The sequence below is a fragment of the Asterias amurensis genome, chromosome 13 (assembly GCF_032118995.1).
Source record: "Asterias amurensis chromosome 13, ASM3211899v1".
NCBI classification, from domain to species: domain Eukaryota; kingdom Metazoa; phylum Echinodermata; class Asteroidea; order Forcipulatida; family Asteriidae; genus Asterias; species Asterias amurensis.
In genome coordinates, this window is record NC_092660.1 from 7324 (window position 1) to 151502 (window position 144179).

At 38.3% G+C, this 144179-nt stretch overlaps 5 protein-coding genes and 4 long non-coding RNA genes across 13 annotated transcripts in view; 3 read left to right on the top strand and 6 right to left on the bottom strand.

The window, feature by feature from the left end:
• The first annotated feature begins 10731 nt into the window (after nt 1–10731).
• On the top strand, nt 10732–17362 carry LOC139946567 (uncharacterized). Of its 2 annotated transcripts, none has more exons than XR_011787267.1 (3): nt 10732–10949; nt 12394–12545; nt 15718–17362. It is a non-coding gene; the product is annotated as an uncharacterized lncRNA (long non-coding RNA). The 2 variants fall into 2 exon arrangements; XR_011787266.1 differs by lacking the exon at nt 15718–17362 and adding an exon at nt 13227–14144.
• A 61-nt stretch (nt 17363–17423) lies between these two features.
• LOC139946014 (uncharacterized) lies at nt 17424–26178 on the bottom strand. Its single transcript, XR_011787197.1, has 4 exons — nt 26139–26178; nt 25058–25136; nt 22994–23066; nt 17424–20193 (listed from the first exon to the last, which is right to left on the bottom strand). It is a non-coding gene; the product is annotated as an uncharacterized lncRNA (long non-coding RNA).
• Nucleotides 26179–27025: 847 nt separating this feature from the next.
• Nucleotides 27026–31612, bottom strand: LOC139946564 (uncharacterized). The gene is made up of 3 exons (XR_011787264.1): nt 30961–31612; nt 30308–30666; nt 27026–30182 (listed from the first exon to the last, which is right to left on the bottom strand). It is a non-coding gene; the product is annotated as an uncharacterized lncRNA (long non-coding RNA).
• A 9296-nt stretch (nt 31613–40908) lies between these two features.
• On the top strand, nt 40909–46337 carry LOC139946107 (uncharacterized). The gene is made up of 3 exons (XR_011787205.1): nt 40909–41060; nt 44892–45017; nt 45436–46337. It is a non-coding gene; the product is annotated as an uncharacterized lncRNA (long non-coding RNA).
• Nucleotides 46338–47615: 1278 nt separating this feature from the next.
• LOC139946106 (DNA excision repair protein ERCC-6-like 2) lies at nt 47616–75062 on the bottom strand. Of its 3 annotated transcripts, none has more exons than XM_071943711.1 (25): nt 74942–75062; nt 73880–74044; nt 73157–73363; nt 72224–72293; nt 71370–71570; nt 70810–70904; nt 69912–70018; nt 69272–69400; nt 68331–68414; nt 66144–66259; nt 64782–64881; nt 63802–63861; nt 62822–62937; nt 61799–61914; nt 61177–61260; nt 60491–60639; nt 59366–59602; nt 57895–58112; nt 57347–57542; nt 55345–55497; nt 54492–54569; nt 53542–54136; nt 52476–52630; nt 51328–51479; nt 47616–49497 (listed from the first exon to the last, which is right to left on the bottom strand). In XM_071943711.1, exons 2-25 carry the CDS (start codon nt 73893–73895, stop codon nt 48483–48485), a joined length of 4449 nt encoding a protein of 1482 aa, XP_071799812.1. In that variant the 5' UTR covers nt 73896–74044; nt 74942–75062; the 3' UTR covers nt 47616–48482. The 3 variants fall into 3 exon arrangements, with proteins under 3 accessions (XP_071799812.1, XP_071799809.1, XP_071799811.1); XM_071943708.1 differs by having other exon boundaries at nt 53542–54139; XM_071943710.1 differs by having other exon boundaries at nt 53542–54139; nt 73880–74009; nt 74942–75047.
• Nucleotides 75063–77607: 2545 nt separating this feature from the next.
• On the bottom strand, nt 77608–84084 carry LOC139946557 (uncharacterized). Its single transcript, XM_071944255.1, has 2 exons — nt 83125–84084; nt 77608–80563 (listed from the first exon to the last, which is right to left on the bottom strand). The coding sequence occupies exons 1-2, from the start codon at nt 83203–83205 to the stop codon at nt 80333–80335; spliced, it is 312 nt and encodes a 103-aa protein (XP_071800356.1). The 5' UTR covers nt 83206–84084; the 3' UTR covers nt 77608–80332.
• Nucleotides 84085–98201: 14117 nt separating this feature from the next.
• LOC139945925 (uncharacterized) lies at nt 98202–110937 on the bottom strand. The gene is made up of 14 exons (XM_071943442.1): nt 110715–110937; nt 108870–109005; nt 108031–108445; nt 107150–107317; nt 106215–106302; nt 105118–105301; nt 103774–104004; nt 103281–103370; nt 102690–102773; nt 101975–102084; nt 101334–101484; nt 100809–100882; nt 99888–99992; nt 98202–98327 (listed from the first exon to the last, which is right to left on the bottom strand). Exons 1-14 carry the CDS (start codon nt 110919–110921, stop codon nt 98205–98207), a joined length of 2166 nt encoding a protein of 721 aa, XP_071799543.1. The 5' UTR covers nt 110922–110937; the 3' UTR covers nt 98202–98204.
• Nucleotides 110938–111331: 394 nt separating this feature from the next.
• LOC139945751 (uncharacterized) lies at nt 111332–138988 on the top strand. Of its 2 annotated transcripts, none has more exons than XM_071943140.1 (16): nt 111332–111414; nt 117403–117517; nt 119684–122010; nt 122571–122670; nt 123081–123293; nt 125159–125401; nt 126214–126267; nt 127133–127201; nt 127389–127553; nt 128454–128678; nt 129448–129530; nt 130873–130977; nt 131764–131914; nt 132409–132652; nt 133104–133368; nt 134272–138988. In XM_071943140.1, the coding sequence occupies exons 2-16, from the start codon at nt 117451–117453 to the stop codon at nt 134422–134424; spliced, it is 4464 nt and encodes a 1487-aa protein (XP_071799241.1). In that variant the 5' UTR covers nt 111332–111414; nt 117403–117450; the 3' UTR covers nt 134425–138988. The 2 variants fall into 2 exon arrangements, with proteins under 2 accessions (XP_071799241.1, XP_071799242.1); XM_071943141.1 differs by having other exon boundaries at nt 125213–125401.
• A 1382-nt stretch (nt 138989–140370) lies between these two features.
• Nucleotides 140371–144179, bottom strand: part of LOC139945752 (translation initiation factor eIF2B subunit beta-like) — an 8294-nt gene continuing 4485 nt past the window's right edge. The window contains exons 9-12 of the mRNA XM_071943142.1: nt 143757–143817; nt 143453–143512; nt 142649–142785; nt 140371–142093 (exon numbers count right to left, since the gene is read on the bottom strand). Coding sequence (XP_071799243.1) covers nt 142012–142093; nt 142649–142785; nt 143453–143512; nt 143757–143817 — 340 coding nt within the window. The 3' untranslated portion in view covers nt 140371–142011. The remainder of the gene's footprint in view (nt 142094–142648; nt 142786–143452; nt 143513–143756; nt 143818–144179) is intronic.

Here is a 144179-nt window from a genome sequence, read left to right on the forward strand (position 1 = left end):
CCTAACCCTAACCCTAACCCTAACCCTAACCCTAACCCTAACCCTAACCCTAACCCTAACCCTAACCCTAACCCTAACCCTAACCCTAACCCTAACCCTAACCCTAACCCTAACCCTAACCCTAACCCTAACCCTAACCCTAACCCTAACCCTAACCCTAACCCTAACCCTAACCCTAACCCTAACCCTAACCCTAACCCTAACCCTAACCCTAACCCTAACCCTAACCCTAACCCTAACCCTAACCCTAACCCTAACCCTAACCCTAACCCTAACCTAACCCTAACCCTAACCCTAACCCTAACCCTAACCCTAAACCCTAACCCTAACCCTAACCCTAACCCTAACCCTAACCCTAACCCTAACCCTAACCCTAACCCTAACCCTAACCCTAACCCTAACCCTAACCTAACCCTAACCCTAACCCTAACCCTAACCCTAACCCTAACCCTAACCCTAACCCTAACCCTAACCCTAACCCTAACCCTAACCCTAACCCTAACCCTAACCCTAACCCTAACCCTAACCCTAACCCTAACCCTAACCCTAACCCTAACCCTAACCCTAACCCTAACCCTAACCCTAACCCTAACCCTAACCCTAACCCTAACCCTAACCCTAACCCTAACCCTAACCCTAACCTAACCCTAACCCTAACCCTAACCCTAACCCTAACCCTAACCTAACCCTAACCCTAACCCTAACCCTAACCCTAACCCTAACCCTAACCCTAACCCTAACCCTAACCCTAACCCTAACCCTAACCCTAACCTAACCCTAACCCTAACCCTAACCCTAACCCTAACCCTAACCCTAACCCTAACCCTAACCCTAACCCTAACCCTAACCTAACCCTAACCCTAACCCTAACCCTAACCCTAACCCTAACCCTAACCCTAACCCTAACCCTAACCCTAACCCTAACCCTAACCCTAACCCTAACCCTAACCCTAACCCTAACCCTAACCCTAACCCTAACCCTAACCCTAACCCTAACCCTAACCCTAACCCTAACCCTAACCCTAACCCTAACCCTAACCCTAACCCTAACCCTAACCCTAACCCTAACCCTAACCCTACCCTAACCCTAACCCTAACCCTAACCCTAACCCTAACCCTAACCCTAACCCTAACCCTAACCCTAACCCTAACCCTAACCTAACCCTAACCCTAACCCTAACCCTAACCCTAACCCTAACCCTAACCCTAACCCTAACCCTAACCCTAACCCTAACCCTAACCCTAACCCTAACCCTAACCCTAACCCTAACCCTAACCCTAACCCTAACCCTAACCCTAACCCTAACCCTAACCCTAACCCTAACCCTAACCCTAACCCTAACCCTAACCCTAACCCTAACCCTAACCCTAACCCTAACCCTAACCCTAACCCTAACCCTAACCCTAACCCTAACCCTAACCCTAACCCTAACCCTAACCCTAACCCTAACCCTAACCCTAACCCTAACCCTAACCCTAACCCTAACCCTAACCCTAACCCTAACCCTAACCCTAACCCTAACCCTAACCCTAACCCTAACCCTAACCCTAACCTAACCCTAACCCTAACCCTAACCCTAACCCTAACCCTAACCCTAACCCTAACCCTAACCCTAACCCTAACCCTAACCCTAACCCTAACCCTAACCCTAACCCTAACCCTAACCCTAACCTAACCCTAACCCTAACCCTAACCCTAACCTAACCCTAACCCTAACCCTAACCCTAACCCTAACCCTAACCCTAACCCTAACCCTAACCCTAACCCTAACCCTAACCCTAACCCTAACCCTAACCTAACCCTAACCCTAACCCTAACCCTAACCCTAACCCTAACCCTAACCCTAACCCTAACCCTAACCCTAACCCTAACCCTAACCCTAACCCTAACCCTAACCCTAACCCTAACCCTAACCCTAACCCTAACCCTAACCCTAACCCTAACCCTAACCCTAACCCTAACCCTAACCCTAACCCTAACCCTAACCCTAACCCTAACCCTAACCCTAACCCTAACCCTAACCCTAACCCTAACCCTAACCCTAACCCTAACCCTAACCTAACCCTAACCCTAACCCTAACCCTAACCCTAACCCTAACCCTAACCCTAACCCTAACCTAACCCTAACCTAACCTAACCCCTAACCCTAACCCTAACCCTAACCCTAACCCTACCCTAACCCTAACCCTAACCCTAACCTAACCCTAACCCTAACCCTAACCCTAACCCTAACCCTAACCCTAACCTAACCCTAACCCTAACCCTAACCCTAACCCTAACCCTAACCCTAACCCTAACCCTAACCCTAACCCTAACCCTAACCCTAACCCTAACCCTAACCTAACCCTAACCTAACCCTAACCCTAACCCTAACCCTAACCCTAACCCTAACCTAACCTAACCCTAACCCTAACCCTAACCCTAACCCTAACCCTAACCCTAACCCTAACCCTAACCCTAACCCTAACCCTAACCCTAACCCTAACCCTAACCCTAACCCTAACCCTAACCCTAACCCTAACCCTAACCCTAACCCTAACCCTAACCCTAACCCTAACCCTAACCCTAACCCTAACCCTAACCCTAACCCTAACCCTAACCCTAACCCTAACCTAACCCTAACCCTAACCCTAACCCTAACCCTAACCCTAACCCTAACCCTAACCCTAACCCTAACCCTAACCCTAACCTAACCCTAACCCTAACCCTAACCCTAACCCTACTAACCCTAACCCTAACCCTAACCCTAACCCTAACCCTAACCCTAACCCTAACCCTAACCCTAACCCTAACCCTAACCCTAACCCTAACCCTAACCCTAACCCTAACCCTAACCCTAACCCTAACCCTAACCCTAACCCTAACCCTAACCCTAACCCTAACCCTAACCCTAACCCTAACCCTAACCCTAACCCTAACCCTAACCCTAACCCTAACCCTAACCCTAACCTAACCCTAACCCTAACCCTAACCCTAACCCTAACCCTAACCCTAACCCTAACCCTAACCCTAACCCTAACCCTAACCCTAACCCTAACCCTAACCCTAACCCTAACCCTAACCCTAACCCTAACCTAACCCTAACCCTAACCCTAACCCTAACCCTAACCCTAACCCTAACCCTAACCCTAACCCTAACCCTAACCCTAACCCTAACCCTAACCCTAACCCTAACCCTAACCCTAACCCTAACCCTAACCTAACCCTAACCCTAACCCTAACCCTAACCCTAACCCTAACCCTAACCCTAACCCTAACCCTAACCCTAACCCTAACCCTAACCCTAACCCTAACCCTAACCCTAACCCTAACCCTAACCCCTAACCCTAACCCTAACCCTAACCCTAACCTAACCCTAACCCTAACCCTAACCCTAACCCTAACCCTAACCCTAACCCTAACCCTAACCCTAACCCTAACCCTAACCCTAACCCTAACCCTAACCCTAACCCTAACCCTAACCCTAACCCTAACCCTAACCCTAACCCTAACCCTAACCCTAACCCTAACCCTAACCCTAACCCTAACCCTAACCCTAACCCTAACCCTAACCTAACCCTAACCCTAACCCTAACCCTAACCCTAACCCTAACCCTAACCCTAACCCTAACCCTAACCCTAACCCTAACCTAACCCTAACCCTAACCCTAACCCTAACCTAACCCTAACCCTAACCCTAACCCTAACCCTAACCCTAACCCTAACCCTAACCCTAACCCTAACCCTAACCCTAACCCTAACCCTAACCCTAACCCTAACCCTAACCCTAACCCTAACCCTAACCCTAACCCTAACCCTAACCCTAACCCTAACCCTAACCCTAACCCTAACCCTAACCCTAACCCTAACCCTAACCCTAACCCTAACCCTAACCCTAACCCTAACCCTAACCCTAACCCTAACCCTAACCCTAACCCTAACCCTAACCCTAACCCTAACCCTAACCCTAACCCTAACCCTAACCCTAACCCTAACCCTAACCCTAACCCTAACCCTAACCCTAACCCTAACCCTAACCCTAACCCTAACCCTAACCCTAACCCTAACCCTAACCCTAACCCTAACCCTAACCCTAACCCTAACCCTAACCCTAACCCTAACCCTAACCCTAACCCTAACCCCTAACCCTAACCCTAACCCCTAACCCTAACCCTAACCCTAACCCTAACCCTAACCCTAACCCTAACCCTAACCCTAACCCTAACCCTAACCCTAACCCTAACCCTAACCCTACCCAACCCTAACCCACCCTAACCCTAACCCCACCCCACCCCACCCCAACCACCCAACCCAAACCCACCCCCACCCTACACACCCAACCCACCCAACCCACCCCACACCCACCCCCAACCCACCCACACCCCCAACCCAACCCAACCCCAACCCCAACCCACCCTAACCCCACACCCCCAACCCCACCCAACCCCCAACCCCCCACCCACCCCCACCCCCTAACCCCCACCCCCAACCACCCCCAACCCCACACCCCCTACCACCCCACCCCCTAACCCCCTAACCCCACCCCTAACCCCCCAACCCCCTAACCCCCCAACCCCAACCCCCAACCCCCAACCCCCCACCCCCAACCCCCTACCCCCCTAACCCCCACCCTAACCCCCTAACCCCCTAACCCCCTAACCCCCTACCCAACCCCCTAACCCCCTAACCCCCTAACCCCCTAACCCCCTAACCCCCTAACCCCCTAACCCCCTAACCCCCTAACCCCCTAACCCCCTAACCCCCTAACCCCCTAACCCCCTAACCCCCTAACCCCCTAACCCCCTAACCCCCTAACCCCCTAACCCCCTAACCCCCTAACCCCCTAACCCCCTAACCCCCTAACCCCCTAACCCCCTAACCCCCTAACCCCCTAACCCCCTAACCCCCTAACCCCCTAACCCCCTAACCCCCTAACCCCCTAACCCCCTAACCCCCTAACCCCCTAACCCCCTAACCCCCTAACCCCCTAACCCCCTAACCCCCTAACCCCCTAACCCCCTAACCCCCTAACCCCCTAACCCCCTAACCCCCTAACCCCCTAACCCCCTAACCCCCTAACCCCCTAACCCCCTAACCCCCTAACCCCCTAACCCCCTAACCCCCTAACCCCCTAACCCCCTAACCCCCTAACCCCCTAACCCCCTAACCCCCTAACCCCCTAACCCCCTAACCCCCTAACCCCCTAACCCCCTAACCCCCTAACCCCCTAACCCCCTAACCCCCTAACCCCCTAACCCCCTAACCCCCTAACCCCCTAACCCCCTAACCCCCTAACCCCCTAACCCCCTAACCCCCTAACCCCCTAACCCCCTAACCCCCTAACCCCCTAACCCCCTAACCCCCTAACCCCCTAACCCCCTAACCCCCTAACCCCCTAACCCCCTAACCCCCTAACCCCCTAACCCCCTAACCCCCTACGGGAATCGAACCGGGGTCTCCTAGGTCAGACGCGAGCGTCTTATGCACAAGCCAACTGTGCTACCTCTCTTAGTATATCTCAACAGAATTCATAACCATAACAAGCCTGTGAAAATGTTAGCTCGATTGGTAGTCCAAGTTGCTAGATTTCTATGAATGAACATTACACTCTTGTCACACCAAGTGCTGGGCTTTAAATGCTAAATGTAGAGACCTTAATTTAAAAGGTTTCACAATCAAATTCGTGGATAATTACTTTACTGGCAAAAAATACATCACTTCATACGGACTTGTTTGTCACAATGTTTTCAACTATCAATCTCTCACCATTACTAGTAAGAAAGTGTCGTGGCCGAGCGGTTAAGAGCACCGAATTCAAACTCTGGTGTTTCTGATCAGCAGGGTTCGAATCCCCAGACACTTGACCATTGCTTCGTCCAGCGGTGGGGCAGAGGGGGGTGGAACTGTGTGCCCATGACACCGGGTTGATGAACTAATTTTTAGTTAACACACGGCGTACTAGTAAAGAAAGTGAAGGGTGTAATTGGAGCTGATCACCGTTGATTGTTTTATAGTTTAATGAAACAAACAATATTCCCCTTCAACAAACATACATGTACTATTGTCAAGATACAGAGATATAACACATGTATTCTTGTTGTACAATCATCTGTGTGACTGGTAAGGGTTAACGATTTATACAGAGATAACATACATAGGTGTACAGTTCTAATAAAAACATTAAATAGTGTGCGTTTTTTTCTCATTATTGTCTGGGTACCTCAGAGTCGCACGACTACAATTTTGCAATGTTCAATTCGCAATGTCAAATTAATGTTCACATATGTTTTATTTAATATTATGCAATAGAAGACCAGTATCCAGTATGACTTTTTACAAGCAAAAATTGTGTCACGTACATTAAACATGACAGTTCAAAGTAAGAGACTTGGGGAATAAAACAAAATGTTACTGACGTTTAATAACTTCTGTACTGGGGCTGGGATACTTTAAGTTTATGTTTTGCGTCACACTGGAAACTTCAATACTTTAATTGGTTTAGGGAAGGTTCACAATTACTTGCATTGTAGTGCTATATGGGGGTTCCACATTGTGATTAGGTTGTAAGTACGTTATGATTGTTTGGCCGGTTTTTACCGTCGTTTCACGCGGTTTGACGCTATTGACGCTGTAGTTGTCGCGATGGTTTTCAGGATTTAATATTTAGGTAATTTGAAAAGTACACTAGTGTTAATGAAGGTCAGTCGGTCTCCTTTGATGGTCAAAGAAATTATTGACGGTGTGATGGGGCCATCACGGAGGTTTTATGGGGGTCACAGACAGTTCGGAAGATGGTAGATGGTCAGTGATGGTAAGCATCGGGTGCGCCGTTCAGTGTTCACGCTGTTTTAAATAACAATTTATTGAAAAAAAAATTAATTCATGACGGTCTTTTTGATGTCTTGACGCTGTATAGAGCCATCTTGACGGTGTTTTAAAAGAAATTACGGTCAATTCAATTGACGGTCGTTTTCCTACATTTGTATTTTGTCGTATGCCTCATTTGCATATACCTATAGCTAGTGCAGCCCCACCCTACCCAGTAACCCACAAATACAAATTAAATTAACCCCGCCCACAAATAATTGCCACTCTAAAAGTGGCGCGTGACTTTGTGGTCGGGTTGTGGATCCCTCTATGTTCGTAGAGAATATCCACTGCATGTATGGCGCGCCTAGCAGTGAAGCTTACCGCAGCAGGGAACCATACTATCCACTGCCTCTTCACATCTAACGAAGCTTCAGGGTTCATATATAAGTGCATTCAAGTTCCAAACATCCTAGTCATGGTTGCTAATTGTTGCTAAAAGTCGTCAGAGAAATACACATTCAGCACATACAGTTCTACCGAACCTTACAAAACTTATCTCAAAAATGATTTGTTATTGTTTATTATAAGATTACAGCGGAAGATGGTTCAAAAACAACGCGACATTACCGAAAAGCCATATTTTCACGGTCGAAACTTGTCGATTTCATATGCAAACTATCGTTTTCAGCGCTGAAAGTGAACCAATCACAGACCATTCAGTTTTTTTTAACAAACCAATCGGAAACAAATAGCATGTAAGCCGGTCTCTCAATCACAAACCCTTCAGGTCATCCACGATAACATAGTACGACGATCACCAAGAACAGCTAAAAACAACCATTTCTTAATAATAAGCCAACAGGAAACAAATTCTACATTGCCGGGATCAACAAAGAGATTCAAGTATTAAGGTAAGTCTCACGTTTTAGATTGTTTGGACACGATGTCTACATATTCAGACCGAACAAGTAGAAAAACAAACTTTGTGTTTGTGGCCATTATGTTAACCATAATGACACACAAGTTAAATTTCAACTGGCAAAAAAACAGTAACACACGTTTAGCAAGATGGGCATGGAGAGGAGGCAAAATATTGTATAAAAAAAAATTTCAGACAACAAACAAAATCGTAATACTAATAACAACACTTTTTAATACACATCTGTTTCGGTTGTCATCAAATGCTAAGATTTTTATACTACAATCAGTAACCAAATCTGTTCATACTAAGAAGGCTGATTATCGGTGGTTTAGAGAAGAAGGTTTCTTTCAAGTAGGGATAAACACAAAAATAACAATTGATCAGTGCAACTACAACAGTTCAACATAATATATTTATCCAACTGTTGTTTAAAAAAAAAAATGATTGATAGATGAACTTTAGAGATGAACTTGTAGAGAGTTCAAATAGTGTCACTTTAAGGGAAGGGTTACATTGGAGTAGGTAGCACTCCTAATGTAAGGGCATTACAAACTATTCATATACTAGCATCAACAATTAATAAAGCAACAGGTAACAGTGGACTAACACTCTTAATGTAAGGGCATTACAAACTGTTCATTACTAGCATCAACAATTAATAAAGCAACAGGTAACAGTGGACTAACACTCTTAATGTAAGGGCATTACAAACTGTTCATTACTAGCATCAACAATTAATAAAGCAACAGGTAACAGTGGACTAACACTCTTAATGTAAGGGCATTACAAACTGTTCATTACTAGCATCAACAATTAATAAAGCAACAGGTTAACAGTGGAATAGTACTCTTACATATGTAAGGGTAAATACACTTACACATGTAACAGTCTTACTCCACTGTAAACTATTGCTTACTAGGATGTCTAAAGGGACCTGGTTACATTGGGATAACACTCTTACACATGTAAGGGCATTACAGAGTAGTGCTTACTACAATAAATAGAAACTTTTGTATATATAATTGCAACGACATTTCACATTACATTAATGTGGTTATGTAAAAGCATAACCAAGAATTACAGGCCAAAGTTTGACAGCAACAAGAAAACATTTTCACATATTATGACAACAACACTTCTCAGAGTGCATTTTAAGTCTATTAGCCTGTTAAACAGGAACTTATTTTCAGGCAGGTAAACTTAACTATATTCACACATTGAATGCACCCCAAAAAGTTCAGGTGGTTTTTCAAGACCTGACTGAATGCCAGCTTTCAGCTTTTATCAAGATAACTCTCAATAACAAAGATAACTACAAATGGGGTCTAAGGACATTTCAGCAGGTCAAATGGACACACCCACTAATAATAAGTTTTATCAGGTTAAAGATTCAAATGGGGTCTGCGGCCATAGACTGGTGGTTTACAAAATGTATGACAGTACCCATGCCTCGATACATGGCACTTTACAAAGTCTTTTCATCGTGCTTTTTTAAGGTTCACTCTCCAGCTGATAATAAAAGCTCTACGTTGAGGTACCTGAACATTTAATGACTGTCAAATATGTTACTTGACATTCAGTGTAGTAGTTTCAGTTACTAGGTACATAAATTAACTATTTTTTGGTTAAACACACTGCACACTATTGTCAACGACCAAATCTTCTCACATGCTGTATCTGAAAATATACAAAACAAAACAAACCTGTGAAAACTTTAGCCCAATTGGTCGTGGAGGGTTCCGAGAATAATTGACGAAAAAACACCCTTGTCACATAAAGTTGTGTGCTTTTAGATGGTGCATTTAGAGACCTTATTCATTCGAAATATGAGATCTCAAAATCCAATTTTTGGAAAATTAATTCTGTCTAGAAACTACTCTACTGCAGAGGGAGCCGTTTCTCACAATGTTTTGTACCATCAAGTTCTCCCCATTACTCATCATCAATTTAATGCCAATAATTATTTTTAGTAGTTTACCAAGGTGTCTACTGCCTTTCACTTTACTAAATTACCTACAGTACAAATAAAGTTTACTTCAAAGAAAATTCAGTGTTCTTTAATTACACTATATGTCCTCCAAGGGAAATTTACTGTACTTTAATTAAAGTATGTACTTCAAGGAAAATTTACAGCACTTGTTTTACAATATGTAATTCAGGGAAATTTACTATACTTTAATTACAGTATGTACAGAAACACCTTTACAATTTTAAATCACACTTTCACGTTATTTTCAAAATTAGGTTTGATTATTAAAGTCACTGTATTTTGTGTAAAATTGCTGTTTTAATTCTATGAATTTAATATTATTGTTGGTTTCTTTCTAAAGGAATAAAATAAGTGTCTTTGTTTCAAAACAACAGGTCATCAACAAAATTTGTTTCATTTATGTTTTGATAATGTATTGTTCTTTCAGTCCTCAAATTTGGACACTTTGAAAAGCAACAACACCATTTACTGACTGTTTTGGAAAACTTCACATTTGGAAACAATGTTTTTCACCTGTTTCCTGTCAACTTGAAACTTTTAATGATCGAGCAGCAACTTTGCTTTTGTTTATGTTTTCAGGACTTACCAAGTAAATCAGATTACATAATGCTGCTTCTTAATATAATAATTTTTATTTTATTTTTGTTACTTTTTTTAATTACTAATATTTGTTGACATGTTATATTTCGACCTTTTAGGTGTAAAGCTTGTATTCAGTTTTCGGCCTGATATATACTTACATCAGTTTATTTCACATTTCATATTTCATTGATGTTCTATTTGCATTTAAAACAACGCAAACAGTTATCTCTGATGCATTAATTTACAATGCCTTGTAGCTAGTCTAACAATACTTTAATAATCAGTACCCACAAAATGCAAGGACTGGTATAAAATACAAGTCTACTTTCAAGCGCCACCCAGACTTCGCGTAGGTTTAACGAATGTACAAATGGCTTGAGCCCATGCTTTTCTTCCAGGAGTATCTCGACATCGTACACTTGTTTCACGGACTGTACAATACAAGCTTTTTTGTAAGAAAGGATCTACACATAATAATATAGCTTCTGTCCCAAGAAGTAGTCAATAAGGTTACTTTCTACTTTGATACTTGAGCCTATTTTATGTCGTTTCAACAGTGTTTGTGACCTTGATGTTCGTGCTCATTCACATTGAACTGGTGTTGTGACCGGGCCACTGCACACATGGGAAGTTGCATCGTTGTTTGGAATTCTTCACTTTCATCGGTAAGTGTGTTACAATTAATGTACTATACTTAGAATACGTAGGACTAGGTTGTAGGTGGAAGCTCACAGACTTTTAGGCAATGAGAACGAAAATGATAGATTTGCGTCCACCGCCCGCATGCTCTGAAAGCTACCGGCGAAAAATTTAATTACTTTCACAAAATTTCATTAGTTTCACAAAAAAGGCTATGCATCATCACAAATGTTCAAGTTAAAATCATCAAACAAGGGTAAAAGGTTATATTTACGCATTTTAGTATTGTCATTGCGATCGCGATCATTCTGTTTGCAGTTAAACACGCATAAGATCTGCTGCCGTTCATCTGTCGAGCACAATCGACAAATTTGCCCCACAAATATTCTGCGCAATTTTTAATTTGCGCTATGCAGAATAGGCAAATTTGTGTATCGAGCTCCACTTTGCGCAATTTGAAGATTGCGCATCTTCATGTGCAAAATAATGAATAAAGAAAAAAGAAAAAAAGCCTCATGTCCTTTCAAAAAGGCCCGGACGCAAATCTAAAACTTTCATTCTCATAGCCTTAAACAAGTAAATAAGGGGAGACCAAAAAAAACTTTGCAAACGTTAGCTAATATTTTATAAAATGAAATTAAAAACAGGATTCCAAATTGGATTGGGTTGGCATTTTTATCTAAGTTTCGTCTGTTTGATTGCAGCATGATTTTAAATTTTCATACCTTAATATGTAAAAGTGGTGCATCAGTTCATCGTAGTCATGATAATTTATGTTGGTTTTTCAAGACATTTGTGCCAAAACACAACCCCATGAAGTAGGCAGCCCCATGAATACCCACTGACAACAGTAGGCATTAAAACTAAGATCATGGGTCACTTTTTGCCATTTTGTACGTTTCATGAGGACTGTAGCTGACTGAGAATCACAGAAGAAAAAAAAAAAACGGTTTAAGAGCAACATAGTAAACATAGCCCACGATTTGTCACAGGTACTTCTAAAAAACTACAGTAACTATAAAGCTCCCCGTGAGAGAGCCTTATAGTTTCTAGAAGTATGTCACTCTGTTTTCAATTAGAAACTTCAATAATGGACAGACTCCTCCTAAGTTCCATAATAAATAGAGACAAAGCTGCAGGATATGTTTCTTTTTCAGTACTTCAAGGAAGCAGCTTCATGTAACACATATTCTAACAACTTTTAAGGTTTTACATTTGACGGAATGGACAGAACTGTGAGGTTCTAATCAATCATGTGTTTGGGGAGTACTTGAGTACAATCAATAAGAAAGCTATAATGCATAAACTTACAACTATGCTTTTTCGTGTCCCCTTCTAAAAACCCTTTTAATCCTGTCTTGCTAGGAACTTTATAATGTGCCGGTGTTATTTGTACATATTATAATGAAATTCATCTGAATGACTACATATTAAAACAATTTTGTTTTTCTCTCTCTCTTTCTTCAGTAGTTCAAACTACAACTTCTCTGATTCTTCCTCGACTTGCTGTCATCACAGAAGGCCACAAGCATGGTGAAACAGAGTGGCAATGTCACCTCATAGGCTAAACACTCCAAAAAGAGATTGAACCTGTTGTGTCGGCAAATGTACCCTGTAGGGATGTAAGCATTTGACCAGTCCGTTGGGACAGTTTCTTTTCCTCTTTTTCGGCCAATTGTGTCAATTCACCTGACGGGACAAAAAGTGATTGACGGGACATAATACGACTGACGGGACACTATTTCAAGACGTCACATTATTCTCTTTACTAAATATCAGTACACAAAAATGGTTTTTGTTTTTTAGTTCAGGCGAATTGGATAGTAGATACATTTAATACACTGGACACCTTTGGTAATTGTCGAAGACCAGTCCTTTCACTTGGTGTATCTCAACATACGCATAAAATAATAAATCTGTAACAATTGGAGCTCAATATTTATCAAAGATAACAGACAATAATGGAAGAAAAAACAGCAAACGTTGTGTATTTTCAGATTCTTTAATTTAAGACCTCAGCTGAGGTCTCAAATTCAATTCTAAATATGTTGCTTCAGAGGGAGCTGTTTCTCACAATGTTTTATACTATCAACAGATCCCCATTGTAAGTTACTACTAAGTAAGTTTGTATGCTAACAATTAATAATTTTGAGTAATTACCAATAGTGTCCAGTGCCAGTACCAAAACAAGGATATACTTCAGTATACGGATTTGTGAAGAATATATGACGATCAAAACCCACCGCAGAAAAATGTATGCTGCCATGGAATGTGAATCTGTTGAAATTGGTGCTTTCTTGCAGGTAAAATTTGAGTTCTGAAGCTTTGAAATTTTTCGGCCCCAGAAATGGACCCTGATATCCAGGACATCACTGTAGTACAAAACGAAAGTGTAAGGCCTCCAGGGCTAAGTTCACAGGGAACTTGGATGGCCCAACGTTGATCACAGAGATCGACGCTCAGAGTGAGCTCACTGGGGTTGACAAGTGCTTGTTCATTATCAGTTGAATAGTCCACCTACTTTGCAAACTTGAATGAGACAAAGCAAAACACAGGCATGGGAATGGGCGATGATGAAAAAACAGGAAATCAATTTTGTACGAAAAAAATTGAACGCTAAACATGCGTGTCAGGATTTTGGGCAATGTCCATAATTTGGGCAAGCTAGCTAGGTGACCCAGGCGTCAGTGCTGCACCGAGTGAACTGTTGTCAGTTCCTTTTCTGCAAAATAGGTCAACTTACATTTTCAGATTAGAGAAGAGGGATATTAGCGAAATCCAAATGTATACCCAGGGCCTACAACTCACCCCCCAAATTTTATATCAAATTCACACTGAACTCGAAGACCACAAATTGGAAAGGGGAAAAACAGGAATTCATGTTTAAACAGGAAAATTCTCATGCCTGAAAACAGTCGGCGTGCTAGTGCGTGCGTTTTGGCCTTGATAAATTTGCTAGTGCATCGGTCCTCCGAGGAGTGCATTTGGGAAGAAAGGTTTGTTGAAGGTATTTCGATTGGATTTGACAAAGTGAGGCAATTAAAGAGTTTTTTCACATAGAGCTGTGTGTCAGAGTCCCCTCATTTATGTTCTCACAAACCCCCCAGAGATATTTCCAACCCGGCCCCCGGAGTGCAACAGACAAACAGTAACCGGTCGGGCGGTAGATTTCTACCAAAACGAGCCTGCAGCCTTGGCCCGAGACTGCTCGTAGTATTCCCCGGGTCTGAGGTTCGATTTGGATTTGGGATAAGGGGAACTTTAGGCCCAGTGGTTAGACTTCTCCCAAGACTTTCGAATTAGTCTCGCAGGAAACACGCCACAGTATGTGATCATAATATTTCATGTGGGAGTGTAAATTTCACCCGGGATTGGAAAAAAGGTCTCAAAGCTGATATTTAACCATAAATACATATCTTAATTGGATGTGAACTACAACACAAATGTGTGATCCAATATTTATTTCCTGATTTAGGGTACCCACACCTGTTCCAGATCCTTGAACTTCAATTATCATAAACATTTATCAATCTAAGGAGACAAAAGGGGAAAAGTGGTTTTGGACAGCTTAGATTGTCTACTTTGCATGCGGTAATTATTTGAAAGCATATATGAGCTTTTACAATTCAATGCAAAAACAACACAACATTTATGTGGAATTAGCCAAACATAAATTTGTCTGGGGATCATGTCATACGCAAGTTAAGTCCAAGGAAGAATGGGCTAGACTCGTAACTGATCATCAGCAGTAATAAGTTGTGACACATCTTATGCATTTTGTGAGCACTGTAATGGAACACAAAGCCTTTTACGGCCTGGGGTCCGGGCCTGCCTACAGGAACAAATTTTGCATTTCAGATGCTCTGTGATGCAATCTAAGGCAATTAAGAGCCCTAATGGCAAACAAAACGGAACAAAATAAACACCCTCACATACTTCTCAAATGAATATGGAGTCAAATAATAACAGCCCTTAGTGCGAAGTTACCTGGATAAAACATGACCAATATATCGCTCAAACAAGTCATAGAGGCCGCAGACTGACAATAGCATACAGAGATGGCGCGTCTCAATAAAGTAAACATACAGTAACTACAGTACAAGAGAACAAAAAAGTATGGAGACGACACGCATGTACATGTATTTGCCCTCTTATGAGACACACAAGTTAGCAAAAACTGGGGGAATATTGTTCACCCCAGAACATGGGGGGGACACCCCTGATTGACGCACATGCGTTGACTGAGTGTAACCCTGATGTAGCTTCGACAAAAAGAGCATTTGAGGTACTGAGCATTATTTTGAGGTAGTGGTACAGTAGTACATATGCATTTATTTTTTAAGGCCAGCTATGGTTAGTAATGGTGTAAGAGGAAATCGCAGCTTGGAAACAGTTCTATTTAATTTTAGATATTGAAAGTGTACATATATGCAGGACAACTAAACTTCTTTTCCTTGTGGGGGAAACACTTTATACACGTACATGGGTCAGCGCATTGTACACAACACAGCTCTTTCTTATTCGTTAAGACATTTTATTGTGATTATAAAAGTGGGTACAAATGGACTTGCAATTTGAACACAGCAAATTGTAATTAATCACAGCAGTACCATTAGGATCTATACAGGTAGATTCACAGGTAAATTTATGCAGAGTTCTTTTGATTGTTGGAAACAGTTTCTATTGTAAAACAGAATTTCAGAAGCTTTATACTGTGAAACTTCTCAGATTCAACACATAAATACATACAGTGTATGTTTCTACATTGACACATTAATTTTAACTTAAATGTAGGGCCATGCATGCATGAGGGTCTGCACGTTTATAGCCCAGTGGCAGAAGTTTGTGCAGTAAAGACAAGACAAGGCAGTACCATAAACAGGTTCACAGGCAAAATATTTCTTGGAACTATCCGTTCAATTGTTTTAATACTTTATAAATGTAGTTGTATACAATCTTAAAAAACTTCCCAGCAAATGTCAACAAAGAAATAATAATCCCTATAGGGATACACACTCTGAAGAGCGTTACTGCCATTATGCTTCTTGTATTTAAAAGGCAATGTATTTACTTCACAGTGAAATGTGTCTCAAAGTGCACTTTACTATACAAAGCTGCTGTAATTCTTACTACATGTATGTAAGTCTTTAATTAGTCATTTTAAAATGTATACAAACCATTTGATCAGAAGACTTCAGTTACAAGTTTAGTCATATTGCTGGTTAGCAAATTAAAAGCATGTTAATTGTAAGATTAGATTGGGGCGTCTGAATTTATTGAAACGGGATTTTGTACAATTAGTGTATACCTTTGATTCTTTGAACCATATCAATGGTAGAGAATACAATAAAATGAACCTGTGACAAATTAATTTCAATCCGCTTCAGGACCCGCAATGTGATTACAAAAATCATCCACTGGTGTATAGCTCACTTAATAAGTAGTGGGGTTTCAAAAGACTACAAAATCATTTAAATTTTTTAATCTAGTTCAAACTTGACGTTTATCTAATAGGCAAAACAGTGGACATTAACTTATTAACAATGTTGGTTTTACACAAAAGTACAATTTGATTCACTTTACGACCATTTGGATATCTTTATCATACCACAGCAGTCTCCACTCACAAACAGGGCCATTCCAATAAGGAGTTCAAATCAATCTAACAGTAACTATGTTTCTATCAGAACTTCCTATTTGTACATGTATGTATTCTTTGTGAAGAGATCAGTCCTTGTACAAGCTTAGGCTTCTTGTCTGCGACCTCCCACTATATGATTAACTTCTGTTAAGTAGTTTTTCATTATATTGCACTACCTAATGGTATGGAAAATAAACCTAATATCTGAACCACCATAATTTAAGTGTGCCACAAACTACAAAAAGAAGAGTGGACTCAAAAGCTATTAAACTCCCACCAGTAAACAAACACTAAATTAAGAGCAAATCAAAAACATGACAATAAGCGTCATACATTAGCCTTTTACCTTTACTAAATTGTATTGGACTTCAGTTTCCATCCTATTGGCTAATTGAAGGAGGTTTACAGTCACCAAGTACTGGTTCTATTCTATTTGATTCTATTCTATTCTACTATCCTATATTTAACAATTCTTTTTAGGAGATTTCTTCAACATAGTTAATTGATGGGCTATCTTTGCCTGAGTCTAAAGATGGAGTTTGACCGTAAAGAAGCAGCACGCACCTCCGCACAAGGCAGAAGTGCCACACACCTCCGCATCAATGCAGAAGTGGCACGCACCTTTGCATGATGAGTGCAATCTCACAATGTCACCATTATAGGAGCTGATCACCCATGATGAGAGACAGACCGTACTGGGATACAATGCAAGACATCATACTGGGGTGACGAGCCTTCCAAACGCTGTCGCCTCCATCTTTTGAGTTTAATTAGGTTTACAAATGTAGACTAACCCCCCCCCCCCTTCACACTGCATAATCCCACTCCCCCCATCCCCACCCCCCCCCCCCCCTCCCCCCAAAAAGATAAAAATAAAAAATAAAAGTATGTTCCCGAGGCTTTGCACTCATGAAATGTTAGCTTGGTAGCAGAATAATTCCATTCCAATATTGTGCATGTGGCGTGATTGTGTCCAGGAAAGGTTTTTCATACTCACAGTCCTCACTTTTTACAATGAAGTCACATGGGAAGTTGGGTCCAAAGTGTCCTCTTGTCCAATTAGTACAAATTATTAAAACCAAACACCCAACACAAATACATGTCACTTTTATTCTAAAGATAAGGTATTCCATTATTCTTCAAAAGAAGTCTTAATAATAAGGTATAGCATTATCACTCAGTTTTTGGTCAGGAAAACACATTAAATTTGTGGACATACCAAATCTTTAAAATTAAAAGTATTTCAATTGAGAGCTGACAACTCATCACAATTACACACTAATGCCTAAGAATAAACATAAAAGTAAAAATTACCAGACACTTCTTTACTGCAGATACACATGATTTATTCGCAATAACAAACTTTACAATACCCAATTAAAGGCAGTGGACACTATTGGTAATTACTAAAAATAGTTATTGGCATAAAACCTTTCTTGGTAACGAGCAATGGATATAGGTTGATGGTATAAAACTTTGTGAGAAACGGCTCCCTCTGAAGTGCCATAGTTTTCGAGAAAGAAGTAATTTTCCACAAATTTGATTTCGTGACCTCGAGTTAAGAACTTGAGGTCTTGAAATCAACCATCTAAACTCACACAAGTTTGTGTTGCAAGGGTTGTTTTTCCTTCATTATTATCTCGCAACTTTGATGACCGATTGAGCTCAAACTTTCACAGGTTTGTTATTTTATGCATACAGTATGTTGAGATACATGTACACCAACTGTGAAGGCTAGTCTTTGACAATTACCAATGGTGTCCACTGCCTTTAAAACAGCATTGCTTTTTATTTCAAATTAAAAAACAATTTGAAGAAATAAATTAACATAAACAAGTACAGGTACACGTATGTATTCACAAACACGTAACAAGACAGATAAACCGCAAAGTTGTCAGCTCACAATTAAAATATTTCAAAGCCATGGCACAACAATTTCTATTAATTGTCATATCGAACACTCGTATTGAAAAAAGGATTAAAAAATTTTTTTTTAAAAAGGATTAATAATAAAAAAAAAGGTATGTTGTTGTAACTCCTAAGCTTGAATGTAAATGAGGAGTGTACAATTTTGTGAACTGCTGGGAATATAAAGTATACTATCTGATTGGAATTTCACAGATTAAGTCATAATGCAAATGGCATTATCAAGGTGTACAAAAGGGCGATAGTTCCATACCTTTGACCTTTATACCCCAGAAACAAATGGAACTTTCTGTTCTCTCAAGTTGCAAGTTCCCCCCCCCCCAAAAAAAAAAACATAATTACACAACTGAGTTTGCCCGGTGGCTAGAGGCAGTGTGAATCCTTGCTTAGCAGCGGGTTCTGCAAATGATTTAATAGATTTGCATCCAGAATAAAGAATATTAATTTGGTTTGTACCCATATACACTGATGAATTGCCACTGTTTACTCCGTACTTACCTGAGTAAAAAATCACAGGCATATTACTCGGTTGGGATTCGAACCCACGACCGTTGCAAATCTAGAGCAGTGTCATACCAACTAGACCACTGAGATAGCCCGGTGGCTAGAGGCATTTTGAATCGTAAGTGTAGCAGCGGGTACTGCAAACGATTTATAGATGTTACACTTGCATCCGGAATAAAGAATATTAATTTGTTTTTTTACCCTTACACACCAATAATTGTTAGCACTTTATACTCGGGACTTACCAGAGTTCTGCGAAGAAAAAATATCAAAGGCATAAAAAAAACTATTAATCGGGTGGGATTCAAGGAAAAAAAAATAACATCGCACCGTGGCTTTGAAGACAACACAAAAAAGAACAACACTAATGCATGCAAGGCAGTATGACAGTCTGATGGTCAACAAACTCCTAAAATATCAAGCAAATCTGAAAATGAACAAGCACATAAAGATTTCTTACATGTACACATTTACAACTTCAATAAGGAATCATACTGTCTTGCATAGCATTTTGGGGACAGGAAAGGTGCACAAATACATAACTCTCATCCATTCATTCGTTCATTCATTCATTCTATCTACTGTACACAACTAAATGATATGGTTTCATGGATAATGTATAGGAGCAAATAGAGTCCATTTCAAACTGTAACAACTACACTTAATACATTATGAAGTATCAAACACTGTTCAATTACAAAATGGAATTCATTTACAATTTGTACAACAATCATTCATAACTCCTAACAAAATACATACGTGCAGGGATACATCTATATAGACCACACACACAAATGTTTGTCATTGGATTAAGGAAAAATGCTTCAAGTGTCATCATTTGTAGATACCAGAAAAAAATCATTCACAGCACGTCTGTGGAAATGTTTTTTTTTTTCAAGGAAAAGTAACGGAGGACAGGATTTAAATCTACATGGCATTATCTGCATTTCAGTGTTGGGTATACAAGTTTCTGTGTCTTTTGCATATTCATGGAGAGCATTTTTTCCAAGGACAAGCATCTATGAGTGATTATAGTACAACAAATATTGAATACATTTCCTTTTTGCATTGTCAGAACTTGATCAATCTGCACCATGCATTCTCATATGCATCCAATGTTTGCATTTAACACAACTAACCATAGTCCTTTGATGATACTTGCTCCTTCAGTGATGTCAAACATTTCACATAGACAAATCCTAAGAAACATGAAAAAAAGACACATTCAATTTAAATGTTTTATAAGACTATTTATGAACAATGACACACAGCATTACAAAATGACTCTGAACTTGTAGGTGACATTAACATAAAGAGACCCAGTTAAGGAAAGGACATACAAACAAAATGAATCACAGTTGTGGGTACTCTTTGTTCTTTGAGGCATGGTGCACAATTTCAATAATCATGAAAACAGATTACTTTGTTTTCAATACTTCATATTCATGGACTCACAGTCTGGTGTCTATATTAATTCAGATGTTTTTCCCTTTATCTCAAACAAGGGTTTCTTTTTAGCTCTTTTTGCATTTGATTTTGTTATGTGCGCACATGATTGCGTTTTTCTCGTTCAGTCATTCAATTTTGCTTCGCTTTAGGCATTCTATTTCATTTATCATGTTTATAGGTAATCAAGACTTCACTTTGACCATTCTGAAGTTGAATTTCTATAGGTTCTTTGTCTGGAATATGAATTCCCTAAATGAATCAGAGAGGCAATGAAGAAGTCCATAGTGTTCACCTTCAAACTTGGGGGTGTGTATAGCAAAAGGTGGAGGGGAGGGTTACGGTAAGGCTCTTTGTCTGGAAAATGGATTCCCTAAATGAATCAGAGAGGCAATGAAGCAGCACACAGTGATCTCCTGGATACATGGTGGTATGGATAGCAAAGGGTGTGTGTGGGGGGGGGGGGTTAGGGTTAGGCTCTTTGTCTGGAATATGGATTCCATAAATGAATCAGAGAGGCACTGAAGCAGCACACAGTGATCTCCTTCATACTTGATGGTGTGGATAGCAAAGGGTGTGTTTGTGTGTGTGGGGGGGGGGGGGTTAGGGTTAGGCTCTTTGTCTGGAATATGGATTCCCTAAATGAATCAGAGAGGCCATGGAGCAGCAGACAGTGATCACCTTCATACTTGGTGGTATGGATAGCAAAGGGTGTGGGGGGGGGGTTAGGTTAGGCGCTTTGTTTGGAATATGGAAGTTCCTAATGGAAGTTCCTAAATGAATCAGAGAGGCAATAAAGAAGTCTACAGTGATCAACTTCATACTTGTGTTATAGCAAAGGGTGGAGGGGGTGGGGGAGGGGTAGGGTAAGGCTCTTTGTCTGGAATATGGATTCCCTAAATGAATCAGAGAAGCAATGAAGAAGTCAACAGTGATCAACTTCATACTTGTGGTGTGAATAGCAAAGGGTAGAGGGGGTGGGGGAGGGGTAGGGTTAGGCTCTTTGTCTGGAATATGGATTCCCTAAATGAATCAGAGAGGCAATGAAGAAGTCAACAGTGATCAACTTCATACTTGGTGGTATGGATAGCAAAGGTAGGAGGGGGTGGGGGAGGGGTAGGGTAAGGCTCTTTGTCTGGGTGGATTCCATAAATGAGTCAACGAGGCAATAAAGAAGTCCACAGTTTGTCCAATATTGGTAAACCAGGGTGTTTCAACCATAAGGATTGTAGCTAGACTCTTTCTAGGGGGGTTAGGGTTAGGCTCTTTGTCTGGAATATGGATTCCCTAAATGAATCAGAGAGGCCATGGAGCAGCAGACAGTGATCACCTTCATACTTGGTGGTATGGATAGCAAAGGGTGTGGGGGGGGGGGGGGGTTAAGGTTAGGCGCTTTGTTTGGAATATGGAAGTTCCTAATGGAAGTTCCTAAATGAATCAGAGAGGCAATAAAGAAGTCTACAGTGATCAACTTCATACTTGTGTTATAGCAAAGGGTGGAGGGGGTGGGGGAGGGGTAGGGTTAGGCTCTTTGTCTGGAATATGGATTCCCTAAATGAATCAGAGAGGCAATGAAGAAGTCAACAGTGATCAACTTCATACTTGTGGTGTGAATAGCAAAGGGTGGAGGGGGTGGGGGAGGGGTAGGGTAAGGCTCTTTGTCTGGGTGGATTCCATAAATGAGTCAACGAGGCAATAAAGAAGTCCACAGTTTGTCCAATATTGGTAAACCAGGGTGTTTCAACCATAAGGATTGTAGCTAGACTCTTTCATTAATTTGTTTATTGAATTGTTGTTGATGTTAGCAGGGATTCTGGCGTGTGTGTGTGTGTACTCCAGCTTATCACAACTAGGCAGTCTACACTATACACAGCTAGTGAAGAAATTAAATGCTGGTGTTCAAAAGCGCAGAATAATTTTGCGGTAAGCAGAGCCAAAATTTTGAGCCATAGAGTGATGTTTCCGGTCTTAAGTTCCTCCACTTCTTTGATCAGCCTCTTCACAATCAGCTTTAAATTGTTCCTTACTACATCCTCATATTTTCGTTTGTGCAAATTATTTATAAGAGATTTAAAATGAAGACAATTATTTGTTTCCTTTTTCTTTTGGTTTCTACAGACAAACAGCTACAGAATAACTTACTGTCATCTGGCCAATGAAAATGAAAGCCAAACATGCAACCAGCTCCCTCAAGAGTTCGGCATGCACGATCCAACTCCTTTTTTGAATTTGTCATCCATAGGTGTTGATGCGCATGTGCACATCTCATTTGCATATTTCATAGGAAGGGCCTATTCGTCATCAAAGTTAAAAAACCCAATAACGATAGAAAAACACCCTTGTTGCAAATTTTTTTCGAAAACTACCTTTAAACCTTTAAACCTATGTTACTTCACAAGGAGATGTTTCTCACAATTTGCTTATACTATCAACAGCTTTCCACTGCTCGTGACCAAAACTATAAAGTTTTTGGGCTAACAATTATTTGGTGTAATTACTACTAGTGTTCAGTGCCTCTATAAAGACCATTTTAAAATATATGTATGTACTTACCACAGAACAACACCTAGATGATTTACAAATTATGTCAGAAACATTTGTATCAGAGTTTCTGTCAGAGCATGGTCTACAAGAGAACAAAATATACACATAATCAGTTAAAACAAGTGTTCATGGTCAAACACACTTGAATCACATCAGGGCCTAAATTATAATAAATAAATAGTAATAACAATACTTGGTTCTTATACAGCGCTTTATAACACCCCTAGGGGTGTATCAAAGTAAGAGACATATTCATAAAGCATCATGTACTGGTTTCAATGTGCTGTGGTGCAATATGCTGCGGATCAGACCAGGAACATATGGGCAAAACCATTCTCTATATGATAAGTGTGCTGATTTTCATACATTACACAACAAACATGACCTACATCTTTACGTCCAATCTAAAGGACCGAGCAATAATGGTTAGGACACTTAACCATCGCTTTGACTTTCTGATTGAACGTAAAGCTGTAGGTCCCGTGTGTTGTAAACAGCATGTAAAAAAAGTGCAGTTCATATCGAAAAGTGAACAGGTTACTGCGCCCCAGAATTCCTGGTTTAATTGGCTGCATAATGCGCCATAGCACCTTGTAAAACAATTTCCAAAAATAGGTCTCATAAATGTAAGCTCCACTGTACCTGGCAGGTAAAATAATGCGCACTTTGATATGCCCCTTAGGGGTGTGATAAAGCGCACTGTAAATGTACATGTAAAACCAAGTATTATTAAAAATGCTTAATGACACAAAATGTCACCACTCAGAGTCGAACCCATACTCAGCTGATCAGAAACACCAGAGCTTGAATTTGGTGTTCTCATCAGCTCGGCCATGACTGCCGCATCAAATGGCTCCACCAAAATATTGCATTAACAGCCCACCAAGGTGGGCTACCTTAGAAAGATATAAATATTAATTAAACTGTATAAAATGTAAGGTGTCTTTCTTCTTCATCCGTTTTTCCCCCTCAAAAATGTATGTTTATGAGTGTATGTCGAATGCTGAACTTGCATTTCTAGCCACAGATATGAATTGTGAAGGGATTAATGAATATGAAAGAATGTATACAATATAAATCACTTAAGTAATCAAAGTGCCATTTTTCAGAAAGTCAATGTTGACCCTGATAAGATGTTTCTTGAAGAATTGATCTGTGTTTTGAGGCCCAACGTAAGGAAATCCCAGTTGCAAGAAGTGCAGGGCAAAATGTTTGTCACTCTAAGGCTTGAGATTTAAAGAAACGGTAGCTAGCAAAAAGAACCTATTTTGGTAGTCATGGTAGAACACATGGTACTTACATGGCACATGGTGCAAATGGAAGTATTATAGGCCAAATACTACTCCATCAGGTTATTATTCACCTTTTACTACTAAAATGGCCAGCCCAGCACTACCACAGTCACCTCTGTCCTAACTCTATGCATCCACTGACCATGCTGCTTAGAGTAGCAGAACTTCATGCATTGTCAGTGCTTACTTACAAAGGTCTTACAAAATGCTTTTCAAAGGAATTTCATGGCAACAAAGGCTCCATTAAAAAAAGGAAGTGAGTATGCAAGAGCATAACAAAGAAAGTGTTTAATGTTGATAATGACCAGCTGGAACTCTGTTTATAACCGATTATTTTTGGTAACTATACACTAGTCTTGGTGCAAGACAGTTCTTGTTGCGGGCAATGCAGGCGCTGTTGGTGAGTTGGCCGCGCTGTGTGTTGTGTTAAAGAAAAACGAGGAATGTCTTGCACCAAGAATGCATCCAAAAACTGTCCGAGTCATAGAAATTAAACAAACGCACGGAGCTCAAGGTTGTCGGAAAACGGATACATTTTTAAAGAGTTTCTTAATGTATTATGCCTTTGAACCAAAAAGGCATTTATGAATGGGAATAAAAGAGCATTCACTTGTTTCCTAAATTTCTGTTTAAAACTATGCAGGGTTATGGCCATGATTAAAGGCCCTCGCCTTCCGCTCGAGCCTTTACCAAATGGCCAAGTTTCACACTGCTGTTCATGACTACCATTTCAATCCATTCATTAGACCTTGTCTATTGGATTAAAAAAAATTAAACTTACCTTTATAGCTACTGGCCAGAATGAGTAATGCCGGGAGTGCATTAAGTTACTTCATTGTATGGTGAAGATCTTATTGAATCTAAAACAGATCAATGGTCAAAGCATAGAAATTAAGGATAAATTATAAACTATGTCAATTGCATCAAATTGGTTTCAATTGGAATTCGCCTTTTCGCAAATGAATTTATGTCTTTTATACCAGCCCATCAGATCCCAGGACAATGTCACTACCCTCCAGCAGGACCTCACCAACCTCCAGAAATTGTTATTATTAATATTATTATTATTATTATTATTTTGGACAATCTGTCGTTTTGTGCGCACAGTCTTGTTAACTCCCGGGAGAAAGGTTTACGATATCGCAACTCACCATTCACACTAATCTCTCTCATAGTACAAACCTTGGTTTAACATCTATGATTATGAATTGCACAAATCAAGAAATTGTGATTCAGTAACTAGACGACAATATTTGTTCTCTAGTCATTGTGAAAACAGCAGTTAGCTGGGGGATTCGAACCCACAATATTGTGATGTAAATCCTGCAGTCTAACCACCTGACCACGGTGACACTACATTAATATGTACTTTAACTATACTTACTAGTCTGGATTTATAGTTATAGCCCTATTTAGTATTATTAAAAGGAAAGTTCACGTTTGGTTATTATTACTCAAAATAAAAATTAACTTAATTAAAAACTGGCTTGACGATCATTGGACTTGGATGGCTGATGGAAGTATACAATAATGTAGGAAACGACTCCCTCTATGGTTTATATGGGATACACCTAGTAGTAAGAAGACTGGTCTTTAAAAAAATAACAATTACCAAGCGTGAACAATGCTTTTCAGTACACTACGTACATACACACGTGTACCATATGTGTACATTAGGCTTAGCTTACTAGATGCGTAGACCAGCTAACCGAAGAAAACGATTTAAAAGTAGCTTCTCTCGAGCGGACGGCGGAATGAACCAGATAAATGTACTCTAACAGCCCTTAGCTTGACTTGTGTGCTTTAGTTGCTTCATAAATAATACTTTACACAGATATTAACAGTCAAAATTGTCCACTTACTCATTTTATACGTCCCGCGATGATGTTCACCATCTTGAATTGATCGCGGAATGCAACACTAAACATAACTAGTCTACAGAGGGCGCTAGGGTTGTTCTTAGATGAAATTAATTTTCTTTGGCCCTGTCATAACAAAATATACTACCAGACTAAGGTTACCAGCATAATACCATGTCATGTACAGCTTGCGAGTGTTATCCAGCTCGTTTCTGCTTAACATACAATTCTTTGAAATAATGGGCCCTGGATGCCATGCCACCTAGGCCCCGGGGGGGGGGGGGGATGATGGGAGGGGCAAACCCGGGATTGTTCAGGTCCTGGGGAGAATGGTGGAAATTGCACTCTGTGTCCTATGAAACTAATTTTGACCATTTAAAATATTGCCTTGACGGCAACAGCCCTTGACTTACAATATTATAGTGGTTATAATGTTTACAAGTTGGCAATATCTTAAAAGAAGTATTCAAAGTGTACAGAGGTAAACACAACTTCTCAGACTGAGTGCACATTGCTTAAGAATTTTGGCAATATCTCAACTTCTCAGATTGTGTACTACTATGGGACTTTCTTCTCTCAAGAATTTTTGCAATAATATCTCAAAAGAAGTATAAGAAGCGTTACTTCGATATCTCCAACTGTGTCTTGATCTAGGGATAATATATTCTTATAGTTTTGGCAATAAAGTAGTGCAGCCAAGCTTGAGTGCAGCGGCTTTGGGTTAAAGTAAAATGTGTTTTAAGACATTTTTCACTAGTGGCAAAATAAGCAATTTCTTTTACAGGGGTATTTTATTATTTTAAAATGTTAATTAATCACAAGGTTGTTTCTTGTTTCACATGACCAAGGTATTTATTTCACACTAAGCCATAAACATAAATGTGGCAAAATAAAATGAACACTTTGAAATTACTATACACATAACGGGCAAAAACACTTAAAAGTTAAGGACAGTGGACATTATTGGTAACTGTTAAAGACTAGTTTTCAACATATGCATAAAATAACTAACCTGTGAACATTTGAGCTTGATCGGTGTCAAAGTAGAGAGATAATAATGAAAGAAAAACCACCGTCACACAAAGTTGTGTGCTTTCAGATGCTTGATTTCGAGACTTCAAGTTCTAAACCTGAGGTCTTGAAATCAAATTCGTGGAAAATTACTTCTTTCTCAAAAACTATGGCACTTCAGAGGGAGCCATTTCTCACAATGTTTTATACCATCAACTTCTCCCAATTACTCATTACCAAGTAAGATTTTATGCTAATTATTGTTCTGAGTAATTACCGGGAGTGTCCACTGCCTCTAAGTGATTGATAGTTATGGTAATAGGCATTAATAGGGCCAACTGAAATTAATTAGGTTAGAAGACAATACCAGTATGAAAACAAGGGGTTGCTACATAGATTGGTTTTGACCATTGCAAATACTTGGTACGCAGGCATAGCGATCAAGTTTGATTGCGAGCTGGATCAGCATGCACCTTGTTCAACAGCGAGGGCTTCCCAAAAGAATTTACGAAAAAGGTCTTTGATGACATTAGTTAACAACAGGGTGGACCACGTGAAGGTTGTCATCTTCCACCCCACAACAGTTAAAGGGATCATAATACATCAAAGTGTGTAACCATTACAACGATTGCTTCATTGGAAATGTTGCCCCCTTTGATACCTAGCCTACGGAGTAAAAAACCAGAGATAACAAATACTCTGGAAAACCCCACTTAAACTTATCTATAATAACTAGAACTTAAGAAATGGTTTCAATTTTTCAATTAAAGTTGTTGACCATGATTATGCGGTTAAAGAAAATTGAATATACTGTTTTCTTGCAGTAAAACCAATTAATTACTTTCCTTTGTCTAAGATAAGATACATTATATAATTTAAATCAATATCCTATATCGGAAGTCATTGTTAATAGTGGCTAGCTACCTTTGTCTGCAGAGTGAAGAAACACTCTTGTGTGAAAGTACTCTTGAAAACCCTGATATTAGCATCAAATAGCTACTACATGGGCATTATCAAACTTGTCAACAATTTTGTAATTAAAAAAAACCTTGTTAACAAGTACTCTCAACTACAAAACTGTTGCGAATGGTATATCACAATACCAATCTTAGTGTGGCATTTTTGCCACAAAATTAACACAAGATAAAACAATGTCATGTCCTTTGTATTAAAAAAAAATACCATAATTAACAAGCAATCTCAAATATTGCAAGGTATAAAGATTATGGATACTGAGTGTGACATTAATGCAACATAATTAACAGTAGATAATATAAATGTTGTCACCATTGTTATAACCATTGTCATTAATATAGCAACTTGTACTCGGTGCCCGGCGAACAGCGCCCTCTATTGAGCAAAAACTCAACATCATGCAAATTTATAATAAATAGAACTGCCTAGCTCATAACAATGAACATTATAATTAATTAGCATAACAATGAGGACTCAAACACCCTCAAGGAACACAGTACAATGTCAAAACCATTGTAGTTAATTAACATATTTATGAGGACTCCATAAACCTACAATGCCATGCCCATTATAATTAATAAGTTTACTCGAATACCCTCAATAAACATACAATGTCATTACCATTGTAATTTATTAGCATAATAATGAGGACTAAAACATCCTCAAGGAACACAGTACAATGTCATGACCATAATTTAAAACCTCAATAACAGTTATTGTGAGTCACAGTATTTATGTCCTTAAATAATAACTAATACAAAAAAAACCATGGTGGCCACCATGTGGGGGTACCCCCAGAACACTTATAATATTGTTTGGATGAATAACGGAAAAGACAGAGTGACACTTAATAAAAGGTACCATTCATATTTAATACAATATTCAAATTCAGTAAAAGTAAAAACTAAATTTTATTAGTTTGTAATGTTAAACCACTCATAATAGAATACACTACATGACAAGCTTGTTGTCTTTATATTTCTGATGAGTTTACCCTATTGTTTCATATTTGTAATGAGCAATTGCATTACAAATTTACATAACTTGTTTCATGCTTGTAATGCAGTACTTCATTACACACTTGAAACTATTACATACTTGCAATGAGGTATTTCATTGCAAGGATGTTTTGCATGAGTGTAATGAAATACCTCATTACAAACAAGCAATATTAAAAATGTGAATACATCAACTTGTAAGGAATTATCTCATTACAAGTTATTACGTATTCTGTCTACAAAATAAGTTGAACAAGGCAGCTTGAAGCAGGAACTTCATCACAACAAGACATCACTACAACTCAACAAGTTAAATACCTTAAATTGTTACAGCCAGCCCAAGCCATTCCTCATCACACCAGTAGACAAAAGTCCGCAGTTCAAGGCTACCATCACCCTTCGAAACATCGGCCATGCATCTCACAAGCTTCAACAAATCGTCAGCCAAGCTCAACTCAAGACCTTCCCAGAAACAAACAAGATTCAAACATCACTTCACACAGACGACCAGCATGCGATGACACAGAGGAGACCTGCTGCATTCATATCCATGAGAATCAAGAAACATAAAGCGCACGACAGTCTGGGACACCATGACAAATCAGCCTTGATCAAACACTCACACAAACAAAAGGTCTTTCAGAGCCAACACTCACACAAAAGAGTGTACCCACAAGTTAAATAAACATATTTATAGTTTCTTCCTATTTCTATTTACCATGCAAAGCTTCAAGCAATACTACAAATATTCAAGTCATTGTTCCACAATAAGAAAACTTTGTTGTGTAAGTGAGTTCAATCTGCAGATGAATCCGGAAGATCATGCTGTAATATCAAGATCCATTGGAAGAATTGTTCAATGTTGTTCATGCTCTTGGAAAGTTAACTCATTGGTCGAAGTAACAGTCGAAGCTGGTGGATATGACCTTTGATGAGGGCAGTCATCATGAAGAAACAGTCCTCCTTTACAAAGACGGTGTTGAAGCAACAGTTTCATTGGTGCTGCATAATGTGGCTCAGCATCTTGACGTAACCAGCTCTTAGTTGTTCCACTCTGTTCATCCTGTAATATGGTATAAAACAAAATTGAAACAAAAAGATTTGTAAGTTCAATTTTTGTGTTTAAGCAAAGTTTATTTTCCGCACGTTAATGGATTTCTCAGATTTATTAGCTAAAAGAGATCTTACCTTCAAGGATCCTGGTAAGTAGTTGTAGAAATACTTAATGTATATCTCCTCAAGCCATGACGTATCTATCTTTGTGTTGTGATGTCACATCTTCATGGTCCATGTTGACAGGATGGCAGAAAAGTAGTCATCACAATAACCTGTATGTAAGTAGTAGAGCGACAGGTTGTCTTTAGCCGACGCCATCTTGAGAACCTCTGATGGCAGCCTTCTACGCCCGTCCAGCATCAGCATCTTAAGCTCAGTTGTTTCTGGTTGTGTGCTGTGTCATTCAGCTGATGTAAGAATGCTACATCAATGGCCATTGGTAGTATTCTTGTATAGACCCCGTCTAGCGGATGACCTCTAGGGGTGCCCATCTGAAAGAAAGTTGTTATCACATCAGTACAAACCATATAGAGACTAATATAATGTAACCATCTGATGATCATTACGGGACTACTGCTTCAAAATAAAATCACAAAATTAGCTCAAAAATTGAGTTCAAACACCACTTTTCATGAACAAGTTTGAAGTTTCTGTCATCTCAAAGATGCAGACTGTTAAAAAGATTGATGCAACACACTCTATCCACAATCCTTTAAAGTTACGTTATTACATATGTAACGTCTGTTTTAGTTTTATGTCAAAACAAATATAGTTGCCATTATTACATCTGTTGTTGATCCATCAGACTGCAATGCATTCTCTCATCCTCCAGGCAGACAGGAACACTCCTCTATGAAGCCAGGCAACCAGCGGTTGTCTTCTTGGTCATCGGCAGATGGACGTCACCAGCACGAACGCAGATTCCATTGATGTGCAGTTTTCATTGGACTCCGTAGTTCACAGGCAGTTGGTTTCGCATTTCACCATTGCAGTTAATAAAAGACAAAAATAGATACATTCAGAAATGCACTTCCAAATAGAGTTATTCCATTTAGTTTGGGAATAATTTAGGTAAACATAAATGTGGGTTTGAGTTTTTCTATCATATTATTCGTTAGGGTTTATTTCTTTGAATTTTTAGAGAGTCAAATATTTCTCATCAACTCGTTTGTCTGCATTTAGCAAATCGTTAAAAAAATTGTAAATTGTTTGTTAAACTTTGATGAACACTGATGAACACATCAGAGGAAAGAAAGGAATGTTTAGGTTTTTTTAAGGGTTAAACTGCATGGTTTTATTGAGCTAGTTTTGTTTGAGCATTCAAAATAAGCCACATTAAGTTTTCAAAAGAACTTTTTTTACGACTTAATACTCATGTACAGCAATAACTTCTACTGTATTTTACTTTCTTAAGTCGTCTGACCTGGAAACTTGCATCCTCAGTCCATAAGACACCCTCGTCCTCCTTCCATGATCCTTGGTAGCCATTATCCTTGTGACATCACCTGTATATGGAGAAACATTCAACAACTGCATCACTAAGTTAGTTCAAAAATTGAGTTCAGTCGCTGCTTTTCAGCAACAAGTTTGAACTGTTTATGTCATCTCAAAGACATGGATTGTTGTAAAAAGATTGACGCAACAAACTTTCTGCGCAATCCTTTAAAGTTATGATATTACATGTGTAAAATCTGTTTTAGTTTAGTGTCAAAACAAATATAGTTGCCATTATTACATCTGTTGTTGATCCATCAGACTACAATGCATTCTCTCATCCACCAGGGAGACAGGAACACTCATCTATGAAGCCAGGCAACCAGCGGTTGTCTTCTTGGTCATCGGCAGATGGACGTCACCAGCACGAACGCAGACTCTATTGATGTGCAGTCTTCATTGGACTCCGTAGTTCACAGGCAGTTGGTTTCGTATTTCACCATTGCAGTAAATAAAAGACAAAAAATAGATACATTCAGAAAATGCACTTCCAAATAGAGTTATTCCATTTAGTTTGGGAAAAGTTCAGGTCAACATAAATGTGGGTTTGAGTTTTTCGATCATATTATTCGTTAGGGTTTATTTCTTTGAATTTTTAGAGTCAAATATTTCTCATCAACTCATGTGTCAGCATTTAACAAATGGTAAAATAAATTGTAAATTTTTCGTTCAACTTTGATGAACACTGATGAACACATCAGAGGAAAGAAAGGAATGTTTAAGTTTTTTTAAGGGTTAAACTGCATGGTTTTATTGAGCTAGTTTTGTTTGGGCATTCAAAATAAGCCACATTAAGTTTTCAAAAGAACTTTTTTTACAACTTAATACTCATGGACAGTAAAATAACTTATACTGTATTTTACTTTATTAAGTCGTCTTACCTGGAAACTTGCATCCTCAGACCATAAGACACCCTCGTCCTCCTTCCATGATCCTTGGTAGCCATTATCCTTGTGACATCACCTGTATATGGAGAAACATTCAACAACTGCATCACTAAGTTAGTTCAAAAATTGAGTCCAGTTGCTGCTTTTCAACAACATGTTTGAACTATTTATATCATCTCAAAGACATCGATTGTTGTAAAAAGATTGACGCAACAAACTTTCTGCGCAATCCTTTAAAGATATGTTATTACATGTGTAAAATCTGTTTTAGTTTCATGTCAAAACAAATATAGTTGCCATTATTACATCTGTTGTTGATCCATCAGACTGCAATGCATTCTCTCATCCACCAGGGAGACAGGAACACTCCTCTATGAAGCCAGGCAACCAGCGGTTGTCTTCTTGGTCATCGGCAGATGGACGTCACCAGCACGAACGCAGAGGCCATTGATGTGCAGTTCCATTGGACTCCGTAGTTCACAGGCAGTTGGTTTCGCATTTCACCATTGCAGTAAATAAAAGACAAACAATAGATACATTCAGAAAATGCACTTCCAAATAGTGTTATTCCATTTAGTTTGGGAATAATTTAGATGAACATAAATGTGGGTTCGATTTTTTCAATCATATTATTTTTTAGGGTTTATTTCTTTAAATTTTTAGAGATTCAAATATTTCTCATCAACTCGTTTGTCTGCATTTAGCAAATTGTAAAGAAAATTGTAAAATTTTCGTTAAACTTTGATGAACACTGATGAACACATCAGAGGAAAGAAAGGAATGTTTAAGTTTTTTTAAGGGTTAAACTGCATGGTTTTATTGAGCTAGTTTTGTTTGGGCATTCAAAAATAAGCCACATTAAGTTTTCAAAAGAACTTTTTTTACAACTTAATACTCATGGACACCAATAACTTAAAGTGTATTTTACTTTCTTAAGTCGTCTTACCTGGAAACTTGCATCCTCAGACAATAAGACACCCTCGTCCTCCTTCCATGATCCTTGGTAGCCATTATCCTTTTGACATCACCTGTATATAAAGAAACATTCAACAACTGCATCACTAAGTTAGTTCAAAAATTGAGTTCAGTCGCTGCTTTTCAGCAACAAGTTTGAACTATTTATGTCATCTCAAAGACATCGATTGTTGTAAAAAGATTGACGCAACAAACTTTCTGCGCAATCCTTTAAAGTTATGTTATTACATGTGTAAAATCTGTTTCAGTTTTATGTCAAAACAAATATAGTTGCCATTATTACATCTGTTGTTGATCCATCAGACTGCAATGCATTCTCTCATCCACCAGGGAGACAGGAACACTCTTCTATGAAGCCAGGCAACCAGCGGTTGTCTTCTTGGTCATCAGCGGATGGACGTCACCAGCACGAACGCAGATTCCATTGATGTGCAGTCTTCATTGGACTCCGTAGTTCACAGGCAGTTGGTTTCGCATTTCACCATTGCAGTAAATAAAAGACAAAAAATAGATACATTCAGAAAATGCACTTCCAAATAGAGTTATTCCATTTAGTTTGGGAATAGTTCAGGTCAACATAAATGTGGGTTTGAGTTTTTCGATCATATTATTCATTAGGGTTTATTTCTTTGAATTTTTAGAGTCAAATATTTCTCATCAACTCATGTGTCTGCATTTAGCAAATCGTAAAATAAATTGAAAATTTTTCGTTCAACTTTGAGGAACACTGATGAACACATCAGAGGAAAGAAAGGAATGTATAGGTTTTGTTCAGGGTTAAACTGCATGGTTTTATTGAGCTAGTTTTGTTTGGGCATTCAAAATAAGCCACATAAAGTTTTCCAAAGAACTTTTTTTACGACTTAATATTTATGGACAGCAATAACTTATACTGTATTTTACCTTCTTAAGTCGTCTTACCCGGAAACTTGCATCCTCAGACCATAAGACACCCTCGTCCTCCTTCCATGATCCTTGGTAGCCATTATCCTTGTGACATCACCTGTATACGGAGAATCATTCAATAACTGCATTTAAACCACAAATTTAGCTCAATCATTGAGTTAATGTAACATGACATCATCGGTCAGAAAATAAATGGGTATGTTCATTCCCAAGAGGAATGTCTGTGTCAGTCACATTAACTAAGTTGTAATGCCATTTGGATTGAGTTTCAAAATGAAATTAACAATTTATGTACAACAATTTATCGACCATGTATTTCAAAATATGATGATATCCACTATTATTTTATTTCTATAAAATAAATTGTTGGGCATCAGACATAATGGCATTTTACACCATTACAATATGAAGTCATAGACCCTCCCCCCAAATAGTGAATCCCCCAGCTCAATTTGACCTTTGCAGGAGCACCTCTTTAACATAAATTAACAAAATATCATCATTTCAGGAAAATTCTTTACAAATTACGGTCCTGAATGAACTTCCAAACTATTAACTGTGCAAATAAACTTACCCTCAGGTTGTTTTCCTGAACTTTAAATTGAGTGTCGTTTCCTCACAGCATACCTCCACTCACCACAGCTCCAATGGTCTCAACAGGGTCTGGAAAACAGCTGAAGGGAATGAAACATAAAAGATGTTGAAGGGTATCAAACATAATAGCATTTTACACCATTATCAATTGAAGTCAGAGACCTCCCCCCCCCCCCCAAAAAAAAGCATTTTACACCATTATCAATTGAAGTCAGAGACCTCCCCCCCCAAAAAAAAAAAAAAAAAAACCAAAAGAACTCAACAATTTTCATATCAATTTGAAAAGTAGTGAAGCGCAGAACTCAATTTGACATTGTTCTTTGCAAAAAAACCAAAAGAACTCAACAATTTTCATATCAATTTGAAAAGTAGTGAAGCGCAGAACTCAATTTGACATTGTTCTTGCTCTCTTTTAAGCAATAGCACATCAACGATAAAACAGTATTGTCCAAAGACCCACAGTTCCTGTATCACAACTTGTACACAAACCTGTGAAAATTTAAGCTCAATCGGTCATCAGAGTCGGGGGAAAAATACTGGGAAAACCCACCTATGTTTACGCACGTTTCCCCGGGTCACAACAAGTGTTTATAATAATCAGTTGTTCTCAATATTGAGAATTGAGAATTGTATTAATGTCTTCTCAAAAAGTGAAGCATCTCATGGAATAATATTTCGCAGGGAAGTCTTTAACCATTACCTTCTGTAAAAACTGTGAGTTATTTATTATTCTGTGAACTTTAATTTGTTGTTCTGTTCAGAGAGTGTTCATTGGCTTTAACCAAAATTAACCAAATATGATAATTTCAGGATTTTTTGTTAACAATTTTGGTCCTGCAAAAACTTCTAAACTATAAACATCCTGAACATAAACTTACCTTCAGGTTCTATTCCTGAACTTTAAAATGTGTAAGTGTTGTTTTCCTCGCAGCAACCTCCGCTCACCACAGCTCCAATGAAGTCTTCATGGCCCTGGAATGACTGGTGCAGTTTCCATTGGACTCCATATTGCGAATTCCAATGGCAGTTGGTTCCGCATTTCACCATTGCAGTAAATAAAGAACAGAAAATACATACATTCAGAAAATGCACCTCCAAACAGAATGATTCCATTTAGTTTGGGAATATTTCAGGTGCATATAAATGGTGTGAGTGGTTGTTACATGACAAGTGACTGATAACGGATGGTGTGGAGTTATAGATGGGGTGCGTTTTCGCTGTCGTATAACGAACCCCTGATTGTTAAGATGTAACATGCAAGCATGGAAATGAGCTTAGTAGATTTTAAAGTGATGGTGTAGATGGGAGTGAGCTTGTTAATCATGCAGTTTGGTGCAGGTTTGATGTTAGAGTGAATAAATGGTGATACCTTTAGGATGGACGTAATCCCTCTGTGCCGTAATTCCACGAGATTACAGTGGTTGCTGGGTCTGTCATGAGAGAGCATGTAGATGAGAAGGACTCCATCCCAGGTTCTCAATCTCAGTCACTGCATGTTGGGAAATAAAGATAACATTCTCTAAGTTGTGAAACATGTTTACCAACATCAGAGTAAAAGATGGTAGCTCCAGTGGTTAGAGAGTAGTTTTGGAAGAGGGGCAAGGTGCTAAATAATGTACTTGAACGAGACTGAATGCATTGGAATGCCATTTACATGTAAACTTGCTTATAATACGTTTGTCATGTAATTGTATTTCTGTTGCTTTTACACTTCTTGTTTTCCTGTCATTATCATTCACAAAAACTACTAAGCATGTAGAGCGAATTTCTCAAGAACTACAGCACCTCAGGTAGTAATATTTTTAGGAAAGCTTTACACAACCATTATCTTTGGTGGTACTTAAATGTAAATCTGCGGACATTGTCTTTTGTGTTACCAAAAGTATCCAATTGCATTATTTTTTAAAGAGAAGTAAAGATCACACACTTTGTGTAAGCTTTAAAAAATATATCCAGTGTCTTTCACAGGATGCAAAGATCTTGCATGTAGCAACTAGGGTTCTCCAGATATATTTTTTGGTAAATACTTAAACATTGATTTAAAGTTATAACGTCATCTTATTCCAAAACTTGTTAAATTTTATTGCCACACTGAGGTCTAAGTTCAAAGTGAAACCCTAGCCTGTTTGGATCACACACTAAGCGCTGGAATCCAGAATCCATAACCATCCATATACTATAAAAAAGAATTGTGTAGGCTTCTAACGAAATTTGTCTCATTAACATTATTTTTAAGAGTGACCACTAACTGTTAAACTTTCTTTTATTAACCAGTCTTAAAAAGATCAGGTTTCAAAGAAGTTTGACAAAGATAGGTTTCCCATAAGCAGCCCATTCCACATGCAGGATTGTAAAAGAATGATCGCTGGGGAGTATTTGGTTTTGCCAAAGTTGTTTCTGTAAATTAAAAGATATCAAACTACACACTATCCACTGTGAAACTATCCGAAATCTCATTGAATGCAGGAGTTGGCTGAAATTTAATTGTTTCTCTTTTGTGAACCATCCAATTCACCTTGGCCATTTTTTTCTTCACCTGGGCTCTGTGACTTTCACTATGGTTTCAAGGAATGCTCCCCATCCAAGCCCAGACCTTTTAAATTGTTGACTAATTCTCTGAAATAAAATTTCACACTTCCCCAATTTCACGGCCTCATTTGCTCTTACTATGTCATGCTCTACTCCAAATGTAAACAAGCACAGTATGATGGACACTGCTGGACCATAGAGCTAGGACCCTAGATCTATGGCTGGACACAGTACTGCTGACCTTAAACAAGGTGAAGGCTTACCAATAGACCACTTATCACTCAGGTTGACTTCCCCTCATTAAACAGTAATCTATCTGGCTGTGTTCATGATAGCCTTAGGAGGGTTTGGCAGTACAGCACAGTGAAAACAATTTAAAACTAAGGTTAAGGCTAGTTAGCAGATAACCCCATGAAAACAAGGTCAAAAGGGATTGAAAAGCCCACAAAGATAACCTGGAGTTGTGGAAGAGTAGTGGACAAGCAGTACTGTTAAGAGTACCATATTCAAACTCTGGTGTTTCTGATCAGCAGAGTGAGGGTTCAAATCCCCAGCCGTGCCACTTGTGTCCTTAAGCAAGACACTTAACCATTGCTTTGTCCTTCGGATGGGACGTTAAAGGCAGTGGACACTTTTGGCAATTACCGGTACTAAAAATAATTATTAGCATAAAACCTTTCATGGTGACGAGTAACAGGGAGAGGTTAATGTATAAAACATTGTGAGAAACGGCTCCCTCTATAGTGCCATAGTTTTCAAGAGAAAAGTAATTTTCCACGAATTTGATCTCGAGACCCAAGATTTAGAACTTGAGGTCTCCAAATCAACCATAAAACGAACATAACTTCGTGTGACAAGGGTGTTTTGTTTTCTTTCATTATTATCTTGCAAGTTCGATGACCGTTTGAGCTCAAATTTTCACAAGTTTGTTATTTTATGCATTTGTTGAGATACACCAACTGTGAAGGCTAGTCTTTGACGATTACCAATAGCGTCCACTGCCTTAAAGAATCTTATAATATTTACTATAGACAAGAGACGCAATTTTATAATCCAATGTTATGCTCAAAAAGTGGATGACATTTATGTATCAATGTTTGGATTATTCTCAGGCAGGCTAGAACTTGTTAACTTCAAATAATTATATGTTAAATTGAAGGAAAAAACAGAGATGAGGCAGACACAATAAGAAACTTGGTCTTAAACCTTAAACAATTCAACGAGAAGGGGAGGCATATATTAGTGTGTTAGCTTAGCTTCCCTGGGTCGACCCCGGTGTGTGGCAGTTTATTTTTCCAGGACGAATGCGGGTTATTATCTGCCACACGTTCGTCGTGGGAAAAAAAACCTCCACACACCGGGGTCGACCATGGGAAGCGAAATGAGCGCACCCTATGTTGGGTGAAAATTGGGCGAGCATTTGTTTGCTACTTCTTTTTTGCAGGGATAATTTTCTGGACCAATGCGGCTGAGCTCACTGTGAAAACAAACAAAGAGACAAGCTTGCAAATAGACTAATTGCCAGATGCAGTCTTAAATATGAATTTCAGGAGTGTGAAGGGCAAAACGTTTCCTAGCCCACCTTGTGAAGCTGTAAATGGATTTTATTGGTATTTATTTTTTCATTATTTTGTATCCTTAATATTTACAGAAAAACATATAAATAAATAGTGATAATTGAATAACCTAGCAAATGTGTTAATTTTTAATATTAATGAGGGTTAAAACAACATTCTCCAAAGAAAATGATATAGGGCACATGGCTTATTCAAGTCTCTGTATTTATTTCACAGAATGCTCAGCAGAATATTCAGTCACAAGATCTGATCCTCGTAAAATGTAAGTTAAAACATGTTTGAGAAAACTTTTCAGCAGGGAAATTTGTCTTTATATGGCCCAACATTGTGACAAATTTATTGTTGTACCTTGTAAAAAGTTGTAGAAACGCCTAAAGCACTAAATTTGCATTTGCAAGTGCAACTAACGAGTGGAGCCTTACATGGTTCTAAGTTTTGGGCAAGTGATAGGAGACTCTTTGCTTGGCACGTCAAACCATGGTCAAACCACAAACAATTTATTTACAGACTGTTTTTACATCAAGCGCGAAAGGTAACAGATTTGCCGCGATTATAGGGACACCTTGAAAACAGGACGTCCTACGATACGAGAATAAGTATTTACATGTACTGCGGCGAACACAGCATTTAGTAGCGCAGCATAGCACATGGTGCACAGGAAAACGAGGCAAAATACTCCAATAAATATAAAACAATATCTAACCAACTAACTTCAGTCGTCTAGCTTACTTTAAAAAGTTACCACCCGCATCCTGCCACAACCACCCTTACCGTAGCTTAGCGTTGAGTCAACTGGCCAACCACGCTGCCAGAGCTTTAACAAAAGTGAAAGAAATCTGGACGGAAATTTCCACTGAATCACGTGCTAACAGACAAAAAAAAAGAACTTGCGTAATACTTTTACGACTGGGTAAATCATCAAAACAAAGGCTCATAGTAGTCGAGGGGTAGAAAACTCCACATGATAACAACAAACAAAAGCTGGGTCCGCAGAAATGCAAGCTGTATTTATGAATGATTTCAATGGATGGATAATAGCTTGCATTTCATGGCCTTTTACTTTCCGTGTTCTGATTGGTCTGCTCTGTGACGTATAAGTCACGTACACATCCAGGGGTCAATTTCATGAATATTGCTCAGCAGGTTTGTCTGCTTCTGATTGGATGGCCATGGATCCTCATTTTGTCACAAATTCTTATTAGGTTTTCGTGTGTTAAATGCCCTCCATTAAGAACTGTGCTGGTAAAAATACCAAGATCTGATTGGTCAACAGCTCTCGAGCTTGGATCCTCATTTTGTCACAAATTCTTAATGGGATTTCGTGTGTTAAATGCCCTCCATTAAGAACTGTGCTGGTAAAAATACCAAGATCTGATTGGTCAACAGCTCTCGAGCTTGGATCCTCATTTTGTCACAAATTCTTAATGGGATTTCGTGTGTTAAATGCCCTCCATTAAGAACTGTGCTGGTAAAAATACCAAGATCTGATTGGTCAACCGCTCCCGAGCTTGGATCCTCATTTTGTCACAAAACTCTTAATGGGATAACGTGTAAGTAAATGCTCTTCATTAAAGGAACACGTTGCCTTGGACATCGCAAATATCTTTGCAAATATTTGCGATGTCGCAAATATCTTTGCAGATATTTGCGATGTCGCAAATATTATTCCATACTTGATCACATACTTCGTCGCATACTTTGCATATTTGTGTCCGATATTTTTTCAAGAGCCTAGAAGGCTTCATGACGTCAGAGTCGTCATGATAAAACGTTTTCTTGCGGTAGCCATTTAAATCCTCGGTTACCGTTCAATAAAATTTACAAATTTGGCTCTTTTGAGGGCATTTTACTATTAATAACAACAGTCTTCACCTGATATATCACCCACCGAGAAGGCGAACAATCTGCATCAATGATATTAGGGTAAGTTTTGATATAAAATGTAGTTTTTATGATAATTTACTTCGTGTTAAAAATTACGCATAACAAGTACGTGTGACCGACAAACTTAGTGCGGCATCTGATTCGTGAAAACTGTATTTTGGTTGTATTCTCCACATTTACTGATGAATATTTAAGTTCCACTCGAGAATACTGTGAAAGTAGGGCCTGTCTTCTTAACTTGTTTGTGGTTTTATTTTTCGTTGGCAGTCATCAAATTCCTTATCTGCTGATTTTAAAATAAAAGTTTTTTATTATTGTTTATAAAACAATAAATCCCCAGGCCAGGCCGAGAGCTGGATAGTGATATAAATTATTAATATTCTGGTTTCGTTCAAGGTAAAAATTTTTTTTTTAAATAAGCATTACATTAAACACTGTTGTTACTTCGCTTTGTTCTTTTTTTCGAGATATATTGTGTTTTCGGCCTAACCTATTTATAATAATATTCTGTTTAGCTGACTGATCATGCTGATGTGTACCACTATTAGGTACTTAGTAATGAGTTTATTTAATATTCTGTTTAGCTGACTGATCATGCTGATGTGTACCACTATTAGGTACTTAGTAATGAGTTTATTTAATATTCTGTTTAGCTGACTGATCATGCTGATGTGTACCACTATTAGGTACTTAGTAATGAGTTTATTTAATATTCTGTTTAGCTGACTGATCATGCTGATGTGTACCACTATTAGGTACTTAGTAATGAGTTTATTAAATATTCTGTGTAGCTGACTGATCATGCTGATGTGTACCACTATTAGGTACTTAGTAATGAGTTTATTTAATATTCTGTTTAGCTGACTGATCATGCTGATGTGTACCACTATTAGGTACTTAGTAATGAGTTTATTTAATATTCTGTTTAGCTGACTGATCATGCTGATGTGTACCACTATTAGGTACTTAGTAATGAGTTTATTTAATATTCTGTGTAGCTGACTGATCATGCTGATGTGTACCACTATTAGGTACTTAGTAATGAGTTTATTTAATATTCTGTTTAGCTGACTGATCATGCTGATGTGTACCACTATTAGGTACTTAGTAATGAGTTTATTTAATATTCTGTTTAGCTGACTGATCATGCTGATGTGTACCACTATTAGGTACTTATTAATGAGTTTATTTAATATTCTGTTTAGCTGACTGATCATGCTGATGTGTACCACTATTAGGTACTTAGTAATGAGTTTATTTAATATTCTGTTTAGCTGACTGATCATGCTGATGTGTACCACTATTAGGTACTTAGTAATGAGTTTATTTAATATTCTGTGTAGCTGACTGATCATGCTGATGTGTACCACTATTAGGTACTTAGTAATGAGTTTATTTAATATTCTGTTTAGCTGACTGATCATGCTGATGTGTACCACTATTAGGTACTTAGTAATGAGTTTATTTAATATTCTGTTTAGCTGACTGATCATGCTGATGTGTACCACTATTAGGTACTTAGTAATGAGTTTATTTAATATTCTGTTTAGCTGACTGATCATGCTGATGTGTACCACTATTAGGTACTTAGTAATGAGTTTATTTAATATTCTGTTTAGCTGACTGATCATGCTGATGTGTACCACTATTAGGTACTTATTAATGAGTTTATTTAATATTCTGTTTAGCTGACTGATCATGCTGATGTGTACCACTATTAGGTACTTAGTAATGAGTTTATTTAATATTCTGTTTAGCTGACTGATCATGCTGATGTGTACCACTATTAGGTACTTATTAATGAGTTTATTTAATATTCTGTTTAGCTGACTGATCATGCTGATGTGTACCACTATTAGGTACTTAGTAATGAGTTTATTTAATATTCTGTTTAGCTGACTGATCATGCTGATGTGTACCACTATTAGGTACTTAGTAATGAGTTTATTTAATATTCTGTTTAGCTGACTGATCATGCTGATGTGTACCACTATTAGGTACTTAGTAATGAGTTTATTTAATATTCTGTGTAGCTGACTGATCATGCTGATGTGTACCACTATTAGGTACTTAGTAATGAGTTTATTTAATATTCTGTTTAGCTGACTGATCATGCTGATGTGTACCACTATTAGGTACTTAGTAATGAGTTTATTTAATATTCTGTGTAGCTGACTGATCATGCTGATGTGTACCACTATTAGGTACTTAGTAATGAGTTTATTTAATATTCTGTTTAGCTGACTGATCATGCTGATGTGTACCATTATTAGGTACTTAGTAATGAGTTTATTTAATATTCTGTTTAGCTGACTGATCATGCTGATGTGTACCACTATTAGGTACTTAGTAATGAGTTTATTTAATATTCTGTGTAGCTGACTGATCATGCTGATGTGTACCACTATTAGGTACTTAGTAATGAGTTTATTTAATATTCTGTTTAGCTGACTGATCATGCTGATGTGTACCACTATTAGGTACTTAGTAATGAGTTTATTTAATATTCTGTTTAGCTGACTGATCATGCTGATGTGTACCATTATTAGGTACTTAGTAATGAGTTTATTTAATATTCTGTGTAGCTGACTGATCATGCTGATGTGTACCACTATTAGGTACTTAGTAATGAGTTTATTTAATATTCTGTTTAGCTGACTGATCATGCTGATGTGTACCACTATTAGGTACTTAGTAATGAGTTTATTTAATATTCTGTGTAGCTGACTGATCATGCTGATGTGTACCACTATTAGGTACTTAGTAATGAGTTTATTTAATATTCTGTTTAGCTGACTGATCATGCTGATGTGTACCACTATTAGGTACTTAGTAATGAGTTTATTTAATATTCTGTTTAGCTGACTGATCATGCTGATGTGTACCACTATTAGGTACTTATTAATGAGTTTATTTAATATTCTGTTTAGCTGACTGATCATGCTGATGTGTACCACTATTAGGTACTTAGTAATGAGTTTATTTAATATTCTGTTTAGCTGACTGATCATGCTGATGTGTACCACTATTAGGTACTTAGTAATGAGTTTATTTAATATTCTGTGTAGCTGACTGATCATGCTGATGTGTACCACTATTAGGTACTTAGTAATGAGTTTATTTAATATTCTGTTTAGCTGACTGATCATGCTGATGTGTACCACTATTAGGTACTTATTAATGAGTTTATTTAATATTCTGTTTAGCTGACTGATCATGCTGATGTGTACCACTATTAGGTACTTAGTAATGAGTTTATTTAATATTCTGTTTAGCTGACTGATCATGCTGATGTGTACCACTATTAGGTACTTATTAATGAGTTTATTTAATATTCTGTGTAGCTGACTGATCATGCTGATGTGTACCACTATAAGGTACTTAGTAATGAGTTTATTTAATATTCTGTTTAGCTGACTGATCATGCTGATGTGTACCACTATTAGGTACTTAGTAATGAGTTTATTTAATATTCTGTTTAGCTGACTGATCATGCTGATGTGTACCACTATTAGGTACTTAGTAATGAGTTTATTTAATATTCTGTGTAGCTGACTGATCATGATGATGTGTACCACTATTAGGTACTTAGTAATGAGTTTATTTAATTAGAGTCTTCTTATGGAATAACATTTCTTGGCTACTTAAAAAAGGTTACATAATTCTAAATTATTACATAAATTTAAATTTTGGCCATGAATGAACGATAGTGATAAACCTGCATCAAGCAGGGGCTATGGGTTGGGGGGACTTTGCTAGAAGAATACCATTTGCTTTGTGGATTAAGGATTCCGACTTTTTTTGTAGAAGAGGACTGGCATTCATCAACATTACTTGTATTAACTTTCATTGTTTTATTTTATCATGTAGGCCTACAAGTTCAATGCACATCTGGAAGAATGACTGTGCGGTGTGAGGAAAATCACCAGGCCGAGATTCAAGTCCAATCATCCAATAGGGGCAAAGGTATACTTGAACACTGCATAAATCTATCAGGTATGAATCACATAATTGGTTTTTACCTACACCCAGTAACTGATGGGGCGCTGTACTCCTTTTGTCAAAATTTTGACATCCGACCGATGATGTCAAAATTTCGAAAAAAGGAAGCTAGTCCGACCGATAATGTCAAAATTTTGAAAAATGGAGTACAGCGCCAATATATATTAAATCCCAAAAGCTAAAACACAATTTTGTTTAAATACAATGATCACCCATATGGTGCTATAATTATTTTAATTTATAATGTGGAGGGCTGCATTGACTATTTGATCATACATGTACTCAAGCATTGATTCATTGATCATACTCAAGCATTGATTATTTGATCATACTCAAACATTGATTAATTGATCATACTCAAGCATAGATTATTTGGTCATACTAATAAGATTGTATCCTCCTCTCATTTCAGTTACAAGGATCTGCAGAAAAGCATCAATGGGAGAAGCGTAACATGTGCTAACCAGTTCCGCATCAAAGCAAAAGAAATGTTAGTTCATTTCAGAACAATATAAGAAGTCATCAGTAGGCCTGGACAACAAGTGAAGTTTACTACGCATATCAAATACATTGTAGTCATGACTTTGACACTATTCGCGATCAATTTTAAACTCCTAAGATTGCGGCAAGTGGTTTGTCGCAGGCCCAATACAGTAAGCTTTGTGCTAAAACTAAAAAGGATTGAAGTTGTTGGGAATAGTCAAGAGCGACACAATTGGTTCACCAAGCAGTAGTCGCGACTAATTTTGTAGTAGTCATGGTAGCACGTCGACTATCTGAGTACTTGAAAAATGATATTTGTAAATCAACTAGGCAATAAATAGTCACCGCTTTGACACTAATCACACTAGTCGCTCAAGCTTAGTCATCGGTAGAGGAAATATTACCTGTGATTCAGCAGAAGAAACTTCACCAGTGTCGATTAAGATAGAAAGCTCAATTCTAACTCTGTATAAAAAGTAACATAAAGCAAACTGATCTGTCCTTATTTGCTAATTTTTGCTAGCACCTAACTACAACTGAAAAATACAGGTTAAAAAAAGCTTGACAATTCCGTAATACTAACCTAACAGTTGACAGAAACAATCGTAGTTCTTGACTTTACAGGGGAGATCATCATTAGTGCAATGAGTGGGTTAAGTTGTTAAGTACACTAACATTTTCCCAGCTTATAATTGGGGAGAACACAAACAATTATTTAGTAGCACCGTCTTTGTAATCTTAAAAAATTATTTTAAAAATCAAGCTGATTTATACTTCTTTTGTTTTAGAGTAACTTAATTTATGATAAAATAAAATTTTCATTGTAGTACAGTAATGCCTTTATGCAGTTTTTACTTGATAGTCAGAGTATGTTACTTTTATTTTAAATGAATAGTTGCCTGAATACCCCAGTTTTCAAATAACAGAACTTGCCTTTCGAAAATTCCCTGCTTTCCAGTTTCAATGCATTAGGCATGTTGTTGACAAAATATTACAAAAGCTATGTTTTCATTTTTGGTCCGTTTTGTTGTTGATGAAAACAACGTACAAGTTGAATTCTTCAGATGGCAGAGAGTTGCTATGCCACATGGCTCAGGGCAAGGTTTTGTGGAGGTTTATAACATACAGGAAATGCTGACAATACACAAGATCCTGGCACAATGGTACCAGGCTTTACAATTCTCTGCATGTCTGATGATGTCATCGCAAGCTTGTCACTGATTGGCTAAAAGTCACAAGCACATGCTTCCTCATTTGCATACCACACAATGTATGCAGTCTAGTGACTCACAAACAAGTTAAGTCCAGGGACTTAGTACTGTATTACACTGTTAGAAAAAAAAGACAATCCTGGCACAAAGGTACAAGGCTTTGACAATTTGGAGGTTGTTTTTTGTCTATAAAGCTCCCCCTTTGTAACAGGGCAACACCGTCTTCGTGTCAATCCAATGTGAATGTTCACTTATGAAAGACCATCAAGTTGTTGTCTTAGATATTCAACCCCCAACTTACACATGGATTAGTGCCAACTTAGGCTGAAAATGCCAACTAAGGCACATTGTAGCCACCCCCCCCCCCCCCCATCATACAAAAACCTTACTATATAGTTTACCATAAATGACACAAAGTATACTCCCACAATGCTTTATACTATACTATAAACAGCTCTCCATTGCTCTTTACCAAGTAAGTTTTTATGCTAACAATTATTTTAGGTAACTACCAACAGTGTTCAGTGCCTTTAAAGGCAGTGGACACTAATTGGTAGTTACTCAAACTAATTATTATCATAAAACCTTTTTTGGTTACAAGTAATGGGGAGAGGTTGATAGTATAAAACATTGTGAGAAACAGCTTCCTTTGAAGTGACGTAGTTTTACAGAAAGAAGTAATTTTCCACGATTTTGATTTTGAGACTTCATGTTGAGAATTTAAGGTCTCGAAATCAAGCATCTGAAAGCACACAACTTTGTGTGACATGGGTGTTTTTTCTTTCATAGTTATCTTGCAACTCCGACGACCAATCAAGCTAACATTTTCACAGGTTTGTTATCTTATGCATATGTTGAGATACACCAAGTAAGAAGACTGGTCTTTGACAATTACCAGTAGTGTCCATTGTCTTTAATAACACAGAATATAAATGTGAAATAAAATACACGTATTAAATGTCATAAATAAGAATTACCATATCAGGACTGCCTGCTATTTCCAATTTAACTTTTTCATGTTCAAAGGCAGTGGACACTATCGGTATTACTCAAAATAATTATACGCATAAAACCTTTCTTGGTAACAGGCAATAGAGAACTGTTAATAGCATAAAACATTGTGAGAAACGACTCCCTATGAAGTAAGTAAGTTTTCAAGAAAGAAGTAATTTGTAGAGTGTCGCGGCCGAGTGGTTAAGAGCATCGAATTCAAGTTTTGTGGGTTCGAATCCCGGTCGTGACACTTGTGTCCTTGAGCAAGATACTTTACTATATTTGCTTCTCTTCACCCCAGGGGTATAAATGGGTACCTGCGAGGGTAGAGGTTGATATTGTGAATGAAAAGCTTTCAGGGCGCCACGGCAGCTCGGGGCTGTATACTCCCTAAATGGGAGCTGAGAAAGATTAAAGGATGTTTATTGGCCCAATGACCAGGGGACTAATGTAAAGCGCATTGATTCGGTTTATTGTGAAATGCGCTATATAAGAACTTGTTATTATTATTATTATTAACGAATTTGATTTTGAAACCTTGGAATTAGATTTTGAGGTCTCAAGCATCTAAAAGCAAGCAACTTTGTGTGACAAGGGTGATTTTTTTTTCCTTATTATCTCACAACTTCGACGACCAATTGAGCTCAAAATGTTCACAAGTGTTATTTCATGCATATGTTGAGAACCACCAAGTGATAAGACTGGTCTTTGACAATAACCAATAGTGTCCAGTGTCTTTAAGATGATAATGTCTCAGCTACACAGGGCATACTTAGTGTAACTTCTGTGCCTCTCTGCAGTTATCCTCTTCAGTAAGAGTCTCTGCGATGCTAACATTACGTCTTTTACTCGAATCTCTCTTATTATACCTCTTATTCTGTACAAAAGATGCAGCATACTTTTCATAGACTGGTCTGTTTTCTAGGTTGGCTTCTGTAGTTACCTGATCAAGCATGGACTGTCTGGTAGTAAACTTAGAGTTACGCTTCCAAAGAGACCCAGTTGAGTTTGATGTATTTGTGAGCTGATCACACTCTGATAATGAATCTGGTACTTGATTACCTTTAATAGCTTCCATCTCAATATCACTGTCTGAAAAAGTATCATCAACAGTTGTCTTCTTCTTTGGTATCCGTGGTGATTTATTCTTTGGAGGGGGTTTGCAACGTTTCTTGGATTGATCTAAGATAAAGATATCATCCAAGAAGGAGAGATTTTCTTCTTGATGCAGAATACGTGAGGGATTCTTGCTTGACGATGTACATTGATCAACCTCTAACGAGTCATCAGTAGCTTCAACGTATTCCCCAGATGGCTTTGGTCTTGTTTTACTTGTCTGTTCATGTACAGTTGAGGGTCCTGGTGTCTTGACATAATGCTCCACAGTTACTTTAGTTTTAGTTCCTTTGGTCCGATGCACCACTTTCTCATGTTTTGGGGTTTGCTTACACTGCTTCCTTTCCTCCTCTTCACTCAAACTCTCAGACTCGCATCCTTCGTCGTCCTCGAAACTTGATGTTACCTTTTTCTTTCTGAGAATCTTTGCAGGTTTTGGTGACGCTTTACAGTCTGTTGGTTTCCTTAGATTGGAAGGAGGTTGGACCTGATTGTCTGATGCTGATTCAGGCGGATCGTAAAGCTTATTTAGGTCCAGGCATGGATGCTTTGTGCTGTAATAGTCCTTCAACAATATTGAATATTGTTCTGATGATAAAGACAAGACGAAGTTGGCAAAGTCCCTACTAGACGAGTAGTTCAGTGTCTTAGCCATTGCTTCAAAATGACATCTGTATACAGAAAATAAAATGGAATCATCTTTAAGAAGGATATAACAATGAATGATTATATAGGCAATAAGGCACATTTTCACTAATGGAATTACATAACTTACATACTTGAATATTATAGACATAATATACACATTATTTTAGAATGTGAACTACATTTGGCTGAAACACATAATTTAGAAGAACGTGTTAAAAACAAGACAGTCAGTTTTGTAATGGTTATTTTCCGCGTCTATGAGCTATGCATACATCATGACATTTTGTATATTTCCCACTAGCAAAAATAAGTAGATTGCCCTCATCACTGGTTTAACTCCAATGGGCAATTGTGGTAATTGCAATGTCAACATTATTGGGTGAACCTATTTCCCCCAGACAGTGATCCATTGCCCTAGGCTATTTGGGGTTTCCAGCATATCAATTTCTCAAACTGGAGTTGCCCCCCCCCCCCCCCCCCCATTGGTGGTTTTATGGTGTATCTTTATATCGTGTGTACAGGGTTCAGTGATGTTGGAAGGTCATGGATATTTAGTTTGTACAAGTTGTGTATTGTTTATGCTTTAAGCCACTGTACTTCTATGTTGTGTAACACGTTTTCTTTACACATTGTTTTAGCCCAATAGGGGAGGTTTGTTAATGTAGCAGTGATCATCGGAGGGGCTTAGTAAAGCATAAAAAGGGCATGTTTTACCAAAATCTGAGAGTTGGACTAGGGAGGGACCCCAAAGAACAAGGACCATGAACAAAATCTCACCAAGAGGAACAGTGGACGACTGGAGGAGGTAGGACTGGATTGGATCATCGGATCCTTTAAGGACTATTTAAGGAAATTGTTGTAAGGCCGGAACTTGGGATCTGTTTGGGTTAAGGACCAACCCAATACACAGAGACCGATATCCCAAGGGCTTGCGCCACTAGTAGGACTCCTCTAAACACTGCGCCATCCATTATCCTTGACAGCCGTTAACTGTGAACCCTGGTGTGTCATCACCACACTTCAATAGTCACACCTAGTATAATTTCACTAAATAAAACACAATATTGATAATTTGCCCCCTTGATAATGTATACCCGGATGGAAGTTGAATAAACATAATATCTTTGTTTCATGTGAAGAGAAGCTGTCCAAGCATATAAATCTGCCTGCTGTTTCACATTTCTAAAGGAAATCCACCGTTTATTAAAGTATTTATTGCTCTAAAATAGTAAATTCTGGTGGTACGTTATGTCAAACGGATCCACATACTGTTCTGCCAGCAGCCGCTCACTGACATGGATTTTATAGTGTCAGAAGTGAACGAACAGTAAAGGTTCGAGTAAAAATCACAAGTTGTGTATTCTTATCCCTCCTTTTTGCTCACCGGCGGGAGGGGGGTCATGGTACAATGTGTCACAGTGTCACTACTTAACTTCAAAGCCACATACTAGTTAAAGACAGTGCACACTATTGGTAATTACTCAAAATAATTTAAAGCACAAAAACATACTTCGTAACAAGCAATGGAGAGTTGTTGATATTATAAAACATTGTGAGAAACGGCTCCCTCTGAAGTAATATAGTTTTTGAGAAAGAAGTAATTTCTCACTAAAATATTTGAATTGAATTTGAGCATCTGAAAGCAAATCAATTGTGCAACAAGAGTGTTTTTTCTTTCGCTATTCTCTCGCAACTTGGACGACCAATTGAGTAAAAATTTTCACAGGTCTGTAATTTTGTGCATTTGTTGAAATACACCAAGTGAGAAGACTGGTCTTTGACAATTACCAATAGTGTACAGTGTCCAGTACCTTTAAGATTTAAGGCTTAACCTTTAAGTTTTAATATCATACCTCCTGATTCCTCTGGGTGTCTGACCAAACAGAACTGTTGTTCCATTCATTTTATAAGTGCCTTGCTGTGATTGGCCAAGCAAGTATTCTTGGAGTGCTCTATTTGATTGGCTGGAAGGGTAACTCTCTTGAGAAGAAGTCTGTGGTGCTGACTGTCAAAGAAAACAACATATCAAACGGAAATTAAGAAAAAGGAATTTACTTGGTTTATTAAGGCGTACCCCCCCCCCCCCCCCCCCCCCCCCCGAGTTCACAAACCAACCCTTAATTAGCTCGCCTGGTATTCACTAATAATAATGATAATAATACAAACTTATAATGTGCACAAACCCACCCTGCTGGGTGTTCAAGGCGCAGTAAAAACCAATTCCTACCTTCATTTCCCTCGAGTTTTTTTCACAATCAATGATTTTTCTTCCTGTGGCCCCATACCAAGAGTGGCTTTTAGACTTGTTTGGGGCCAACTTGCATACAAAAATTAAAAAGTTATATATGTAATTTGCATTGGATATAACTTTTTTTTCAGCTAAAGACCACTTGCATTACACCACCATGGCTGAGGTAAAATAACGAAAATGAGCATGCGTGTGCGCACTGTGCACATCTCTCAGCCAGTGATTGGTCTTCTTTTGACCCCAGAGAGGGCTATCATTGAGTTTGTGATGTCGCGGGGCATCATAGGCAAGCGGATAAGAGCACCTAACTCAGGCTCTTGTGATTCTGTTCAGCAGAGTGTGGGTTCGAGATTCATGACACTTGTGTCCCCGAGCAAGACACTCAACAACATGCTTCTCACTACCCAGAGGTAAATGGGTCCCTGTGAGGGCAGAGATGGTGTTTGTGATTGATTTAGTTCAGTAGTGTGAATTTGTTGCACATGCTGTATACTCCCCAGGGAGTTCAGATGGTTTAAGTAATGAATTAAAGCCCGTGTCATGGAAGCGCTTGGGACGCCCTTCGAGTGTGAAAAGCGCTATGTAAAAACGTTATTACCATTACGTTATCATTATTTCTATTGTGCAGAAAGATTTGTCCAACTCTAGTGCAATCAATAATAAAGAATCGAAACACACTAACAGTTATTTTATTGATTGTGAAACTTAATTTGCTAAATATTTGCCAGTTATTTACCATCTAAAACTTCTTACCTCTTGTAATGTTGGTACATTGTAATTAGCCGGTTGTTGTGAGTTTTGAAATAACTCATACACATCCCTGACAGCAATGTTTGATACATGGTCCTCTACTCTACTACCCCCAACTATCTTGAGGTTAGAATGAATGAAATCAACTCCACATTCCTCTGTAATGATCCAATTAATGAAATACACAAAATAATTAAAGGCAGTGGACACTATTGGTAATAACTCAAAATAACTATTAGCATAAAACCTTTCTTGGTAATGAGTAATGGGGAGAGTTTGATGGTATACAACATTGTGAGAAAAGGCTCTCTCTGAAGTGCCATAGTTTTCAAGAAAGAAGTAATTTCCCACGAATTTGGTTTTGAGACCTCAGATTTAGAACTTGAGGTCTCGAAATCAGCCATCAAAACGCACACAACTTCGTGTGACAAAGGTGTTTTTCTTTCATTATTATGGACGTAGAGCTGTTGGTCCTGTGTGTTGTGTAAAACACACCTAAAAGAATCCGGTGCATTTATCAAAAGAGAAGGGGATGGCCCAGTGTTCCTAGTTTGATTGGCTGCATATTGCACGCAGGTCTCATAAATGTTGTCCCATGCACCAGGCAGGAAAACATGGAATGTTGAAGTACCTCGAGCGTCACTGAGCGACGGATATGAACGCTATATAAAGAAGCCACTATTTTTATTATTATTAATATAAACTAATATAGATTTTGATAAAGTTTCTCTCTTTGTAAAACTTGAACTAGCCTATTTGTTACTATATTAATTTTTGTAATTAATTCTGTGTTTTTAAAATGTAATGTTTTTTGTTTTTCTATAAGTATCAAATTTTAATCTTTTTAGTGCACACAGGGAAAACAATTTTCACTTTTTACTTGTAAACTGTGATGAAATAAATAAATTGAATTGAATTGACTTAAATCACCCAATACATGTGAATCATATTTTTATGCACTGTACTTGAAAAGGTTTTAGGAAATACAAGTACAAACAAAACCAGTTACTATAATAAGTCAGCATTGATGAACATACTCTTGACTAGCAACAACAACCAAAATACTCACTGAAAATATCATTAACTGCATCTTCATTTCTCAGTTTATCTGACGTGGGTGGTCTGTCATGTGACCTGGTGCTCTTTGACCTTCTGTCATGCTTCATAGCTAAGATCCTTGGCTTTGATTTCTTGATATTGTTCATTTGGCCTTTGACACAATGTTTGTTGACATCATCGTTGGGTTGACCTTTAGCACGTCGTTCAACAGTCCAATCTTTATGAAGGATGGCTTTGCCTCTTACTCTCTTCTCTCTGATTACATCTTCTTCTTCTGAACTAGATTCAGACAAAATCCATTCTTGGTTTGGTTTCTCTTGAGATGTAGGTTTTCTAGCTTTACTTTCTCCATAGTGGCGTGACTCAGTGGATGGGGTTCTCGTTGAGTGAGCTGTAATAGCCCATTTCTTGACTGGTAATGATTGTCGTTTATTTCTTGTGTCATCATCATCGTTATCGGTACTAGAGTTACTGTCGCTCGTAATCTGAGATGCTACACCGTGATCATCATGAATATTCATATCACATGTTGTTACGTCTTGGTTGCTATGGTTACTTTGTGCATCATCACTGTCTGATTTGTCATCCTTACTGAAGTTTTGTGACTGCTAAAAACAGCAAAGAAAACAAATTTTAGTAGAAGAAATTAATATTAATGATAACAAAGGAACTTAGATTGCACACATCGTATAACTCCATAATATTGTATTAAATCAGTAAAATAAGGCTGGAGACAAGTTTTGACTGGTATGATTAAACAAAAATTATAGAATTTTAAATGCTACATGACAGACTGCCTCTCTACAGTTGACATTTTAAGGTTTCTACACACTAAAAAGTCAAATGTAAGACTTTTTATGAACCTTTAATTGCTACACTGAACACAATTAAAGACAAAAAATAAATGAAAAAAGCAAATCTGCTCTCTTTGAACAGATTCATCACATTACATGTACATACCTTTGAAGTACGATATTCTGTATGTGTAGGGGGAATGTACTTGACCATGGTTAGTCCCAACTCAGTCTTAGCATGGCGCTGTCAAGAAAAAAAATTGCACATTTGGAAAGTTAACATGGTTATTTTATCACAAGTTTTGTAATTTTGATGATGATCCGTGAATAATTAAACACCTTAAAAAAGTTACATGGATGAATTAAAATGTCATATTTGGCAGCACAGGCTGTATACCTCTGGAGCTGAGACGATTTAAGAAATAAAAAGGCCAGTGATCAGGGTAATAATGTTGGCAGTGCTTTGAGACATGGTGTATAAAGCGCTAAATAAAAAACGATTATTTTTATTATTATTATTATTATTATTATTATTATTATTATTATTATTGAGTAAATTACAATGGATCCAATCACGCAAATAATCAGCTACAAGTACATCATTCTTATGTTTAGAGAAATTGGACACTTTTGGTAAACAGTATTGTCCAAGGCCCACACTTTGTGTATCACAACTTCTATATTAAAATTTTAAAGCACAATGGAATTGAGCTCCCTTTTACATCACAAACATACTCCAGTAATTTCTCAACAAACACGACTTCGATCATCAACCTCCTTTTCACAACACATTGTTGAGCCTAGAACCCATCGTGCCTCTTTTGCGGTAGACAGATCACTGAAATTATTTGAGCGTGTAAAAACATATTTTCGAGACATTATTTTACTCATTTCTCAAAAACCACAGCACCTCAGCAAGTAATACTTTAAGGTGAGCTTTCTACTATCATTATGTTCAAGCGGTGTAAAGTTCAGTGTCAATCGATGGACAAATGATACAATAATGGTTTTTCTCTCACCTGTATTAAATCTTTTGTTAAGCAGGATGTATCTGCCCTAAATGCAAACATATTTTGCAGACCAAAGAGTTCTCCTTGCTGCTTCTTATCACCAGCTACAGCAGTAAAATACCTCATAGGGTTTTCTGATGTCACTGCAGCACTGGCCAATTGCTGAAAAAGAAGAAGGAAAAAAATACTTTCATTTTATTTTTATTTCAGTTATCTAAAGAAGTAACATATATCACTTTGCTTTCTTTGTGTTTTATTAATAGTATTTTGCTATGATGTTTAAATATATTTCCCTGTCGATGGCTACCAAGGCCCCAGTCAGGGATTAGAACCAGGGGCAACCAAGGCTCCAGTCTGGGATTTGAACCAGGGGCTATCGAGGCTCCGTCTGGGATTTCAACCAGGGAATATCAAGGCTCCAGTCAGGGATTAGAACCAGGGGCTACTAAGGCTCCTGTCTGGGATTTGAACCAGGGGCAATCAAGGCTCCCGTCAGGGATTAGAACCAGGGGCTATCGAGGCTCCGTCAGGGATTAGAACCAGGGGCTATCAAGGCTCCGTCTGGAATTTGAACCAGGGGCTATCAAGGCTCCCGTCAGGGATTAGAACCAGGGGCTATCAAGGCTCCCGTCAGGGATTAGAACCAGGGGCTATCAAGGCTCCCGTCAGGGATTAGAACCAGGGGCTATCAAGGCTCCCGTCAGGGATTAGAACCAGGGGCTATCAAGGCTCCCGTCAGGGATTAGAACCAGGGGCTATCAAGGCTCCCGTCAGGGATTAGAACCAGGGGCTACCAAGGCCCCCTTCAGGGATTTGAACCAGGGGCTATCAAGGCTCCAGTCAGGGATTAGAACCAGGGGCTACCAAGGCTCCCGTCAGGGATTTGAACCAGGGGCTATCAAGGCTCCGTCTGGGATTCGAACCAGGGGCTACCAAGGCTCCGTCTGGGATTTCAACCAGGGGATATCAAGGCTCCAGTCAGGGATTAGAACCAGGGGCTACCATAGCTCCATCTGGGATTAGAACCAGGGGCTACCAAGGCTCCCGTCAGGGATTTGAACCAGGGGCTATCAAGGCTCCAGTCAGGGATTAGAACCAGGGGCTACCAAGGCTCCCGTCAGGGATTTGAACCAGGGGCTATCAAGGCTCCGTCTGGGATTAGAACCAGGGGCTATCAAGGCTCCAGTCAGGGATTCGAACCAGGGGCTACCAAGGCTCCGTCTGGGATTTCAACCAGGGGATATCAAGGCTCCAGTCAGGGATTAGAACCAGGGGCTACCATAGCTCCATCTGGGATTTGAACCAGGGGCAATCAAGGCTCCCGTCTGGGATTTCAACCAGGGGATATCAAGGCTCCCGTCAGGGATTAGAACCAAGGGCTATCAAGGCTCCCGTCAGGGATTAGAACCAGGGGCTACCAAGGCTCCCGTCAGGGATTTGAACCAGGGGCTATTAAGGCTCCGTCTGGGATTAGAACCATGGGCTATCAAGGCTCCAGTCAGGGATTCGAACCAGGGGCTACCAAGGCTCCGTCTGGGATTTCAACCAGGGGATGTCAAGGCTCCAGTCAGGGATTAGAACCAGGGGCTACCATAGCTCCATCTGGGATTTCAACCAGGGGCAATCAAGGCTCCCGTCAGGGATTAGAACCAGGGGCTACCAAGGCTCCTGTCAGGAATTAGAACCAGGGGCTACCAAGGCTCCACTCAGGGATTCGAACCAGGGGCTATCAAGGCTCCGTCTGGGATTAGAACCAGGGGCTACCAAGGCTCCAGTCTGGGATTTGAACCAGGGGCTACCAAGGCTCCAGTCAGGGATTTGAACCAGGGGATATCAAGGCTCCAGTCAGGGATTCGAACCAGGGGCTACCAAGGCTCTGCTGGGATTTGAACCAGGGGCTACGAAGGCTCCAGTAAGGGATTCGAACCAGGGGCTATCAAGACTCCAGTCAGGAATTTGAACCAGGGGCTACCAAGGTTCCTGTATTTTGATAGATGTAGCAACTACTGACCTGTTTATAAATCTGTCGGAGATACATATTTTCCTCAATTGATCCAGTAGATATAAGTCTAAACACTCTGACATCACGATGCTGACCAATACGATATGCTCTATCCTGAGCCTGGAGGTCATAGGTCGGATTCCAGTTTGGATCAAAGATGACGACTACATTTGCACCCGTGAGATTAAGACCAAGACCACCAGCTCTGCAATAACAAATGTCATCAGTTATTTCACATCCTAAAGTTACACTTCCCCAAAATCCACTTATTTGTCATATGTTCGTTGTCCATTGTATGTCTGTCTGTTTGTTTTGTTTCTTTGTCTGTCTAGCTGTTGTTTTTCCACAAGCTTCACAACTGTCCCATACTCTATTTATTACATTTATGTCTATTGTTACTTAATGACATTTTTGCTTTACACTGTACTATATGTAATTGTCTATATTTTCTTCTGGAAACAGACATTAGTTACAACCGTGAAAACTCAGCCCCTGGTTAAAGCCATACAATTGGTTTTTAAAACCTAAAACAACAATTAATCTGGTTGCAAACCTACTTGGTTGAGATGAGGAACAGGAATATATTAGCGTCTGCATTAAACTCATGGACATATCTCTGTCTGTCATACATCGCTGTTTTGCCATCAAGTCTTCTGTATTCATAATCAGTTGTCTTCAAGTACATCTCAATGATGTTGAGTAGTTGTGTATAATAAGAGAAGAGTAGAACCTTGCTTCCTTCTTGCTTGAACACTCCAAGAAGCTTCTCTAAGATCTGTCAACAAATAAACACAAACAAAATCATTTAGTTCTTACATGGCCAGGTGTAACTGACATTCTAACATAGTAAATATCACCGTGAGGTCCCTCATTTTGTTTGCTAAAAAACTGAACAAATGGATTATCGATAGTTACCTATTGGAATTTGTTTATCTTGTTTTATTTTATTATATAATTTGTTAAGCCAATCATTACATTGTATCGAGTCTCACCCTATTGTATTGTCCTGTCTTTGTCTAGTTATTGTTGGTTTGTAGTAATGTCCGGTTTTCTAGGGAAAGGTACAAAAGCTAGCTTCACATTGTTTCCTCCATATTGACATACAAAGTGTTTTTGATTACAGTCCATTCATTATACGCTTACCTACTATAAATTGTTTGGTTCTGTTGCAAACTAATGTTTGAAATTGTCCTTGCACAAATTGTATCACGATCATTGAGGATGTCAATATGAGATAAATGTCTTACTGAATTGAATTGATAATAATATAAATCAGTGTATTTATAAGGCGATAAATTGCCAGAGGATACAAGGTGCTGAAGAAAGAAAAAAAATAAGACAGTACGAAGACACTGTTGACCAGCTACAGACTAGGGGCGAAAGGTGGGTCTTGAGGGTCAGTTTAAAGGCTGGGACACTGTTGAAGTTCCTTGTTAAGATGGGATAGACTATTCCATAACCAGGGAGAAGCAATGGAAAAGGCCCTATCATCCTTAATCCTTACCTAGCGTACCCCATCATCTACAAGCACAAACTTGCTAAGAATATTTACTAGGGTCCAAGTCACTCAAGTCAAGTATTTTGAAACCGGTCCATTTATGTGAACTCCCTTAGAAACTCAGCATCATAAAAATGTAATTTCCAGTCTGTCTCTATACAAACCAGCACGTACTTGCTTACATTCATCAATGGATAATCACCGACTTACTCATTACAAAGTTTGCCAGCGCCCTGTACAATCTGCTGCTGTAAAGTGATTTTCATTTGGGACTCCCCAATAATCTGGACACATCTGCGCTCAGCAACATCGCTTTAGATGTTCAAGAAAGGCCTCAAATCCCAACTTTTTACTCAATGATACCTCTTGTGCCATGTTCATTTGTTTTCCCTTTCCATAATTCCTTAATTTTTCTTGAGTCATGTGCTTCATTAACTGCTGTGATCTAAATGAAATAGCAGTAAATGCCTTTTTGTACAGTATTGTATCTGTAACTTCATATTTAAACAGAACAGAGATAGTAGACTTACCTGCATCTTACCGCAGTATGAGGGATCAGATAAAGTGCGGAACCTCGCTTCTCTACTCAATGTAACGAATTGAGGGTGGCGTGCGAATGCAATGTCACAATACTTCTTAGCTCGCTGCCGTTGTTTGTTAGACATGCTAACATCTGGTGTGAGTAAAGCGATGTGATTGGAAACCTTGATGAGTAGACTCATGAATGTCAAAGTTAAGGACTTGACTTTTTCTCCATCGGGATTATACTGCATTGAAAAAGTAGTGATGAGAGCTTAAATGATTTAGAATTGAGATACTGGCTGACAGGCTGTCAAGTGAGGAGCTGAGGAGGAGAGGAGAGGAGTGGAGGGGATCAGCACCGTATTGAGGAGGCACAAGCTGAGGTGGTTTGGTCATGTGGAGATCAAGGAGGATGCTAGCTGGATGGGTCAAGAGGTGTACCAATGTAATTGTGGGTGGACCCACACCCGTTGGTTGTCTGCGCAAGGCGTGGCAGAGCTCTGTGATGATTGACATGCAACTACCATGCAAGGGACCCTCTGGACAGGGCCAAATGGAGAAGAGCCATATGGAGAAAGCAGGCCAACCCAGAGCAGACTGGACAACAGCCTTAAAATCAACATAATTGATACACATTATGTGTCACAAAGTACTCATAGCAACACTTTTTGCTTGTAGTAGAACCACAAGCAATCCAAAGCATAGCAATCCAAATGGGACACCACGAGAGTGATAATAAGATGATGCTATTAAACATTCACTTCAAGGCCTTATTAATATCATCCGGCAGCAATTGTAAATCAACTCAATGCATTTCAATAAAACATTTATTTTGGTATTGTCCTCACATGGTAAAATACATAAATGGTGTTTCATAATACTAACAGTGACAGTTACAAACAGTAGTTAACCTTATTTACAAATCAGACAAATCTTAGAACTGGGTGAAGCCTTGGCTTTTGTACCCTAACCTATTGACAGACTAACACTGCATATAAGACACACAAAGACAAAGACAAGGAAGAACAAGGACAGACGAACCTGAGTGAAGGTGTACCAACAATATACCAAAAAGCAAGCCATCATTGAATTGACCATTAAAGTATACTAATAGTTGATCATTATCATCTTACCCTGTAGCAGCATTTGACCCGTATTAAGCGACTGCCACAATCACATATATCCTTCTGTTTGAGTATTAACTGCATATCATCAGATTCCAACAGCGCCTTGTACACACTCAACTGAAGCTCAGATAACTTGCAGAATACTACTTTCTCATCTATCAATACACAAACATAACAGAAGTTCAATCATCAAATAATAAAAACAGTAATTGATTTTTATATAGTACTTTATCACAGCTCAAAGAGCGTCTCAAAACATTTCCATCATTATTGGTCATTGAGCATTAAATCATTCCTTAAACCATCACCTCCCTGGGGAATATACAGCCGGTGCTGTAAGTTACTGCGCTCCAAGCTAATCATTCACATAAACCATCTCTGCCCTAACCCAGGTTGGAGAGAAGCAATGGTTAAGTGTCTTGCTCAAGGACACAAGTGTGAACACAGGAATTCAAACCCGCATCCTGATTAACCACCAGACCTTGAGTCTGATGCTCTTATCCACTTGGCCACGACACCCCAAAATGTTCAACAGATTTATTCAATTATTATTAGTCATTTATGACATGGAACACCAAAGGCGTCCAGTACTCTTAGTGCTATTTTTTCTTCTCCGTAGAACATGCTATTGTCATTATTTTTGCATGATAGTATGGAAATGCAAATCTTTTTAAAAGCAGAAATTGGATTACCTTTTTGGGGTAGTTGGTAACTGATCAAGTCTTTAGTGCGACGTATCATCATTAGATCCCTCAGCTCAGCAAACTGCTCAGATACTAGAAAGAAACCAACATCAGAAACAAATACGTAAGATTTGAAACTTTGCATTGTGTACAGGTGCTGTATATCACTCTGGGAAACAAGTGTCATGACTTCAAAACCCACACTCTGCTAAACAGAATCACAAGAGCTTGAGTTTGGAGCTCTTAATTATCCGACAACCTTTGTAGGAACTGAAAAAGGTTTATGGGTCACAACTGCTCAAATACTAAAAAGCCAATGTCCTAAATAAATAAGCGCTAGTTCATGATATCAAACAAAATATCTCTAAACAGACATCATATGCCTCTCTTAGTATTTATGCATGAGGTACGTCACAATGCTAACTCAAAACAAAGCGATGGGCGCAGCCACTGCAAGTGATGGGGAACATGCGTCCATAGCCTCATTTTGGATAAGAATTATGACGTCATTTTTAAGTATTAAGAGAGGAATAGTACTGATTCATTTGCACTAAACAATCAACCACAAACATGGTTTTCATTTTCAGTTGCACATGTTTATTAGAAGAGATCTGATACAGTCTGTACCAACCTTTTCTACTCTCAGCTAACTCCCGTTTGCTGGCATCAAACTTTTGGCCCTTGGAAATAGGAACTTCAAACTTATCTTTGAAGTTCGCCCATGAACCCAAACTGTTTGGGATGGCCCTGAAATTAACAAACTGGTAATAATAATATTCATAATAGTAGGGCATAATAGTTTGGGAAGCTAATGATCCTGACTCAAGCTGAGAATGTGAATTGTGAAGGATGTGACTACAAGGTGTTTCAAAAGATACCACAATACATAATAACAATCAATCAACAATCTGAAATCTCAATCATTATAAAGTGAATACCAGTATCAGTCCTCAATCAAAGAGTTTTTGAAGTAATTCAAGACTTCCAAAAGTTCTTTTGTACATTACGTTTGGTGAAATTAAAATACGAAGCAAGTATACAACTATGGGTAGGATTTGTAACTTTGCATGGTGAACATATGACAAAGTAAAGGTTTGCGGCAACACCATGTAATGATAATTCCTAAATGAGTTGGGGTGAATCTTAAAACAACCGTTGGTTTTGACATTTTGATCAGTATACTCTGATCATCTTCTGAAGAAAGGGACTCTGATGCTGCATGCTGCGTAAAACGATTATGCACAAAATCCTGGCAAAATATTTCAAAGGCTGGTTGTGCGGTGTATTAGTTTAAAAACTAGAGGATGGAAATTAATTTACTAAAAAAAAGTGATTTCAATGATTAATGTTATGCAAACTAATGATACACTCGACACTCATGGAGTGACAGGTCTTTTTCTTCAGCTGCGCCACGCATCTGGAATTCTCTACCACTTAATCTTCGATCTTGTGTTTGTACCGCAAAATTCAATTCTCTTCTCAAAACTTATCTTATGTCACAGGTTTTCAATGACTAATTTTGTTGTGTCTGTTTTTCTTTGTGTTGTGTTTTGTTTTTGTCTTGTTTTGGTTTTACTGCGCCTTGAACACCCAGCAGGGTGGATATGTGCGCATTACAAGTCTTATTATTATTATTATTATTATTATTACTTACCAGTCGAGAACACACCATAGCTCAGATACTTTATTCTGCAGAGCTGTTCCCGTCAAACCATAGCGACACATTGTATTGATGTCCTTCAAAGCTTTAGTGATCTGGGACCCTGGCTCCTACAGTAGAGTAATAAACACATCTTATTATAAATAACAAACTGGGACCCTGGCTCCTACAGTAGAGTAATAAACACATCTTATTATAAATAACAAACTGGGACCATGGCTCCTACAGTAGAGTAATAAACACATCTTATTATAAATAACAAACTGGGACCCTGGCTCCTACAGTAGAGTAATAAACACATCTTATTATAAATAACAAACTGGGACCCTGGCTCCTACAGTAGAGTAATAAACACATCTTATTATAAATAACAAACTGGGACCCTGGCTCCTACAGTAGAGTAATAAACACATCTTATTATAAATAACAAACCTTGCTATTCAGTGATCAAGTACATTGTAAATTGTTCATACATGTACTGGTTTGTACATGTTAAAACAAAGACAAATATCACAGTGTTAATAATAATAAAGACTTGCTAGGTGTTTAAGGCGCAGTACAAACAAAAACCAAGCGAAAGAAAAACAGACAAAACAAAAGTAGTCCTTGAAAACCTGTGCAGAAGACAAGTTTTGAGAAGAGATTTGAATGTTGTGGTACAAAGACAAGATCTAAGATTAAGTGGTAGAGAGTTCCAGATGCATGGCTCAGCTGAAGATCAAGACCTGTCACTCCAGGAGTGTTGAGACTTGGGTTCTATCAAAGCCCGAGAAGAATGTCTGTAACAATATCGAGTTTGTTTGTTTTTTTGTTTTTTTGTTTCCTTGTTTGTTTTATTTCCAATCATACAACAATTAATTGTTGACCCAATGCACTTGACCAATAAATCTTGGCTGCACCATTTTGAGAGTGAGTTTAAATTTGACTCCAAAATGGCAGCTTAGAGACAGACAGTATTTACAGACAAAATATACCTTGATTTTATGGACTTCATCCACAATGACTCCAGCCCACTTCAACTTCAGCAATGAGTCCTGTCAAATTCAATGTTCAATCAATATTTATTATCACAAAAGTTTTTTTTTTTTTTTTTAATTAACATAATTTCAAGAGGAAAAACTGTACATTGGGAGTTCCCTAATTATTTACTTATTGTATTATATTAATGTAAGGATCAGCCAAGTGCTTCCCCATTGTTGAACTTATAAAATATTTACTTTTAGGATTGTCACGTCCTGATCTTTCTCTTTTTCAATAGCTTCCTTGGAAAAGCACATTTTATTTGGTCTGGATTTCTCTATTTTTATAGGGAGCATGCTCCAGAAACCAATTTATCTGGGAGGGATAGGTTTATAGAGTTATCTTTGAGTATTGTTTTACGTTTTAATCCTCTGTGTATACCTGAATTACTGTGAATTTTAGAGTCATGTTTGGATCGCATTATTTGTAGATCTTGTGTAGTGCGTCCGTCAGTGTGTGTAGCATGGAATCCACATGTTTGACCTTTCTGTGAACTTTTACTGTGCACTGTGTATTGACATGTTGTAATGTATGTGCTACAGTGCTGTAACTTTTTGTGTTGTTTGCAATGGTTTACCATTAAACCTACACATGAGAAGTTTATTTGACATATTTTTGCTGTCATTGACTGGCATTTATGTATCATTGATTGTATTTTGGCGATTGCTCGTCCTTATTAGAGGACCGGCTCTCCCTTCCAGTGTCTCTACATTAACATTATATTAATTTTGTAAACTTATATGCACTTTTGACTTTGTTACCTTTCTTTGTAGTGATCAATTCTCATATTGTACTATTTTCCAAAAAGAGTATGAAATAAATGTCTTATTTATAACCATTTAAGAACAAAGGCCTTTCTGATTATTACAAACAGATACTGATTGGACAATATTACATTAAAATAATAAAACAAAGTACTACGATTATATATTACCATATAGATCCTGTATGTTTCATAACTTGTGATTACAGCGTCTAGTTTACCCTTCATGGCTTTCCACAATGTTTCCTGTCTCTCACGTCCATGATACTTACTGCAATTCAAATAACAATAAGGTAAGAAAAATCTATTAATACTAAATAGTAAACATGCGGGTACAACTATGTATAATATCTCTTTTGAGGTAGTATTGTCTCTAAAAAGTGGCAATGTGATCTCAACGTTTCCAACAGTCTACTCTGCTTGTCTTCAGGAGAAAGAGCAGAGTATACTATTTGAAATGTCGCGACTGCACCGGCCAACACTCCCTCAAAAGAGATATTATACATGGACGTATCACAAGTTTACTATTTAGTATTAACAGTTTCTTCTAATTCTTCACACCACGCAAAGCTCCAAAAATCACTTTACAATAATAAAGACAGTGGACACTTTTGGTAATTACTCTCTTCATAATAATTATAAGCATAAAACCTTACTTGGTGATGAGTAATGGGAAGAGGTTGATAGTATAAAACATTGTGAGAAGTGGCTCCCTCTGAAGTAACATAGTTTTTGAGAAAGAAGTAATTTTCCACGAATTTGATTTCGAGACTCACATTTGGAATTTGAGGTCTGGAAATCAAGCATCTGAAAGTACACAATTTTGTGTGACAAGGGTGTTTTTTCTTTTATTATCTCCCAAGTTCGATGACCGATTGAGCTCAAACTTTCAAAGTTTTTTTATTATATGCATACGTTGAGATACACCAAGTGGCCTTTGACAATTACCAGTAGTTTCAACTGCCTTAAAGCTTATTTGAGCATTATTGTTTGGAGCTGGCCTCAATCCATTATGATCAAGTTTTCCTACCTGACAATCTCTAGTTCATGTCGTTCAACTAAAGCTAACAGATTTCAATGTTTGTTGAGACCACCATGAGTAAGACTTGTAAACATTGGTTCATACTTGCTGCAAAGGCGAATGCCAAGTGAGTGTGACGTCACATTCTCACCGAATAATTCGCAGCAGTTGAGCTGTACTAAAAAAAAACAGAGTTGTGACATCAAATTTCCGTCAAATTACTTTCGTATTCGCATACGCAGGAAGTATGAACCGGGTTTTAGTGAACTGTAACTTCGTAAAAAAAGAAGCCCGCCTTCAGTGATCTCCAACTTTAAAGTGAGTGACAATATCATTGAATTAACATAAAAAATGGGTTGGCTTTCTATATTGAGCTGGCCAGTGTGGAATAACAACATATTATCTAAACAGTGTTTCGCAGCACAGGTGAGGAGTTTGAAAAAGACATTGTCGGGCGATCTTCTGGAATGAGTTCTTAAAGCTACTGGGTGAAATATTTAAGTTAGACTTACCCAACTGTACAGTAAGTCCATGTTTCAAATTCTTCCAACCAGTTGTAAAGTACTGAGTTGGGGCAAATAATGAGAAACACCTGAGTAGACTGATGGCTAGTTGAATTCTTTAGTTTCTGAATAAAGACAATGAAATTTAACATGATCAGTTCAATACACACAATAACCATTTAATCTGAGTGATTAACATTACAGTACCCCCCCTCTACAGTTTATCCAAGGGTATGTTCAGACATGGGGTTAAACTAGTCCTTAATCCGAGCACCGCGGGTGTCCAAAAGATAAACATGACTTAGTCCAAAATTGGCTTGCGTTCACACAGTGAGTTTATTCTGGTCAAGCGGACTAAACTAGCCCACGATGTTGATTATTTGGTCATGCATCGGCGAACCTTACCATTGCTGGTTCCGGTTTGTTACATTGTCCATGCGTTTTCCACAGGGTTTCGATCCGCTATCGTCTCTACAAACCTCATGGTCATCATGTATCCCATCTTTAAAGACGGCAAAATCACTTCGTATCCTTGCTTGGCCCCTTGCTCTATGCTTGGCCCCAGCACAAACGCGATTCTATTGTGCCCGCTGAAGTTTCCGTTCCGCACTGCCCGCGATGAACGAAACATTTACACGTTTTTGTTAAAAGCTTCAAATTGTTTTCGAGTGTGAACTTTTGTAAATATATCACAACTTAGTCATTGAGAAGTCGTAGCCTACACACATTCTCATGTTACGTTAAAAATTGTTTTTTAATTCAACATTAGTCTGGTACTCGTATAACTGTTACGTAAAGTTGTTGAGGGCAGGAACCAGATACAACCTAGTTTTCGAACCCAAACTTTGGTCTTAATATTGTCGATCCCGTGTGTGTAGCTTAGCTGTGATTAGATGCCACTTTCTTCAAAGCAAAACCCGTTCGTTATCATAAAGTAGCGTTGCGCACAGAAGAAGTGAATTTAAAAACTAAATAGTGCTACTAAAAATGAGAACTTGTTTTCGTGCGACGTCCATTTCAAACATTTTCGGCGAAGGGGAATACCGGGGCTCCAACACTTAATGGTAACATAAAGGGAAGGCAGCGGAGAGACGCAAGGAGATATTCAGATGCAGACACCACCCAATACTCGCTGCCGATCCATCCATACACGTGGAATGACGTCACCTTTGTTGCCGCGGTCATTTGGGCTAAAATAGACCGGAAGTAGCAGGTCAGTTGCGTTCCAACGATGGTTTACTGGGCCTCGCAGCGGTTCGCAGCGAGGGGTTGGTCGTAAAACCTGGGCTAAGATAGGCTAGTCCACCAATTTTTTTGGTTTATTTTAGCCCAGCTCAGTGGGTCAAATTAACCCTCGCGGACCAGAATATTGCGTTCCCACGCAGGGTTAGTTTAGCACTTTTGGATTAAGGACTAGTTTAACCCCACGTCTGAACGTACCCCCTGAGGGGTCATTATTCATCAAAACCACTCAACTGAAAACATTGCCCTCACAACTCAGCACCACAAACGCAGTTTGGGACTTTGGCTCACATAGCATGCATAGTGTGAAAAACATTCAACAACGTACCACCAACAAATATGTTCTGTCAATAAATAAACATAAAAAACAAGACATGCATAGCACAACAACCCAAAACTTGTCAACCTTTTCAAATGACAGCCTTTCCTAATTTTTAATGTGGGGGGCACTCCGTATTTTGAATCACTAGCATTGTTAAAAACTTACTAAGTTTAAAGGCACTGGATACCGTTGGTAATTGTCAAAGACCAGTCTTCTCGCTTGGTGTATCTCAACACATGCATAAAATAACAAACCTATACAATTTTGAATTGAATTGAATACGAGACCTCAGCTGAGGTCTCAAATTCAGGGCATCTGAGAGCACACAACTTGTACGGCAGGGGTGGGGTTTTTTTCTTATATTCTCTCGCAACTTCAATGACCAATTGAGCCAAAATTTTCAAAGGTTTGTTATTTTATGAATATGTTAAGATACACCAAATGAAAATACTGGTCTTTGACAATTACCAATAGTGTCCAGTGTCTTTAAAGACCACTTAGGCTTACCGAGTATTCACAAACTTTTATTTTGTCTGAGTTTATATTATTTTTTTCCTAGTATTTCAAATATCAGCTTCTATTGTAATCAACATGGAAATAATAAATTGTTCAGATTCATTTGAACACATTACCTTCTTTAAAAACTCTGGCAAGCGTCTTTGGCAGTCTTCCCTTGTTCCTGTCTTTCCAAGCACAGCACAAAGAAAGGCAAGGACCTGGGCATACAGATAAGAAATAGGATGATAGCCTAACAATACAAAACATAACAAGATAAGTTGAAATAAATATAAATATTAAAACAAATTACAGCAGTACTGGGAACCTACCAACTAAAATATATAATACTAGGGCATAGTTAAAGGAACATTACAGAATTGGTTTTACTTGCAAAAATGTTGCTGGCAGTGTGTAAGCACTTTATGTAATCCACCATACATTTAAACTGACAAACCTGTTGAGGTTTGAGATTGATCGGCCATCTGGGTCACGAGAGAAAAACCGATTAGCGATAAACTCCAAACTCGAAATTAGACTATTTGTTTCTCATCAATATTTCAAGGGATGTTTTCTACTATCATCATCATTAGACAGTGTACGTTTCATGTAAATCTGTGATCTTCACAATTTTTGTTTCTCACCAATTCTGTAACGTTCCTTTAAAGGAACACGTTGCCTTGGATCGGACGAGTTGGTCAAAACAAAAGCGTTTGTAACCGTTTTGTATATAATGCATATGGTTGGAAAGATGTTTTAAAAGTAGAATACAATGATCCACACAAGTTTGCCTAAAAATTGCGTGGTTTTCCTTCTACTGTGCGAACTAACACGGTCGGCCATTTATGGGAGTCAAAATTTTGACCCCCATAAATGGCCGACGTGTTAGTCGACGAGGTAAAAGGAAAACCACGCAATTTCGAGGCATGTTTGTGTGGATCATTGTATTCTACTTTTGCAACATCTTTCTACCCATATGCATTTTATAAAAAACGGTTACAACGCTTTTCAAAGACCAACTCGACCGATCCAAGGCAACGTGTTCCTTTAAGAGAAGACAACAAGTAAGAAGTCGTACCTGGACTGTTTTTCCCAATCCCATGTCATCTCCCAATATAGCGCCCTCGCCCTTCTTATAATGCTGGTACAAGAACTTCACTCCCTCCCTCTGGTAATCTCTCAAATAACGGTTGATAGTTGCAGGAACCTACAAGGTGATCACCAAGAAAACAAAGATATGATAAATAATAATAATAATATACAAAATTTATAAAACGCTTCATACATTGTGTTTCTCTAAGCACTTTACACAAAATAATAGGGAATAAACAACACCAAAAAAAAAAAAAACAATCATGAGGTCAAGCTCTTGTGGATTCTGTTCAGCAGAGTGTGGGTTCAGGAGTCTTGACAGTTGTGTCCCTGAGCAAGACACTTTACTATAATTGCTTCTCTCCACCCAGGGGTCAATGGGTACCAGTGAGGGCAGAGATGGTTCTTGTGGTTGATTTAGCCGAGTAGCGCATATTTGTTGCACAGACTGTATACTCCTCCGGTTTAAGGTCACGTTTAAGGTCACTTAACCAGGGGTAATAATGTGGATACGCTTTGAGATGCCCCTCAGTCATGAAAGTGCTATATAAAAACTGGTTGTTACTATTATTATTATTGTTATTATTATTATTATTATTTAGTGAATAACTATACAGCTGGATTACCTGAATGACTGTATCTGCATCAGCTGATGATAATACTAGAGGTATTTTAGCACTACAACTAGATACACCAGGGAAAAATGGCTTCTCCAAATCTTCAGAGCTAAAACCTGCAAAAAGATCAAACAAAAATATCACGTTCCAATAGTCTCTAGATGATCAAAATCGCATACCTCCTTAATGGAAATACTTGGTTTATTTGGTTACACATGGACTGTTTTTTTTCTTTTCCAACAACTAATTATGTGCCCGGAAGAATGGATAAGGCTTTCTCTGTGCCCTCCTTCCAGTAAACAAAGCTCTTTTGTCAAAGTAATAAGAAGATCACCAATTTTCTATTCTGTAACATTTATTTCAATGCTGCTATTCATTACAATAATGCACATAATATGTTGAAATTACCAAAGTAATACAGTAGCATAAGATTTGAAATAGGGATTCAATAGTAAATCAGCAGATACATGTAAATCACAACATTTAGGTGTAAGGTGAAGCAGAAAGCTTTTGTACCTTAACCTATGGACAAACAAACACACAACCAATGAACCGAAATAGGACAAAGGTCACAAGAAGCAGACTCAAGTAAACTTGGCTGCTACCTTTGGAATGGCTAATACTGATTTTCAAACATACAAACAATAGACTACATATATTTGGCTTTTTTTTGGGGGGGGGAACTTGGCAAACTCCCACAAAGGGATATAAACGGTTATCTGGCAACAGCCGATCTCTCTCATACAAACATTGGTTTAACGTCTATGACTATGAATTACACAAATCAAGAAGTTGTGATTCAGTAACTAAACGACACTACTTATTCTAGTCATTGTGAAATCAGTGGTAAGCTGGAGGATTCAAACTCACAACCTTGTGATAAACAGGAGCACCTATTTAACTTTACCTTCATCAAAAGAGCCAAAGGAGTCCTTTTCACCAATCTCACTCGTTTGAATCACCGGTACCCGTGTAGTTTCAGTACACAATGCTGCAGGTGACCTAGGATAGAACAATACACATGAAATTAAAGCCTAAAGACAAGATTAGCCCAATATCTCCAAATGGGTTGATATTGTTAAGAACTGAAATATGGGGTAAGTTTTCAATGAGGTCCATCTCCAAATAATGTGATCCACAAGGTCAAAGTATTGTTCCATGGTAAACAAAAAATCAACATGTTCCTACATGACCAATTATGGCAGATTTCAACCAATATGTTAGCGATTTATGGTTGTTTGAATATTGGCGGTGGCACTGATCTAACCTCAATCGCTGAGAAAGGACGTGCCATAGCAAGAAAACCATATATCGGATGGAGCTCAAATTTAAAAATTCAGCTTGTTGAGCCGAAATCACCCCTTCCACCAAACTTGAGTAAATTTGAAGATGGTGGGGGTTTAAAATCCCATTTTTGTTTGGGGATGTTGAGGAGGGGGGTGATTTTACGTGGAATGACCTAAATACCTTTTAGATGGTTCAACACCTTCCTTGACTCTGCCACCTACTGCTACTGGAGTTTTCCTTTTCTTGGTACTCCTTGAGACATTACTTGCTGATGAGGATAAAACGAAGGGAGGCGGGGAGAAGGATGGTTCTCTTGGTTTACTCCTCTTGGTGAAAGGTGAATCATCTACGTCACTGGCAAACAAGTCTGCATATTTAGCCCTAAAATATAAAATAGATGATAAAGAAAAGAATAACTCAAAAATTAAGTATTGTAATACTAGCAGGCATTTCTACCACAGCGCTTTACATGAAACTATAATAAAGCAAATAAATAATGGCACTACTAATAATGGGAAAACAGTTTTTCTTAACCATATTTAGCCCTAAAATGTAAATAGATACATGTAGTAAGGAAAAAAAAAAAAATAACTCATAAACTAAGTATTGCAATAATAGCAGGCATTTCTACAACAGCGCTTTACACAAAAACTATAATAAAGCAAATAATCAATGGCACTAGTAATGGGGAAACGTTTTTTCGTAAGCAATCAATCGTTGAACAGGAAAGTTTTGAAATGTTTCGAGGGACTCCCTCGAACAAATTTGATGAGGGAGACAATTCCAAGGGCGTTGTAGCAAAAAGACATTTCATGCTGGGCCAAATCTCATAGAGCTGCTTGTAATAAGCACAAAATTAGCTTTCTAGAAGCAAAACAAAAAGAGCAATGGATTAAAGGTTAGTTTCACCTTCAACAGATCACATCTTTTTGCTGCCGCATCAACTTGCAACTGCCTCACAAAACCTAATTATTTTTGAGTAAAGAAGGAAAAGCCCTTATTAATTAACCGAGTCTCAAGATAAAGTGATTTACCTTAATCGATCGTCTTCATTTACATATTGTAATGGACTCTTGTCTTGTACTGATGAAGATGTTCCAGTCCCTGTGAGTTGAAAATAAAGTAATAAAAGAAACAATCAATAACCTTGATAAACACGTATACTGACTATTCTCAAAACAGTTTTTAACTCTAAACAAAATATGTGCATCAGAACATCCAACTTAATGACTGACAACCTTGTAACTGAATGTAAAAACATAAACCCTGGTTTTTAGCCATACAACGATGTTGGCACTGTATACTCAGTACTTTCCCAAGAGCTGTGAAAAAAATACCACAGGTATTGTGGGTGGGATATGAACCCATGGCCCTTGCAATTCTAGAGCAGTGTCTTACCAACTAGACTATAACTGAGATTGCCCGACAGCTAGAGGTAGTTTGAATCCTGTCACAGGTATTGTGGGTGGGATATGAACCCATGGCCCTTGCAATTCTAGAGCAGTGTCTTACCAACTAGACTATAACTGAGATTGCCCGACAGCTAGAGGTAGTTTGAATCCTGTCACAGGTATTGTGGGTGGGATACGAACCCATGGCCCTTGCAATTCTAGAGCAGTGTCTTACCAACTAGACTATAACTGAGATTGCCCGACAGCTAGAGGTAGTTTGAATCCTGTCACAGGTATTGTGGGTGGGATACGAACCCACGACCCTTGCAATTCTAGAGCAGTGTCTTACCAACTAGACTATAACTGAGATTGCCCGACAGCTAGAGGTAGTTTGAATCCTGTCACAGGTATTGTGGGTGGGATACGAACCCATGGCCCCTGCAATTCTAGAGCAGTGTCTTACCAACTAGACTATACTGAGATTGCCCGACAGCTAGAGGTAGTTTGAATCCTGTTTCGGCAGCGGGTACCGCAGCGATATACCAAAACTAATGTAAAAACAAATAATGTATTTACCATTGCCATCTCTCTTAAGTCGGGCTGGACGCTTCTTCAAACATCTCACATTTACTTGTTCATTGTCATCCTCTGCAAAGCCGCTGAATTGAACAGTTGCTAAGATATTGCCTCGCTGGTTAGTGTGGATCGACTGAATGGATGCTCTGTAGTACATAGAGTCTTCTGAATAAGGTGCCATACATTTATCTCCTACACACCATTGCTCTGAAAATTATATCAAATTGTCAGAGACAAAAAATGAAAGATTTAAGCATTCATACAACAAAGTATACTTCAGTGAGCTTGCTTGGTGGTTAAATGCAACAATAGGTCCATTGTCAATAGGCATTAACAAATTGGTTGGGCCAATTCAGGAATCAAATTTCCTGTGTGTTTACTGTGCAGTGCACGTATACAACAAGTACAAGAAACGATGCATCAATGAGACCTGTTGAGCACCACACACGTATTTGAATGCTACATTGGCAGTTCATCCAGTAGCCATATTTGACCTCAGCGCAAAAGCCAAGAGGTCTTTCATACATGAAGGTTCATTAGCAGATGCAAGAATTGCAGTAACAACTAGACCCAGGGGTACTGGGCCTCTGGGGCGCTGTGCTACTTTGTCAAATGTTGTCATTATCTCTCGTACTACATTACTTAGCTGATTATGACAAATTTTGAAAAAGGAGTAGGCCTACATGTACCCAGCAGTAACTGGGTCTAAGTATTACAACATACCTGGTGTGCTGTCCATGGTTTAGTAGATTCCACACCAACAGCACCCCAGTGCCTTCACTTTCTTTATTAGCGCTTGAGTCACACTCACATTGATGAGATTGAGGGGTCCAGTTTAGATGTCAAGTTTATGCTGCAGCAATAATCATGATAATAGTCTGACTCTGCCTGAGATAGGTAAGGTAAGGTAAGGTTCATTTTATTTGCAACCACATATGGTTGGATTCATTATATAAAAAAATACTAAAACTTACAAAATACATCACAAAAACTTTAAAATCATTAAACTATGTATTTACAGGATAAAGGTACAAAAAGAAAATGAAAAATATCAAAGAAAGACCAGTAAAAGTATTACAATATATAGATAATAGTATAATACTAATGTCACATATTATACATTTCAAACAGACACAACAAAATAGCAACAATTACTAGAGGATAGCTGGGTTCCTCCGCTCCTGCGTATGTGATGTGAGGCTATCCCTAAAAAACACATGCCTCCTTTCCTTAGAGGCAGGGGACACTATGGTAATTACTCAAAATAATGATAGCATAAAATCCAACTTGGTAACGAGTAATGGGGAGCTGTTGGTGGTAAAAAACACTGTGAGAAACACCTCCCTCTGAAGTAACGTAGTTTTCAAGAAAGAAGTAATTTTTCTCGAATTTGATTTTGTGACCTCAAATTTTATCAAGCATCTGAGAAAGCACACAACTGACAACTTCGTGTGACAAGGTTGTTTTTTTTTAGTTCATTATTATCTCGCAACTACAACGACCAATTGAGCTCAAATTTTCCCAGGTTTGTTACTTTGTATGCATATGTTGAGATACACAAAGTGAGAAGACTGGTCTTTGACAATTACCAATACTAGTGTCCAGTGTCTTTGTAAACACAAGCACTGCCGGTGCACTGTGTGTACTACTGCAGGCAGTATGTCACACCACACCACTGACACTGACACTGACAGTGACACTAGATCGAGTGGGCAGCATGTGGATACATGGTTTTTACTAAACGAAAACATGCAAACACAAATATGCATCTGGAGCTATTCTTACCGTCTCTTTTCCCCCACAAACTTCAATGTATCCATGGAGTAACTTGCAGCTATTTTAGGGTCACCGTCTCCGATCCTTGATTGCTTCTAGGCCGTGTTTCCTTTTCACGGACGACTGTCTTCGCTTTGTGTATGTCGTGTGGGGGTTGTATTTAATCAACAGAGGGCGCTGTTCGATATGAATGGACTCAGTTGTTGGTGGTAGCCCAGTTTTACACACTTTTTTTTTTAGCCAGGAGTTTCTTCAAGTTTGATTTTGCCATTATTTTAAGTTGTTTATAAGGTCATGAAAGTACAACAAAATCAATGCCTAAGAAATTAGTGGATCGACAAATTTAGATACCTAACTTGTAACAATGTTTGCAATAATGAGAGCAAGAAATAATTATTTCTCAAAGTTGATAAACAGTGGATTCTGCGGAAGAGAGCCGTGTATTTGCATTACAAGATCAAGGCATTGACACCTTTGGTAAATGTCAAATATTAGTCCTCACAGTGTGGTGCATCTCAACATATGCGTCGTCAAATTTTAAAAAAAATGTGAAAATCAACCAACCCTTGTCGCATAAGTTGTGTGTTTTCAGATGCTTGAATTCTAGATGGGGTCTCTTATTCAATTCAAACAATAGTATTTTTAGTGAGAAAGTACTTTTTTCTCAAAATCTACCTTACTTCAGCCGGGGAGCAGTTTCTCACGGTGTTGTATACTATCAACCTCTCCCCATTGTTCTTTACGGTGTTGTATACTATCAACCTCTCCCCATTGTTCTTTACGGTGTTGTATACTATCAACCTCTCCCCATTGTTCTTTACCAAGCATGTTTTTATGCTAATAATTATGTTGAGTAAATACCAATTGCATCAACCAGTTGTCCAGGTTAATTCGAAAGCAAAAAGCATCCTAACTTCTTCTTCTTCTTCTTCCTTTTAACCGCACTGTTGCCGACGTGCGTTGCGCGGAGCACGCGTCCGGGGCCTATAGGCCTACGTTTTTGTTTTCTTGCGCCGTGCCCTCTAGCAATGGGAGAAATTATAAGCGCATCTTCCCTTGACTCTACAGAATCATCAAAAGAATGGGATAGAAACAACACCTCGTGGAGCCTTGCTCAACCCACGGAGGTAGGATGCTCAAACATACACAAAATTTAGTCTACTGTCTTATTGGATTTGCACAGGGGAAGCCTTTTGGTTATTTTGTCCCCCCAATCATTTCACAAGGTTGGGGGAGAGGGTAGACGGAATAATCGCACTAGCGAGGTGTTAACCGTAAGGGCACTGGACACATTAAGGTCTAAGTGTAAACAAAAACAGTATTCTCACATGGTGTATCCAAACATAATTATGCATAACAAACCAGTGGAAATTTAGACTGAATTGGTCATCAATAATGGAAGAAAAAACACTTGTTGCACACATTTGTGTGCTTTCAGCTCAAACGCCTAATAACAAGCTTGAGGCCCGAAGTCTTTTATTATTTGAGTGAGAAATTACCTCTTTCTCAGAAAACATTTCACTTCAGAGGGAGCCGTTTCTCACAAAGCTCCATTGCTTGCTACCAAGTAAGTTTCGATGCGAACAGTTGTTTGGAGTTACCGATAGTGTCCAGTGCCTTTAAGGAACCAGTGCACGCTCTCAGGGTCTTGGCCTAGTATTGAATCCTGTTGCGTCTAAGACATTTTGGGTTATCACAAAATTAACTGGGCAGGTTGAATATCTGCAAAATTAACCTTTACTGGTAACTTGGTTAACCTGGACGAAACGCAGTATAGTTGAAGGATAAAGTAGTTATACCGCCGGTTGGAAAGTAACATAATAATGGTGTAGGTGATGGGCGATCGAAGACAGATCGAGTACAATTTGTTTTACTGCAGATGATCACGGAGATCCAAGAGAGCTACATTTATCTAAATAACGAGATAACTTAAGCATCATGACGACCATGACGTAACCATGATGCAACTCATCATCACGGGCTTCTGAATAAGATGGTGACTTAGGCGTAACATAATTAGTGTAAAGTCGTCCTGGCCGGGAGACAAATTATCACGTTAAAGACACTGGACACTATTGGTTTTTGTCAAAGACTAGCCCTCACAGCTGGTGTATCTCAACATATGCATAAAATAACAAACCTGTGAAAATTTGAGTTCAATCGGTCGTCGAAGTTGTGAGATAATTAATAATCAAAGAAAACAAAGCTTGTCACACGAAGTTGTGTGCTTTTAGATGCTTGATTTTGAGACCTCAAATTCTAAATCTGAGGTCTCAGAAACAAATTGGTGAAAAATTACTTTCTCGAAAACTACATTACTTCAGAGGGAGCCGTTTCTCACAATGTTTTATACCATCAACCTCTCCCCATTACTCGTTTCCAAGAAAGGTTTTATGATAATCAATATTTTGAGCAATACCAATAGTGTCCACTGCATTTAAGTCAACATCTTAGGTTCAGTAAGTTAATATCTTATATTCAGTAAGACAACATCTTAGGTTCATTGAGTCAACATTATTATGTTCAGTAAGCCAACATTTAAGGTTCATTGAGTCAACATCTTATGTTTAGTAAGACAACATCTTAGGCTCATTAAGTCAACATCTTAGGTTCATTGAGTCAAGATCTTAGGTTTATTGAGTCAACATCTTATGTTTAGTAAGACAACATCCTAGGCTCATTGAGTCAACATCTTATGTTTAGTAAGTCAACATCTTATGTTCAGTAAGTCAACATCTTATCTTCAGTAAGTCAACAACTTGGGAGTGAACATATTATGTTCAGAAAGTCAACACCTTTTTGATCAGTCGTCTTGAGGTATGTTCTCGTTATTTGCCTGGGTAGACTTGCACTCTTTCAGCTCCGTACGATCGAATCCTACCTCCATTGCTACGATCGATCATCTGCAGTTGCAAACAAACTGGCCTAATAGATCCGTCCCTCAGTCTATCCACACAATTGTGTTAGTTTCCAACCGGCGGTATAACTACATTATCCTTCAACTATACTGTAGTCTTAAACACAACTTGATCCATTGCTAAACCATCTCGGCCTCATCGTGGTACTACTCCATGTACGGTTACCGGATGGCGAGTACGGCAGCTAGTGTTTAGGAACAGAGAGCACTTGATCTCTTTGTTGACGACGGTCATGCAGTTTCTTAAAGGTGATTAACAAAAACATATTTCTTACAAAATAAATGTAGGCCTTATAGAGTACATTTTCAAACATTGACAACAAATTTATTGTTCACCCCTATAGATATTCTTTAGAAAAAGAACCTTGTAAATGTTTATTGTTTTCTGAGATATGCTTTTGATGTAACTGTGAAGTTACAGAGATAGGATTAGCTGTTGCAAACTGCTTTAAACAAACCAAAAGGACATGGAACAAGTAAAGCAAGCATAGTAATGGCCTGCAGAAGCTTCCACCCTAGCAGAGAATAAACCTCTATCATGGTGCGGCCTTCTTGATGTTCTCCCCCTTCAAACCAATGTAACCAGACCGAGGCTTTGAGGCGAAATGGTCTGGTTCCTTTGTGTACAATGAATATTAGAATCAACTACTGTTATTTGATACAGGGAACATGACCAAGATGGAGGCAGCGTGTTAGAGGTCTATAAAGAAGCTGCCCGATACTACAGAGAAGGGACTGTTTTTAAAAACAGTGTATAAAATGGTCTCAAATTTGGGGGGAATGGGGGGGGGGGACATTTTTGCATTATTAGCAACAACTGACTGCTGTCAAAAATAAGATTCCCTTCAACACCTTTTTATCAAATTTGTTCAGCTTTAAAGTGTACTGTCCTAGCTAGAAGCAATAACAGCTCATTATATTCAGCGCGAGTGCCAAAACATATTCTATTTCCATGCAGCACGGTCTAGAAAAGCAAGAGGCTTCGATTGGTCGTCTTATCAGTCAGTAGTCACGAAACCTCATCGAAAAAAGATCAAGTAGAGTTCCGTTATTGAATATTAATAATGGGTCTCATAGACCGTTTTTTGTTATGTATACATTTTGTGTATGCAAGTTAGCCCCAAACAAGGCTATAAAAGCCACTCTTGGTAGGGGCTACAAAAAGTACAATATTTTTGAAAGTGAAAGGAATTCAGGGAAACTGAAGGTAGGAATTCATATTCTTCAGTCGAGATTGTAGGAAGGAGGGAAACATGCACCAGGCAAGGAGTTCCAAAGAGATGCAGTACGATGAAAACAACAGTTGGGTGGCTCCTTGACATCTCAGTAACTGTAGGTTGCTGATAGAAACTAACGATTTCACTCATTTTTATTAAATTATTGTTCGTAATATTCCTTAGTCACACCTCGATTAAGCACTTTATTGAAAACTCGCAATACTCACAAACTCATTATAAGTCTACTTTTCCAGTCTTATTGCGTGTGTGTGGGGGGGGGGGGGCGCTTGCCAGACTCAGATGGAAAAATAATTTTGGCCTACAAACATTGTCCTTCCATTTCTTGTTATTGCTCGTTATGAATTCGTATTAGAGGTCGAGTATGTTTTCATTGCTTTTACTATTCAGCCCCATAGCCGTCCTCGTTGGGTTTATGAATGAGGCAAGGACTCTCTTATATGCCACTTTTCTAGAGCTCTTTATACGGATGTTATTTACATATAATTGCCACGATCTGTTAAAGACACTGGACATCTTTGGTAATTCTTCTTACTTTGTGTATCTCAACATATGCATAACAGACCTGTGAAGATTTGGACTCAATTGGTCGTCGAAGTTTCGAGAGAATAATGGAAGAAAAAAAACACCCTTGTTGCCTGGTTGTGTGCTTACAGATACCTTGAATTCGAGACCTCAGCTGAGGTCTCTTCTCTTAAATGTTTAAGTGAGAAATTACTTCTTTCTCGAAAAGAGGGAGCCGTTTCTCACAATGTTCTATACTATCAACAACTCTCAATTACTCGTTACCGAGTACGTTTTTTTTTTGCTCACAATAGACCATATGCATTGACGTCATCCAGCCGCCATCTTTGAGGTCAAACGGTGACGAAACAATCGAAATGCACATAGATTGGCCAATGAACAACCTCCTTTTGACCTCAATGCGGGGGCGCCGTACTGAAATGACGTCATGTGCATATGGTCTATTATTTTGAGTAATTACCAATAGTGCCCAGTACCTTTAATGGTGTTTAATGAGGACTTATCTCCGATCTAAATTTGCATACTTTCTAACCTGCTCTCGATCAAAAGAACATTTCTAATAACAAGTGTGTACAAACTAAACAAATCTAGTTCAGCAATATTTTGGGTGGACCAATGGATCTAAAATAAACCCAACTAATTTAATTTATTCGTGCCCTTTGGTTAACGCCACTGGTGCAGAGACTAATATTGCTCGATCCAGGCCTACAGTACATTGCCCTTTTAGTTGCCCTTCTCTAACGTACACATCCATGCCGTAGCTACAGGTAAGTCTCCGGTCACGTTCCCTGCTTGGCTCGGACCATTCCCAGCGGTCCCCGGTGTTTCTTGCATCAGTCTTATTCGATCTTGCTTCACATCAGGTAATTCATGCACCTCTTTTAATGCTGCTATGGTGTCCAGAAGCTCTGTAGAAACCCTCAGTAATGCTCGATCTTGTTTGTCCAAATCTTCCTATAAAACCGCAAGAGAGAAGGCACAGATATCAATAACATGAAACTCAAGTTAATTAGGAAACGGAATGGGCAGAAGTTCATGTTAGCTTAGGAAAACCAATTAAAAGGATCTAATTTTATCTCCTCTTCCTGCGCAGTTGAAGCTTGGCATTCCATCCACTCTTTATTAAAATCCCATGATACATCGATAATCTGCGAGCAAATGCCATATATAGAAAGTACGCTTTAAATAAAATAATAATGTTTTGAGACGCCTGAAACTATGGGCGACGAGTCTTTACAACGAATTAATCATAAATATAGCAGGGTTTACCTTTATGAACTGTGAAATAATTCAAATGCTAAGTTGTTTGTGCAACAATATTACAAGTCTGTCAACATGCTTTTCACATTTCCCATCAGGTTTTGTGCAATTTCCTTTTGGCTTTTAAATTACGAGCATTGTCAGCGCTTTGGGAAATAAATAATATGGGAATTGCATTTCTATATGGTTTTAGCCGAAGTTTAAATCCTGGCAAAAATATAGAGTAAAGTTTTCATTGTTTTCTTTGTTTTTATCAACTGCAACCGATGAAAATGCAAACGTAGAAGCTATGAAAATGATATGTCCCATTTCGATTGAGAGACACAAATATTTGCTTACAATGTTATCAACAAGAACATTATAATATTATAGCTTAAAGAATTGAACAGTTGTACAATATTGTTAAGTGTTGCACAAACTATTCGGTAGCTGATATTGGCAAGCAATGGGGTCTAGACTGTCTTGACCAGATCATTTAAAGGCACAGGATCACGACACCTTTGGTAATTGTCAAAGACCAGTATTTTCACTTGATGTGTCTCAACATAATGCATAAAAATAACAAACCTATAATAATTTGAACTCAATTGGTCGTCGAAGTTGAGAGAATAATGGAAGAAACACCCTTTGTCATACAAGTTGTGTGTTTTCATATACCTTAAATTCGAGACCTCAGCTGAGATCTCTTATTAAATTCAAGTATTTTAGTGAGAAATAACTTCTTTCCCCCAAACCACATTACTTTAGAGGGAGCCATTTTCACTATTTTATACTACGAACAGGTCGCCATTGCTCGTTGCTAAGTAAGTTTGAATGCGCACGATTATTTTGAGTAATTACCAACAGTGTCCATGCCTTTAAAAGTACAAGACTCCTCAGCTCGGCATTTTGCTCTAATGGCAAAGGGGGGTTGGGTGAATGGTTGTGACAATACGATACAGTCAATGAGATGCAAAGAGTCACATAACTCCAAATGCTATCAATAACCAAACGACCGTCTACAACATAATGGTTCATAATAAACCTTGTCCAGGGAAAATACCCAGGAATAATCAAATGGTCATTTTGCATTAGAAAGCCAAATACAAATTCCTTCAAATTGATGGCTTATAATGGCTTCAAAAAAATTGTACCAGCGTTTCACCCCTTCACCCTTTCTTTTATTGCCTTTTTACCTAAACTTGTCTCCTGTCTTTTCCGGTTTTACTTCCGTCTTGCGGAGTCACGGAAGGAGACTTTCTCCAACCCGTTCCCTTGTCTGTATTCTTAAATGTTACATTTCAGTTTTTTTTACAAACTTCTGTTTAAATCTGAATGGAATAAATAAAATATGGTTGAGATGTCTAAACTAGAGGTTCGAATGGAGTGAATGGAGTCTACGACTTCCAAAAGGAGGAAATATCAATTACCATCCAGCTATGGAAACAAATAGAGCGTTATTTAAAGATTTCCATTGTAGTATTGTTGGTAAATATTTTATAGATTTTATTTTTGTATTATCTGCGGAGAAGGAACTATTTATAACAGGTTTTCCTCGTCAGTGTTCCGTCCTTTTGAACTCAATTGGTCGTTGAAGTTGCGAGAGAACAATGGAAGAAAAAACAACCTTGTCGTTGTGCTTTCAGATGATTGACTTCGAGACCTCGGCTGAGGTCTCTTATTCATTCAAATATTTTAGTGAGAAATAACTTCTTTCTCAAAAACTACGAGGTGAGCCGTTTCTCAAAATGTTTTATACCATCGACACTATTTTGAGTAATTACGAAAAGTGTTCAGAGCCTTTAAGTTTGTACTTTCATTATTGGCATGAGAACAGATAGACGAGTTGTATTTCAACTAGGACGACCCAGAACTTCTGATCAAGATACGAGGAGTAAGTGTTTCTATTGACCTTTCCTTCTGCTGTCTTGAATAAGCCTAAATTGCACAACATTAAAGGCACTGAACACTACTAAATTATCTTCAATAATTTCTTACAATTTTGTGTTTCTGCTTATATTTTTAATAAATCAATTACTTTTGTAAAAAAAAAATACTCCAGTAATGTTGATTGATCAAAGTATTAAGCAGTATACACAATTCGAGTTTTGGGTTTCATAAAAATATTATTCCACAATTTGTACAAAATAACAACAGAACAAATAGTGCAAGTGTTCGTTTTTTTTTTCTCCAACAATGTAAACAATGTTTTTAGAACAAAATAGAGACGTTTAATGATGTTCCTTCGATGTAATAAAAGACAGCATAATACTCACAATGATTTGTCTGAGCTCTCGTCTCACGGTTGACTTCTGTTGACCGTAATGAAAGCCTTCGCTTCGTGTTGCTGGATCCATCGAGTAAATAAAATTCAATCAAAACAACCTTGCAATTACAGTCAAGCAGCTTACAGTAAGCTCTCCTCTCTGCTCATTCTTCCTTCCACTGTTTCCTTTCTGTCTCTCGCTGCAAGAAGAAGACTCCCCAAGCTGAAGATACCGATCGGCAGTACTCCCAATTCATGCACATCTCACCACATCTCACACTTCACTATATGTTAACCACGTGCCGCGGGCTACAAATTTAGCCGTCAAGAAAACGTAACATGCGCACGGTTCGGTTATTGATGGGTGCTCTGGAGTGTTAGATCTGGCAGCTTGTCAACATCAACTAATCTAAAATGCCACATTCTGCTGCACCATGGTGATGGAATCCAAAGCAACAAATATTTCACTCTTTAATTCAGCTATGATGACATCACAAAGAGCAAGACACAGACACTCGCACGCTGGGTAGACTGTTAGTATTACTTTAAATGATCTCTAAATTGATTAACTCATATGAAGGTTTGGTTATGCGCAAGCCGAGTGCAGCGTTATACCGGTACCATCAAAACACGTCTCCAATAACGAACATGTCAGAGCCTCAAGGATATAGGCAAACCCATGGGGGTAGAATCTGCATTAAAACAACACTACATGTCCACGCAAATTATTCCTGATGATATCGAATACAGTCCTTTGGTTGTAAATGTCATAACAACGGTTTGGCCGGCCACTATCATAAATATAAGCTTCATTTGCTTTCACAAATACTAATGCAAGCTAGTCAAGCGTATACATCTTCACTCGGTAACGTTGGCAACAGAGTGAATAAGAAACCCTCAAGGTAAAACTATATAAAAAATGGCCGCAAATTACATAGGATAAACACACGGCTAAAAACACAGTACATAAACCGACCCATCATAGCTAGCTTTCATGGTGGCTGCCAGAGCTAACTCATTTCCTTTGTCTGTTTTATAGTATTTCCTTCCGTGTTTCATTTACAGTGTGAGGACACAGTCTGAATAATTTACCATTTAGCAGATCTTGATAGCCCACATCAAACATACATGGTGCTTTCACTTCATAGATGCTTTCCAATGAATTTCACAATTTCCTTTCATTTTAATGTATTTGAGATTATCATTTCAGCTCTAGCCAATGGTTGGCGCACTCCTACATTGCATGCAGTTATGCGTGCATGGCAGCTGCCAGTATACAGCCAGTTCATACAGCGCATAATTCTTTTGTTCAATAACAATATACATTTTTTGCTAAGATATTAAGTGAGTCTATCTAGTGGGTCTTTTATTGGCGATTCTCAACAAATCTCAAGTAGCAATTTATTTCACAGCCAAGTTTTCGACTAGGTTGCAAACCGTTGTTAGTTTTTTTTAAGGATCAATATATTTGTTTATACTTGTATATGACTATCAAAAAGCTCATTTAGTTCGTAAGAAAGCAAGGATTGATGGCACAACTATTAAATGTATAAGGATTGTACAGTAACAACCGTAAACAATAATAGAACAACATATATAGGCTTAACAACAGTTGCATTTACATGTGTTGCATGTTGTGTTGGTCCCTATAATTTGAAAAGACACGACTTTCTTGTGAATCAACTCAATCTTCATTTTCCTTCAAAAAAACCCCAAAAAACTTGAACGCCAATAGGTGCCAAATCCAAACATTATTCAGAATTCAAACATTACCTTTTATGTAAACAGTCAATTTCAAAATAAAACCTTAACCTTTTCTTGCTCTGTTTTCCATGATTCGTCGTTTAGCTATTGTCTATGTTTGTCTGTTTTTTGTATCTTCAATTTCTTATTGGTGTTTTTGCCGTCTTTTTGTAACGACCCCAAGGGAAGCAAGTCTCAGTTTTTGGCTGTTTTGGGGGGTTATCCTTGGATAATTTGTCCAGTATTTCTATCTTGTGTTCTATTTGGTTTACCTTATTTCGTTGTCTTTTCTTCTAATTTCATTTTATTTTTGGCATGTTCTTGCTGTATTTTTAGACGAATAATTTCAATCAATCAATCAATCAATCAATCAATCAATCAATCAATCAATCAATCAATCAATCAGTCAATCAATCAATCAATCAATCAATCAATCAAGCAATCAATCAATCATCAGCCAACGAGTGTATTCTGGCTCAAAGGAGTTATTAACTTCACAAAGTTTGTTTATTTTCGAAATTGGTTAAAAATGTCCATCGAGTCAATGTTTTTTAAGAATAACACATCACAGTACATCAATCCAAAAAAAAATTTCAACGTCGAGAAAACAGCAAATAAAAACCTTAAGATCCCCAGAACGCCTCAGAACTGCCCCAAGGCTGAATAGATAGATAGATAGATAGATAGATAGATAGATAAAAGGTTTATTGACAATAGCCATCACAGCATAAAAACTGAATTGCAACTATGATACAATATTTTAAAAAGATTAAAAGGACATCATTAAGAGAACAACAATTTATATACAAAAATAATTATATAAAATACACAAGCAAAAATAAAGGTGGAATTAAACAAAAACAAATGGGTCCATCCTCTCTGAAATCATTTCCTCGCTTGGTTTGAAGTTTGATTCCATCTTCATATAAATCTTCTTCGTAATTGCATATTTTATAAAGATTTGTCATTGCCCAAATAAGAAAACGAAGTTGCGGAGAACATTAAAAATAAATATTTAAAGACGTGCAACTCTGTAAATTAAATTAGAGGAAATGCCCAAAGCACACAAAGCATTGTGTATTCTACTTTCTGTGGCCTTTCGGTAGGGACATATATATACTATGCCCTTATTTCTATAATATTGTAATGTTAGTTTGGATTTTCGTTTTTTTATTCGCAAATACAACAACTTTACACAAAAGAAAAAACACACTTGAGTTTGTTGATTCTTTCAAAAGTGGACGGATTTATTGTTTTAAATTATAAAATGTGAAACCTTTCGACAAACGACCTTGACGATTATTCATCCGTTTGATACACTTCACAAAATAGCAAATATTTATATTAAACACGACATATTTCTTCATTTCAAAACACAAAATCACACAAAATAAATAACAATAATTTACAGCACATTTTAAGACATAAAAGAACACTGAATAAAATGGTCCCAAGGTTGGAATTAAATGTAGTACAATGAAAGACTATGTGTTTTGGGGATAGCCTACTTATCCCCAATAAACTGATGACCTTATAATTGTAATTAAATGAACCACTAGAGTTAATATCCATTGTCATCTAATTAAATGTTAGTTGGAGAATGGTTTAGAGTGTAAGGTTCCTAATATCAATTTCATCTCAATTTGGTTAATATTTTTGGTAAATGATAATCTCTGAATGAGTCGGGTTGTTCTGAAAAGAACCGTTGGTTTCAACTCGACTTTTCGATAAGTATGATCTGATGTCTTCTAGAGAAAGCTATACTGATGATGCATACTGCTTCAAGTAATGCTCATTTCAATCTCTTACTCCCTACACACTTAATATAACCCATCCAATTTTAGATTTGCAAATTGACCTCGCCATTTCTGAATGTTGCTCCAGCAATTAAATCAACTTTCAATTTGCTAATAATCACTACTTATTGTAGTCAGTGGTGCTGTGACACAAATATAATGATATGAACAACTCAGCCATTCAAGCTGTAACACAACCATGATCAATGACATCTAAAGACACTAGACACTATTGGTAAAAACTCAAAATAACTGTAAGCATAAAACCTTACTTGGTTACGAGTAATGGGGAGAGGTTGATAGTATCAAACATTGTTAGAAATCACTCCCTCTGAAGTAACATAGTTTTTGAGAAAGAATTAAATTCTCAATTAAATATTTGAATTGAATAAGAGACCTCAGCTGAGATCTCAAATTCAAGGCATTTGAAAGCACACGATTATGAGACAAGGGTGTTTTTTTTGTTCCATTATCTCTTGCCTTGCAACTTCAAAACCAATTGAGACCAAGTTTTTACAGGTTTGTTATTGTGTGCATATGTTGAGATATATCAAGTGACAAGACTGGTCTTTGACAATTACCAAAGGTGTCCAGTGCCTTTAAAGTTGCACAGTATTTTAAGAAATGTTTTATCGATATTAAGTTTATTTCAAGATGTTCCAGTAGGCGGTTTTTTTTCTGGCTCAGTTTGTCTTTTGATTTTACAAATAGATATATACAAACCATTACAGAAATAATTTAAATTCGATAAAAATCAAACAGTATATAAACTTATAGCAGTATTTCAATAATAGTAGTTTTTTCGCAGCTATTTAAGACACAATTCACACACACCCATTTACTTATTCGCACTCGTAATCACGCATTTAAATCATCTTTGTAATATCATTCCTTGGTTCAATTTGTTGACATTTTCCTCATTTTCCCCATTTTCCTCAAATAATAAACTTGCTAAGTAAAAGACTTACTTGGTAACAAGCAATGGAGAGCTGTTGATAGTATGAAACATTGTGAGAAACAGCTCCCCCTGAAGTAATGTAGTATTTTAGAAAGAAGTAATCGCTTCTTAAAACATTTGAATTGAATTTGAGACCTTACCTGAGGTCTCAAATTCAAGGCTTCTGAAAGTACACTACTTGTAAGACAATGGTGTTTTTTTCTTCCACTATTCTCGCAACTTCGACAACAAATTGAGTTTAAATTTTCACAGGTTTTTTATTTTATGCATGTTGAGAACCAAGTGAAAAGATTGGTATTTGACAATTATCAAATACGTCCAGTGCCTTTAAATTACTTGATAAATATTGCAATGATGGAAAAGGCCACAAATCCTAAATTACTAATAAGGACTCTGTATTTGAAAAAAAAGAAGGAAAATGTACTTGTAGACTCAATATCTTCATTGCCAAATTTGTCATTATTTTTACACAACTTTTGCTACATTTATAGGTTTTTCCAGCTGACTTTTTATCCTTCAATATTTAAATGATGTGCTCTCGTGTTCAATTGCTCTCTTGCCAACATATTAAAAGATTAATTTTTCCCCCAAAATGTTTCCTTTGATTGCTTGTTTTTATGTTTTATTTTTATACTTTCAAAGGGGTTACTCTTTTTTGTTGTGATTTGGTTCACTTTTTGTCAATCCCTAGGATTCTGTTTGTTCATTGTATTTGGGTATGTCTCTAATGTTTTTGTAATTGTTTTTATACATTTCAAGTACTTTGTTGCTTTGTGTTTTTTTATGTTTTTACAACCTGAATAAACAAATTTGAAAGAATATGCAGTTGGACACTGTACTATTTGATCCATAGCCACTCATACCAGTGATATGCGGCCCATGTTGAAAGACAAATCTGCTTGTCATTCCGACTGGCAGCGGCCTTAATTTTAATGTCAACTTTATTATGCACCATTTATACTAAATGCGGATGTGGAGAGATTCAAATCTTGACGAAGTGGTGACGTAGTAATAAGCAATAATTCTCTGTTTTTTTTTACCTTGCTTGTTTGTATTATGTAAATGTTTCTGGTGCAATTGCTATTTATTTTTAACTTGCCTCTTACTGCTGCATGCTCTTGCAGTGCAATTGTTTATTTCATGATTCTATTTATGTTCTTTTAAATTATTAAATGAATAGTAGCACTTAACAGAGTTTATAGCAAGAGGTGTGTTATGCCTCCGTAGTGGAAAGTATTTTTGTATTTTAGTCTTTGAATATCTTGTATTTTGTATTTGTACTTAAATAAATATTTTTATATCCTAATGTTTTTCTGTATATTTAAAAAATAGTATGCTCTGTAATTTTAAACGCAATTCAGCCTCTGGCTGCCAAGTTTGGATGTTTTTAAATAAACCAATAATAATAATAACCCCATAGAATGGATGTGGGGCTGGGGCCCTTGTATGACGCCCTGACAGGTGTCTACCTTCTTGATACGATACCAGAAGAAGACCAGCCACTGTGTTCACAGAGATTGACACCAGATGAACTGAAAAGAAATCTCTGTCAAACCACATCAAAACTGCCAAGACTGAAAATCAGTTCAAATCACTGCTGAAAACATATTTATTCAATTAGTTCTGTTTGAGTTTATGCTTATCATTAACTTTGTTTTGTATTATTGGTGTTTTGTATTGATGTTTTTCTTGTAAAGCGCTTTGAGTCTTTCTGTGTGAAGCGCTATATAAAAGCTGTGTATTATTATTATTATTATTATTATTATTATTATTATTATTATTATTATTATTATTATTATTATTATTATTATTATTATTATTATTATTATTATTATTATTATTATTATTATTATTATTATTAAGAAAGGAGGCGGCTGCTTTGATTCGACCATGGAAAGGGTCGGAGTGTACTTGGACAATGTGCAGTACAACAGGCACAGTGTGACAACTAGCTTTGTTTGTAGTAACAGTGGCCAGTGCCACTATGACGACCATACTTACATTAAGAAAATACTTGGTCATCGTGCTCGACAGACAGTCTCAATCGAGATACCAGTTTAAGAGACGAGGTTGTGTTCATGTCGAAACACAGACAGACACATTGGGTTTCTCTTACTAGTCAAGTGTAACGACACCAGTTGCGATCACCAGAAACTTAAGCAACACCAGAGGAAATGTCATAAATCCCTACAGGACTACCTGTTTAAATTCTGGGCTGAGATTTCTTTGGCCACCAATTTCGAGCGTGTATCTGAGATGGGTTCAGACCAACAACGATGTGGAAGGATGGCAGTATGGGTTAAACAGGAAGGCCAAGAAAAGCAATCTGCCCCTCTACATCATCTTGATGCTTCTTCACACCGAGTCAAAGTATGTTACTTTAGAGGGAGCCGTATCTGAGATGGGTTCAGACCAACAACGATGTGGAAGGATGGCAGTATGGGTTAAACAGGAAGGCCAAGAAAAGCAATCTGCCCCTCTACATCATCTTGATGCTTCTTCACATCGAGTCAAAGTATGTTACTTTAGAGGGAGCCGTATCTGAGATGGGTTCTGACCAACAACGATGTGGAAGGATGGCAGTATGGGTTAAACAGGAAGGCCAAGAAAAGCAATCTGCCCCTCTACATTGTACATCATGTTGATGCTTCTTCACATCGAGTCAAAGTATGTTACTTTAGAGGGAGCCGTATCTGAGATGGGTTCAGACCAACAACGATGTGGAAGGATGGCAGTATGGGTTAAACAGGAAGGCCAAGAAAAGCAATCTGCCCCTCTACATTGTACATCATGTTGATGCTTCTTCACATCGAGTCAAAGTATGTTACTTTAGAGGGAGCCGTATCTGAGATGGGTTCTGACCAACAACGATGTGGAAGGATGGCAGTATGGGTTAAACAGGAAGGCCAAGAAAAGCAATCTGCCCCTCTACATTGTACATCATGTTGATGCTTCTTCACATCGAGTCAAAGTATGTTACTTTAGAGGGAGCCGTATCTGAGATGGGTTCTGACCAACAACGATGTGGAAGGATGGCAGTATGGGTTAAACAGGAAGGCCAAGAAAAGCAATCTGCCCCTCTACATCATCTTGATGCTTCTTCACACCGAGTCAAAGTATGTTACTTTAGAGGGAGCCGTATCTGAGATGGGTTCAGACCAACAACGATGTGGAAGGATGGCAGTATGGGTTAAACAGGAAGGCCAAGAAAAGCAATCTGCCCCTCTACATCATCTTGATGCTTCTTCACATCGAGTCAAAGTATGTTACTTTAGAGGGAGCCGTATCTGAGATGGGTTCGGACCAACAACGATGTGGAAGGATCGCAGTACGGGTTAAACAGGAAGGCCAAGAAAAGCAATCTGCCCCTCTACATCATCTTGATGCTTCTTCACATCGAGTCAAAGTATGTTACTTTAGAGGGAGCCGTATCTGAGATGGGTTCGGACCAACAACGATGTGGAAGGATGGCAGTATGGGTTAAACAGGAAGGCCAAGAAAAGCAATCTGCCCCTCTACATTGTAGATCATCTTGATGCTTCTTCACATCGAGTCAAAGTATGTTACTTTAGAGGGAGCCGTATCTGAGATCGGTTCAGACCAATAATAATGCTTGCGCTGCACTACATGGACCAAGAGCGCTGTAATGGACTTTACCACTGATGTTTCCTGCTCTTCTATGCTTTAGTTTTTGTGTAAATTTCTGGTTTAATGATGTGTTAATGTTTAAAACATTTAGAAATTTTTAATTCCAGTTCGCATTCGTGTAATTTAGTTTTTAACTGCCAGTCATGTTTTTAATAAACCATTATTGAATTGATTTTATTTGAAAATGTGAACTAGACTTGGCAACACGTGGAAAACACATCCAAATGTCAAGGAGACTTTAATGCTGTTGCAAGGTAGGGGTATGCTGAACATCAAGTTGGTTCTGTTTTGGCTACCATTGTATCATCCATAATGGTTATTAACCAACTCTGTTTAGAATGGCAAGCTTCCCTCAAAAAGTAGCCCAAACGGATTATCATCAGAGATGGAGCCAGTGGCAAACCAATTCATAGAATAAGAAGTAACAATAAATACAAAATAGTAAACTTGCAAGTACAACCATGAATTTGTTTACAAGAACATTAGCCCAGGACCAGTGGTTTTTCTACCAGACATGAGCAAAAGTGAGACTGTTTATGTGGACTAGTTGGTGTAAGTAACTGTTTTAAGTGACAAGTGAAGTCTGGTCGTTTTTACCTAAGTGGTTTTCATTAAATGTCTTGTTGATAAACAAACAGATTTCGAGTGGCTGTTCATCATCCTTTTTCAGGACTCTCTAGCGGTAGCCTCCTTCACCTGGGCCCGGGGTCTACATTTGGCGACCTTGACAGGACGGGTGCGTCTGCAGCCAAAACCAGACGACGTGCGACTATCCTGTGACTACAAACCAGGAATGAGAGAGACCTGATGTGAAGAGTGAGACCATATTTCCCTGTTATAACCAGTTGTCCTTCCAGTGTTCAAGATGACTGCCCTTGAAACCCGCAATCTGCAAAGAGAGAGGACTTGCTCAAGGTATGTGCTGTAGCAGAAATTGAGGGCAAGACAACCCATGCCCTCCTCCACCCAAGTCCGAAGGTATCTTTGTAGTAAGAAAGCAGAGGGGAGCGACGATGAAGGCCTTGCAGTTTTGCAACAGATGGTGCAAGTTCTCAAATCTACCTCCAGCCCTGACCCTAGTAAGAGGCTATACAACAGTGAGCAGAGTGACCAATCAAATCCAACCGATGTGACAACTTGAGCTCTTATGGTGGGAATACAAGATCTTCGGGCAAATCAGAGATCTCGGGCAAAAGAACATAATCATCTGGCAACCAGCTGAATGGATGAGTTGATGTGGCCACTTTCAAGACAAAATGCAATCGATCCTGAGTAAAGACAAGGAATGCGTTTGAAGGAGAGTTGGCAATGTCCAAAACGACCCCATCTTGTCCCTTTGAAGCTCTTAGGTACACCCTGGAGGAAGAAAACAGAAGGAGTCACATCACCCAGCCTCTTCTCATAACCAATTAGCACTTGGAAGTGGCCCATTGGAAATACGTTATGGCCACCCTTATGCTTCCCAGTTTTACGTCGGCAATAAACTCCTTGCGCACAATATCTTTTGCTGTTCAGCCTGCTCCCAGCCAGCCTACATAATTGGAGGGAAGAAATCTGTAAACAAACGAATGAAAACAGAACACATGCGCACTACTATTTAGCAAGCATCTTACAGTGCTTTTCACGATGGAAAATGAAGACTTAAAATAACAGCAAGGCAACATGTTAGACTTTAACTGTGTCATTTGGAGATAATTATTGCAACTCTAGTCAGGAAAAAAGTTTGCTGGAACAAGTTCCAACTTTGGCTAACAAGTTCCAACTTTGGCTAACAAGTTCCATCTTTGGCTAACAAGTTCCAACTTTGGCTAACAAGTTCCAACTTAGGCTAACAAGTTCCAACTTAGGCTAACAAGTTCCAACTTGGCAAACAAGTTCCAACTTTGGCTAACAAGTCCCAACTTTCGCTAACACGTTCCAACTTTGGCTAACAAGTTCCAACTTAGGCTACATGTTCCAACTTAGTCATGAAAATAAATCGGTCCGAGGAAATCTTGATTTGCTTAACAGTTTTCATAAATTTTAAATGGAAGGTAGTGGTATGTGGTGTTCCTGTGGATCCCACAAGTGCAGTGTTAAATAAATTCAGCTCCATCGTAAACATCCAAAATGCCCAAGTGTTTTGTCAACTACTATCAACTTGTGATGTTTGTCAAGGAAATTCAGATTTCAGCGACTTGGTCAACATGAAGAAAGGTCTGGAGTGTCAAATCCCTGTGAGAATCACCCCCAAATGATAAGTAGATTGTGTTAAATTCTTCTGGCACAATCCATCATGCAAAATGCACCCTCATCATGCCAAGGGACTGTAGCAGGTTACTTTCGGTCTCTTTCGGTTTCTAAGGCTATACTTTTAATCTTAAACAAGCTTTTGGCTGATTTGTTATTGTATGTGTATCATTGTTGTTTTTCACTCTCTACTGTTTTTCTCGTTTGTGCTGATTTGTTTAGTATGTTGTAGATATTTGTAATGCGCTTTTGAACATTTAATGGTGAAATGCGTACAATAAATGTGGTCCTACACGTAATATTGTTATTATTAAACACTGTCCACACTGCACTGTGCATCAAAGCAACTTAGCATCACATCTAATGATATACTGTACCATCTTCATTGTGCCATCAGTGCCTTCCCCTTGTTAGCAAGTATGTTCAATTTTATTTTGCTAACTATTTTCTAACCCAACGTTCTTTCACACAGGTCCAATGAAGAAGCCAATGAAGAAGCCAATGTTTGTGACTTGTTGCAAGTTTACCCTTGCGTGCCAAGAATGCCTGGTTCACTGGTATTCATCCAGCAGCCACTGTCCCAAGTGCAGAGCAGAGACAGTGTCCAGGCTTCTGGATTGGACGAGGCAGTAGCAGCTATCACCAACATCATAGCCACAGAGAAGTTTAGTGGACACTACATGAGCGACACAACGTCCAGCAGCCACTGCCCCAAGTGCAGAGCAGAAACAGGGGAGCGAGACAGCTTCCAGGGGTCTGGATTGGACGAGGCAGTAGAAGCTATCACCAACATCATAGCCACAGAGAAGTATAGTGGACACTACATGAGCGACACAACGTCCAGCAGCCACTGCCCCAAGTGCAGAGCAGAAACAGGGGAGCGAGACAGCTTCCAGGGGTCTGGATTGGACAAGGCAGTAGAAGCTATCACCAACATCATAGCCACAGAGAAGTATAGTGGACACTACATGAGCAACACAACGTCCAGCAGCCACTGCCCCAAGTGCAGATCAGAAACAAGGGAGCGAGACAGCTTCCAGGGGTCTGGATTGGACAAGGCAGTAGAAGCTATCACCAACATCATAGCCACAGAGAAGTATAGTGGACACTACATGAGCGACACAACGTCCAGCAGCCACTGCCCCAAGTGCAGAGCAGAAACAGGGGAGCGAGACAGCTTCCAGGGGTCTGGATTGGACGAGGCAGTAGAAGCTATCACCAACATCATAGCCACAGAGAAGTATAGTGGACACTACATGAGCGACACAACGTCCAGCAGCCACTGCCCCAAGTGCAGAGCAGAAACAGGGGAGCGAGACAGCTTCCAGGGGTCTGGATTGGACAAGGCAGTAGAAGCTATCACCAACATCATAGCCACAGAGAAGTATAGTGGACACTACATGAGCAACACAACGTCCAGCAGCCACTGCCCCAAGTGCAGATCAGAAACAGGGGAGCGAGACAGCTTCCAGGGGTCTGGATTGGACGAGGCAATAGAAGCAATCACCAACATCATAGTAGTATAGTGGAGAGCGACACAACATTTTTACATTTTTACAAGAAACTAAACCTTTTAAGGCAATCTTTAAAGGCACTGGACACCTTTTTAAGTGACCAGTTTTCTCACTTTGGGTAACTCAACATATGCATAACAATAACAAACCTTTGCAAGACGTTGCGAGAGAAATATTAAGGTAAGACCTGAGTTGCGCTATGGATGAGCAAAATGATATGATGGACATCCTTTTGGAGAAATCCAAGACAATTGAAGAGAGCATAAACAACATTGCAAAGGCCACCTCCAAGGATCTTCTAGTGAAATTCACAAGAAGGGAGGAAAGGGCACTGAGGAACTCTTTTTCTTGCGTCATATGTAAAGGTTGGTAAGCGCACTCAAAGTGGTTATGTCTTTTTGACATTTTAACAATAGTTACAATACTTAAGGTCACGTCAGAGGTAATCTTTAAAGGCATTGGACACCTTTTGTAATGGACAAAGACCAGTATTCTCACTTGGTGTATCTCAACATACATGCATAACAATAACAAACCTGTGAAAATTTGACTCAATTGGTCGTCGAAGTTGCAAAAGAGAAACTTTAAATAGAAGAAAAAACACCCTTGTCACAAAAGTTCTGTGCTTTCAGATTTGAATTCGAGACCTCAGCTCAAGGTCTCATATTCAATTCAAATATTTTAGTGAGAAGTTACTTCTTTCTCGAAAACTACGTTACTTCAGAGGGAGCCGTTTCTCAAAACGTTTTATACTATCACCAGCTCTTTATTGCTCATTACCAAGTAAGATTTTATGCTATCAATTGTTTTGAGTGTCCGCTGCCTTTAAAGGCACTGGACACCTTTGGTATAGACCAGTCTTCTCACTTGCTGTATCTCAACATATGCATATAATAACAAACCTGTGAAAATTTGAACTCAATTGGTCATTGAAGTTGCGAGAGAATAATGGAAGAAAAACACCCTTGTCGCACAAGTTGTGTGCTTTCAGATGCTTGAATTCTGAGGTCTCAAATTCAATATTCAAATATTTTAGTGAGAAATTACTTCTCAAAACTATTTTACTTCGTATGGAGCCGTTTCTCACAATGTTTCATACTATCAATAGCTCTCCATTGCTTGTTACCAAGTAAGTTTTTCTGCTAACATTTATTTTCAATAATTACCAATAGTGTCCAGTGCCTTTAAGCAGCTATATGAAGCTAGGCTGATCATCAAACACTGTTGGATAGTTGTTAAACATGTAGTAGCAAACAAAAAAGGAATTATTTTGGGTTAAGAGGTATTTGCACTAGCTTTAGAATCTCTAACACACCAAAACACACATACACTATGGCTCATTACGAAAACATTACACTGTAATATGAATTAAAAATACTTTCACAACATCATTCTTTTCAAACATTGGTCCAAACAAACAGTGTGGGAAAAAAACTTGATCAAGCAAACAAGCACCCGAGCAAACAAGCATACAAATATACAGGTATGTATACAAGCTGGCCAGCAAACAAATAAACTAAATTATTCTGATTTCAACTTTAAAAACTCAATACTATTAACAATTTGGTTAAGTTAATTAATATAATATATTAAATGTATCTCAATATATGGAAGGACGGAATTTATCAGAATAGTGGAATGTTCAAGAATATACAAGGCAGGAACAATGTGTCGCCACCTTTAGTGGTGACCAATGGAAAAATAAAAAAAGCACTTCGCTGAAAGACATCAGTTCTAATGCAACTCCTTATATCCTAGTGTCACACTGTGATCATCTGCATATTATTGATCATCAATAATAATAATAATACTTGGTTCTTATAAAGCATTTTCTTGTACATCCCTAAGGGTTGTATCAGAGCGCACAGTATTTTGTCCTGTAAGATATGTGGAGCTAAGATTTGAAATATAAGACCTGTTCCCTCTAAAGCACCATGTAGTGGTTTACAAGAAGCTTGGAGCAACATGCAACCAATCAAACCAGGAACACCGGGGCAAACCCCTTCTCTTTACGATAAGTGCACTGGGTTCTTTTACGTGTGTTACACAACACACGGGACCAATGGCTTTACGTCCCATCCAAAGGATGAAGCATCATAGTTAAGTGTCTTGCTTAACCCTTTGCATGCTACCATTCATTACACACACTATTCCCTGCCCGCTGGAATCTTTTTACACAATCATTAAAATTACACACATCTGTACTCGAAAGCATTTTTCTGTGTGAAGGAATTATTTTATTGCAAAATGCAAAATATGATAAATGTAGAGTATAATACGGACAACCAGTTAGTTCAAACAGAATTGCATTCGGGTACATAATTTATTAAGTACACACTTCCAAAGCACAGCGAAAAATGTCCCCAACACCATGGACAGTTCTACCCTGTTTCCCTTCTTGCATAGGAAAGCTGCCATCGATATCGTCAGATTCGGCCCCATCTTCCATAGATATGTGTCCGTTATCTGGCCCAATGTCAATAGACATAACCCCACTCAAGTATTATCATCTCTATCGTCTCCCAAAACATCCTTAGACTCTTATTTTCCAAAGCTAGAATCCGCGAAAATCTTCCAGAATGCTGCCTGCGGCGTCCATTGTTACTCCATTTTGTTTGACGGTGAAAACAGTCACCGAAAAACTCGGAAAATACAAGATTTTTTCATGAAAAACTGTCGCGTATTCGTTCGTAACATGTCCTCTGTGTATCAAAGTGTATAGAAAAGTACCCGGATGGATGTCAGGGGTCAAAAGAAAGCTTGATTGTGTGCAAACAAATAGCACGTTGTGTTGGGTGCAAATATGCGCCTACAGCAGTGAGGGAATAAACGTTGCGGGCGCAAATTTGCGCCCGCAGCACGCAAAGGGTTAAGCAGTAAATGATTTTCCTTGTAGCAAAATGCTACCAATGTGTACAAGTTGCCACGTAAAAATCACCATTGCTACTCAATACTAGCATTCAGTGTGCACAAATACTGTGCAGTTGAAATATATTGTAGCAAAAGTGCTTGATGAAATTGTTCCTTGTTAAGGACACAAGTATCTTGACTTGGACTCGAACCCAAACGCCACTCTGCTGATCATGACTGCTGTGTCAGCCATGACACTTCCACTTCATCAAATGGTAATTACTCTTACCTTGACAGACACGATGAATGGGAAGACAGTTAAAGATTGCTTGTAATTCTACCTTGTCATGAGTCACTCCAGTCTGTACTCAATCAGGTAAAGAGGAAGTGCTTGGTAGGGGTCAAAGATCACATATTCTTGATAACCACAGGTCATAAGGTCACCTCCACTCAAATTAGAAAGTCTGCCTGGCGTCTGCAGTCAAAGAAATCAATCATAAGAAGAAATTGTTAGTTAGACTAAACTATAAATAACAAAGGTTTGCGGTAACACCATGTAATGATAATCTCTAAACGTGTTGGGGTGGTTCTGAAAAGAACCACTGGTTTCAAATTAGAGTTGAAACCAACGATTCTTTTCAGAACCACCCCAACTTATTTAGAGATTATCATTACATGGTGTTACCACAAACCTTTCCTATCTCAAAATCCACCATGCAAAGTTTCAAATCCTACTAATAAATAATAGTACACTTGCGGGTACAACTGTGTAACATCTCTTTTAAGGGAGTGTTGGCTCTGAAACTTGTCAGTCCCTCCAACAATTAAACAGGGCAGCCAGGTTGGCTAAGTGGTTTCTGTAGGGAGTGTTGGCTCTGAAACTTGTCAGTCCCTCTAACAGTTAAACAGGGCAGCCAGGTTGGCTAAGTGGTTTCTGTAGGGAGTGTTGGCTCTGAAACTTGTCAGTCCCTCTAACAGTTAAACAGGGCAGCCAGGTTGGCTAAGTGGTTTCTGTAGGGAGTGTTGGCTCTGAAACTTGTCAGTCCCTCTAACAGTTAAACAGGGCAGCCAGGTTGGCTAAGTGGTTTCTGTAGGGAGTGTTGGCTCTGAAACTTGTCAGTCCCTCTAACAGTTAAACAGGGCAGCCAGGTTGGCTAAGTGGTTTCTGTAGGGAGTGTTGGCTCTGAAACTTGTCAGTCCCTCTAACAGTTAAACAGGGCAGCCAGGTTGGCTAAGTGGTTTCTGTTTATGCCTTTCTGCTTGAGCTTGGACCGAAGCCTTGCAGGTAGATTGTGTTTTTCAGTCCCTGCCTGACTGCTTGGGTTTTCCTCCCACGTTTAAAACTGGAATTTTTTTATTGTCTTCTCTACAAAAAGTTGGTGTGGTGTTTCCAATGGGATGCTTTGCCGACTATTTAATTTAGATTCAGAAGTGGTGTTTGAAGCTTTGCATGGTGTGGAAAGATAAGAACAAAAATCCTAAGGTCTTTTATGTTACTTAATCTTAATCTGTATTCCATGCAACGAAGACATTACAAATTATCTCAAACCAAATATTGTAGAAGTATAGATTTAAATTCCCTGCAAGCCAAAAAAGAATCTAACATTGTCATTCGAGACAACAAAAGATTCTCAATAATATAATAATAATAATAATGTTAATTATAAAACTAATCATTCCACTTCACACACAAACAAAAAACAACAATGCATCAACTGTTGGTGAGAGGATCTTATGGTAATTGGTTCCAGAGAGTTGGCCAGAACACATTGAACGATCCATCGCCTTTCTGTTTGTTACTCTTTGGGATAGTAAGACAAGTAACCTCCCGGTTCGGTCGTAGGCCTTCCCTAGATGGTATATGAGTGGCAATGCAATCTTTCAGATAGACCGGCGACAGATCATTCAGAGCTTTTTAGATGTAGAGTAGTGTTTTAAACTTGATTCGATAATTTGTCAGTTGGCAGCCAGTGTAGAAAGTTTAACAGAGGAGATGTGGAATGACGAGATGTGGAATATAAGTATAATTTCTTACCACAATGGAATCAAATCCTTCTGGAGGAGCAGTTCTTGTGTTATCTTTCTTGATGACAGACTCGGTCTTACCCAGACCAATGTCAACAAGAAGTAATTTACCAAGCTGTAAAGATGAAGAAAATAAATACATAATATAATAATAACATATTCTGTTATTGCGCATTTTACACTATCCGTATCAATGCACTTTACATTAGTGCCCTGGTCATTGGGCCAATAACATTCATTTAACCTTTTTCAGCTCCCTGGGGAGTATACAGCCTCGAGCTGCCGTGGCGCTCCGAAGGCTTTTTCATACACAATATCAATCTCTACCCTCGCAAAGATATCAACCTCTACCCGCATTCATTTCATTTCATTTCATTCAGTCGATGCGGAGCATGGGATGATGGCCCTCCAAACATGTTGGTCCTCCATTGCTGTACGCAGCTCTTCCCGACGCAGTCCAGAGTCCAGGCACAAGGTGTCCACATAGGTGGTTTGTGGTCTGCCACGGGAACAGCGACCCTGAGTAGGGGCCCAAACCTCTACCCGCGCAGGTACCCATTTATACCCCATGGTACATTCTAATCAACTCATGCTTAGTAATCCTTGGTAGGGATTGAATCATTGGCTGGTAACTACTTTTGCTAGGTAATTTTATATGAGAACAAAACTGGTCAATTAATTCAAGTGATGATTTCATGTTATAAATCTCTCTAAGTCTGATAGTTCCTGGACGTGTGTAGAAACTTATATATGATTTGAGGCATTGCATGGTGAGGTACCAGTAACTATTTGGTTTGCGGTAACAGCGTGTGTGTATTTACTTGCCATGTCTCTACTTGTTCTTAAGAGAACTATTAGAAACTTACTTATATTAACTCATACTGACCAAGATAGGTCGACTAAATTGAAGTGTGATAACAAAGAGACTTACAGCAGAGAAGTGAGCAGCTTTTGATGCATGTTGACTAAAATAAAGACCCACTCCAAACTCTCCATGACTGAAGTCTGTAACAGAATCAAAAGACATTGATAACCATTCACATCAGGAGAAACTTACAGTCAATTTAAAAAGAGAAAGCATCTCAAGAAGTTAAGATACTAATTAACATCTCAAGATGTAAAGATCTTCTTTTGAGTCCATCATCTACTCTTCAAATGTTTGGCCAGGATTAGGCTCATCTCACAGCCTTCTCGTTTGCTGCCATCAGATCTTCAAGGGAAGTATTGCTCCTAAAGGGCTGGGTATCATAGAAGGTGTGGCATAGATTGAGGTGATGTGCAACAATGGTATTAGATGTCCCACCTCCGTGCATAGTCTATTAAGGGAGTTCCACGTTGTAAGATAGTAACACATGTCAAGTAAAATGTGTTCCGGTAATCTAATGACAATGGTCTGTGTTCAGTTGAAAGACTAATCTAACAAATGATCTATATTTAATTGAAACATTTTTCTAACCTTGTTCTGTGAATCCATCCGAGAGTATACGTTGGATCCTTTCTGGATGTTCCAAAGTTCCACAAAGATACATCTTAGTGTGTATTGATGAATCTAATAGATGACTACATCTTGTCTTATACATCTCAACTACTGAGCTACTTACATGGGCCTGTCACGGTAAACAAACAATAAAAGTAATGCACGTAAGACATCAAGAAAACAAAGTTTTTATAGTTTCTTAGATTTATATTTCACATCCAACAGCCCAAGCACCAAGAACATGATAATAACAAACTGTTCAATTGTAAATGTTGGAAAAAAACTGCAAGTGGAAAAATAACCATTCAAACAGCTAGAGATTAACAACAAAATCTGTGTAAATGGGTCTGATTCAATTCGGGATTCAAACTACATCTACAGAGCTCAAAGGCCGTTTCTCACAATGTTTTTTATCATATCAACAGCTCTCCACTGCTTGATACCAACTAAGTTTTTATACTAACAATTATTTTGTGTAATTACCAACAGTGTGCGGTGCCTTTAACCCAAGTGTCTCTGGCATTGTTAGCAGCAGATTGCACCGCATCACTTTGTGTATCCTTACACTATAATATGAATGCTTCTTATCATAACTAAAACACTACTTGCGTTAAGTATACCTTGGTTGTTTGGGAGACAACACACATGCCTGCCATGACAGAGTCATCCATACTTAGTTTAAACTCCTCAGCAACCTGCCAATGGATCTTACTCTCTGCTCTGGAAGAATCTGTTACAAAACAATCAGGCAATTCATCACATAATATCCTATAAAGGCACATGGCAAGCAATTCATAAAAGTTATAGATAAAACTATTAATCAGGTTCCACAGCTAAAAAAAACCCTCAAATTCACAGTTCAAAATCTTGAACACTATACTGCAAGTGTCTATTGTTGTCCAATGTCATCTCTGCAATGGTAAAACATGTACATGTAGCAAACGAACAAAGGAAAAAGTTCAAAGTAAACAAATTACAACCAGGTCAACCAGGGCCAAATTTTATGGCTCTGCTTATCGCCGAATTCTGCGCTTACAATCACCATTCTCCGCTTAGTGTACGAGCGCCAAATTTCTGCACTAGCTGTGCAAACGTAGAATGCCTAGTAACGTTGAGTAAGCATGCGCACAAGCCAAAATTTCCGCTAACCCTTGAAATATGCTTGGCGTAAGCACAGAATTCCCTGCTTCCATAAGTGACGATTCGTTGCTTACGGTAAGCAGAGCCATGAATTTGGGCCCAGATCAGGTATGGAGCATACATGTACTTGAGTATTTCTGTTTATGAGTCATTTGGCAAGAATAATGTAATTTGATACTACTTCTTTGTACATACCAGTCATGCCTAAAGATGACACTTTACTTTCAAGCACTCGTAGTAACATATCAGTATCAACTTCATCATCATCATCATCATCATCTAGGATCAAATCATATCGTTAAAGAATAAATATTCAGTATGCCATTGGTGCCTCATAAGTTGTAGCAAGCTCAATCAATCAATCAATCAATCAATCAATCAATCAATCAATCAATCAATCAATCAATCAATCAATCAATCAATTAATCAATCAATCAATCAATCAATCAATCAATCAATCAATCAACCGCAGAGACAGCAAGGGTCCATCACACCGATCTCCTGAGTCCTTGTCCTACAGCCTTACCACATAAGGTCAATTTTGCTAGGCCAGCCCAGTTGTTGACCCCAGGATGATCTTGGATGGCCTCTGGGTCTCTTTGAGCCAGGAGCTGGTGCTAGGCCTCCCCTGGAGTTGATGGCAATGCGAAGAGCATTAGAGCATTAGAGCATAGCTGTGGTGTTGTCAGCGGAAGAATGCAAAGCTCCATCGATATATATTAAGATGTGATAGTGTTTTACAAAATGTATTTTTTAATATGAGCGATTACAGCCTATAATTTTTACCTTGATTGATAAGGGTGTCATTTCCATTCTCTGCTTTCATCTCAATACCAAGCTTTAAATCGTTCAACTGCTTCTTAAGATACGCTTTCTCTGAAAGACAAATAAGTCTTGGTTAATAGCAACTTAAGTGTCTCAAGATACTGTAATCAGACAATTTGGGTGTTGAGTTATCACCGAGTCTTACCGTAAGAGTGAGTCAGAATCATTATAACACTCACAAGTCTCGGTGAACATTAGACCCTTTATGTACCCATAGGCCCTTTGGCGAATCCACGTCTTCGGTTTGGATTTGGCTTTAGGCTCCGTTCTCTCATCTGAAGCCTTGGGTGCCTACGCAAAGCACGCGCATATGTCAAAACAACCGCAGGGCCCAACTAGCCTAAGCCAAATCTGGAGCCAAAAAAGGGTCGTGGTTTCAAAAAGAGCCATAGTAAGTTCATAATAATTCAAAATAAACAATAATATAAAAAACCCAGCATCTGAGGTTACTCACCTACTTGGAATCTTTCAGTACGCAGTGTTTGAAACTCTTGTGTGAGTGATGTAATGAGATCCTGCTGTGAGCTAACTAGAGCTCTAAGAGATATAACTTCATGTTTTAGTTTCATAGCACAAGCCATCTGAGCCTGGTAGGCGTCTCGACTCTTCTCTGAACATTTATGAAGCTCTAGTTCCATCACCTTAAGATCTAGTTCAGGATCCGTTTCCATCAATATGGTCTGACCTACATCAAAACAACAATTACAAAACATACAGTAATTATAATGATTTGTTCAGACAAAAAGGTAGCAGTCCCGACTGCAAACAAAAGTTAATTTATATGATGTGTTTTGGGAAGAATGAATTGATTGCAATCCACTAGTTTTCAATAAACGCATCCGACAACCTGTCAACATTAATAAGTTATGTTGTGGTTTTTCAGGAATGTTGTGCATATTCATTCAAAGCTTATTCTGATTACAAAAAATAAAATAAAGCAACATTGATTTGGAAAGTCCGGTATTCTATCTAGAAATACTTCTCAAGTGCATGACTGTTGCCTATCAAATAGTCTACTTAACCTGTCCATGAATACTGGTGCTTGCTTGGTGAAGAGGTCTTGTTTAATACCTTGCGAAGAGGTCTTGAATAGCTGTTTAAAACCGGCAGGGTCATGGCTGTGCAATAAAGGACCTCACCTTTGGCTCTGAATTGACTGTCCTGGGTATATGCATAGTGATTGTTTAACAATTACAGTGTGTACGTCGCCTGAAATGGTTAGGCCATGTCATCAGAATGCCAGCCTACAGGCTACCCAACCTGGTCAACTGCAATGACTTCATCACACCACGCCCACACCCACTATCATTACACCCACTATTGCGCTGGAAGGCTCAAGTCCAGGAAGATGTTCAAATTCCACTTCATGTGGCAGAGCATTTAGCTACAAATAGACTTGAATTAGCCTTTTTGAGATATGGTGGGCACAGTGCTACCATACTATAATGTTTGGGTAAATTTGTCTGTATACACCCAAACCAAACAGTACACTCCTATCACGTCCACCATACCTAAGATATGGTGGGCACAGTGCTACCATACTATAATGTTTGGGTAAATTTGTCTGTATACACCCAAACCAAACAGTACACTCCTATCACGTACCCCATACCTAAGATATGGTGGGCACAGTGCTACCATACTATAAGGTTTGGGTAAATTTGTCTGTATACACCCAAACCAAACAGTACACTCCTATCACGTCCACCATACCTCAAAAAGGTTTAAGGGGACGGTTATCCAAGGAGGCCAAGGGACACCTTGTCCTAAGCAGCTAAGTAAAAGTAAGATTGATTACCTGAGAATGGAGGAAGATAACACATGAGGGTACAGTTTGTCCAGTTATCAGCTAGATCAGAGAACTTGCTATTGAGTACGATATCATCATTGAATCCATAATGACCAAAGAAATCCACAGCAGAATGATCAGCATAGACGACAAATGCATCGTACAATCCAACTAGTGAAGGGTCCTTCAGGTTCTACAGTTAGAAATGAATATCACAGAAGATACTGTAAATGGAACAGAATGTTTAACAGAATGATCAGCGTAGATGACAAACGTATCAAACAATCCAACTAGTGAAGGGTCCTTTACAGTTAAAAACATAGTCAAGTTAACATGAATATCACAGAAGATACTGATTAACTTTAAGCTTATCTCATAATATGTGCTAACTCACTAACAGTCATCCAGTATATAACAATATCTGGCAGTCTATGAGAAATAACCACATCAATTCACTATGAGCAAGCTCGAGTGCGGGCAGTTAGTCGGCTACTGACCAGCAACATACATGCGCAGTGACACACTCACTTAAAAGACTGGTTTGAAAGTCTAGTCAACCATCGGTACCACAGTATTCGTTCAACACTCCATTGCCTTCCACATTTTCGCTAAATTGTGTCAGTAGTTCCCCTCTGCGCTTAACACATGTTAGAATTTAACGGGCCACTGGGACCACTAGAGAAACCATGGTCTCGAGGCTGGTTCCAAATGGTTGACCACAGTTGTCAACCAATGGTCGCATAGCCTGGGTTCGAGTCAAAATGGTCAACCTTTAGTTAACCATTGTGCAATTGAGGGAGGGAGGGTTAAGCGTACAGGCTCTCAAAATTTCAGGGGATGGAAGTTCTCTTCTCTAAAGCACGGCCCAATTTCATAGAGCTGCTTAAGCACAACATTCTAGCTCAGCACAATAAAGTTATGCTTACCAGATTAAGGTAACCAGTCAATCTACCATGTCACCTGTACAATTTGTGACTGGTATCCCGCTCATTACTGCTAAGCAGAACTTTTTTAAGCAATATCATCTGATGAAGAAGCTCTATGATATTGGGCCCTTGACTCTACATATTATCTGTTGCAACCTAAACCAGCCTTGTTGTACATACCTGAAGTAGATATTTGCCGATACCTAATTTCCTGAAGCGTTTCCTGACGGCCAGAAGATCCAGCTGAAGAATCCTCTCACCAGGACGACTGAGAGAATAAATAAATTGAATTGAGATATTGATACAATCATGAGTAGAAGGTATGGTCCAAAGAGTTATATATAAGAAGTAGAGGGCCAACTGGTGATGCTGCGAGCACAAACGCGACAAGACCGCAAGGAGACACGCGCCCCATTTTGTAAGATGAATGTTTTTTCGCTCGTTGAATATGAAATAGGCCTACACGTCGGTGTGTGGAAGATAAATACAAGCTATGCGATGTTGTTTTTCTGGGCTGTGTATAGGCTGTTGCTTTTGACAGAACTTACAGACACTCGACATCAACTTAAATGTAAACTAAAGATACAATATTAGGGCTAAGTCATTCTTTCCTTGACAGTCAGTATCTAACCTTTTAAAAAGGCAAAGAAAAATTGAACAAATTCAAAGTGGTAAGTTGGGCAGCCAACTGTCAATTCTAAAAATAACAATATTAATTAACCATTTTTATGTAGCCCATAACACATAGTAATTAAACATGCCCCTATGCGCTGTAGAGAAAAAAACAACAGAATACAAGATGTACTAGGTATCAAACAAAAATGCATGAATTAAATGTTAAATAAGTGCGTCTTCAAAGTAATCTAACACTTCACAATGGAATCAATGTTTTTTTAAGTGTGCCGGGAGGTTGTCCATTAAGTTGAGGCAGTGTGAGCAAAGTTGCTTCCATCTTGGTCAAAACTGGTGTGAACAACGAACAATTTTTTCTTATTAGAAGGAAGATTTCTTAAAGGTGTGTACAATGGTAACAGCTCTATCAAATAAGGAGGCGCAAAATTCTCAAAACATTTGTATGCCAAGAACAACATTTTGAATGAGAATCTAATACTCACATTGTAGATTTTTCCCATGTTGTACAAGCAATCAATCTTGATTCAATACCGATTGCTAATGATGGATCATCACCCTGAGATAAAGCTACTTTCCTCCTCTCTCGACGTTGCCTGACAATCTTTAAGAATTCCTCTTGTCCTTCAGTGAAATCATCTTCATCCTCATCACTGAAAATAAATAAGGGAAATAAACTTTTAGTAATAAAATTAAAGTCTGTAATCTTCCAACATTTACACTGTCTGTATCACTCACCACATGGAATAGCCTTAACTGTCTATGCACCCAAGTCAGGAGGTGCCACACCAACATGGTCAAATGGGGATTGTGAACCGACTCAGACACCTGCAAATGTGGGGAGAAGCAGACTATGAACCATCTCCTGTGTTGTCGACAGCTCAATTCACCCGTCACAGCCAATGACCATTCCGCTGCAAACGACGCTGCCATCCTGTGTGCTGCCATCCTGTGTGTGTGCGGACCACTGGAGGGACACCATATAGAACAGGAAGGAAACGATGAAGAATCACTTGATTCTGATTGGTCGATCCATAGCAACTAGGAGTATGATATAAACTTATATCGCGCGGTCCATGTCACACCCTGCGTTGTGTGTGTTCTATACTGCATAGTGCGCTTTTATAAGCTATACACAAAACGTACAGCTTCTAAGATGTTAATGTTAATTAACACAAGTGGCGCAACTGGAACGCTTGCGACAAATAATGATCGCCACATGCGTTGCTTGAAGGTAAATTGTGAAATACGGAAAATTTGGCGCGTCTGCGTCTCATATCCAACTCAGCCTTCGGCCTCGTTGGATATGGGATGCTATATTTTTCCGTATTCCATTCGCGCTTCTGTGACAACTTAACATACCAACCTTTCTGATTCATTTTCACTGTCTGTATCACTGAATACATCTGCAAAGATTCCCTTTTTCTCCCCTTCATCTTTGGCTGCCAATGCATCATTGGTAACTCCCTGCACTTCATCTTGGGCTGCTGAAGTCTCCTTTGCTACCCACTCATCAATGTGCTTCTCTCCTGAAGTGTTTTGTCTATCCACATCACTTTCTTCCTTTGCAGTTTTCTCTTTGGTAGAGTCCAAGTTATTTGCACTTTTCTGACAGTTTGATGGAATGTGTGTTTGACCTTTACCCTCTGCTTCATTGTCAACTTGATCAAGGTCAGGGGTCATTGTATTCTCTGTGAGGACATCTGTTCCTTCGGATCCATTGCTCTTGTTCGCATTCTGGTCTATCTTCTTTCGGGAATACACAAGTTCTTCTGCAACATCTACAAACAGTTCAAATTATAATTTTTGTGTTTAACTATTTTAGTACGACTTTCAATGTTTGATGCATCTTGGTGGAATGGCCTCAAACTGGTTCAAGTCAGAACCCCAGAATGATATTCCATTTTATTCATAGTGACTTGGGCACCATAGCCCATGCTGTTAGGGAAAAACAACAATATAAAGACCATGAAAGTAAAAGAAGTTAGCATTAGGAGGTAAGAACTTCTGAGCCTCATAAAGACAACAAATCACATGAAAGCACTTATCGTGATGCCTGAAATTCCAACTGGCATTTTGTGGAGATGTCAGGTCCAAGAAGGTGAAAGTCGGATACCTTAGGTTAAGTTGACAGAATGGATCAAAATGCATCACCTCTGGAGCAAGACAGAGACAGCAACATTAGTGAAGCTGAATGTAAATTACCTGTTGCATCCCTGATGAGTAGCAGAGTCTTTGCCCATTTACCACACACAGTAAAATACAAGACTTCAGGTGTTATATCTGGTAAGCATACATCATACAGTGCAATGATACCATGGAGTAACTCCTGATTAGGTATCTGGAACAAAAAAATAAATCAAGACTATAAACATACATTGTTTTGACATTGTTCTACCACTGAATATGAATATAGTTGACAAAAGAAACTTGAACATGTGTAAACATGCCTCCAGATCATGAATATGGAGGTCTTCAATGTTCAAGCATCATCAAGAGTTGGTCCTATTTCTACCTTCATGGTCCTATTGACAATAATGGCCGTGGATCGGAAGCCTTGTGCAGTTGTGTACGTACTTAAGTAGGTTTTAAGCCTTAAATAAAAGTGCATATAAATAGTTTCTTGCTAGGTAGAAGTAACTTCGACTTAAAGGCAGTGGACACTATAGATAATTGTCGAAGAATAGCCTTCATAGTTGGTGTATCTCAACATATACATAAAATAACCAACCTGTGAAAATTTGAGCTCAATCGGTCATGAAACTTGCGAGATATGAATGAAAGAAAAAAAAACCCATTGTCACACGAAGGTACGTGTGTGCGTTTAGATGGTTGATTTCGAGACCTCAAGTTCTAAATCTGAGGTCTCAAAATCACATTTTGTGGAAAATTACTTCTTTCTCGAAAACTATGGCACTTCAGAGGGTGCCGTTTCTCACAATGTTTTATACCATCAACCTCTCCCTATTACTTGTCACCAAGAAAGGTTTTATGCTAATAATTATTTTGAGTAATTACCAATAGTGTCCACTGCCTTTAAGAAAAGCTGAGAACGTAATTTTTTTTAAATTGTATCACAATTAATACTGGAAAGTTTTTTGGACCAGAGGAAGTGTGCACCCCCATCTCCTCTATAGACTAAAGTCTAATGTCTCCTTCTTCCTCCATCATGTCTGTATATGGTCCTACCTTAAAGCCATTGGACCCTTTCGGTAAACAGTGTTGTCAAAGGCCCACACTTTGTGTACCACAACTTCTATATCAAATAACAAACCTGTGAAAATTTAGGCTCAATCGGTCATCGGAGTCAGGAAAAAACAACGGAAAAACCCACCCTTGTTTCCGCGCGTTTCGCCGTGTCATGACATGTGTTTTAAATAAATCCGTAATTCTCGTTAACGAGAATTTATATTGTTTTGCTGTTTTCTCAAAAATCAAAGCATTTCATGGAATAATATTTCAAGAGAAGTCTTTCACCGTTGCCTTCTGTAAATCCTGTAAGTTATTTGTAAATCTGTGAACTTTTTTATTTTTGTCTGAACCGAAAGGGTCCAATGGCTTTAAAGCAAGGGAAACAAGGGTGGGTTTTTCCGTTGTTTTCTCCCGACTTCGATGACCGATTGAGCCTAAATTTTCACAGGTTTGTTATTTGATATAGAAGTTGTGGTACACAAAGTGTGGGCCTTGGACAACACTGTTTACCGAAAGGGTCCAATGGCTTTAAGCATATGCTTTAAGTAAAGCAGAAAAGGAACAAGAAATTTCTGAGCCAGACTTTAAAAAAACTGTGAAGCTAGCTAGCTGTGCCAAACCATTGCCAAAAAAGTGACCATGGGATGGGCATGGCCATGGCACACACACTGTGATCGTCTATGGTAGGTCAGAGGTGGAGCTATCCCTATGGCCCAATAAATTGGTCCAAAAATACTACTAGGCCTACTAGGAATTTAAAAAAAGATACGGAGCGGATTGAACCAATGGGGTTGTGTATGGTCATGGTATGGTGGAGTCACACTTCACCAAACTTATTCACACGTAAAAATGCCATACCCCTGGAATAACGTTGACCGACTTAAATTTCGTGCTCTTGAACAGCCGCCGAAACTCGAGTATCACAGGAACACATTTGACTGTCAGCTGCCCTACATGACCCTCGTGGATACCTCCTAAATCAGCTTCAACCAGTTTCGAATTAGACTTCTTTTTGACGAAACCAACAGGCGGGAGCCGAGTGCAAATGTTTTCAACAGACGACATGACAGTTACATTAGAAGAAGAGGCCATGTTGTTTTTTCGGTGTGCAGGGGGGGGGGGGCGGGGGTGCGCCGAAAGCTCGCGCGCTCACTTACTTCAGTCTTGAGTCAAGCCGTCACGGGAATAGAAGGGCCCGCTAACTACAGTGTGATTTATAACGAGCACAGCAAATTGTCTATCTACTTTCAAACACAGACGTCTTGTGACAAGACTACTAAGAATACTTACTTTTGTAACTTTTGAACATTGAGGGCGGGCGTCAAAAATAACGGTGACTTTTCTAAAAAAGATTTTTCACCGTTATTTTAGACGCCCGCCCTCAATGTTCACAAGGCACAACAGTAAAGCTGCCGTGTGTCGTCAGTGTACATACTCATGTATTGTAACTCCAATATCCGTATTCATTGTGTGCATAATCACTCGCTGACGTATGTACTGCATACAGTAGCTGCAGTTGATGATGTCATGGCTGGTGGTGCAGTAGTGGTAATTACAGGTGAGTTTTGTTGGTTAAATGTCGCCCGATTCCTGTTCAGGGTTAACCTGATCCAACTACGATCTTGTCCACCCAGATGGGGTATCGTATCACGAGTAATCATACCGATTCTAAACAAGTTGGTTAACTTAGTTTGACTTGAATCCAAGTTAAACAACGTCAACGATACTCGATCATGTCGATAGATTTGACAGTACGCAGTGGGCTGCTACTTCTTCTATCGTTTACTGCACGGGAGACACGTTTGTTAGTAACTTGATGGAGGTTTGACGACTCATCATCATGCCTAGTGTGACATTTCATTGTAGCTGGTTGTAGGATTTTTAATATGAGTAGTGGTGTAAGGACTGTTTTGCTGCTGGATTGTTGAGATCATTATTCAATATTATGAATTTCAGACTTGTATTTCCCCTTCTGGCTGTTCTGACGAAAAGGAAATGTAATGGTAATTATTATTTAGGCAATAACACTAGTCTTCTCTATGTGGTAATGACTGGGTTGGTGGCTGGTTAATGGACCGAGCCAAGCCCAAGCCCCCAAGGTCCATTAACACTATTATATAAGTATAACAGGGTCCAGCCAACAAGGTCATAACAATAGTCATTACTAAGCAGTGCCGATAGGCTCCTTAAGCTGATTAATTACCAATCTAATAAATACCTTCGGCTGAAAACAAGACAAAAAACGTAAAAATCATACCATGCATAAGAATAGAATTGTTCATGCGTTAAAAATTGTTTCTTTCAGTTTCATGTTCAAGGTTCATTCTTAATCTTTAGGTAGAATGTTCAACTTTTGTATGAGAGGAATCTCTGACAGCAAATGGTGGTACCTCCATCACCATGGAAATACCTCCATCACCATGGAGAATGTTACCTCTATCACCATGGAGAATGGTACCTCCATCACCATGGAGAATGGTACCTCCATCACCATGGAGAATGGTACTTCCATCACCATGGAGATACCTCCATCACCATGAAGAATGGTACCTCCATCACCATGGAAATAGCTCCATCACCATGGAAATACCTCCATCACCATGGAGATCGTCATCACCATGGAGGTACCTCCATATCACCATGGAGATATCTTCATCGTTGAGGGGAGAGGTACCCCCATCACCAAAGAGATATGTCTATACCATAGAGAGAGGTACCTCCATGGTGATAGACATTTCTCCATGATGATGGAGGTACCTTCATGGTGATTGCGGTATCTACATGGTGATGTAGGTGTCTCCATGGTGATGTAGGTGTCTCCATGGTGATGTAGGTGTCTCCATGGTGATGTAGGTACAGCCATGGTGATGGAGGTATCTCCATGGTGATGGAGGTACATCCATGGTGATTGAGGTACCTCCATGGTGATGGAGGTGTCTCCATGGTGATGTAGGTATCTCCATGGTGATGGAGGTACAGCCATAGTGATGGAGGTATCTCCTTGGTGATGGAGGTACAGCCATTGTGATTGAGGTATCTCCATGGTGATGGAGGTACAGCCATGGTGATGGAGGTACCTCCATGGTGATGGAGGTACAGCCATGGTGATGTAGGGGTCTCCATGGTGATGTAGGGGTCTCCATGGTGTCATGACACGGCGAAACGCGCGAAAACAGGTGTGGGTTTTCCCGTTATTTTCTCCCGACTCCGATGTCCGATTGAACCTAAATTTCCACAGGATTGTTATTTTATATATAAGTTGTGATACACGAAGTGTGGGACTTGGACAATACTGTTTACCGAAAGTGTATAATGGCTTTAAAGCACAATATCCAGTGCATAATTCAGTGGTATAAGTGGCGCATTAAAATACAGACTGGTATTCACTGTTCACTGTTAAATGGCTAAAGTATTATTTATTGCACCAAAAGGTGACTGAAAATAGTTACAATGAAACTTGAAAAGCATTGACATCACCCTAATTACCCCAAACCCATCAAAATCCAATAGCATGTTTGATTTTATTCTGTTACTGAGGACTGTACCAGTGTAAATGGTACATGTATACCAGCGCTCATGTGTCATTTGAGTTATTGAAGGGAGTGGAGTTTATTGTTCTCTTATTTGTCATTGACAGAGTGCGTGCAAAAGGAAGCTATCCATGTATCTATATTCTTAACTGTCATGGTTCCAAGTACTATGACAAATTACATTTCCTCGTTGCTTTTTCACTAGAAATTGTTTAAATAATGTAAAAAGTAAAACACAAACCTGAGATTTAGATAATTTGCTGAAAAATGACATTAGAATTAAAGTTTTGTCATTTACTGATTTTTGATAAATTATATCCCATCGCCATTAGTTTTAAATCATGATTATGTATTGGTATTGTTATTAGGGATATTAATTTTTGTGTTACTCATACATGTACACTGATGTGTGCATCATTAAATCAACTAAATGTTCTGTATGCTGTGCATGTACACAAGCATACAATGCTGAATCAATCTGAGATAAAAGAGTAATGTAAATGATGTACAATGGTTCTGCATAATTCTGTAACAGATTCATATAAATAGTGTTTGTTATCCTCTTACAGCACTCTCCAATGTGTATGTCACTCTAGCATTGTCCCTCTTTGTGACCGTTTACTAATGCATTTCAACCCTACTATGACCGAAGAGTGCTTTAAAGGCAGTGGACACTATTGGTAATTTCTGAAAATATTTATTATCATAAAACCTTTCTTGATTACAAGTAATGGGGAGAGGTTGATAGTATAAAACATTGTGAGAAACGGCTCCCTCTGAAGTGCCATCGTTTTCGAGAAAGAAGTAATTTTCCACGAATTTGATTTCGAGACCTCAATTTTAGAACTTGAGGTCGCGAAATCAACCATCTAAACGCACACAACTTCGTGTGAGAAGGGTGTTTTTTCTTTCATTATTATTTCGCAACTTCGACGACCAATTGAGCTCAAATTTTCACAGGTTTGTTATTTTATGCATGTTGAGATACACCAACTGTGAAGGCTAGTCTTTGACAATTACCAATAGTGTCCACTGCCTTTAATAATGTCTGCTACTCTACTACATAATAATATGTGGACATTAATTAATTACACTTTCCTTTTTGTGTATACAATGGATCAAAGTGTATCTGAGATGCTCAGTGTTGACAATGCGTACACATAAGACATACAGAGGACATACAGTAATGTAAATTGAAATGTTATCATTTCTAAATTGAAATGTTATCATTTCTGTACTGTAAAGCCCTTTCACATGAGGGCAATTTAGCAAGGGTCTCTTGCTAAATTGTAGCATGATTGTCAAATTTTACAAACATGTACCTCGAGTGAAAGGACAACAAAAATTCTACTGTTCAAGTTCTCATGCAAAATCTTGTCAAACATTGCTACATTTTGCAACAATGCTAAAATTAAGCAAGGGACCCCAGTTAGATTGCTGTGGTGTGAACAGCACTTATGAGTACATGGTATGTCATGTACAGAAGGGTGTCAAGGTCACACAACATATGGACATTGTATGCACTTAAGCTGTTATAAGCGATCTATGTTCATTCTAAATGTACATTGTACATTCAATCACTTTAAATTTAGAAAGGTACCAGTGCCCAATTTCATAAAGCCTGTACATGTAAGCACACAAATTTGCTTAGCATGAAATTTCTTCCTTAATAAAAACAAGATTTCCAACCAAATTTTCACATGATTTTCAGGATAAGCAACCAACAGATGAATACCAGTAACAAGCAATACAAGCAACAAATTAAAATTTGGTTGGTAATCTTGTTTTTTATCAAGGAAGAAATGTCATGCTAAGCATTTTTTTTTGTGCTTACAGGCTTTATGAAATTGGGCCCAGTAGTTAACAAGAAATCAGGCTACAAATTGTCAATTTTGAACTTATTCAAAAAGTGTTATTCAGCAGTAATACTGTCAACATACATACTGGTGGGGTTTTTTGTGTGTGTGTTTTTTGTCCAATATAATTTTTAATTATATGTTATTACACACACTATGGAGGTGGTCTATTTAAAGCCCCTTGATTGTTTTTAAAAGCAATTATGCACACTTCATTTGTCCTCGATAATCAAGGACAAATAAATGATCTGCAAGTTTTTATATTCAAGAGGTAGAAGATCTACCACTATAGATGCATAATACCAATACGATAGAGTGCATTGTACCATGTATCTTGAATTTAAGGAACCAAATGTTAGCCAATAAACAGATATGCAACTCACTAATACAAACATTTGATAGCTAGCCAGGAAGGACAAGAAGTGTGTAATATCCTGCAAGGCTCTACACTTGATGTAGGTTTGCTTTTAGTGTGACTTCAACTTGTGTTTGGCCTTGAAGCATTGCCTTGACGGTTGTTTTTCTTGAACCTCGTTGATTGGGGGGGGGGGGTTGTATCAAGACTGGCATAAGCCCCTATCTCATTGGAGCCATTTAACAAGGGTGCCTTGGACACTATTGGTCCTTACCCAAAATAATTTTTAGCATAAAAAATTACTTGGTAACAAGCAATGGAGAGCTGTTGATAGTATAACACATTGTGAGAAATGGCTCCCTCTGAAGTATGGTAGTTTTCAAGAAAGAAGTAATTTCCCCGAATTTGATTTCAGGACCTCAGAATTAGATTTTGAGGTCCCGAAATCAAGCATCTGAAAGCACACAATACGTGTGACAAGGGTGTTTGGGCTACTGTACACTGCACCAACAACCCAACAAGTGGCTAACTTTCAGCCCTCCACGTTATCTGACCTCAAAAGGCCTTCTCACCCTAGCCTAACATTTCCTAACCATAGCTGTAAATACAGAGTTAACGGAATGTTAGTGAATAGAACGACATTGTTAATAACTGGGCCATGCTGCATTGAAACATGATGAATGAAACAAAAAATTGAATAAGTTGGTTAAAAAGAACCCTTATATGGGAAATAAAACAGATGTTCTGTCTGCACAAGTCACTGACCTTACAGGAAATGAAGCTGAACCTTGGACCAAACCATTTTGTGTAAAAGGGGTAAAATACATTTTTTTATTAGCACATCCAAACATTGAACTCTCAATGCAATGTTCGATGAGTTCTGAAATTCACACAATGAATCATGATTGTTACATAGTATAAGTGGATGTTTGTTTAAAGAATGCAACTGACATTCTGAAAGTGCACTTGCCCAGTTTCCACGGTTAAATCACAAAGGCAGAAATAAATAGACGTCAAAAATGTAGTTTAATACAACACAACAGATTGGTACATGTACTTGCCCTGTATGACAAGTTTTCATTGTTTATTATAGATGGATACCTGTATAGAAAATTGATCATATAAAACACCATTATTTGTATGAAATTGTGTCAATTTCCAATAAATTTTAAATGCAGTTATTGGAGATCGTTTTGTTTACACTGTGTGCAGTTAGACAGAATGGAAACTGATTAGTACAAATGGGTTGTCCATGGTCATATGAAGTGAGATAATTATTATAAAAAGTAAACAAACAAATCTTCTTTTTTTCTTTTCACTTTGGTGTAGTAGGTTATTTTCAAAGCTTAATAATATAAGTTATCACACAAGTGCGAGTGGAATACAAAAAAATATAGCGCTTCTGCGTCCCATATCCAACGAGGCCGAAGACGTGCTTTATTTTTTTTCATATTTCACGAGTGCGCGTGTGATAACGAGTTTATCTTCCAGTCTCACTTGCAACGCGCAAAATTTGAAATTTCAGATCGTTTTTTTCACGCGCACAAAGTTTAGAATGTAATTTTTCGCACTGTCCGTATACGGAACGTGACGAAATGACATTTCACAATACGTACTGTGTAATAAAAACAGGAAGCATGATACAAAACAGAGGTCATATATAGTTCGAGCTTCTGATTGGTGGATTAGCGAGTACTGGAAGGTAATGTATTTTATGATGGTATTCATGATCATGGCATAATTCTTCTCAAACCAACATTCCTCTAACTTGTTACATTTATCCTTATTTTTACTCTCACGTATAGGTTGTTAGCGCATGAAGACATCATTCAATCTTCAAGACACTGAGTAAGATGGATTCGTTCTTAGCTTCAGCATCCGATTTAGACAGCATTCTTGATCAGTTTGAACGTAATGAAGGTTAGTGTTTTAACAATAATCTAGCTACGTAGCTTTTTTGTTATTTTCCCGTCAAGCTTAAACAATGTTGAGGCTCACCCTTAACACTAGCCTGGTGAACATTGTGTTGTAAAAACTACTACAGGCTAGTAAACACAACCTCTCAACTTGCCCTGTGGGCTACTCAAATCTGTGCAACCTACTTGTTTAAAAATCTCATATTTCCTCCATTTAGATGTGAATAATACTATTTTTTTAATGTGTTAATTTACTTTGAGTGTTTGAGTGTAACTTTATTGGCCTATTATACTGGTTGTGATTGCTTCCATTATTGCATCAGAAAGGTACATTTATATGACCATACATTATATCAGGGCTACTAAAACTTCCTAGGGGCAAGTTAAACCCAGAGTTTGTTAGCCATGTTGGCTACTTAACAAAACAAAAACTTAAGGGCAAGGCCTGAATGTAAATAAGCATGCTTATTTACATTCAGGCCTTGCTCCAACATTCATGTAAAAAAGCACATCATTATTCATGTAGTCAGAAGGCCTTTGTGAACGTTGACGCCTTCTAGATGCTTGTTTATTATATTAATCTTTAGCCCTTTGTGAATATTTTTGTATAATTGTGTGTCGCACTGTACTTTGAAACCAGCTGTTCTGTTATGTGAGGTACAATGTCCAATACTGTACACATTTTACATGCTTGATTTACGTACACAATAGGGCTACAAAGATAATATCCAGAATAATTCTACTCCAATCTGGTTATTACTATTGACGATGTCACCCTTAAAATTGAACTAGACATATACAAATTGAGTACACTTATTGGAAATGTTTGTTCATTTGCATGTAATTTTTAATGTTTATATATTAATAAGCATTGTCTCGTTAGTTCATTGTAGTGTCTGTTGTAATCAAAGATTTGTTAAAATTGTATGTTTGTTGTTTGTGTGAAACACAGGATGTGGATCTAGGATCATTATGTAAATAGCAAAACAATGTTTGTACAGTATGCTGTATGCAGTACATCAATGTGTGCACAGGACATGTACGAGTTTACAAGTAAAATGTACAGAAAGTCATGCTATTCACATGACAGCAATTTAACTGGGGTCCCTTGCTTAAATTAGCATGGTTGTAAAATGTAGCAATTGTTTGAAAATTTTACAAGAGACCTTGGGCAGCAGAACAATAAGGTGTCCTTTCACACAAGATTCTGTCAAATGTACAATTTAGCAAGGGACCCTTGCTAAATTGCTCTCGTGTGAAAGGGGCTCTAGATGGGAGGGGACTTGGTTGTGAATTTGTGATTGATGAACTTAACCATCGCTGTCAAATAAACAACTGTGTGATATTGACTCATAATTACTGTACATCCCACCAGTGGTAATAACATCATAACAAGCTGTGTATAGTGAAGTCACACTGTGCACTAAGCAACACAATATGTAACACAGATTGAGCAGAGCTGTCATGCATGCAAGTACACATATGTGAAGTATGAACAGTGTTTGGTATGCAGTAATTGACTAAACAGACTGCAGTCAGTTTGTACTTGTGTTATTACGGATCAACCAGTAAACAAAGATACATGGTATGTCAAGTTTATTACTTAGATTTAGAATGGGTAGTATGAACATGGAGTTCCTTCCTCCATGGTATGAACAAGTACATCCCTGTTGCATGTGTGCTGTATGGACTTGTATTAAAACCTACGTATACACAGAATGTGTACATACATTCTGTCATGTATTGTAAACTGTCAAACTTGAATCCCTCATATAATGTCTGTTCTTGCATTCTATTAATAGACAGAAAGGCAATAACACAACACTGTTTGTCTACTATGATGATTCAGTCTGTTTTGTGCACAACTGACCATATCAAAGAAGACAACAATCCTGAATTGTGTACTGGTGTGTTTAAATATGATTGAGCAAAGCCAATACCAATGCGAAGCAAATTGGACGTCAAAACTCTCCTTTGGCAGTGATACTCGCAAGTGAGTTCAGCAGAGTTGAACTGCTGCGATTCTTTCATTGCGAAGTTGTGACATCAGCATTCGCTTCCATTCGCATGAGGTATGGGATATATTCAGAACATTGAATGTCAAAACATTTTGGAAGTTTTTAGGGTAAATTTTCTTGACTAACTTGTTGTTGATTAATTTCTGCTACAGATTCAACCACTTTGTTACAACCGGAGCCTTTAACTGCCAATAAAGCTGTACCACATCAGTACGTCACTCCACAATCGCCACAGATAGTGAACGGTACCAGTTTGTATCATACAGAGACAAGTCAAGAATCCAAGATACCAGAGACCAGTCAAGATGGTCACAAGCCAACAGAGTTTCTTATTGATCTTTCCGAGGCCGATTTTGCTCCAGCAGTGTCGTCAGCATTAACAGTGAATACAAGACTGGATAATATACAAAGTAGCAGCAAGTCAAATGAACACAGTGAATCATCAAACAGTATGAGTGAAGTGAGTAGGCTGGATAGATTATCTAACAGCGTGGATGATGGTAATCATGAGGAGAGGACCGGTCATACTATGAATGCTAATTTAACATCAACCGTTCCATTCAGTAGTTTGCAATCTGGAGGTGTCACTGATGTACACAAACCCTTTGTGTCTGATCAATACACTATAGCAACAAGCGTGGAGAATGTTCAATCATGTAATACTCCCGCAAATGGTTTGTCGTTACCTGTTAATAATGGAAATGCCGGGAATGCGCAAACAACTACAGCATCGCAATCTCTGCATGATGGTGTTGAACAACACAGTTTGCCTGTCATGCCTGTGGACGTAAACAAGAGTGAGGACAGAGTGTTGGAGAGAGGAGAAGTTGACAAACAAACAGAATCAGGTAGAGATGACAAGACAAATGTAACAAGAAATTCCACTCAAGAGACGTTGCAAGAAAAAGGTGGCGTCGTTGACACCTCCACAATGTCTCTGAGTAAAGCTATGACACCGGCTCCTCTAAGACCAGAACTCATGCATGAGTACGTCAAACAAGGTGCCAGACCCAAGATTATTACAAAGATTAAAACACAAGAGAGTCCAGTCAAAGCGGTTTCAGACGCCTCTGCTCTCTCCAAACCTAGCAAAGGTGGAAGTCAACCCAAAACAGCTGTGGGCTTTGGAAATATTACTAGCGTTAAAGTCACTGATGCTGATCTGGAAGCATTGGAGCAAGAGGTGGGTATCATGTCTGCCCAAGACAAAAATAAACCACTCTCTCAACAAGTATTCCCTTCAGTTGAGAACCACACACAGCTCAAACACAAACATTTGAATGTTCAAGAACTGCAGAATCCATCGGATAGAGTGAGCCCAGTCTCTAAATTACTACATGAACAGTTTGTCAAATCACAGCACCGTACACACCAGAATGCGTCTCCAGGTAATGAGCTCCTTGGATTGGATCCCTTCTACAGCCAGGATAGTGCGGTTACAACCCCTACCCCTACAAATATAGTGCCAGATTTATCTCATGCGCCTGCACCAAGCGTTCAGTCTAACATGTCACTGTCTAATAACACACAAACACAGGTTCCCCAGAGAAAAGTAGAAACCAAAGACAATGTTCTTCCTAATGATGTGCGAAGTAAAAACGCCAAAAATTTATTACGGAACAACCAATCATTGCCTGGCAGACCCCATGTCAATAAGGGACCAACGGAGGATCTCTCAGCACAAATAAATAACAGCAACTCACAATTGAAAATGCCTAATGTGGTTAGGGGAGACATCTCTGATACTACAGCCCTTCAAGTAGAATCGCCGGGTACGTCTACATCAACTGGACCTCACAATGTACAGCCTGGACTACAACCTGACCATCCAAAGTATGGTAAGAACTTCAACCAGCAGAGTGGCTTTCCATCTCCATCTAATCTAAACAACACCATGGACCAAACGCCTGCCCCTCCCTTCATGCCAGCAGACCCTCCTAGTTATCAAGACGTTAGAATGAGTGTGGAAACGGAAAACAAAACAGACAATATGAGACAGGGATTGTCCCTGAATTTCGATCAGTCTGGTTCACGTAAGGTCGCCCAGGCATTACCTCCAAGTCCAATCGTTGAGAATGCTGTAGGTAGAGAGGATGCCTTTAGAGTGGTAGACCAAACACCACCTTCTGGACAATCTACTTTAGTTGATGTGGTACCACCACCTACATTCCATACAGAGCCTCAGATAAGACCTTCTTCTCAAGCTGAGGTCAGTACAGCACCTCCACTTCCAACACCAAACACTGTGAGCCAAAATAACCAGTTACAAGCAGAAACTGATTCTATAACACCATCTAATGAGACAGATTCTGAAGAGGGTGAATTTAGTCATCGTGTCATGGACTATTCAGAAGGGTTCATGCAGCTTGGGGCTGTGGCTCCGGTATGGGTTCCTGACTCAGAAGCACTCAACTGTATGAACTGTCAACAGAAGTTCACGTTCCGAAAGAGAAGGCACCACTGTAGAGCGTGTGGCAAGGTAGGTTTATAACCTTAGATTCGAAGTTTGATTTACATAAGTCAGCGGTGAAGTACGCGATAAAGTTTCTGTAATATATACAAGTAAATATTTTTTTTAAATCAAAAATTCAACATAAAAAATGTGTGGGCTTTAAAATTGCTTGGCAACAGCCAATCTCTCTCATTGGTTTAACTTCTTTAATTATGAGTTGAACAAATCAAGAAATTGTGATTCAGTAACTAGACGCCAATACTTATTCTAGTCGTCGTGAAATCAGCAGTTAGCTTTGGTAGGATTCAAACCTGCAACCTTGTGATTGCAAGTCCTGCAGTATAAACACTTGACCATGGTGACCAGTATTAAACATTGATGAGTTTTCCATTGAGCTATGAACGATTGCATTATGACTGAATATAAACTAATCAATCAATCAATCAATCAATAAAACATTTATTTCCACATTCACATCACATGGAGGCATCATCCTAAAAGCCGAGGCTTGTGGTGGATGTGCCCGTTACAAAATTACAGAACAAAACAGGAAAACAGCACTAATTACTAATGTTATTTGTTATTAGGTGTTTTGTGCCAAATGTTGCTCAATGAGATTGAAGTTAAAGTACATGGAGAGTAAAGAAGCCAGAGTGTGCATCAGTTGCCTCAATGTTATACTCAGAGGTAAGTGTGCACCAATTGCATATTTGTTATTATCAAGATTCACAATTTAAGGACCTTTCACACAAGAGCAATTTAGCAAGGCTGCCTTGCTATATTGTAGCATGGTCGTAAACTTTTAACAAAATTTACCTCGTGTGAAAGGACAACAATTTGTTCTACTGTCCCAGTTCTCTTGCAAAGTCTTGTCAACAATTGCTACATTTTCCAACCATGCTAAAATTAAAACAAGGACCCCAGATAAATTGCTGTCATGTGAATAGCACTATAGGCAGCTCAGCTACAATACTCCATCACTACCAATTAACAAACATCTTGCAGCCCTAATATTGGTTGACTCAAGACTTTACTAAGTGGGTATCTTAGCACTAGAGTAAGCTTGGTTGTAACAAAGTTGTTTTATTTGGCTATAGCACAAGCTCTCAAAAGATCACAAGGAGAAAATCAACAAGATCCCCAGCAGCAACAACAACAACAACAACTGCAACAGCAACAACAACAACAACAACAACAACAACAACAGCAGCAGCAGCAGCAGCCAGAGCAGAATAATCAAGGGAACGTACAGGAAGCTGCAGGCTCTGGTTCTAATAATAGATCATCACTTCGTAGACCTAGCACTGATGGTAAATTTCATCTGTGATCCCACTTTTGAACCTTTTTAACCCGAAGGAAATTCCCCTATTTAGTTATTAATTAAAAGGTAATCAAATGTACACTGCTAATTTGCCATTCTCGAACTATGATCAATCTGTTTTTTATAGAGGTAGAATGATGACAAGAGCAAGGTATTTGAAACGTTTACAAACTCTCTGTGCAGTAGTGCAGTTATTTGAAACGTTGAGACCAATTTACAAACTCTCTGTGCAGTAGTGCAGTTATTTGAAACGTTGAGACCAATTTACAAACTCTCTGTGCAGTAGTGCAGTTATTTGAAACGTTGAGACCAATTTACAAACTCTCTGTGCGGTAGTGCAGTTATTTGAAACGTTGAGACCAATTTACAAACTCTCTGTGCAGTAGTGCAGTTATTTGAAACGTTGAGACCAATTTACAAACTCTCTGTGCGGTAGTACAGTTATTTGAAACGTTGAGACCAATTTACAAACTCTCTGTGCAGTAGTGCAGTTATTTGAAACGTTGAGACCAATTTACAAACTCTCTGCAGTAGTGCAGTTATTTAAAACGTTGAGACCAATTTACAAACTCTCTGTGCAGTAGTGCAGTTATTTGAAACGTTGAGACCAATTTACAAACTCTCTGTGCGGTAGTACAGTTATTTGAAACGTTGAGACCAATTTACAAACTCTCTGTGCAGTAGTGCAGTTATTTGAAACGTTGAGACCAATTTACAAACTCTCTGCAGTAGTGCAGTTATTTGAAGCGTTGAGACCAATTTACAAACTCTCTGTGCGGTAGTGCAGTTATTTGAAACGTTGAGACCAATTTACAAACTCTCTGTGCGGTAGTGCAGTTATTTGAAACGTTGAGATCAATTTACAAACTCTCTGTGCGGTAGTGCAGTTATTTGAAACGTTGAGACCAATTTACAAACTCTCTGTGCGGTAGTGCAGTTATTTGAAACGTTGAGACCAATTTACAAACTCTCTGTGCGGTAGTGCAGTTATTTGAAACGTTGAGACCAATTTACAAACTCTGTGTGCGGTAGTGCAGTTATTTGAAACGTTGAGACCAATTTACAAACTCTGTGTGCGGTAGTGCAGTTATTTGAAACGTTGAGACCAATTTACAAACTCTGTGTGCGGTAGTGCAGTTATTTGAAACGTTGAGACCAATTTACAAACTCTCTGTGCGGTAGTGCAGTTATTTGAAACGTTGAGACCAATTTACAAACTCTCTGTGCGGTAGTGCAGTTATTTGAAACATTGAGACCAATTTACAAACTCTCTGTGCGGTAGTGCAGTTATTTGAAACGTTGAGACCAATTTACAAACTCTCTGTGCGGTAGTGCAGTTATTTGAAACGTTGAGATCAATTTACAAACTCTCTGTGCGGTAGTGCAGTTATTTGAAACGTTGAGACCAGTTTACAAACTCTCTGTGCGGTAGTGCAGTTATTTGAAACGTTGAGACCAATTTACAAACTCTTTGTGCGGTAGTGCAGTTATTTGAAACGTTGAGACCAATTTACAAACTCTCTGTGCGGTAGTGCAGTTATTTGAAACGTTGAGACCAATTTACAAACTCTCTGTGCGGTAGTGCACTTAATAACGATCCTATATAAGCTAAAGTAGTAGTCCTAGCCAATTTTCTATACCTTCCACCCAGGTATAAGTCTCCTGAAAAGTCTGATGAAAAAATTTACTCTGCGATAGTAGAATACATAGTAAGACAGTTCTTTAAATAACAAAATCTACCTGGTAAGTAGATACACACATGGTGTTACCGCAAACCAGAAATTATGATATGGAATGATATTGATTAACCTTTCTTTGTATTTTACCCCCAAAACATTGTACAATGTTTTGAAGGTTCTCGCTCTAGGGAAACTCGTAAGGTTCGTTTCTCTGATGGTTTGAATCCAGGGGTTGATACTGGACGTCATGCAATGCCAGCTTCTCAGAGTACGGATAGGGAACCTAGTGGGATGGAGGTTATAACTGGACCCTTCTCAGGTTTAGACGGCAGACCACAAGAAGTAGTACACAGGAGTTTAATTCCTATTAATGCGGATAGTTTGCCGCCGGTTATCGTAGCAACGGAGGTCAAAGGAGGTTAGTTTGTGTTCTTGTTTACTAAGTTACTTTTTGTGTATTTATTTGGTGTTGGTGTTTTAATTAGCATTGGTTTCGGGAATATATTGTGACTCAAAAACCCAAACTACTGGACTCTGATTAAAGTGGTATGCCTGATCTCATGTAAAGAATAATCAGTTTAGTAGTACAGTGCTCCGTCCAAGACGTACCATACAATGACTCAAAACCCAAACTACTGGACTCTGATTAGAGTGGTATGCCTGATCTCGTGTAAAGAACAACCAGTTTAGTAGTACAGTGCTCAGTCCAACACGTATCATACAATGACTCAAAACCCAAACTACTGGACTCTGATTAGAGTGGTATGCCTGATCTCGTGTAAAGAATAATCAGTTTAGTAGTACAGTGCTCAGTCCAAGACGTACCATACAATGACTCAAAACCCAAACTACTGGACTCTGATTAGAGTGGTATGCCTGATCTCGTGTAAAGAATAATCAGTTTAGTAGTACAGTGCTCAGTCCAAGACGTACCATACAATGACTCAAAACCCAAACTACTGGACTCTGATTAGAGTGGTATGCCTGATCTCGTGTAAAGAATAATCAGCTTAGTAGTACAGTCTTCATTTAACAAACCATGCTGTTAGTTTGTGATGGATTAATGTGGGGAGGGGAAAATTAATTGGATTTAATGCTATGAACGTGTTTGCTATTAATACATGTGTGAGGCACACATTTTTGTATAGGAAGAACATAGCGTTCAGTTTAAACTTCTTGATATTAACAGTAACATATTTTGAGATAACTAATGATTTGTTTCTTTAACAGAATACAAAGTCCATGTGAATCCAGTAGCTGATGAGCTCATACAAGAAATGAGAAGTAAGTTCACTTAACATATGGGGCTATATAAGAAGCCACTATTCTTCTTATTATTATTGACTATTATTAAATTTTCAAGATCCATCTGGATCATGATGCTGCTTATGGGCAAACAAAGTTCCCTGAGTGTTAAGAGTACATCAAACCAAACTAAAACTCTATAATAGTCAAGTTCTTTGATAAGATTTGATGTAGAATGGATGTGACATCACAGGTACAGTACAAATAGCCTAAGGCGCTATCGTAACAATTCCGTTTATAAAGCTTGAACCGTATGCAATTGAACCGTATGCAAATTTAGTTTAAAGGCACTGGAGAATATTGGTAAATACTCAAAAGAATTGTTTGGATAAAAAATTACTTGGTACATGTAACTAGCAATGGAGAGCTGTTGATAGTATAAAAGATTGTGAGAAACTGCTCCCTTTGAAGTAACATAGTTTTTTGAGAAAGAAGTAATTTCTCACTAAAATATTTGAATTGAATTTGAGACCTCAGCTGAGGTCTCTTGAGGTGTCAAATCAAGGCATCTGAATGCACACAACTTGTGATAAGGGTGTTTTTCTGTCATTATTCTCTCTCAACTCCGATGGCCAATTGAGTCCAAATTTTCTCAGGCTTGTTAATTATGCATATGTTGAGATACATCAAGTGAGAAGACTGGTTTTGACAATTACCAAAGGTGTCCAGTTCTTTTAACTAGGAATAATTTGTGAGGGTTTTTATTTTTTTTATTTTATTGATCCAATAGTTGATACAAAAACACATCTTGCCTTATTTGTTATAACTGTTATTAAAACTAGCAATATCAAAGCTCTGTGGATTTGGAATAATTGATGCTTTTACTTTGTGACTTTCTTTGCAGATCCAACGGCTCCTGCAGTGGTTTTTGCTGTCAACAAAAATCTTCTTGTCAGAACAAAGATTCTGGATTGTAAGTTACAAATCAAATTTATATATAATGGGGGAAAAAACTTAGAAATATGATGTGTGAATATATTATTTAGTGTTCCATTTTGATGTTACAGGATTGGGCTAGCAAAGTACCTATACTCAATACTCAACTGACAAAATAACCTGTGCTCAAACTCATGTACTTGATTCATTTTTTATCTTGACAGTGAACTGCTGTGTAAACCGAACCTGTTGGTGTTTCTCAACGAAAGGAATGGCTACCGTTGGTCAAGATGAGATTGTTATTGTCTTAGAATGTCTTCCTGATGAGAAGACTATACCTAAAGACATCTTCTTTCATCTTCAGTCTCTCTATGAGCAAGCTTCTACTGGTAAGATATTAAGAAAGTCATTCCTTAAAGAAACTTTACAGAATAGGTGAGAAGAAAAGAAATCGTCTAACATCACAGATTTACATAAAAACTACACGGTCTAATGATGATGAAAGTAGAAAACATTCCTTAAAACATTTTTGTCTGAAATGACATATTGATGAGAAATAAATCAAACTTATCTCCTGTTTAGAGTTTATCACTCAGTGAGCGTTTTATTCTTTTTTTTAAATCGATGTCATGCAAAAATGTGTTTTAGTTTTTTTCACCATTTTCTCGTGACCCAGATGGCCGATCGATCTCAAACTTCTACAGGTTTGTCAGTTTTTATATTTGGTGGATTACACAAAGTGCTTACACTGCCAGCAACTGTTTTGTTAGTAAAAAAAAAACAATTCTGTTAAATGCCTTTAACTCACTAAGAATACACTATCGGTTTCACAAGATAAATGATCAAAATGATATAAGGCATTCAGACCTTGGTGCAGCTAAAAAAAATTACTGACGCTTACACAATTTCTACAGAGTCAGCTGCCGCAAACTGCTTACCAACCAAAAAGGACCTATGGTATAAATGCAAACAATTAGTGCCCTGATGTTTTGAGCCTATCAGAGTCGATACAGGTTCTATAATCAAGAAATTTTTGTCAATAAAGGTTGTCCTGATTACCCTTAATGAAGCTCAAATAAAGTTATACATGTAAAGTCAAATGTAGGAGCAAAGAACTATTGCATTAAAAAAAACTATCCTCGAGCAGTGAACTCACAAAACAAGATGGCGTTGCCAATGACAAACTAAACCACATGTCAACAGTCAACTGCTGTTGCATGTCGTATACAAATGTACAAAATCAACTGCTGTTGCATGACTTGCATTTTACATATTTGTCATTAACTCAGGTGTAACTGTATCTCACATGGGGCATAGTATATTCAGTCAAAGCTTCTTAGGTGGACGTGAGCATGGTGGATTTCTCTACCTTCGGCCATCGTTCCAATGTCTGGGGAAACTCTTACTACCAGAGCCTCCTTATCTATTTGCTGTCCTCCTACAAAAATGGGAGACACCATGGGCTAAAGTCTTCCCTCTGCGACTATTGCTAAGACTTGGAGCTGAATTCAGATGTAAGTATTAAATAGATGGAAGTAGGTTTGACTATCTTACAACCCTCATCCAGTAGAGTCCCTCTAAAACACCCTGCCAAATACAACAGAATGCAACACAGTTTAAAATGAGATGCAACAAAATGCTAAAAGGTATTTTGTTGCATTGTGTGGACATGTTGTTTGTGTTAGGACTGAGCAAGGGTGTTTTGCCCTGCTATATGGAGTATGCACATAAGTGTAGCGATGACTTGGCTTCTATGTGGGACCATGAACTCTGTAAATGCAACAAAGGTTGACTGCCAAATACAACAATATGCAACACCAAGTTGAAGTCACTTGACTGCTGCAACAAATTCAGTCAAAGAATGTCAAAGGAGTTGACTGGCAAATGCAACACAATACAATAATTATTTCCATTTGGTGTGTAGTGTTGCATTTATAATGGTTATGGTTTTAATAGTGATAGCATTACAGAAGGAATTTGAATCTCCTGGGCATTTAGACATTAAGATTTCCCATAATAATGAAGTAGATACTTCACATCCAATAAATACGTCGTCTTCTACGCAATTGAGTATACATAAACCTCGCAATCAGGAGTATTTTAATGACAGCTATTCATCATTGATTTGCTTGTAAAAACGTAACCAATGGTAAGGAAATTTCCTAATCCAACTTGCAACATCAATTGATTTAAAAATGTTGTTAAACCTTCTGTTTGGTTAAAGCATTGTTTTAATGTAGTTTTTAAGTTCTGACCACTCTTTAATTATTTGATCTTTTCCAGACTACCCATGCCCCTTAATGAGTGTACGTTTCCGTAAGCCAGTGTTTGGTGAGATTGGACATACTATTATGAATCTCCTTGCTGTAAGTCAACCTTAACAAAACTACATTATTGTTATTTAATAGATGTAAAACTTTCATCAGGGATGTAGAATATTCATTTTGGTTTTTACTTGTATACATCGATGTGTGTTAGCAATGTATAAACAGCACATTATTGTTTATAACAAGAGCATTCGTATGACCAAAGTTGATATTTCATGTGAAATAATAATTTATCATTCTTGTGAAGCGCATTCCATCCATTGCAAAACCCCAATGCCCTGTACGGCATGAAACTAATAATGGTTTATAACAAGAGCATTCGCATGACCAAAGTTGATATTTCATGTATAATAATAATTTATCATTCTTGTGAAGCGCATTCCATCCATTGCAAAACCCCAATGCCCTGTACGGCATGAAACTAATTGAAAGAAAGCGCATTCCATCCATTGCAAAACCCCAATGCCCTGTACGGCATGAAACTAATTATTGTTTATAACAAGAGCATTCGCATGACCAAAGTTGATATTTCATGTATAATAATAATTTATCATTCTTGTAAAGCGCATTCCATCCATTGCAAAACCCCAATGCCCTGTAAGGCATGAAACTAATTGAAAGAAAGCGCATTCCATCCATTGCAAAACCCCAGTGCCCTGTAAGGCATGAAACTAATTGAAAGAAAGCGCATTCCATCCATTGCAAAACCCCAATGCCCTGTAAGGCATGAAACTAATTGAAAGAAATTCAAATTCTCTTGGGGTATTCTAGGACCATGGCCGTTGGATAGTATACAAATATTGACTGCTTCGAGTGCTATGGTTAAAACTATGACTCCCGAGGTGATCCCCGGAGCGTTCTATTTTCCCGAGGCGAAGCCAAGGGAAAATAGAACGCTCCGGGGATCACCGAGGGAGTCATAGTTTTTAACCATTGCACGAGTAAAAGCAGTCGATATTTGTTTTATAACACCCCAAACATTTCTAAATACTGTACTATTATTATTAAGTTACAGACCTGAATGCTACAATCCACGGAATACAGATTGCAAACACTTTTACTTAATGTGTTGCATGTAGTGTCGTGCAATCCGAAATGGTTACAGACTATTAGTTTATCATCCTCGTACACGCAACGGACGTCTGGGTACTGCACGCCGTGTGCTAGTCTATCGGACTAGCGCACGGCGCTGTGTGCTAGTCTTCAGACTAGCGCATGGCAAACCGACGCACTATCACACGGCCGTCGTCTAGCAAAACTAAGACATGTCATGTGATGCGCACTAAACCAATGAGCAGGCAGAATACTTGCAAGGGGTGTTATAATACAAAACATATGCCTCAAATAGACTTACTAATTTTAGTATCATTGTTCCTTATAGGATTTTAAGAACTATCAGTATAAGTTGCCAGTGATACCAGGAATCGTGATTCATATGCAAGACAGAGAAACACTGATTAAGATTCCAAGGAATAGATATGATGAGGTAAGCATAATAAGCCTTACTGCAATCGCTATGATGAGGTAAGCATAATAAGCCTTACTGCAATCGCTATGATGAGGTAAGCATAATAAGCCTTACTGCTATCGCTATGATGAGGTAAGCATAATAAGCCTTACTGCAATACGGTTTTAGAGATGAACTGTTAATTGTGCTATGTTTGCTGTTTCCATTATACCTTTCACTGAACCTTTGTTTCATCAATTAAAGGAACACGTTGCCTTAGATCCGTCGAGTTGGTCTTTGAAAAGTGTTTGTAACTGTTTGTTATAAAATGCATATGGTTAGAAAGATGTTTTAAAAGTAAAATACAATGATCCACACAACTTTGCCTCGAAATTGCGTAGTTTTTCTTTTACTTTGCGAACTAACACGGTCGGCCATTAAATGGCTGACCATGTTAGTCGACAAGGTAAAAGGAAAACCACGCAATTATGAGTGATACTTGTATTCTACTTTTAAAATATCTATCAAACCATATGCATTTAATAACAAACGGTTTATTGTTGTAAACTAAAACCCATTAATTTATAAACTAAAGGGACCAGGGGTCGATTTCTGAAGTTCATACCAATCCTTGAGAGAAATATTTTCATCTGAAAGCGGCACACTGAAAGTTCACTGATTATAAAGATCATAACAGTACCAATCCTCCAGAGATATATTTCCATCTGAAAGCTCACTTCATACCAGTACCAATGCTACAGAGATACATGTTTCATTTAAGGATTGCCTTTGAAGATGTCCTTACTGTAGCTTATTTCTGTTTAGGTCATGAAGGTTGTGAATAACTCCAATGAACATGTTATGGCAATAGCAGCTAACTTCAGCACTGAATCCGACTCACATCTAGTATGTATCCAGAATGATGAAGGCACTTATCATACACAAGCAATCAGTATACAGAACAAACCAAGGAAAGGTAACAGACTAATCATTCATCATTATTCATTAACTACAATCATGTATATGAAGTATGATACCTTGACTCTGATCTTAGAGATTATGTTTGGAGTTGAGAACTGAGAAGTATCCCCAAAAGGTATGAAAAATCTACTTTGTGGTAGTAGAATATATAGCAAGACAGTTCTGTAAACTCTACCTGGCAAGTACGTGTAGATACACACATGGTGTTACCACAAACCTATTATATATAAGAACCATTTAGGAAAACATTATAAAAGACTGGTGAAGTATTTGCTTTTATCAGCAAAGACAATAGATGATATTGAATGAAAAAGCTTAGTTGTTATACATTACAACTAATACCTAGATTCCATTTAAGTTGTATCCAACTATGTATTCAATCAGAACTGGAGTGCCAAGCGCTTTGACCACTCATCAGCCATGACATGCTGAATAATTAATAATTACCTTATCTCATTGACCATTTTGACCATTGCTTTGTTTTTTTAGTCACTGGAGCTAGCTTTGTGGTCTTTAATGGTGCATTGAAAACCACAACCGGACTGACGGCTAAATCCAGCATTGTAGAAGATGGTCTAATGATTCAAATACTTCCAGAGACTATGGCAGCTTTAAGACAAGCTTTAAGAGAGATGTTAGATTTACCGATACCATGTGGGAGTACACAAGCTGAGCAACCAGATGAGACTGTAACTATTACATGGATTGATGATGATAAAGCAGTCAATATGGGGTAAGTAAAGCTACATTCGGGAGATTCAAGTCTGAACTCTAGTCTTCACTTGTTTTTAAAGGCACTGGACACCTTTGGTAGTTGTCAAAGACCAGTATTCTCTTGTTTTATCCCAACATATGCATAAAATAACAAACCCGTGAAAATTTTGACTAAAACAAACACCCGCTGTGTGCTTTCAGATGCCTTGAACTGCCTTGCTGTGGTCTCTTATTCAATTTAAATATTTTAGTGCGAAGTTACTTTTTTCTCAAATTATGTTACCTCAGAGGAGCTGTTTCTCCTGTTGGGGTGTTTGTTTGTTTGTCTGTGTCTTTGTTGGGGGGGTTTGGTTGTTGCAGTGTGTGTGTTGGGGTGTGTGTTTGTTTTATTGATCGGGTTTTGTGGTATGTTTGTTTGTTTGTCTGTTTGTACATATTGATGAATGTCCTGTAATTTGATTCTTATTCAGTGTTATCAGCCCAATTGACCATCGATCATTGGAAGGGATTGCAAGTATCCGAATCCATAACGGCACAGATTACAGAGGTCGTTCAAGGTCACTACGATGGACAGAGGTATTCTTCTTGGAGAATAACGAATCTCCGGTGGATTTGAGTCGTTTAGCGGAGATGTTATCAGCAGCATTCTGTGTAGCATTGACTGGGCAGTTGGATGAACTGAGAGAAGCTGCTATGACTAAACTAGCACTCAGAGTTACAGTAGACTCAGATAAGGTAGGTACAGGGTGGTTAGTAGTAGAACAAATCATGTCTTAAGTATTCGTTCTCCGCTATGACTAAACTAGCACTCAGAGTTACAGTAGACTCAGATAAGGTAGGTACAGGGTGGTTAGTAGTAGAACAAATCATGTCTTAAGTATTTGTTCTCCGCTATGACTAAACTAGCACTCAGAGTTACAGTAGACTCAGATAAGGTAGGTACAGGGTGTTTAGTAGTAGAACAAATCATGTCTTAAGTATTCGTTCTCCGCTATGACTAAACTAGCACTCAGAGTTACAGTAGACTCAGATAAGGTAGGTACAGGGTGGTTAGTAGTAGAACAAATCATGTCTTAAGTATTCGTTCTCTGCTATGACTAAACTAGCACTTAGAGTTACAGTAGACTCAGATAAGGTAGGTACATGGTTCATTAAAATGATATCAATGCAGTACCCGCTGCTAAAAACATAGGATTCCAACTGCCTCTACCTACCGAGCAATCTCGGTAGTCTAGTTGGTATGACACTGCTCTAGAATTGCAAAGGTCATGAGTTCAAATCCCACCCGAGTAAAAATGCCTGTGATTATTTTTTTACAGGACTCGGGGAAAGTACTGAGTAAACAGTGCTTACACATATCGGTGTAAGGGTAAAACCAAAATCAATACGACGATGGTTATTATATTTTCATTGCCTCTGGAACTTTCTGCCTGAACATCTAAAGGACACACATGACATCTCACGGTTCCAATATTCTCGCAAAATCTATCTCTTCAGATTAGCCGTTAAACAAAACAAGTGAAATTTTCTTCTTGACCAGCGCCTTTGAATGCCACACAGATAAAGTGCGCTTTACAAATGCTGTTTAATTATTAATTATTTTCATGATATATTATGATATGTTCTTCTCATTTACAGGTTGGTTACGAAGCTGGATCTAAGGGTGAATTGCTGCCACCAGTGTACATGAATGAATTAGACAATGAGTTAATACCAGTCTTGCATAATGCTGTATCACAACATGAAGGGGGACCAGTTATTATGGAACTGGTATTCTACATCATTGAATAGTATTGGTTTCAAGTTTGGAACCACTGTTAAAGAGCTATATTATATGACATAGTTGAATAACCTGGTTAGGAATAATTACAAGTTTATGTCTTTTTTTTTGCCTTGACATTATATAAGTTTTCACGCAAGAACGAGTAGAATATGGAAACATATATTGCTTCTATGTCTCATATGCAGCAAAGCCAAAGGCTCTATTTTTTTTCATATTGTATGAGTGCTTGTGATAATGAGTATATCTTCAATCAAACTTGACAACGTGCAGCTAATAATAATGCAACATGCGATGCGAGATCAGTGCACTATTTATGGTGTGATAAGGACTGTGCTGTGTGGTTTACTATACCTTATACATATTCATGATTGAAGGCCAAAATCTCACCGGTACAGTCACCATCACATACCAGGGCCCCATTTTAAAGCGCTGCTTAACGGTAAGCACATTTTTGTGCTTACTGTAGCAGAAAAATCTGGCCCAGATGCTATCTGTGCTGTTTACTAAGCACGCACAGGTCTAAAATAGCATCAGTAGTAGACTACCGCACGGGCAACAGTCCAGCACAGGAAATACACGTGTAGTAAACTGTCACATGTGCTACCCTCAAACATGTTCAAATGTATAAAATATCACACTGTTGTTGCCATGGATCGACCTACCTATTAGAATTGAGGAATCAAGTTTGGTTGAAGGTAAACGTTACCAACACTACTACCATGCATATCAGCCTATACAATAAGAAGGTATATTCATTTAGAAATTAAGTTTTGTTATGTTATTGAAATGCTTGATGAATGTAGTAATCCTATTGTTGTCTTATAATAACTGGCTGCAAGTATTCCTATATTCACTCTATATCTAACTATGATGCAACAAGTGAATGAAATATTTGATATATCATCAGTCAGTTTATGTTCACAACTACTTTAGAATATTCCCCAAAAATTGACTCATTATCTCAATGTCACAAAAATACTTTGACATGCTAAAATAATATTGTCTTACCGAAACATATGTTTTTTTATGTGAGTTATTTCACTCATTTCTAAAAAAGAAATACAGCACCTCAGTAAGTACTATTTAAAGGGAGGCTTTCTGACCATCATTATATTCAAACTGTGTGAGTTTAATGTAACTCTGTGGACATTGTGTTCCGGGTCGTACAAAAAGTACCCAGACCCTTTAATGATAAGTAGAACACTTAGATTATATCAAGGGAGCTTTCTCTATTTCAAACTTGATATTAATCCAGTTATTTTCGGCAACATCTCTCACCAATGTATTTCTATATGAAGTTCAGGCCATCGCTCACACATACTAAATATTTTATGTGGAAATTAAATTTTGCATTTGTCTTTAACAATTTTTATGTAACACTAATTATGCAATTTTCTTTGTTATTACTGAATTCTTTGTATTGTTTTTAATGACGCTATGCACTTAACTGTAGGGTCATTCCAGAAGTGTCTTGTTTTGGTTTACATTCTTACAATGTACAATAGACCGATCCATTACCCATTGCGTATCGACCAATCAAAACCCATTGCAAAACCAAAAGTCTGACACTATAAAGTCCGACATGCGTGCGGGTGTGTTTGGCGCGCCCGGCAGAGTTGTGCTGAATGGCATTGGAGAGGCTCACGGGTTCTTGCTCACACGTGCGCCGTGGGCGGAGCCTAATGGATCGGTGTATTCTTTTCGCAATTTGTTGATGTACAATAAGTTCATCTCACTAGTATCCTATCTTAATGTACACAACCACTGCATCGCACTAAACAATCACTCTTAGATCCGGTTAGAGTTTGTGGCTACAGCAAGGGCTCTGGCTAGATCGCTGCGCCATCATGCAGTCATTAACAATTGCAGCTGTAGCCATATCCACCATTTGGATATCCCTTTATCAGGGGTGTCATGTCTCTGTTTGGCTACAGCAAGGGCTCTGGCTAGATCGCTGCGCCATCATGCAGTCATTAACAATTGCAGCTGTAGCCATATCCACCATTTGGATATCCCTTTATCAGGGGTGTCATGTCTCTGTTTGGCTACAGCAAGGGCTCTGGCTAGATCGCTGCGCCATCATGCAGTCATTAACAATTGCAGCTGTAGCCATATCCACCATTTGGAAATCCCTTTATCTGGGGTGTCATGTCTCTGTGTGGCTACAGCAAGGGCTCTCTGGCTAGATCGCTGCGCCATCATGCAGTCATTAACAATTGCAGCTGTAGCCATATCCACCATCCAGATCTCTTTATCTGGGGTGTCATGTCTCTGTGTTTAAACGGAACTCCGTTTTGGGTTTTTGTTTAGATTAAAATCATTAAAAAAACGAAGATAAAACCGCCCCAGATAACAGAGTAAGTCTTGTAAAACGAAGATAAACGTTAAAATTGGGCTTCACGTTGGCAAGTTTTATGAGCTCGCATGCTTTCGTGCTTTGCGCTCAGAGTTCACAACAGCCTATCACATCCCTGCTTTATGAACCTTTATTCACTACACATCATTGCGTCACTGCAAGTCAATTTAATTGATGTGCACATCTGGGATAATGTTACATGTAGCAAGATCCTAAATTGTTGCAGTTTAAAACGCATTTCAATACAGTATAGTATTTACCTGCCATTAATTGCTGAATTGACCGTTTTGAAGAGATTGAACAAATCCTATGAAGAGCTTAATTTTGATCTGATTATGAATCAAGACGCATTTCAATACAGTATAGTATTTACCTGGCGTTAATTGCTGTATTGACTGTTTTTAAGAGGTTGACAAATCCTGTGAAGAGCTTAATTTGGATCTGATTATGAATCAAGATCGTGCTTTCTTTTGATTTTGGGAGCATTGCACTTGGTTTATTGCCTATTTAATAACACTACTACTAATAGTTATGTTTATACCATATAGGCATTCTGAGGTGTATCAAGTTTTATTTATCAAGTATTTCTCTTTTGACACAAATTGTTTCCTTAATTTTAATATAAAATTTGTTACTTTTTGTAATCGATATGGAATAATGTTAGATTTTAAGTAAATAAATATTAAATAGCTTTTAACGGATTTGAATTAATTGGAAAGCGAGTCTTTGATTAAATTGTCATTACTCGCCATCTCATGTACATCATAACTAATAAATAGCAAATTTATCTCGCAATAATTATGTATAATGGAGATTTTTGTTGTGCATTTATTTTTCAAAATGAATTTAAATACAATAATTGAGTTCATATTGACTACCAATCTGCTATAACTCTTCGAACTTTTGTATGAAATAATTAATTTACTGTCATAACTGTTTCAAAACAGGGGATAGAGCCTTGCCTAAAAATACACCACAAGATTTGGCCAGTTGAAACATCTTGTGTATAAACTGTAGACTAATTACACATAGGCTGTTTGGAAAAGGTCAAGGTCACATGGATTTCTTTGTTTGAAAAAAACCCATTAAGTTCTCAAGAAACCATCAAGAAACCAACAGTTCTTTTAAGAACCACCTCAACTCGAATTAGAGATTTGCATTTCATGGTGTTCTGCAAACCTTTACTATATCAAATTTCCACCATGCAAAATTTCAAATCCTAGTCACTTAACGACTTATATTATTTTTGGTTCTAAGATACGTTTCAATATTTTACAAATTAATTGTGACTTTGTTATTGGTGTAATGACATCACATGACTGTAAATGACTGTCAATTTTTGTATTTACTTACACACCTCACTGCTTATTAACATAATGACAAGCGACAAACTATTGTAATTTTTATATAGTAAATATTTTGTGTAGTTAGAAATTAACACAGAAACAGATGTAAGGATTAACTTATGTACACTTTGTACCTGTAAAGTTTCAGATTGCTTAAGGCCAATAAAAAATAAAATACCAGTTGATCGTCCAGGTGTTTCCAAAAGAGAAGGATGAGGGCCTTTTTATTTTTTATTTTAAATTAAAATGCCAAGCATTTAAATTCAAATTGGCCACTAATTCTTCAGTTTAAAGTCAACACTTACTTTATGTAGTTACAAGTTCTTAAAAGATTAGTAAGTTAAACGAGAAATACACAGAAAATTTGTCTTTTTGAAGAAAAGAAAAGAAAAATAGTTTAAAAACGGATGCAGCCTCAAAAAAAGGATGCGGGAGGGGATGATCAACTGGATTTTTATTTTATTTGGCCTAATGGGTAGTCTCATGGAGGTAAAGGGAGGTTGAAGACAAATGTTAATCAAACATTTACCACTTTGTTATTTCTGGTGGGTTACTGGAAAGTAGTGAAATCACTGGAAGAATAAATCTGTACCAAATCTCATGAACAAAATTATAAAATTTGTAATTATTAAGAGAATGTAAGTAGTTTTGGATGAAAGAGTTTTGTAATTGGATGTTTTGTAAGGTGGGTATTTAAACTTACATTAAACTTGCATGGTTTGAAGATAATGATGGTAAAAAGCTTGCCCGACTCATTTCTCAAAAACTCACAGCACTTCATCAAGTACATTTGTGATATTTTAAGGGAAGCTTTCCACTATCCTTTCTTCAAACTGATAGGTTAAATGTAAATCTGTTAGCATTTTGTTTTGTGTTACAAAAAGTACCAAACCATTAAGTTGTCAAGGCGAGTGCTTAGATTTCAGATCGATCGATTGATCAAGGCCAAAAAGCTTTGACCCTGATATGTAACCAAGGATTAAGAGATAGTTGGATTAGTTGTTTGGTCAAATGTATAGCTTAATACTAAAATGACTTGCTGATTATACACAGATGCTTAAATGGCCAGATAGGTCAAGTGTCGTAGGTCTATAGAGTAGCTGATCAGTTCTACTTCTAGCTGATCAACTAGTACTGAATCAGCTATACATACAACCCTTTGGTTGATTAGTTGAATGTCTAGTTTATAAGATATCTAATTAATACTAAATAAATATTGTAATCTAGTTCTGGAAATGTTTTGACTTGCTTTTAGGCTACCTGACGGATACATATACTAAACTGGCTTACTATGTCTTTAAGTTGTCCCTTTTTACCTCATTATGTATAAGTGAATATTTTATGAACCAATTTTGTAAGGTGGTAATTAGTGTACTAATTATTCATGATCTTATGAGCAAGTGCCTTAATAAACCATCTATGTACATCCTTAATACAATACTTATCAGGTTCTTCCGTTGTCAACTTTGTGTTAAGGAAAATAGACGAGAAAGTGTAGGTTCGTGGATAGAATGAATTCTGTATATTCAAACTTCTCCTAATTACTTATAAAGCCATCAATGGACTTGTTCCCCAATACATCACCGATCTTAAACCTTCCCCAATACATCACCGATCTTAAACCTTCCCCAATACATCACCGATCTTAAACCTTCCCCAATACATCACCGATCTTAAACCACATCAGTCATCTTTTCGCAATCGACCTTCTTCTGGTAAACCTCTTCTCTACAGTACAACAAATGGAAACTCCAGTCATACGACAGCGTGCAGTTTCCAAGTGAAGCACCCTACACTATGGAATGATCTCCCTTAGTCACATTCAAACTTCACCAAATGTGAACATTTTCAAAAAGAGAGTGATGACCCATTTGTACTCGAGAGCAAATTCAATGTAATAGATTCTTTATCAAAGCGCCTTTGAACATATTTATGGATACCGGCGCTATATAAATTATTTTGATTGATCGATTGATAAACGCATTATTACAGCATACTCTTTTATTGCCATAGAACCACTAAGCATCAACCATGATGCAGGTTCTTTGTCCTTAATAGACTTTCATTTCTTTGAACATAACTTGACCGTATGAATCGTAAATACTTCAACTGTTGTTAAACCACAGTTTCAGCGCGGTTCTAATCGTTAAAGCATATATTTGTCTTCACAGATGAACTGCAGTTATTACCTTAAGGCTTATTTGTTTAACGACATTCAACTCGGGAATAAAACATGGAATTCTCAAACTTCATTCAATCTATAATTCCTTTATTATCTTCAATTTAAAGCTACTGAGATATTGGAAAATAACAGGCCTGATACTCCCTTCATGTAAAAGCCAGGCAGTTCTCTTCAGTAAAAGGCACCTCTATATTGGAACAGTTCAGGGACAAAGCCGCCAACATCTAGCAATAGGGAAGATTTTGTATATTAATTAGGGAGATAGTAAGAATTACAATCAGGGAGATTGTTAACTTGTTCATCAGAACAAGGGAAGATTGGTTTTACTTTTCAGGAAACTGTCTGCAGAATCAGGGGAATTGGCAGCTCTGCGGGGAGTATCCAGTAATGGCAACGATGGAGCCCTACATTGCTTCCAAGAAGTATCAGCTCTGGTTGAACCACAAACCAGCCATGCAAAGTTTAAGATTCTTCTTAACCCTACACCAAGTGAGAATACTGGTCTTTGACAATTACCAAAGGTGTCCAAAACATTAAATGCTAAATTGATTGTCCAATGTTATGACGCTTACTAGTAAGCTGAACTAAGCAGAGTTTACAGTGAGTGGTAAATAAGAGAAAAGACTTATTGTTGTTTGTGTTATAGGGCGTTTCTTTAAAATGAATAATCTTTGCTTCTAAATCAAATGACATACAGTCCCTTTTATACCATTCATTTCTGTACAATCATCATCATAATCCCAGACATGGCTTTCATGTTGAGTTTTTTGACAATTTGTTTTTGAAAAATATATGTGGGTCCAGGAAAAAAAATAAGTAATAACAATTTTATTTTAGAATGTAAGCATGTGAAACATTGGGAAATGTCAATTCAGGACATGACCTTACCTAGTGGAAGTAGATCAAATCGTGGGAAAATTTGGAACCACTGCGGTAATTTTGGTACCAGCCATTTGTCGCCGTCGGCATTTTTCAGCCACTTGTTTGAGAGCATGCAACCGCCCTCCCCGAAAAACTTCCCCATTTCACAATACATCATTTGAAAAAACCCAATAAGTTTTGGTTTCGTCAGGCAGCCGTGCCCATCACTCAACCCTGAATGTTTATGGTGCGTTCGTTTAGCTTCCCCGCGGTGCTCACTAGGTGAGCCCCTGACAAGAGCAAATTGAACGATCACTCACCCTCTCGTGGTTACGTCATGCACCTGAGACCAGCCCCAAGTGACCCACTCCACAAGCAGGGCACTGGGGGCTGACCAGGGTGAGCCCCTGAAATGACGTCAAAGCTATTAGAATGCACCGGGGGCAGACCAGGGTTGACCCAGGGAAGCTAAACGATCGCACTCAATGTTTGTTCATGGTTTGTATACAATAAGGGGCAAACTAAAACATTAAACTGAGCAATGTAGCCTTCTTCTGTTTTTATGGCATGTCTAAGTGAAGCCGATGAATGTTTTTCACAATAGGACCCCAACTGCCAATACTCTGCTGTGTGGAGAGGCTGTTATTTTCATTGGCTACTTTCAGCAAAAAAATTGCCTCTCCATGGTAAACTGTAAAGGGCGCTGTATGGTGAATTCCTCGTATTCACCTTTAATCACCCTCAGTTTGTAGTGATTTTTACCACTAGGCGAGTCTGATTGTGCTATATACGGACTAGATGATGTTCATCATGATGGTATTCCATGAACTGTAGAGGGCGCTGTATTGTGCTATTTACGGACTAGATGATGATCATCAGGGTGGTATAACTCACTCAGTAATCTGTACACATATGATGGTGCATTACCGCCTCTGTGAATAGAAGATGAAAAACAATTTTTCATGCTACTAATTATTTTTATTATTATTTTGAATAATTACCAATTACCAATAGTGTCCAGTGCCTTTAAATACAATTTGCTTCAATCAAGCGCCATGAGCGACCTGCATTGGCGGATACCGGCACTATACAAGACTTCCATTATTATTATTATTATTATTATTAGTATACATATCTTGTCAAGCACTGCCGTTAATATTAAGTATAACCACTACTCATCGTTATTCAAATCATAAAAACATCTATAATCATTTCAATTAAACTTAAGCTTAAGGACTCAAATGAGCACATTTTTAAGACAAATGGTTATTTATTTGTTATTATGATTATCCAACAAGGAGTTTTTGTGTATTATTCTAAAACTCTTTGAAAACAAATATTCACACAAGTTTTTTTTATATAAGAATGTAAAAATGTTTGAAAATATTATTTTCTAAAACGGCCCTTTTCCACAAATGTCCATGACTTGTAAAACCTAAACTGTACTTAGTAAGGTACAAAAGAAGAGTTTAAGGACTTTGACTTACATGTTGGATAAATAAAGCGTGACTAATTCTGGTGGGACATAATCAAATACTGGATTATGGATTTGCACCTTGGAGAGAACGTCACCTTCCGCAAATCTCATTACGTCTTGAGGAGACTCAAATTTATTGAAACCATCCTATCAAGAAAAAAACAAACATTCAAATACCTCAGACAGTTTCGCTATTCCTATTGGTGGAGAGCGCATCACGTGGGGGTGTTTAAATGGTTGATAATGACCAGCTGGAGCTCTGTTTATAACCGGTTGTTTTCTGATATTATGCGCTAGTCTTGGTGCAAGACGTTTTTTTGTTATGGGCGATGCGGGCGCTGTTGGTGAGTTGGTTGCGCTGTGTGTGAAAGGAACACGAGGAACGTCTTGCACCAAGACTAACTACGCGCACGTTGCATATCCGCAAACTGTCTCAGTCATAAAAATGCAACCCATGTACAGAGATTATCAATTTAAATTTGTGTTTGTTCGTTTTACAGTACAACTGCCAGAGATAGGATACTTTATCTTTGTCTTAACTCTTTGGTGCGCAAGGCGGTCACTAGCGACCACCAAAACACACTCGGATTAACTGTCATAACTAACCATGACAACCATTCATACTGCCCTCATTCGATGTTTAGAGCGGCTGTTGAGCCTTCCTTTGATGTGATGTTTTACTGGGGGTGCTTTAAACAAAAATTATAACAAACACGGTTTAAGGTGTTTTTTTGTTTCTTTTATTGTTAAATTTATCTCTGCACCAAAAGTTTAATTAACATAAACTTCATCATGTGACAATTTTGTTAATTACCTGATCAAATGAACACATATGCTGAGGTGATAGTTTATACATTGGAGCACATACGATCAGCTGGAATGAAAAAACACAATTTATAAACATGTGTTAGTAATAAAAATTAAAAAAATTTCAACCTTGCATTAAATGATTCAATATATTTCATTGTCAAATCTTGTAAACAGCAATTGAGGTTATGAAACTGGGGTTTTTAATTAATTAATAGCGGATATCTGCTTTAAATCTGAGATTAACATCCATTTATAAAATAAATGAATATTCATGTTGGTGATGTTCATGAATAATTATGTATACTCACAGGCACCGAGTGATGTTTTGCTGCTAGTGCTAGTGCATAACTCCCACTCACTGCTTTTAATCTATAACAATAAAATAAAATAAAAGTACAAATTGACAATGTTCTCATAGGGTGCCTTTCACCAAGGAGAGAATGCCTTAGTGCCCTTGCCCTTTCAAAAACTCCATGCCATGTAGTATCAGGCCCAGGTGCCTTGAGTAATATTATAATAAAGTAAGCAATGGAATCATGGATTCTCCATTGGTGTATCATATGCAGAAAATAACAAACCTGTGAACATTTGAGCTCAATTGGTCATCAAAGTTCCAAGAAAATAATGAAAGAGATTAATGAAAGAGATTAATGAAAGAAAAAACTGCCTTTTGCACAATTTGTGTGCTTAAGATTAATCCTAAGTTAGGAAAAGTTTGGTGAAATTGACGG

Coding starts and splice junctions, on each gene's coding strand:
- LOC139946557 (XM_071944255.1), bottom strand. CDS start 83,205: ATGGATCCAGCAACACGAAGCGAAGGCTTTCATTACGGTCAACAGAAG. Junction 80,564..83,124: donor GAGAGCTCAGACAAATCATT/GTGAGTATTATG, acceptor GCGGTTTTATAG/GAAGATTTGGACAAACAAGA.
- LOC139946106 (XM_071943708.1), bottom strand. Junction 63,862..64,781: donor AAACATACAGGATCTATATG/GTAATATATAAT, acceptor TGAATTTGACAG/GACTCATTGCTGAAGTTGAA. Junction 58,113..59,365: donor CATACTGCGGTAAGATGCAG/GTAAGTCTACTA, acceptor ATTTGTTGACAG/ATCTTAGAGAAGCTTCTTGG.
- LOC139945925 (XM_071943442.1), bottom strand. CDS start 110,921: ATGTCGTCTGTTGAAAACATTTGCACTCGGCTCCCGCCTGTTGGTTTC. Junction 108,446..108,869: donor ACTCATCAGGGATGCAACAG/GTAATTTACATT, acceptor AACTGTTTGTAG/ATGTTGCAGAAGAACTTGTG. Junction 102,085..102,689: donor GTCATCTTTAGGCATGACTG/GTATGTACAAAG, acceptor GTTTTGTAACAG/ATTCTTCCAGAGCAGAGAGT.
- LOC139945751 (XM_071943140.1), top strand. CDS start 117,451: ATGGATTCGTTCTTAGCTTCAGCATCCGATTTAGACAGCATTCTTGAT. Junction 122,011..122,570: donor ACTGTAGAGCGTGTGGCAAG/GTAGGTTTATAA, acceptor ATTTGTTATTAG/GTGTTTTGTGCCAAATGTTG. Junction 123,294..125,158: donor TCGTAGACCTAGCACTGATG/GTAAATTTCATC, acceptor AATGTTTTGAAG/GTTCTCGCTCTAGGGAAACT.